Genomic DNA, 144,179 nt, shown 5'->3' with positions numbered 1-144,179 from the left:
TACCAAAATTGTATCACTTTTATTGTTCGTTGCATTATACTTTCCAACAAATTTAAACTAATTTGTTTAATTAGAGATACAAGCAAACTTTTCTAGATGAATTCTTTGCTCTGAATCCAAATCTGTGCTCGTTGTTTCTCTACCACATCAAGTTTTCAAAATATTTACACTGTAATATTTTACGTATTTTTAACTGTTTTACGTAGGCTATTTTGTCTTAAAAATACGTTCCTAAAATGCAATTGGTAATGACAATGCATTATGAAACCTGCATTGTGCAAGCTTGAGTTAAAAATTTCACTATTTGATCAAATTGCGTCGCAATTACGGCGCTATAGGTCAAATTTAAACACCAAAAGTTCGTATATACCAAAAACCTGATGAGCTGGAGAAACAATAAGAACACTTTCGGAATTATTGTCAAAAACACTCTAAGAATAATCGGAACAATAAAACTTTAATCGAACTCTAAACCTAATCGGAACTCCGTTTAAAATTTGCTGTTGACCAGTGTTTTTAATTTATTTTATCTGTATAAGCTATACATCAAATTTTGGATCAAGGGTCAGATTTACATTTTTTTGAAAAAAAATCATTGTCTAGGCTATTGTTCTAAAACAAGAGTGGAAATTTTCCTGGTTTAGATCTGTGAATACTCTTAAGCACATGGCTGTGTTAGCGCTCTTCCTGGCCACTAAGCTTTTCTAATGCGATTTGTTTCAAATCAATACAAAATCAGTCGCTTTTGCTATTGCTATTGCTCAATGTGTTCAGCAGTGGCGGCTCGTGGTCTCAAAACATGGGGGGGCTGCATCAACCAGTAGGCTAACCTAATATAAATAATTATAAACCTGTACCGGACTGAGTTATAAATGCACTGAGTTAGGGTTAGTAACACAGTAACATGTTCTTTTAATTGGCTGTCGTTTAATGTTTTTATCATTTAAAGTAAACTTTTGATAATGGCTTGAATTTGGTCAAGTTTAGGTGGTCACCAGATGGAGCTAGTACTATTATGGGACTTGGTATTAACTTAGTTGGTTAGATCTAAGCTTGTGCTTTCCAACGAGAGCAAATTTGTTGAAATTGAACAACAAATGAATAAATGGGAGACAATTTCCTTCAGGTGTTTTTCAGTGCATTTCCACCCCGTACTTCCTCCTTTATAATAGTCCATTCCAACCAGTGTGACGAATCATAACGTCTTCATCCCAAAAGGACCAATTGTGAAAAAGCACCAATAATTACAGTAATTGGCTTTACTTTACATCAAAACTAGTCTGTCTCAGTGACTTCTCAAAACACAGATCAAGTAAAGTAACCTACGACCCCTTCACCTAATCACCGATAGCTTCCACACGCTTACCCTAAAGATTTACGAGAACCAAAGTTGGAATCCCTGACCAGGGTCTGTTCTATTTGCAGTCCCTACAGCGCTTGTTCAGTGACGCTAGAAAACTTTTTTCTGAAAAACCTACGTCATAAAAAAAAGAACAAGAAACACCGGACCTGCAGAATTTGCAGACCCAGAGTTGCCAATTAATTTTTGTAACACAAACTTTTTTTTTAATGCAAAAAAAATTAATATTAAGAGTTTTGTTAATTCTTCAAGCAAAATAAATAAAAAAAAAACATGGCAAAACTATCTATATGTAATATAATTCACAAATGCACAAAAATGTTGGGGGGGCTGCAGTCCCGCAGTCCCTTATGACGAGCCGCCACTAGTGTTCAGGCCTTTTTGTATGCGTATGAGTACTACAGTCTACAATAGACTAGGCTACATCATTAATAAGAATAGTCAATCAAACACTGATGTGGATATCACAAGTGTAATTAATTAGTGCATTTTATTCTAGCAAACAGTAGGCTACTAACCTATGTTAACGCAAAAATGGCACTGCACAGGTTGATCAAACGAAATGTGGTAAAATACAATCCTTTACCGAAAGTGACACCATGCCAAAAGTAGGCCTATGGTGTTATTAGTGGTTACACATTGCAAACAATTATTGCTAAACAAGTCTTTAACCTGAAGTAGGCTATTCGCAACACAATGGCTGCCACCGGGGGCGGTTTGCAAAGACAATTATCATACAATGGTACAGTGGATATTTCTGAACTTATGGAAAAGTGGCTGAAAAAATTAATACAAACATAACGATACAGCTACGAAGAAAAACATTGCTGTTATGTCATGTGCAACTGTAAATAAGTAGGCTACCTTGCTTTTCAAGTATGGACTTACAAGTTTCTGCAGTAGGCTATTGAAGTTTCTTTTAATAATATCAATTGTGACAAATATACAGTCGGTGGTTATTAGTATGACCTAGTTGAAGAATATGTTAAATTAGTCAACTGTTCGTTTCTCCTCATACCGAACATACAGTTCAATTCTTTTCTCAAGACATCATTTTTACAATTGTAAATTATGGAGTTTAATAATGAATTCAATACAACTAAGCGAGATGCCACCAGCATAACAATGTTCCAAGCGCTATTCGACCAAACAGAAAATTGATTTTGATGGTTTTCTAGATCTAGAGCTGGGTGCTTGTGAAACGCTTGAGTTATAATCAGCGGTAAATAGCAAACGGTAAAAAGCATTATCATTGCCTTTAAAGTTTTTTGACTTGGGCGTTTCTTTTTTTTCATCATTTTGCTTTGTTTTTTGTGCTGAGTTAAAGCAACAGAAAGTTTCCTGTCTTGATTTTGATACCTGATTTTGAAATAAATTACCCATAGAATGATCATAGATGCGAACATGACAGCGTGATATACAAAATAATCTATCATCTGCTTTGAAAGAGTCATTCCCATGGGATGAACCTCAAATTTGTCTCCTGGTACAATGCGGAAGCAAGTCACCAGACCGAGGGTGGCAGATAAGAACCAAATACCAACAATGCTTCTTTTGGCTCTTTGATTGAATATGTTTTCTTTATAGCGATAGGAAAATGGCCGTGTCAAAGCATAGTGCCTGCAAATTAAAGGAAAAATCAGTACATGCGAAATTTTACAATAGCATCAAAGTTGTCTTTTTAAAACGGTTTGGTTGCCACATTGATATTCCACTAACGCAATAATAACGTCTCTGCTACATTACTAATCTAATTTAATACAGTAACATGTGACAAACGCCTATTTCTTTGCTCCATTGCACACAAGGTCTTTAAGGAAATCATTTGAGCCTGGTATTAATGCAACCATCGGGTCTCAAATTCAGACAATTCTAATAAAAATGCACAAGGCTATATCCAAAGAATACGCGGTGGCTTTTTCAAATTACCGGACCCCTTGAAAAGTCACTAGGCCTCTATAGTCATCTCGGGCAGGGGTGCAAAATACCTCCTGGACCTCCCTGTCAACTCTACTGGGCACCACTATAAGCCTACATTTGCAATCGAATAGATCACTTACCTAAATATCGATATTAAAATTAAAGTGAACAGTGAGCTAGCCATGGAAGTGGTTTGTACGATTCCAGTGAAAATAAGATATGCTTTATTCTCGGTTTGATTCAGCAATTGGAGAGGCTGTGTGTACTTTTCATAAAAGTTGTGCACCGTGCAAGGATGAGTGATCATCCCGACCATAGCATCTGCAAGTGCTAGTGACATTGTGAAGCAGCTGGTAAAACAAAAACAAAAAAAAAACGTTCACAAACGTAGTCTGACATTTTGACACAATTTTCAAAAATAGGCCACAAAACGTGGCTCAATGACTACAATATGTCTGGTGAGCAATAGTATAGTGAGGGATTTTTTAAAAGAGGAGCTTTAGTTTGTTCTGTTACCTCTAAATCTTACTCTTCTAAAAACGATTTGAAGAATCAGGTACACCCACAGACAGACGACTCTGGGCTGCATATTTCTTAGTAAGAGCCGATTCATCAAAATTTTATAAAAAGTCATTGCATTGACAAGTAGCCACCTTATCGATTGATGGAAAAAATGTGAAAAACAATCAATCAACTTGTTTCCTTATTCAGTCAGTGAAGCTGATATTTGAGTAAATTACTAATTTTGGCTACTCAAAAAATACTAACGTTCGAGGAAGCTTCATAATTGAAGATTTGAATCTAAAAATTATTACAGTAGTCAAATCATGAATTTATACTAAATTGTGTTGTTTTATGGTCAAAGCATCTTTCCAAGTTGATATTTCGTAAACGAATTGATTTGATTGATTCAAATAATAATTATATTTATAGATTAGTATATTTTGGTTTCGACAGCTCATGGTCGAGTCGAGAACAATGGCGCATTGTATTCAACCCTCAATATGAGGAAGGAACATAATGATGATAATATTTTTGGTTATTAAAAAAGTTGTTTAATGAAATAATTAACTAAATTGAGCTAAACCTTTAATGAAAGAGCAGTCACTTGCATTAAGCAAAAAAGAGTAGCACTAATAAAAATCACATTTCAATGTTTATTCTAAAGGTTTTTCTTTGAAATGGTCACGCAATGCCATACATCAATATTAGGCATTCAAATCTCAAAAGGCATCTAATCCATTGTAAAAAGTTAATGATTGAAGATGTGATTGACGTTTGCTTTAAGTGGGTCAATGTTTCATTGCAGCAACGTCTTTCGACGTAAAGTGGAACCGACAAGCGGTTTGTGTTAACAAAACTTGGGTTAGATTGTCATGAATTGGAAAACTAATCCGATAACTGTTGCAAAACTTCTTCAACCTTTATTTTATGATCATCGATCTTTTTTGCATCTAACCTGAACCTTCCCAGCGAATTTCATAAAATATTAATCTTGACAAATAGTGAAAAATGAGGCTTTACATTTTGTCATACAATAATGCGCTTAGAAAATGCCTGTTCATTAAAAACTTAGTCTACGTCTACGAGAATCATTTATAAACTGATTGATTTATTCAATGCCAATTGAAAAAATAAAGGTTAATATTTTACGGACTACAATCAGGCCTGTTGGGAGGATAATTTAGGCCCGGTGCCAATGAAATCCTTTGGCCCCAAATCAAGATATTTATAACCAAATGTACTGTATCCAAAGAATACACTGTAGTTTCTTTCAGTTCCTGGGTCCATTGAAAAGATTTTGGGCCCCTACAATTGCTCTGGGTTTGGTCCGAGGTTTGCAGTTCAAAAAAGTAATTTTTGAAAAAGTCAAGTTGATTGATATTATGTCTCGCAAAATATGTTTGCTGTTGGTCGTCGTCGCGTGAATCGGTGTGGTGCTGTTTGTGTAGCCCGATGCAACCCAAACCCTACTGTGTTTTGAAGGAGAGAGTTAGTAAAAAAGGTCATAGCTGATCAATCAACAATGACACGATGCGTCCTTTATCCTGCAGATTTTTTCACTAACTGTAAGTCAACGGGTGTGAATAAAAACGGTAATTTGTCTACTTTGTATACAACTTTGCTTGCGACATTCGAAAACTTGGGATTAATTAAACGCGGTGCCAATTTGGAGCGGATTATTTCACACTAGGGGTCTTCGATAATATCTTAATATCGAAAATTTATGATTAATTAAACGCAGTTCCAATTTGGAGTAGATTATTTCACATGAGACCTCTTCGATAATGTCTTAATATATAGCCTAGTATTCTTTACACTTACCCGTTCGTATAGTTAATAAACTGATGCTTTACTCCAACTATCAAAACAAATCCATTGCTGAAAGCGATTGCGAAAGACAATATGATGTCAGTGCAAAAGACACCGTAAAACGTCAGTTTGCACCAGTTTGGCATGCACTCATACAATGAGGAGATCCAACCAGTTTGGTCTTCTGTATTCTCTGTTTTGTTTATGGATGGGCACGTGATAGACGAGCAGAAGGATATATCTTCCATCAAAAATTCCTTATAGGAAAGTAGATACTGCGAATTGTTGAACTGCTTTTTTGAGATAACGCTGGACTGTTCCAATTTCATGTACGCTAACACAACGTGAGACAACTTCTGACAAACTTGTCCTGAGATTTCCAATGTATCGCACGCTTCACTTGAAAGTCGGTCTAAATTTTCGTATAATGAAGCATTCTTTTGACACAAAACGTAATATACAAGTTTGTGGAATGCAGTGAAAGCGTTGCTTTGCTTTAAACATTCGTCTTTAAAGTTTACAGCAGCTTCTGTGGAGGTATTGACGACGTTCAAACAATTTCTTCTTAACTCGATCATGTATGGCAGAAACCGATCATTGTGAGCGCGGTAAGCATGATGACCATCTACCTTGTTAATCTTCGAACCAGCCAAGAAACCGCTTGTCAGAGTAAGGTTGGATGTATAAGTTGAGACCTGTGATGTGCTGCACAGCAGAAACTTGCCAATACAAACATAAATCCATACGTAAGCACCTGCCATTGCTTCTCAAGATTGTTCTTCAAATTGTTCAATTACTTCAAAAATTGATGATCATTGTATGTTTTTTTTTAACCTAGATACAGCGCAACATTTGCTACTTCAGGACAAGCCATAGTCTACTATTATTGTATTCATAACAGACTTAGAATTAACAAGCCAACTTAAAAACAATTTCTGTGTGATCAAACCATTTGTAATTCGATTGACAAAACATTCCAGCTCTGTTAAAGAAAAAATTGTAGATTTAGGCAGGAGACAGATTTCAATTCTCACCATCGGCTTGATAACAGCACTGTACTGAAAGTAACCACTTATAGGGTACAGAAGCCTACCCTAGATAGAATAGTTTTCGGCTGCGCTGCTTCAACCGCATGATAAAACTCACAATCACACTTACTCAAAATAAATGTAATGTTTTCGCAGGAAATGTGACCAGAGGCGAAAATGAGTAATTCAATAGCAAACAGACCTTTTTTTTTCTATTGTTTTGAAATTTAATAGCAAACTGCTAAATTAAAAATTCTGTAGTAGGCTACACCATTCATCTCTAGAGTATGTTATGATTTTTAATTTTCAACTTAATTCGAATTATATATTGAAATTAAAGTCAATTAAATTATGAAGACTCGATTCTTGCAAACATTTTTTGCCTATGGCTATTAGTCAGCTATTTCTGTTTTTAACCATAGGAATTGATCATTCATAAGTTCATAACCCTCAAATAAATAATTAAAACAACAAACTTTTCACAAAACACCACTTGAATCGTCGGCTATTTTCAAATTAATGAAGGCCCTTTTTTCTAAAATCTAATCCCTCCCATGACACGCCCACAAAATGATTCGAGACAATAAAACATCTCATCGTCAAATTAAATTTCGAAATATTTAAAAATTCAATAAGAAATGCCAACAGAAATGTTTTCAGACTCATGCTACCAAGGCTACGTCCATCAGAAAATATTAAATCATGCAGCTAGATTCTGTCAGATTTTAAATTTAATGGTGTTTTAAAATTTAAACAATTAAACATCACTGTGAAGAAAGGACAAAGTGACTGGTGGAAGCGGCGGTCGAATATCCTTGTGGCAAGAATTAGTGGCGCGATACTGATGATCCCGGCCTCATGGGCGAAACACGGTGTCTTACTGTCTATGCTGTCAATTCTTGCTACAATCGGCTGCCGAAAAACAAGCAAACATCACATTTGGGCTAGGTTAAAATCACAGTTAGCTCAGAAAGTGGAAAAAGTAAATGGAAAGTGTGATGCTGCCTAGCTATTTTTCTTATTGCAGTTCCCACTCATATTTCTTGTTGATAAGTATTACTGTAGAGCGGAATTTTCGTCTGGTCTAGACAATTTCTTTACATAAAAACGTTAAAGAAACGGTAGGATGGACATGAGACCATTACAGGTCACAGATCGAAAGCTTTTATCGTGTTTATACTAGCATGAGATTAGAGAACCACGATTATAAATGATTTCCAAATGAGCAAAAAAAAAGAAAATTGAATCCATCTGCCTTCACGGTTACATTAAGTCCAATGAAAAGACTTATATCAGGGGTATCCAACCTTTTTGGCCAAAGGACCACATACGGTTTACGAATGATTGCGTGGGACACTTGAGTGTTTACTGCTAATTTGTAATCTTAGAAACAGGTGTCTTATAATTTCTAATTAAAACCCTCATACCAAAGTTCTGATCTGGGAAATGTGTATTATCCTCTTTTACAAATATAAGAACAATAAACGTGCCAAGATATAGTAAAGTCAACAAAGTTCTTACTACAGTGCCGTACGTCGACCTTTCAATGTGTAGTTTGGCACTTTTTTTCTCTGACAAGTTTGGCAATATTCGGTGAGATGGACGAGGTAATAATGCGAAGCGAGTTTTCCATATGTCTGTTAGAAATTAGCGATCTCACTGGGGATTTGATATGGTTCATCCACGAAAAACTTGCTCGCACAAGTAAGTGCTGCCGAATAACGCGGTCACGAAAACTGCCAATCTGTGAATCCTCTCATATTTTTCTTTAGAGTCATATATTTCATATCACTGCTAAATGCGTTTTGCGCAAGTCTCTGATAAGCTTATCAGATGTAGGCTAGCCTACCTCAATAAAGCAAGAAATGTTACTGACTGACTATTGAAGCACGAGTACGATTGTGAGGAAAGAATGTGGACATAACAATGTGCATTGTAATGCAATAAACGTAATTGAACAGTTGTACACCCCTGAAGGGCCGCACTAGAGACTACCCAGAGAGCTACTTTATATGGTCCAGATTTGGTTAAGGTCTGGTCAGATCCTCATCCGATCTGTTAAAGGTCTGGACCAGATAAAGTGGTTGTCTGGGTTTGGCGGTGGTTTTCAACCTTTTTGTCTTGGCGGCACCTTTTGAAGCGACACCTCAGAAGAATTTGCTGAACTCGCGATACATTTATGACGATTGATAAATTGACGAAGTTATGTTATGAGTTGCATGTTGGCACACAGGATCAAAAATCAGTAGGCCTAATTTATCTCTTGATTTACAAAAATTGTTTTCAATAATTTTTTCGACAATTTCTACAGAGAGTGTTTGCGACTTTTCTAATAATTTCTTCGTTTTATCATTTGTAATCAATAGTTCGTTGCAATTAATCATGGCAAAACTGTGAGTGCTAGTATAGTCTCCGATATCGACTGAAGTTTACATTTCTGAATCAAGCATTCATCAATAATTTTCTGTCTCAAAAGAATTAAGTTGAACATACATAGCCTTATAAAAAGAACCTAACCTAGGCTACCAAGGCGACGCACAGTTTAAGAATCACTGTGCACAAATACAGCACAACCGTTTTAAAATGTCGTAATTTAGTAATCATGTTGTAAATTTGGAAACTTTCACGGACCTCCTGAAAATGCTTTGAGGATCCCTTGGGATCCCATCCGCAGACCCCCGATGGAGAATCGCCGGACTATAGAGAAGCAGACAAAAAAGGAAACAATGAATGCAAATTTCTCGGAATGTAAGTTCGCCATAAAGTACGTAGGCGATTAAGTTGATAACAATATACTGTAAGTCATTTCAAAAAATACCGCGCGGGCTACGATTGGACACCCGTGGCCTGGACCGTCAATAAAAATGATTTTTTATCCAATCGTGTTTTTATCCATGGTTTCTAAAATATTTCAAAATCTAAAATTTAGGCAGCTACATGCAAATAATTGCTGCTCTTACAGTATCAGCATTCTAAATGATGTTTGTCCTTACTTGGCTCACTTGAACGAGGCATTGTCGCCCCGCATGAACAGGTAGTCTAAGTTTTCCTTGATTAAATTATGGATTCTTCATTATTTTTTTTTGTAGGCCTTTGATATGTCAAATATTCTTTTGAAGCATTGAAGTTGAAAAGTAGTTTGATACGTTATATTAGAGACGTAGTCTCAAGGGGTCTGGGGCAGGGGCAATTGCCTCCTACCAAAAAAAAATGTTTAAAGCCTAGTACTATTTCAACGTTTTAACACCATAATAATTCATGTTGCATGACTTTTTCTACTCCAACAGTTGCCTTTGTTCCCATAAAAAAAGTTCCAGTTGGTAGGCTACGTCACTGGGTTAAATTAGGGTTGGATAAAACATACATTTTTTTCAAATGCACATGTTAAGGCTGTATTTGTGGAAGGGCTCTAAGATGTAATTAGATCTTTCCTGCTTTACAACACCTGCTTACATTGTATATTTTTCTACTCTTGATTTATGCAAAGTAGCCTATCAGTCCTTTTACTGTAAATTGGCATGCTTTTGAATTATTTTAGTCTCAAACATCATGAGCAAACACTGGAAGTTTGATATTGAGATTTTGCTTGAAACAATAAAGCAGTTTATTTTAACAAATGAAAGTAACATTAAATCAACAAATGCGCGTATGCTGGATAGAAATAATTTTTTGCTTTGTTTTATTTACCTTCTGCGTAAACCTGCCAGTCCGACCAATATTTCACATGAAACATCTATCTTTCTGCCCTGTTTTACGGTTTATAATTTACACCAATGGAAAATCTATCACATCAGACGACTAGACAAGAGCATAACAATTTTTTTTTCTGTCATCGATTTTTTTCCCTTGTCGGTTTTCCTCCTTTTATTATTTGGTACATTGAAGTGACGCTTCATAGCACAGGTCATTTAATTATGCATTAATCACAAATCAAACAACATTTTATTTTTTTCCTTTCAAATGCTGTGCACTAATACAGGAAACTTGTAAAGCTTAGACACAAATGAAGGAATTATTCGTCCGATATAGCCCGATAAATCCCAACAAAGCAGATAATATGAATTCTTTTAGCTGCCCAACGCATAGCCAGGATGCAGCCCACGGTATCCAGGACCTTTCCCTAATTAAAGTTAGACCGCTCCGTTAGCTCAGTGGTTAAAAAGCGTTTTATTCAAGACAACTCGGCGTTGGTTCGGCTCTCGGATTGTACGCTTGAGCAACGCATCTCAAAACTGTTATCTGTTTAGCGACACTTAGTGGACGAAATAATTCCCCAGCAACAACATTTCAACAATCGGAAACTTCACTCTGCCAATCTCGGTAACTGGTCTTGCATCAAAAGCCTCTTCATTCTACAAGTATGCGAAACTACCAGAAATATCCTTTCAAAGGGCTTTGTCAGTCCGAGGATAAAAAAACAAAACCAAAACCAAGTTCCAACCTTTTTAATAAGCAGGTAGACCATGACCTACTAGAGCACGGCCAAATATGTTGCGATTTGAAGAAATTTATAAGAGTCTGAATTGTTACAATCATAGCTATGACGAACCTGTCATCTTCCCATTTCCAGAAGTAAGTAAAATAAGCAGTATTTTTTACCTACACATATTTTTGGATTGTTTAACCGGAGATTAGATAATTACGTTGAGCACAGTTCACACAATAACTTAATAATGTAATACGCAAGACTTTTCCAACTGCAACCTGGAGGTAGTATCGTTTGGTGTATCGCTTTTGGTGCAATTGCATGTTCCTTTTAAAATAGCAAGGATTTTTTGTGGATTCTATGTTATAAGCTGACCATTTGATGTGCCAATTTAAATTTTAGTTTGTTTCTTTTTTCGCCAAGTTTAATGTTGCAAGTAAAATATGCCTATTGGCGAAAGATCCTGCTATACAAAAAACCTAACGACTGTATGATGAAATCACCTCCAGGTATACAGTTGGAAAGTCTTACATATTTTACATTATTATTGCATAAATTGTGCTTCACATACCTTAGCCTACATATCTAATCTCCGGCAAAACAAGTAAAAAATATGTCTAGATGCAAATATTGCTTATTTTACATGCTAAATATATTTTATATTTTAATATATATAATGCGAAATATATATATATATATATATATATAATGTATATATATATATTTATATAAAAAAACAATGAAAACTATTAATACTACAAAAAGTGCTCAATGCCAAGCAAAAAGGCAAAGCAGAGCGAATTAAATCAAATATAGTTATTACTATCTGAAGCCTTTACAAATTGTTTCACCTAAAAAGACCTTCTGATGATCCGTTAGGTGAAACAATTTGTAAAGGCTTCAGATAGTAATAACTATATTTGATTTATATATTTATATATATATATAATGCGAAATATATTTTCTGTAACATCTACTGACAACTGATCCCTGTTACCTTAGCAATTGAGGTTTTAGCTTTCTAGATATGGAACAGGGATCGTTTCAGAATAAGACTAGGTCAGAAAGCGAGGCAGACTCCGACGCAGCTCAGCATCAGCCTAGAGCAGTTAGCTACAGAAGACAAGGTAGAAGAGTCCCTCGTTATGTTGACCAAGTATTCGCAGTTTTCCTAAGGTGTACGCATGCAAAAGAAAAACTGATCTTTTTGAAGAGATGTGCAAGCCGTAACGTTTTACTTCCGTCGAACCACCGTCAAGGTATGGATTTTGATCTTTTAATACAGCAGCAAAATCGAAAATTTTCTAAAGAGCTCGCAACCCTTAAAATACAGGCTAAAAGCGACATAGGCTTATGGAGTGCATTATCGGAATCCCAGCGCTTTCTAATCAATGAAAAACGTCTCAAAGAAAAGAATCGTTTTATTCGTAAATTCAACTGGTTGGTGTCTAAACAAAATTCAACCATAGAAGCTTTGACCCGGAATAGTGTGAGAAAAACTAAAAGTTCCAAGAATGCCAATGACAGAAAGAGATACCGTGCACGTCGCAAATTTAAGGCAATGCAGGAAGCCATGAGTAGAGCCAATCATCTGATCTTGAATAAATCGTCTCTTAGCCTAGATGATCAAGATAAACTTTTACTTATGAATGGTTTAAATTTTGCACCGACCCCAAACTGTACAGAGACAGTTGAAAACACTGAATGGTATAATGCCTACCAACACATCAGGCGGGTTGAGTGGAAAGACGTTTTCTTTGATGAAAGTACTGAACAAACAGCTATACCGAAAAAACTCAAAATAACTAAAACTTCCAGACCTCAGTTAGATCAAATTCACCAGAAAACCAAAGTGTATGTAAACATGGCATTTAGTAAACTTAGAAATTTGGGAACAGCGGTCAAACAAGGCTATCGCAAACACAATAACCTCACTACTGCACAGCGCAACAGCCTTAACAAAATTCGAAAATTGGTGTCTGAGAAAAAAATTGTGATTTGCAAATCAGACAAAGACGGCAAAATTGTTTTACTTGATTACCAGGATTATGACCAAATTTTGCAAGAGCAACTTAAGCAGTTTCAAACGTTGCCCTACAATCCCACCACCATCAACAAACACATGGATCAAATTAGAAAGCACTGCGAGGATTTTGTCTTGAGATTGCATAAATTGGGTGTCGTTGACGACAATCTGCTATACCATACAACCGGATTTAAACTAAAAGGTTCATCCTACCATCGAGAGACAGGTAAAAATGCTAAACATTTTCGGGATAATCAACCAGCCTACTGTTACCCTCTCTTCAAAACGCACAAACTGATTTCGGAAAATTTATCCGCTGTCAATGTCAAAGACATTCCAGTACGTCTACTTCAATCTGCTGGAATGATTACTACATCCCGCATCACCGCTTTCCTTGAAAAACTATTGGCACCCATCAGCATCAAATTTTGCCAATCCAATCTGAACGAATACTGCAGGGATAGCAGAAACTATATTGAGGAGCTATTGTCCTGGCAGAGTACAAATTCAAGTACAATTGATAACGTTTTGAAGAAATCGCCCTTATACATTGTAGCGGCGGATGTGAAATCACTTTATCCTTCTCTTAAACGTTCAGTCGTTGATGTTGCCTTGTATAGTGCTTTGAACACACACACCACATTTTCTGCTGAAGCTATAAGAAAACAATTGTTGATTTAAATAATTTCTGTATGAACAATGTTGTGACTCAATATCAAGAGCATTTTTTCACTCAAACTGATGGTATTATAACTGGGGATAACAACTCAGTTTCACTTGCTAATATAACTATGCATTTCATTCTGCAATCTCTGTGTACAGTTATTAACCAAGCATGCATTTTCAAAAGATTCATCGACGACATCATTTGGCTTTCATTTGGACTCGAAACAACTAATAATATAAAATTAGCGCTTATTGATAATTTCGCCAAATTTGGACTTGAATTAACATTCAGGCAGGTTGATACTTCTCAAGAGACAGGCGCAGTGGAATTTTTAGATGTCAATCATTGCATCACCCATGGTAACAAGTTTAAATTTACCACTGAAGATTTCGTCAAAGCTACAGCAAAAGATCGTTGCTTCATAAATGGAAAGTCGCACCACCCTATATCCACCTTCAAATCCATATTATACGGAGAAGCCATTCGAATGCGTCTTCTGAATGAGTGCCATGAACATTACATTTCCAGCTTGTCAAGACTCAAAGAAAAAGCTACTAGGTCAGATTTCCCTATCGCGATGACAAATGACATGATTGGAATTGCTTCAACTTGGACTGACAGACTTAGGCCACCAAAACCTCAAAAGAAAAACAGCAAGACTGTGTGGGCTACTGCTTTCCCAGCTCTATTAAAAATGAGTGAAAAAGAAAAGGAACTTAAACCTGATGTCATGGTCACATACACAAGGCCAAAAACAATTGGAAATTATGTTACAAACTACAAAGATCTATCAAAAAAAATCCAATCTTCTGTTCTACAAAGAGGTTATTCTGCTCCTTGTGGTCGCTGTGCGTTGTGTGGTAACCATGGTCATCATCGTTTGTCAATGGTTTCACGTACAACGACATTGAGCACTCCGCAAAGACTTTTTAAGTTAAAACAGGAACTCAATTGCAGCAATTATGGGATTTATGTAGCAACATGTTTACTTTGCCATGAACAATATGTTGGACAAACGGTTAATAAATTTTCGGTTCGCTGGTCAGGCCATCGTGCAACTTGGAACACTTTTGATTTTTCTTCTAATAATGACAGGGCTGCGTTATTAAAACATTTTGCTGTATTTCATGATCTAAGTACTGAACCACAACTTTCCCAATGCTACAATGTCACATTTGTTGAACAACCCAATATTGATAATCTAGATGCTTGTGAAGATAAATGGATACATAGGATACATGCCAAAATAAATATCCAAAAATTAATTCTGCCACAAGTTTAATTTTTTGACCCTCCACTCCACTACATTTTTGGTATTTTTTCAATATTTTACTGCCTTATTATTCACTGCCGTCTTTGCCTACTCTTTTTTCCACAACGCTACATTTTGTGTTTTCCAAGACGCTCCTTTTAATTATTTATCGCTGTACTTAGTTTGTTTATCACTGCCTTTGACTGCCGTGTTCCGCATATACTTTATTTTCTTTGCCGTAATTTGTCACAACGCTACATTTGCAGGCTTTGCTCATCGCTCTTTCATCAATTCTAGTTTATATTTTACATTTGATAAGTAATTTACTTTACTGCCGGCTTAGTTTAGTTTTCTTTCAGCATTTTTTCAATATTTACGCTTATGCTTTTTCAATTTTTTACGCTCATGTTTTGACATTATTGCGTCACTGTAATGTTGTTTAAAACATTACTTGTAGGTTTTAACTGCCCTTTATCAGAACTGACGATGCACTGAATAAGTGCGAAATATATTTTCTGTAACATCTACTGACAACTGATCCCTGTTACCTTAGCAATTGAGGTTTTAGCTTTCTAGATATGGAACAGGGATCGTTTCAGAATAAGACTAGGTCAGAAAGCGAGGCAGACTCCGACGCAGCTCAGCATCAGCCTAGAGCAGTTAGCTACTTATTTTACATGCTTTTGTAAGTGGGAAAATGACAGGTTTGTCATGACTATGATTGTAACATTTAAGACTCTTAGAAATTTTCCTAAATAGCAACATATTTGGCCGTTTTCTAGTAGGCCGTGGGTAGACTAACTATACCGTAATAGTGTATTATGGAATCAACAATGTTAAAATGATAACTTAAATAATAACAACATGGTGAAATGCAGATACAGTAGGTAAGTCGACCTCGAATGAAAATTGAATGATTGGTTTATGTTTTTTTGCGAGAATAATAACACAGAGGTGGAATATTAAATAAAACAAACTCTCCTGGTGATTGCGTAAAGACGAGGATTTCACCTCCACTTCAAGTTGTTTAAAGGTGAAATTAGCTAAAATAACTGCATGCCATAAAAATTTACCTTCTGTCACTGAAAAACTGTTTGCGTTTGCCTGCACTGTCTTTATGACAAAGACGTGGCCTACGGTACAAAGTTTTAGATTTGAGTTTCCACATTTAAAAGCGGCTAAATACTAACGGCTAATCAATAATGCACTTTTGAAAATTTTAATCGAATTTTACTTTTTCATTGTTTTCTTTGGTTATAGGCGAATTCTTCGTAAACAATTCTTCGTAAAGCAATTTTTCGTAAGCAATTCTTCGTAAAACAATTGTTCGTAAACAGTTGTTGGTAAAATGAAATCCGTAAAAGAATTTTTCGTAAAGCACTTCTTCGTATACATCAAATCTCCATTGCATGCACGAATAAATGCTTTGGGAAGAATTGTTTTACAAAGAATTAACTTTACGAAGAATTGTTTTACGAAAAATTGCTTACGAAGAATTGCTTTACAAAGAACTGTTTGCGAAGAAAACGTCGGACACCGTTTTCTTTATTGAATTTAACATAACAGATGATTAATTAATGCCTTCGTCTTTGTAAGAAGCCTTAGATTCTTTCTGGTGAGTGGTGATACTAGACGGATCGCTTATATACCTCCATCATTTGGTATCACTGCGCATGAAACTAACATCCCGCGCTGCGCTAATCAAGCGTCTGACAGGCTCCAGTTTGGGGTCGAGGGCTGACACTTTGCGAATAGCAGCCTTAGCCCTTGTCTACTCTTCAGCAAAGTATTGCGCACCTATGTTTGGTGCCGCAGTGCTCACTGCCACAACATCGACAATGCCATAAACAGCGCCTTGCGCACAGTGACAGAATGCCTGCATTCCACACCATTGGACAATCTTGCCATTCTCGCTGGCATCTAACCTGCTGAGATTCGTCGCGAAGAAGCCATAGATCTGTCTCTCGGCCGAAGGGCACTGGAGTCTAACCATCTTCTCCACCACAAGATCTCTGCTCCCTCAAACGAGCACCCTGTGTCGACTGAAATCATGACACCCATTGGTGCCAGCCGCTCAACTCCTGATCAACAAAGCTAATGAACAAGATTGATTGATTGAATCTTTATCCTCGGACTGGGAATGCTTTTTGCAGAGCTTAATCCTGGCAGTTTCGCATACTTGTAAAGGCTTTGAATCACTGACGCAGGCCCGGTTGCAACTTTGTAAAAGGTACCATAAAAAAATCCCCTTTGAGCAACAAAGGAAAACGTAAATCGTAGCTAAGTTTAGTAATCGGCTCACCATCGGCTGGCTTGGCGTATTGGGTTAGGGCGGTGGTAGTCTTTGCATTGACGTGGGATTGATTCCCACCGCTGCTGTTGCTGTTTTTTCTTCTGTAATTACCAAACAAAGTTAAAAGGGGATTTTTTAATGGTACCTTTTCAAAACTTGCGGCCCGGTTACCGAGATTGACAGAGTGAAGTTTCCGATTGTTGAAGTCATGTTGCCGGGGAATTATTCCATCCATTAGATGCCGCTGAATGGAGATCCGTCCTTAACGTGCGTTGCTTAAGCGCACACCCCGAGAGTCGAACCAGCGCCGCTTGATCTTGAAGCTTCTTCGTTTCAGAAGTGACGCGCTAACCAACTGAGCTATCAGGGCAGACTATTCTAAGACATTTCTGCTGAGGATACTTGGGCGGACTATAAATGGAATTCTGAATACAAGTCAAATACCACCAAACTCCATTCGTTCATCGACGCCGACACCACGCTTCATCGGCCTGAACGTACAAAGACAGGCATGGGTGCGCCCTCAACTGTCTTTGTAAGGGCGTCGGGAGTTTTAACTCAACCATGCATCAATGGCTAATGGCCTTTTCCTCCTCCTGTGAATGTGGTGCTGAGGAACAGACCGCAGACCACATCATCAATGACTGTACCATATTCAAGCCACCTAACGGAGTGGAAGGTCTGCTCTTCATAGATGATGAAACCAAAAACTGGCTACTCTCTAGTAGCCTTTCAGTGTACTCAGGGAACATCGTCAATCTGGGGTGGTAAAAGGATAGACCCTTGGCCCCAGAGGCGCACACGACGATGACATCAAATACTAAAAGTAGTTTTGTTCAACGGTGCAAGTTTGATGCAGGAAAGATTAAATTTGATGGTTTATTTACGGTAACTGGGACACAGACAAGTCTATAAAATAGATCAAAGTTAAGTCAGCCTTGTTTACCTAAGTTGAACGTTTTGTTGCCCGTGTTTTCGTACACTGCCAAGTTGATGACTATGGAGTTATTAGACCAGAGGTTGGGAACCCATGGCTCGCGAGCCATATATGATTGTTCGTGACGGCCTTTAACTCATGGAAAGTTTTATTTTAACTTCTCTTTACAACTTAAAGCTGAAAATGCGCTCTGAGTGAACCAACAAGGTAGCCTAAATGCATTCTTTCAAAAATTTCTGGGGAAGGTTCCTCAGATCTTTCCGCTGTTTTTCTCATCTTCAGTAGCCTAAACACATGTCCCCACTTTTACCGTTCATCACCTGCCCCTACATGTTAGTAGCATTAAGTGTTAAAGCTTTAGCCTATATGGTTTTTACGAAAACAAATTTCCAAAAATGTAGCTTTCAAGGCTATTGCCTAAAAAGATTCCTGACCCTTGTATTAGACTAGTAGGCCTAGGCCTATAGCCTACACCATCTTAGAGATTGTGAGTAATGTTGCGTTTTTGAAAGTATAGGCTACTTGCAAAGACAAAATTTGGGCAAATTTTGTTTGCCCATCCAAATCGATCCAAATGTTTTATTCTCCTACGGCTATGTCTTACACCGTACACGCTCACAGGGTGGTTTTGATTTTCAAAATCTCCTGTTTGCACTAATGACACTGGAGTATTTTCAGCTAAAAAACAAAACGGAACGCTTGAGTTGTTGTATGTTTCGGCTGCTATGGACAATTTAATCTGCAATAAAGTTGTAAAATTCTCAGTTTAGTTCTCAGCCTATGTGCCAAACATAGCAGAGGTTTAAAAAAAGGCAGAAGCGACAAAACGCGGACGTTATAACGTGCATGACACTAAAGCAGGACAATCAGTTTAAAACAGGGGTGTGCAACCTTTTTTACAGGAGGGCCAGATATAAATAACTGGGTGAAACCGCGGGCCGCATGTTTATTTAACATATGATTTCTAGTAGTTGCAGGCACAAAAAAGTAGTTTTTTTGTTGTTCATATGGTATTATTAGAGGATCTCCTTGCAGAAATAATAAGTTAAGACGTATAAATTTTTGAAGAAAACTGCTATTCAAATCTATTATCACACAGTCTTTAAACGAGTTAAGTGAGAAGTTTGCAGCTGGCTTCTTTTCCCGAAGGCTTGTCCCAAATTTACTTTAATGGAAGTGCTCGCAATTTAAAGTCCAGTTTCCAGGTGTTCGTCTGTCAGAACCGATCGATGGGGAGAATTTATGACGCCCATTTTAGAAAAAAATTGTTCGCACAAATACGTTGAGCCAAAAAGAGCCATTTTAGAAGCCATAAATTTTTTCAAATGTGGAAAGTCATCTTGGTTGAGATGTTTTCCGTAAAAATCGCCAAGATTCATCTATAAATACTTTGCTTTCAAATCCGCTTTTCTCTTGAAGATCAATCAATTCAAGTTCGATATCACCTGGTGGTTTGTCAATGTCTGTGTTGAATGACAAAGAGAATATACCAAACAAATGTTCATGAGATTTAAAGTCCTTGAAATGAGCCAAAAATTCATACAACAATTTTCAAGTTGATCTGCAAATTTAGTTTTTTCTCAAGATGCATTCCATGTTCTCTCAAATTTGGAAAGTGAAAAAGATTTCCTGTCTGTATGTGAGCTTTCCAAAGTCGTAATTTGTTCATGAAGTCTTTTATGTGACCATACATTTCATTCGCATACTGTTTTTTTTTGTTGCAGTCTTGTATTGAGTTCATTCAATTGTTTTTTTTGCTCTTTTTCAATTGGCACTTTTTCAATTGTTTTTTTTTTCTTCCCATACCTCTACTTCTAATTTTAACAAAATTTGCTATTTTGACTGGTTCAACAAATTTGGCAAGGAATGGGCCGTTAGGCTTCTGCCGCTAGGAAGTTGTTCTGATCCAACCGCTTTTAGGCTACATGAGGCAACTGCGAAATTAGACACAAGCCGGCTCTACAAAAGGTCTTAAGCAAGAGATCAAACAAAAAGGCGAGAAAGCCAGAGACGAGAGTAGGACTCCGCCTCTGATCTTCAGACGTTCCAAATAATCAAATACAATGGATTAGCGGTGACCGGCGGGAAATTTCTGAAATGGTTAACAGAAGGTGCGAAATTACAATAATCCACTCCACAATGATTTTTTCACATTTACCAGACTAAACTAAGTTATAAACACGTTTCACGGGCCCCACACAATTCAAAATTGGCACATTTTCGCGGGCCGCACAATTTTTTTTCGTGGGCCGCATTTGGCCCGCAAGCCGCACGTTGCACACCCCTGGTTTAAAATGTGACACGGTCCCAACACTTTAGTAAAAATTAAAAAAAAAAGAAAAAAAAGTTTGGTAATTGTTTTTTAAACTCTTTATATGAGTAAAAAAAACAAAAATAAAACAATAAGACAGCAGTGCTTTAGTAATCGACATTGGTGAGTTATCAAAAATGCTGATGGTCTTAAAGGGAACACTCTTGATGCGTTAGCTCATCATGAAGAGCAAAGTAGGCAAAGAAAACCCCTGAAAGAAATCCTACCATGGGCAAAGCTATTTCAGAACGCAACACACCAGGCCTTGCAGGACTAACAAACACGATAGGCCTACAGTAGATATTATTATCGGTTCCCCTGAATCTGCACGTTCCGATTTTATTGGACCGCAGTGGACATGGAGCTGGCCAAGAGTGTGTGCGTAGCCCTCGCGTAGTCACGACCACCTTAAACAACCACACAAGCGAATGGCCTTTGTCTCAATTTGGACCAGGACCGAAACAAAGCCCAATGGCGATGATATTACGGGTAACGGGGGCAGTAGGGTGCATCATCTGCCCCTCATTTTTTTCTTTGATTTTCTGCAGTGGATTAAAATGTTCCTTTTTATGATTGTTGAAGATGTGCAACTTTTCAGAAGAATTCATTAACATCTAGGGGTACCACAATTGGATTAAATTATGTCATTTTTTGTTATTTTGGGGTCATTTCATGGCTACTGGTACAGTTGTGGAACCGTATGTGGTAGATTTTTATGAAATTTCATATGTAAAATTTCTGTGCAATTCTGAGAAAAGTGATACCAATTTTACCAAAATCGGCCCAGCACTTTTTGAGATATCGGCGATTGAAAATTGGCCCTTTTCGTGATCGCTCATGCGTAAAAATTAACTGCAAATTTTTTTTGACCTATTAGGCTATTATGAAGGTGTTTCAAATGGTAACTTGAAAATTCCAATGCATATGAGTTATCCAAAGTAAGGAGGTTCTGCAAAGATATATTTTTTGTTTGTTGTTATATCACTACAGGCCACCAAGTGGCTAGTTTCACACATGACTATTTGTGATCATTCATGCATGACAAAACTTTGATCGCTTATAACAAAAAACACTCTACTTCGATTTTTCTGCAACTTGGCTTAAATGAAAGATAATATCCTTGGCTTTCTAGCTTCCAAATATGAAGTGGGATAATTGAGTAGAAATGAGGTAGTTTGCTGTAGTAAATGTACCATGCATTTTTTAAAGTGAAGAAAGGATAGGTAGCACAGTTTAAACAACTGACTGAGGGGAGACGTTAAAACCAATTCCGTGGCCGGTTACAACGTCTTATACAACAGTTACAACGTTAAATTGGGATTCTCATGAATTAGACAAACACAAACTGAATGGGTTCCGGAAGCTCCTACCAAAACGCACCATTTTGGCCTTAATGTGCAAAATTTTGACAAACCAATCTTCATATCTGGTTGTCTCTTTTTAAATTCCTGATACAACTCATTTAGTGTCACCAAAACCAATCTTCCAAAACCTCAACCACGTCGACAAAGGGCTTTCCCTCAAGAGATTATTGATTCTGTGTTGAAGTTCTATGAAGATGATGAATTTAGTAGGTTACTTCCAAGTCAAAAGGATAAAGTGTCTGTGGGCAAAAAATGCTATCAACAAAACAGATTGGTTTTGGTGACACTAAATGAATTATTGTATCAGGAGTTTAAAAGAGACAATCAGATATGAAGTTTGGTTTGTCAAAATTTTGCACATTAAGGCCAAAGTGGTGCGTTTTGGCAGGAGCTTCCGGAACCCATTCAGTTTGTGTGTGTCTAATTCATGATAATTCCAAGTTACTGATAGAGGCGGAAATTTGGCAGAATCTTACAGACTTGCTTTCTTTAATGGTATGTGATATTACCTCAAGAGAATGTATGTTTAGCAAGTGCGACCAATGTCCATTTTCAGAAGTTTTGAGAAGCCACCTTAACTCGCTGTTTGAGGATCATGATGAAGACATCACTTTTAAACAGTGGACAACAGCTGATAGAGCAGAAATTGTTACGATGATCACGAGTGTTTCAGATTTCATAGAAACCTTGATTGAGAAGCTGGTCTAACTTCTTCCACATAGTTATGTGTCCAAAGCACAATCAAATTATTACAAGTCCAGAAAAGAAAATTTGCAAGAAGGTGATGTTTTGATTGCAATGGACTTTTCAGAGAATTATTCCTTTCATGTGCAAAATGAAATCCAGGGCTTTCACTGGACACATGCCCAAGCAACTGTGCATCCAGTATTTTGCTATCACAAAAACACCGACTCCGACATGGTTGAACACTTATCCCTTTGCATTCTATCAAACATACTGGTTCATGACGTGCAAAAGGTGTATTACATACAAATTGCAAAGTTTAAACGTCTTGTCAAATTTATCTTGTCGTGCTATGGCTTGTACTGGTTTTTAGCACCGTGCCAAGTCAACGCACCAACAAACGATTTGCGCTTTATTGAAGTCTTACACCAATACAAAGAAGAAGACAAGCTGGTAGCAGAGGTAGCGCTCAAATATTTCATGCTACACACATGGTACTTGTCTGGAGAACTTTCTCCCTTTGCCTTTTTCTGCACCAAGACACTGCCAGCTGAGAAAGCAGCAATGGCAAGAGCAATACTGAAGAAAATGAAAAGTTTCAGACAGCCATTAAAAAGATTTGTAGAAGGTTTTGGAAAACTAAGGTTGATTCCAATGTTGTCAGCCACCAAGTTGGCTGATCTAATCAATGAAGATTCCTGGTTCCTTTTTGCAGCACTAAAGCTTGGCCATTGTACAAGTTTCATGGACGAAGATGTTCTTCAGTGGGACAGTTGTCCTTCATATGCAGCTTGCTGCACAGTTGTAAGGCAGCCGAGAGTAGTGAATGATGCAGCTGAACGGGGCGTCAAGCTTGGATGCGACTATGTTTCATCGGCAAAGTCTGAACAGAGATTCCCAACTGTTCTGCAGACTGTTAAAGGCAGCTATCGGCAACGTCCGAATTTACGGAAGAAGGAAATGAACAACAATGTTCAATGGATACTGCATATTTTGTTGAGCAGGCAACTGTGCTTTTTCTAACTGTGTTATTTCAATTCGGAAAATACAGAATTTTGAAAATTCGCCAAAACAATGTGCATTTATTGGTGTTTTGTGACCAAAACAGTGAATGTTAAAGTTTAGATAAAGTTCAGACGTGCCATCTGAAACAAGGCTTTTCACATTTTTCGCTCGACGTTTATATGTCAAAAATTCATTCGCGATGTGGTACCCCTAGATCCAAATCATTTCGCATAAAACTTCACAGGTGTGTTTACTTTGACAAAAGGAACACTTCTGACAACTGCAGAACAAAATTTAAACGAAAAAGGGCAGATGATGCACCCTAGGGGGCAGGCTTGGTAGAGTAGGAAGCCTCCAGCCCGGTCTCACACATTGGCGGCGGATCTATGATGATCGTCTCCCAGCATACAATGTGACTTTTGCCCACGTCTTTTCCATCATAGACTGGGCCTCCAAAGCCACATACGACATCACCATCCAAAACCAAATTCAATTTGAAGACAAAACCAATGCTCGGACACGAGCTGGAGCCGACGACGACGAGATATTATTAAAACAGCATAAAAATATAAACATATTGTTAAAGGATGCTTTTTAAGTCAAGTAGATAATAGGCTACTGGTAGGCTTATTCAGTTAATTACGTCTCGCTTATTATAGTCGTAATCAGGGATGGAGGAACCATTTTAAAAGTAGGTGGGCCCAGAGGCGCAGCAATCAAAGTCAACCCATATTCTGGGGGGCTTATACATTGAGTTTTCATGATTGCCTTTCGTACCAACAAGCGAAAAGTTTCTATTTTAGGCCCAATTTGGCCAAGACATTTACAAAATTGTTGAATCGCTTTATAGTGATAAAGCTTTGGTAGAGAGTTTGCTTTGTTGAATCATGGAGAAATAAAACATAGTAGGCTAACCTTAACGGGTTTAACATACTTTAATACACACAAAAATATAACATAATTAAAATAAACTCAAACGTTTTCGACACGTACGTGTGTCCTCATCAGGAAACAACACATACATCGGCATGTCAACCAGACATTTGTTGACAAGGGCCGGGGAGCACTTAAACCCAAACCTAACAACTAAAAGTGCAATTAAAAAGCACATCGCCTCTTGTGAAACGTGCACTGACAATGTCTCGATTGGCCAATTTAAAATCATCTCACGAGGCAGATATGATTTTCAGACTAAGATCATAGAAGCCTTAAGACCCCGATAGCTCAATTGGTTAGCGCGTCACTTCTGGAACGAAGAAACTTCAAGATCAATAGCGGCGCTGGTTCGACTCTCGTGGTGTGCGCTTGAGCAACGCACGTTAAGGGCTGCTCTCCATTCAGCGGCATCTAATGGATGGAATAATTCCCTAGCAACAAACCTTCAACAATCGGAAACTTCACTCTGTCAATCTCGGTGACCGGGCCTGCGTCAGTGATTCAAAGCCTCTACAAGTATGCGAAACTGCCAGGATTAAGCTCTGCAAGAAGCTTTCCCAGTCCGAGGATAAAGATTCAATCAATCAATCAATCAATCTCTCAACCGGCAGTTATTCGCCTGTGGCTCATCGTTATTTTTGTGTGTGTTCTAATTGTTTGTCCAATGCCTGTAGTCTACACCTCATGTGATCTGTTTCCCACCGCATAATTTACTCGTAATCATTCTCGTATCATTTGTTCAGTTTGTGCTTTTCAGTCCAGAGTGTCGTTACAGTTTTAGTGCAAAGTCAAATATATCTTCGGATTTTTCATTTTATGTATAGGCCTAGTGCAGATTTAATTCTTTATGAGGACACATGTACGTGTCTAACACGTTTGAGTTTATTTTAATTATGTTATATTTTTTGTGTGTAATAGAGTATGTTAAACTCGCTAAGGTTAATGTGTTTTATTTCTCTATGCTTTATAGTGCTGTACAAAATATGGCGATGAACACACAAATAAAAAAGAAACAATACACACACAGTTATAATACCACCTGGGATAAATAATCTGCAGCATTATACAGTAGGCTGTGCGCATATGTAACAGCCGCAGCACCAATATGCAAATAGTCTATTGGCATCAACAATGCACAGCTAATTACCACAAAGTTTCAATACCAGGAGTTCCGGTGGCGGTATATACACATATTTCACAGTTAGCAAAGTTATCCGGGAGTAACAGCCTGCAGTATTGTGTGCATACAACAGCTGCACCACCAGTATACAAGAAATATAATAGGCCTACTGGTATCAAATAACAACAAGGTTCCTTCAACTGTCACTATATAGGTGACTGCTACTGTATTACACTTAAAATTTTTTCCTAAAAAAGTTAATAATAGGCCTACGATCATTGAAAGCAATAAATTCTTGGCAAATTGAGGTGAGATCAACCTGATCGATCAAGTTTTTGTGAATGTGTTCAACTGTTCATCCTATGGCTCAAGTGCTCTTGGGTCTGCTTTTTAAGTGATTTTTCACCAGACTGTGGCACGACAAAGACCTTTTTGCAGTAGCATTAAACATAGGGATTTTCAGGGAAAACTGTATCAGTTTTGATAGATTTATGTAAATGTTTTATCTATTTTAACAGCTTGAGTTCGTTTTCGAAAGAATTAACATCAATATCCCCATCTAGCCTGGTTTAAGTGCCTTCTTTTAGAGACAAAGTTGCTGCATCCTCTACCCTTGCTGCAGCTAAAGTTACTTTCTCTATATCACAAAAAACTGCAGGTTATCTTGGTCAAATCTTTCGCTACCTTTTCAAAAAAAAATTGGCTTTCAAAAGTGGGTGGGCCAGGTCTACCCAGAAAATAAAGTTGTTGGGCCCAGGCCCACGAGGCCCACGTGGTTCCTCCATCCCTTTTCCCTGGTTGTAATCGTAGGCTTATATGCAACCCGCAGGCCGTCGCAGCAAAAGGAGTGCTAGCCAGTGATGATCGGTGAGGGAAAGCAAGGAAAGCAGTGCTTACCTGAGCGAAAACTATGCAAAATATAATGACTGAATTCTAGGTTTAACTTCTTATTATTTTTATCATGTCTATTTTAACTTGAAAATTACTGTATTCGTAACTAGAATTACTCGTAACGCTTGTGAGTAGTCTAAGTCCTCACCAAACCGCATGTCTTGCCTATAAATGCCAATTAACGCAAACGCTTCTGTCAGAAACAATCACTGAGGCTCCAGGGAAGCAACTATCAAAGTTGCTTACCCAGATTCAAAAATGTCAAAAAACGCCTTCGTTTTATCCAATCCTCACTCGTTTTGCAAAACGTCACCAGCTGCTTAGCCAATCAGATGTGTTATGGTGAGACCAGGTGAGTCTTGCTTTCCCAGTGACGTCAATGCATACATTCGCTAGAGCGGCTAGACTAACTCGTCAGAATGGTCTCTCGTCACGGTACACAGCCCAGGGTCTATGAGAGGGGGGTACGGAGGGTACGGTGTAGCCTACCCTTGAAGGCCCAGGCCTGTGTTTGTTGGGGGGCCCGAAATTGTGGTTTTATAGTTTACCCGCAAAAATGTTTGGTTAAAACCATCTTAAACGACTGATTTTAAGCATAAAAGTTGTTATTTTTTAGTCCGGGGGGGGGGGGGGGTGCGTAATTTAGTAAAAGGGTCCAGAAAGGTAATCGAGTGCTTTGCGAGCAAATTAGGGGCCCAAAGTGGTAATTTAATGTTTTACGTGCAAAAATGTTCTGTTAAAAGCACTCTAAATTAAATCATAAAAGTTAGTTATTCTCCTGTTCTAGGGGGGAGGGGCATAGTGTAGCAAAAGCAAGTTTGAGAAAGACCCGGGCAAAAAGCCTGGGTGTTTGTTTTTTTGTGTGTTTTTTAAGAACTATTTGACAAAGGTAGTTTCACGCTTATTTCACTTCAAAATGAATTTCGAAGTTAAAGCAGGAGCTGGAGAATACTTTCGGAGCAGGACCGGAGCCGGAGTCAAAAAAGTGACTTTTCTCGTTCACCTCTGCTAGTGCTGGGCATGTGGTGAATGCAAAAGTTAATGAAGAAAGGTTAGGATTGGTCAGATCATTAATTTGATTATGCTTTAACAAGATGTTATGTCTGAGCCTTGGTAGAGAGCTTGGCTTGTACCAGATACATGATATAACACTCAGTAACGTTAACAGATTTAACATTAAACACACAAAAAAAAACATGAAAAAGCTACTAAATCCAACGTTTTCGACACCACATAGTGTCCTCTTCAGAAATAATTATAAGCTACATCTAAGAAAAATAAAAAAATGAATTTAAAATTTTTACATTAAAGATGTACAATAAGCAACAGCACCATCAACAACTGACACACGAATTCAATGCAGGATACACAAATTGGCGAGGGACAGATCACATAATATGCACAACACAAAATAATAGTTTTATTGCAGCCTGATACTATCATTGCACACAGATATCAAATTCTGCAGTAGCCTAAAATGTTGTGTGGTGTGCAATACGTCTACGCAAACATCACGCGTTTTGTCCAAGACAAAGGGGCCCGAGGTGAAAGGGGGGCCCGGAATGACTCTTCGTACCCCTAGTGAAAATTTCTCTCAGAGGCCCTGTACACAGCACAAGCATCATAATGCCGAAATAATTGTTGCTGTTTTTTGATGTCTCCTCGCCATGTAAGCTACTTTAGCCTACTAGCTTTCATAGTCATGCCTTTGCCCTTTTTACAGCGTTGATGTAACGTTACTTCGCCAATGAACGTTCAGGTGCGGATGCAATATTTAGTTTGTTAAGCTTCTATACGTAGGAGGCAAACTTATCCAGCTTTTTGTAAAAATTGCTTGCGGTTGTAATGTTTAGGCCTAAGTGTTAGTTTTTGTAGTGTAGGCCTAACTGAATATCTCAGAATGAACATTCATGACGAATTAAATATTTAGACAACTATTATTCCATGTCTAACACTGGATTTTGGTCCTGCAACGTTAAAATTAAGATTGTTCATGACTTCTAAACATTAAATGGATGTATGATCACGACATAGGCGAAGCACAATTTGACAAATTTTTATTTTTGATTTGTTTTGGAAATGCTCTCAGAGCGCACCAAATTGGAAGTGTTTTTCAAAAATTTCTGGAGGAGGCCCCCCAGACCCCCCGCTGGAACTGTTGCCTTCGACAACACGCCTTCGGGCTTCGCCCGACTGTTACGCCCTTCGTGCCTACTACCTTGCTGCAGCATATTTACAAGTTGGTTTCCCAACGGTTTAAGCCACCGAACGTCACTGGTGCTAGTTTACATGCACGTAATATTGTAAGCTCTCTTGAAACATCTGACAGAAACTAAATTAAGAGAACGTTTAGCCATCGTCAGTGTAGCCCAGCGGTCCATAGCTAGGGAGGCAGAAGCCTCGATGAGGTAGCCTACTGGGCTTGATTTACCCTGCCACCACTTTTACTCTTCTTGTCAAGTTCAAAGCAAAAATCAACCTTCTGGCCGACTTCCAGAAGGGTCACAACCAAGGGCACCGGAAGCATGAGGGGGGCGGATGCCCCCTTCTCTCAATTTTTTTTTGTGGATGGGGGACAGGGGGGCAATGATTCCCTTTTGAGGTCATGTAAACTACTGCACATTCTGCAATATAACAATTTCTGCTTTTCGCTTTTAGCCTAATTATAATTTTTCATTTTTGCCTCAAAATAATATTCACGACACAAAATTCTTTATCACAGTAGGTTAAATCGCAGACCTTCGATGCCATTGTTCTTTGTAGCCTATAGGCTACCTGGCACTTGTATCATTACTCGATGATGAGCTGATCGATGAACCTTATTGCTATATTTTATCTTATACCGTAACTTAAAACAAATCGGCCTTTCAGTCACAAAAGTACCCTTTTTTCATAATGCTGCCTCACTAGTAAAAATCGTTCCGGCGTTCCTGGTCACAACGACTGCAGTCAACTGGTTTACAAGGAATAAACGCGTAATGATCAAAGCGTTTGTGGTCAACTACTTCATCCGCTGCAGCGACCCAAGGACCACAAACACGTCAACCGGAGTAAGCTGGTGTAGGCCTACACTTTATATGTGACTTGAGTATTTTAAAAACTCAATTCTTGAAGATTTAACCAGATAAATTTATGTACGCAAGTAACGCAAGTGATATGCTTCTCAGCGATAGCGATGTGATATTCTCAGCGATCTCTTGGTGATATTTTTACCCTGTTTAGGTTACTTTTTTCTGAGCGACAGAAAAAAATGCCTATGGGTTTTTAATGTTTTAAAAATATTGCAACTTTGGTAGAAATTAAAATAAATTTTAAAATATAGACTACTACTTTTTTTTCAGCGCTAAAATTCGTTGGGGAGGCTGGGGTGCATTGGAACACTAAAAACGTTTTTGTTTCTAGCTCTATCAGGTTTTGTTTAAACATACTGACGTCTCGCTAGTTGATAGTATAAGTGTAGTTCTATATTTTAAATTATTCCACTTTCTCCAAACTTTTATACTTGCCGAGTATTTCGAGCTCAAAATTTGGTGTTCGAATGCGCCCCGTGGATTTTTTCCGGGGTCAAATGGAACACAAGACTGGGTGGATTGGAACATCGATTGGGGTACAATGGAACACAAGTAAAACATCACAAAAACGTGTTTATTAAAAAGAAAAATTGACGAAAAAACTTCCTTTTCAACGAAGATAAACAACAACAAAAAAATAGGCTGTGTTTCGTTATACAAACGTTGTGTAGGAATAGTATCCAGCCCTACATTTTGTGTTTTATATTATGTTGAGCAGCTGCTTTTCGTATTGAGTATCCTTGGTTTATGACCATTTCGGTGGCACTCTTCATGACATTTCCTGAAAAATCTCTATCAGTCTAGCGTTTACGACTTCGAACCATGTTTACAATACCGGCTAGACAAAATTTCTCTGTCGCTAGTTTTGCAAGAGTTGGCTATGCGTGAATATGTTTCAGCAACACCTAACACCATAACTGTCTGTGGAAAATGCAATGACAAGTTAGGCACTAGTTTTAGTGTGCACTGTGCAGTAGCTTACTGGAAATGAAGTCAAACCAAAAGTCAGCAAGTTATTGGTTGATACTTTTACATGAAGACAAATCATGTAGTGTGTAACTTTAGCCCACAGTATAGGCTACTTATAGGCATAAACAATTAACTTACACTCTCTAATGTAAGGGTAACCATTGTTAGGTAAACTCTTTAACCAACGAGTAAGCTACGAGAGATTAGGTGCGAGTTCAAGTCTAAAAAGCTTACTTAAAACTGTAGCCAACTTGAGATGGAATCAAGTCCGTAGGCTACTCGTAGCCTACTTGAATGTAGGCCTAACCTATGACAATAATATGAACCTGGCTTTAATATCTTTATGCTTCCTGCAAGCAGACTGTTTTATTTATAACTAACAGATACAATATGTTGGGGAGCATTGGAACGTGTTCCAATGCAGACAAACATTTTTGTTCCAATCCACCCCAAGGCAAATTTTTTAACAAAAATGGCGGTAGCTCATTTGTTTTCTAACCTGTTGAGAAAACTGTTTCACACAAGCTTGCTAGTATCCCTACGTTCTTAGTTTCATAGGTGGGACAATTTTTCCTTCGCTGAATATTCTGTAACTAAGTTTATTTTGAATAAACTGCAATTTACTTGAACTAGTCAGAAACACATTTTGATCAACAGCACCCTACCTCAGCGCATGTCAGCTACCAAAACAGAACATGTAGTGAGCAACTTAGCAATGAAGCCACTGTCATGCTTGAATGGTTTTAAAAGTTAAAGAAAAAAAGGGGAATTCGACTGTTCCATACGTCCCTGTGTTCCAATGCACCCCAGCCTCCCCTAGTCCTTTATGAGCGAACGTCCACTATTACAACGTCGCGAAATTATGCATAGCCTATATTATTCTGCTTTTAAAATAGTTTTACTTGTTAACTTTTTATATTAAAGATTATTTTATTGTAGCATTTTTGAAGTTTTACTTTGTACTTTATGTTTTGCCTTTTCTCTTGCGTTCATTGAATGCTTCCGTATGTTCCCTTCTTGAAAGTAGTTTAATTTGAAGTGCCAAACTGAAGCCACAACTTTCACCTAAAGTAACCAGGACAACGTGAATAGCAAATGGTTGATAGATTATGTCGAAGGCGCAATCTTCCAGGCGTTTAGCACAAGGCTGAGTACCATATTCACTATGGAACAGCCAGCATTGCGTTTTGCTAACCATACCGGTGTAACTTCCACGCAAGCCATCAACACTTTTCCAATCAGTGTTTCTTGGCAGTCGAGTGCAGCATGAATTGACAGTGATAACCACATGTTTTGCTGATTCAAATGCCAAAAACACAAACTGATGGATTGACAACAAAGACAAATGCCGCTTTTTCAATTAATAATTTCTCTAAACGAATTGATTAATGCATACTAGAAATATGATTCAAAATTGTATCAATTTTTTCATTAAATATTTAATCATAAACCCACTTCTAAACAATGGCCAGTATGGTATTGTACGTTTTTAAGTCGGTAGAATAAGTTTGTGAAAGTAGTTGTATGATCAGACAGTGTAGCTTAATAATTGAAATAAAAAGTGAAGTAAAAAGACATGGTCCTTTTTACTTAGATTTGCATATTGTTTCCACTTATATTCTATGCTACAGCTACTAGCCTACATTAAAATAGAGTTGTAGAAAAGTAAAAAAGTTTTGGTGGTTTGGGTGTGTTAGGCTATAACAGCAGTGTAGATGAATATGCAGCATACAACAGACGTGTAGAATATACACACCATAAGTTGCACACAAACGAGACAGCACACCTGAAGACCTTAGATGTATGCAAGGTTATCAAGTTAAAGGCCCTTGACATTTTTAGATTAGGCATCTTCAACTCGTGGCCTGTAGGCTACATGTAGCCCGCGAGAAAGTTCGAAGTGGCTTCGCAATGTTTTTTAAGTGACTTATATTATCAACTTAATCGCTTACATAAATTAGGGAAGATTTCCATTCCGAGAAATTGGCATTTGTTGTTTGCTTTAGATTGTCTAATAGTCTATTGTTTGTAATGCAAAGCTGTTGAAGTTAGTTGTATTGCATCACAATGCACATTGTTGCGCATCATATTTTCTACTTTGTTACATCCACATTCTTTCCACACAATCTTACTCGTGCTTCAAGAGTCAGTCAGTAATATTTCTTGCTTTGTTGAGATACATTTGATATCAGAGACTCGCGCAAAACGCATTCAGCAGTGAAATATCTTCTGAAATATTGATGTGTAGTAAAACCTTTGTTGACTTCACTATATCTTGGTATGTTTATTGTTTTTATAATTGTAAAAAATGATAATACACATTTTTAAGATTAGAATTGGAATGAGAGTGTTTTAATTAGAAATTTTAAGACAGCCATTTTAGGATTACAAATTAGCAGTAAACATTCAAGTGGCCCATGCAATCATTTGCAAACCGCATGCGGTCCTTTGGCCAAAAAGGTTGGACACACCTGTATTAGATGAACAGCATAAATCACTGGCACAAGGAATGTAACAATAGAAATAGGCAGAGGTGGAAAGTAGTGCACTACCATACTTTTCTAGCATCGCTCCTATCACGCTACTTTTTGGTGGCAACAGCGGCGCTACACTTTTGCTAGAATAGCAGCTGAAGTAGCAACACTACTTTTTTTCTGATGTATTGAAGAATCAAAAGAAATAACAATGCAATGATGTGATTGATATGTAACATCAGACTACAAGAGATCCTGTACACCAACTCATGCACACTAGGGCTTGTCAAAGATTGAAGATGTCTTACGATGTAATCGTCTTCGCTAATTTGGACATTTAAAAAAAAAACAACATGTGGATAAACCATTGCCAAGATGTGCCACTTCCTGTCATGAAGAAACCTGGACGTTTCAGTATGAGATGGGTAGAGAGCACAAAGAATGACAGGATGCGATGGCGAATGACCAACACTAGCCCCTTGAATCGTGATGAGTGGAAGCTGAGGATGTGCCTTGCCAGACCCTATCCTACCCTGACATCTAAGACATGAGACAAAAAAAACAAAAGAAAAAGCTGTAGTGGCGAAGTGCAACATTTGCTTGTCATACTTCCTTCACTTGCTACTAATTATAAATAATTTAAAATAAAAAAATGAGATGTTTTTAGAGACTTTTGATGAAAACACTGCAATGTAAGAATAAAATTTCACCTAGAACTTGTTTTCTATAACAACATTGAAATGGTACCGGTAGTGCAAGCAAATTTGGTACTGAACGTGATATCATTCGTTTTCGCAGTTGTTTTGACTTTAAAAGGTACTTGAATAGAGCTTTTCAATGTCAGCTTAAGACAAAAATAGTAAGTAGAAGTAGCGGTATCGCACAGTACTTGTGATCCGAGTAGCAGCAGCGTATTACTTTTCATTGACTGATAAGGAGTACTGCTGCTCTTTTAGCATATAATATAGTAGCTCTATAGCACATTACTTTCAAAGTAACATATGCCCACCTCTGTATAGGCCTAGTGTATATAGGCAAAAAAATTCCACCAAAAAGCTAAAACTGCTGTATTGTATAGATCAGGGGTGCTCAAAGTTTATTAGCCACGAGCCGCATTTTACTATTTATGAGTCTTCGTGGGCCACATTACATTTTTCACTCATTTTTGTCTGTAAAATTGTACCTTAGCTTCAAGACTGTATATTGTAAGGAAGGCAGTGAAAAAACGTTTTCAGTTATTTGATCAACCCTGCTTAATTGGCCCACATTTAATCAGAATACCTGCTTAATCAAACCATTTTTTGCCAGTCCCAAACATAAATTAAATTTTCTGTGCAATTTTCCTCACTTAATTGGACCATTACTATGCTTAAACAAACCACCCTCCCACAAAAAGTAGGCTTTGTAGTTAGTGGATTGGATTGAATTTGCCAGTTCCAATGTTTATGTGGATAAGCATTAAGCAGTCATCATAAAAATAGAATGGAGAAAGAAAACCGGATATAAAAGAACCTCATCATCAAGAAAGCATGGTGTTGAGCTCTTTCTATGGTCAGACTGCACATCACACTGTAGCCCACGACGATTGAGGTTTGAGATCCAGTTTAAGTTATTGTTTCTTGTCCTGGTGGTGGAATGGATGAGCTGGTAGATTTGATGATGTTGTGATGAGGTTGATGAAGCTCTCATCCCCTTTTGTGACGGTGATGAAAGTCAACAAGTAAAAATTTAACACGTAAGAAAGTGTAGTTGACTGTAAGTTTACTTGAAATCTGGATAATCAAACTAATCTTTCTTTTTTCTAATGCGGTCCAATTAAACAGAGTTGAAGAAATGACATTTCACTCCCAATGCAAGAGTTTTCTTATCCATTGTTTTATGTCTGCACTATGCTAGATGAAGTTTTTAACTTAATTAGTAGATTGTATGTAATACTTTTGTTGTTTTGTTTGTCACATTTGAAGCAAGTAAAAGATGTCAAGTTCAATATTCTCAGATATTGACTGGGATGAAGGCATTGCAATGCCTGTCGCTAATGCTGAGAACAAATTACTTGAAGACAAGGTTAGTTGTAATAATGTAATATTTTTGATTTTCACTGTTCTTTAGCCCAAAGATTGGATCAGAATTGGCTGATAGCCTATCTGAATTAAACATTTTCAGGTTTGTCTGAAATAGTCCTGCTGTTTAACAGTTCAAGAAATTACTGCAATTACCATGAATATATCATAAAATTCAAACTAACTTAACACCAATACCATGCCTAAACATTCCACTCTATTCAGCAAAAGTCTTTTTCTTTCTGAAATTATAAGAACGCAAACACTGGTAACTACTACTACTACAATAGTCAAGATCATAAGATTTTACTCAGAAACGTTATCAATAACTTACGATAAATTAATTATATATTCGAAAATATGACATTGCTCACCTTTGTAATACCACTTAGTATCATAGCTTTTGATGAATTAAAAATGTATATACAAAACAAGCAATTTCTGATGAAGTTTTTGTCATCCGTTATGTTGCATTTACATTAATTTTTAGTTGATGCAACTGCAAAAGGAGACCGAGAAGACGGGCAATGAGGTAGCGGATCATGATGATCGTATACATAGCATGTCACAGCATTTGAAGAATGTTCAACAAGAACTTACTCATAACTTGGTAAGTTTACTGTTGCACTGTGTTTTATATATTCCCAGTAAAATTTATATCTCTTTTTCTTGTAAAATATATAAAATGTTATATTGTTATAAATAATAGTTGCTTTACTTACTCCTCTTTGTGTTACGGTAGGTATAATTGAGGTTACCTAAAAGTTGTTTGTTGTACTATAAAATGAACTTTTTATCACAACTAAGTTTGACAATTTGGTTATTAAGGATTAGCTCTACAAAGTTTATGCAAGGCAAACTCTTTCACTTTAATTATAATTTTCACATGCTTAAAGTTTTGCATTTAGAGCATAGACATGTATAATTTTACCTAATTCCCTACTTCTCAAAAGTTGTGTTTGCTTAAGATTTCATGCCCAACTGGTTAATAAATTGCCTGTTGCTGTTGTCACTGATATGCTACCTTGGCATATTTCAGAACTTACTAAACGCAATCACAAACGAGGTGGAAACAGAAGTTCACATGTGTGCCATATCAGCTCGTGAAGAAGGAAGACTCCAGCAGGAAACATTGAGACACGAAAAGGAATTGACACTAATCAGAGAAAAAAGAAACAACTTTGAAGTGAGTTAGTATTTTTGATGTTATGCTAAACATCCTTACTCACTGATCTAAAAGAACGGAGAAGATATATAACATAGAAAGCCTGTGTGAGTAGCATGTGCTCAAGCCGCTCTGTACAGGTATTACATAGAAAAGTTATCTGTGTTTAGAACAAGATATTCATGCAAAGCCAACAATTGGAGGAGTTGAAATCGCGGATGAATTGGGATCAACAAGCACTGGAAGCTTGGTTAGAGGAGTCTGCTAGAAGAGATGAGGATGCAATAACCTTGAAAAAATATTCCAAGTAAGTTGAGTGTTCCTGGCCTCTAAGCTCCTTTTATTTTTCCGGCGACCAAGCATGGTCTACCAGAGCTTCTTTCCGGCAGCCAAAATAGTAAAATCCGTTAAAAGTTTGTGTTTTTAAAAATCGGTTAATTAATATCTTGTTTTTGCGTTTACTCAGATAAGAACAACGCAAACAAGGCCCTTAAACATATTTGCAGTTGTCTTAAATGCGCTGTTTCCTAAGTAGGTGTACAGATAGTCTTCGAGTTTTTATTGATCAACGCTCAGATTTTTTACGAAACCTCTATCGGCAATATCTTTTGTCCGCGTGTGAGAGACTCTATCTTATTTATAAAAAAAAAACGTTGTGAATGCGAATGAAGCATAAAAATTTTCACGTACAAATGCAAATAAGGAATAAAATTGGTTGATTGAATCTTCATCGGACTTGGAAAGCTTCTTGCAGAGCTTAATCTTGGAAGTTTCGCATAGCCTACTAGGCTTTGAAATACGAACATGAGTGGAGAAATGTTGGCTGGTGGAAGCCGGCGATCAAACATGGCCTACCAGCGGGGTGGTTTCGAAGGTCATTTAACGACTTTTCGGCGGCCATGGTCGCCGGGAGCTCAGAGGCCTGGTGTTTATTTTATTGCTTTTTCTCTCAATGTGGATTTTTAGAATTTGGTTCTGTTTTAGCTTGTGTAAGATATTTTAACATCTTCAATAGTCTGTCTGTAAAAGTGACCAGAACTATTGCAATGTGGTATCAATTTGAGGTGCAAACATATATACACGCGACTTCCTATTCATTTTGTGGTCAATAGTGTTGCAGTAATTTTGTATTTCTTTTTTTTTTTTCCAGCCAAGATCAATCAAAGTTAAAGGAATTGACACTTTTAATTGAACACTTAACTGATGAATCACACAAAAAAAGAAAAATTTTAGATAATGAAACCACTGAAACATTAACGGCCCAGGTAAGGTGTTACTTTATAAATGCATTTTAAGCTGTTAGCCTGTGCGATTGTCTTCAAGCGAATCAAAGACTTTTGTTGAAATTAAGCCTTCTACAAGTAGCTATGCAAGGAATCTAAACTTCACTTTCAAAAGAAGCATTCGCAGTGCAAGAATAGATGGTTTTAAAATCAATCAATATTCCATTAAAAACAATGTTTTTGGTGCTTAAAAGATTGCACTGGACAAGACTGCTGAGGAGTTCCGCAAGGCGCACAGTGATAGACAGAATCTGATCGCTCAGTGGGAAGTTACAATAGAACAAATGCAAAGAAGGGACAGAGAGATGGATCAAGCTGCCCTGGTATGTTAATCGCTTTTGATATTATGTTTTCTCGTTCAAATGACCAAGTAGGCTATTTTATACGGTGACAGCAACTATTTAACTAATTTCTTGTCCTGTTTCTTTTTCAGTGCTTGTAGCTAATCAGGTCGAGTTGTTTGATAGTGTGTCTTTTCATCATATGTTTAATCTTGTCATGCAATTCTATGTTAAGCATCCTGTTAGTGTTGTCAGATTTGCAGATATCTCCTTTATCGTTTTTTACGTATCCTAACCTCGCCTTCTTTTCATGTGAACGGTTAGATGCCTTATTTGGCTCATAGTCTATATTTTTGCAAGGTTTTTTTTTTAGTTTTTTCATACTTTATGTGGAAAAGCTGGATTGTATTATATACTGTAGTTTTATCTTCCTTTTGCAATGTGTGTTGGACAGTTTCTATGAACTGTATCAAGTACTTAGTGAGCTATTATTTATCGTCAATTTATAAAACTTACACACCCAAAATCGTTTATGTTAACAACATACACTTACGTTGCATACAGATTTTTATTGCAGATGTAACTTTACACGTTTACAACATGTAATTGCCACTAGTCTCACTATCTTTTTACTTTTCTTCAATCTAGGAACTCTCCAAAGTTAAAGAAGAGGTGAGAGCGAAGGAACAAATCATCAAAGGTACATAACATTTTTCCAACTTTTTAGTTATTAAAGTGAATGCTCAGGTGTATAAAGCTCAATACTTTATGAGTAAATCGTTGGTGCTAATTGAGTTAACAAATTTTTCAACGACAGTTTATAATGCCGTGTTTTCTTTTGTGTTTTATTTTTAATAGTTAAGTTGATCGAATGGAGAAAAAATCTCCACTTTTTCTCTGTGACGTTTTCAACACCCCAAGTAGGCTACACATGTCCTTTTTTTCTTTGTAGAAAAGCAAGCGTTTCTTGAAAGCGAGATGGAAAACAACGCTGACATGGATAAGAAGATTGCCGCAGAAGAAAGATACGCTGCCAAACTTCGCATGGATCTTCAAGAACATGAGAATGCAAGATCGCAACTGCAAGATGAGGTATGGTAGCTTAAAGACCTGCCTATGGTGGTTTATACGCTTTGCTGCAGCTTTGCAATGGCTGTGTAGAATTTTAAGCCGTCACTTCAGAAAATGTATATTAAAATTTCAAGTTTAAAATATTCTAAGGAGGGTTCAGTTCTCAACGCATTGTTGTAAGTAAAACTTTTTGTAATTGTTCAATTCAAGTTGTCACTTAAAAATCTCTGATTTAGCTGTGCTATATAGAGCGTTCTTTTTTGTTTTTGAAATTAAAAGCAAGATTTTGTTGTGTTAAAAGCTGTAAATGAAGCAAAGCAACTTTTGAGAACTTACAACTGTAAAGCGCTTGTATATATTCCATATTGAACAAGCCTGCTCAGTTCGTGCTACAAATTCTATTGAGTATTGAGGAGGCATGTATTTCCATGATTTTCAGACTAGTTACTTTTCGTTTCAGCTTGACACACTACAATATACCGTTGAGAGGACGGCTTCTGATCTTGAAGCCATAAAATCTAACATCACTAATCTAAAGAAGGACATAGCCAGCAAACAAGAAAAGTAGGCATTGGTTTGAATTGCTTACTGACTTGATGCAGTAAAGTACTTTTGTTGAGTTAGATTTATATTTTTGAGACAAGAGAAAACAATTTCATTTGCAACGATTAATCAAATGTTTTATATGTTTAACGATTGAAATTTATCTCCAAAAGTCTTCCTTGGCTAGTTTAATCTAGAAAATGTCAGCACTTTCGTGTTTTGTGAAGTCGAACAATCACGTTAAGCAAAACCAAATTTGACTTCATTTATTATTTTGCTGTCACAGTCTCCAACATGCCTTCGCTGTTCATGAAGAACTTTCGAACAAGCTTGAGATGTCCAGGAAAGGGGCGCTCAGCGCCGAAGAGAAAGCTGCTATAGCTGCAAAAATGTTTGAAGAGGAAGAAGAAGCCGTTAAGAATCTCAACAAGGAACTTTCTTGGACCAGAGAAATCCAATTCAAAAAGAAGCAGGTAGTTTTCTTCATCAAGTGCATTATTTACGTAAGATTATTATAGCGTTTGCAACCTTGAACTGTATTGATTGTTGAGTTTGGTGGAAGGAAGTTTGTCTTTAGTGACGGGAGTTAAATGCTTTTCAGGCATTGTACGATGTGATAACAAGTGAAAAAAACATCTCAGCTGAGATTCAAGGAAATCGAGCAGCGAATAGAAATCTCACTTCAAGGCTGAAGAAGCTCGATCAGCAATCTATCAAGCAACAAGAAATAATTTACAACCAGGTGATGTTGTGATGGACATGATATGCAGTCGGTTAAAGAGACTTTTTCAGATCAAACTGCTACAAAAAGTTTAGTCTTAAAATTTAATATTATTTAGCTAAAATTTTGTAAACGTTGTCAACATACTTATCTAAAAAAAAAACAGCCAGATGGTATGATTTTTGTTATTTTAATGTTTACTTCAATGTGTTGATTTTAGGACTTTGCGATACAGCAGCTCGAACGCAGGTTAGCGCGTCTAGAAGGCGATCTTAATACTGAAGAGAAGAGGCAGCTGGAAGCGAAAATTGAAGAACTTTTACAAACTTTGGATGAGAAGAACGCAGTTAAAACCTTGTTGAACACCCAGCTGAAACGGCTGCAGGTATTCTTCTAAGCTTCGTCTCTTTACGTTGGTCTACAATATTGTTGCGAGCCTAATCAGTATGTGTTCTCTCTTTACAAACTCATCCAAATTACTTTAAGCATACCTTCCAACACAATTCGAAGTCTTGTGAGATGCGTCTCTTAAAAAGCCTGATGAACAGTCTCATTCAATTTTTGCATTATGTTAATGCTGGTGCCGGTGTGAAATTTTTAAATTAATTTAAAAAAATTTTAAATTTCACACCGACACCAGCATTAGAGAAGAAAACATCTCTCCATTCAGTTACAAAATCTTTAAAAAGCCATAATGTGTTGAACTGCTTGCAATATCAACTTTATTTCAAATGCTGAAACATCTGTCGAACAGCTTTACATAAAAATGATTAGGCTTACTCGAGTTATGCTTTTTATCTTACGTACAAAGGAAAATACTTTTTGCAACTTTTTGACCAGCAAACTTTTAAGAGTTCAACTTTTCTCTTAACCCTTTCTCTTCTACGTCATATCCGTCTACGTCACGTCCTGTCCCGCCCCTCCCACACCGCCCGCACGGTGTCATGATCACAAGTTACACCAGTTGGATGTTTTAAATCGCAGGATGACATCCGGCGACAGAAACGGGAGATGGAAATTATTGGAGCGGAAAAGGCGGATCTGACGAACAAGATCGAAGAACTAAACCTGTACAACGAGATCTCTGCCAAGCAGCTGAAGAGCACCGTTGCGAAGTGAGTGTTTTTTATCAGACCTAAAGAACGCTGTTTCCTTTGTCATTTACCAGTTCATTTTGCGATACACATTGCACAGTCAAGGCATCATCATGTTAAATTTGAAAAAATAACATCGAAAATAAAATTATAATTTCTGTTGATTTAAAATAAACGATAAATACCATGTGTTTTTTTCATTTTGTGCAATTTCATCAAAGAAAGAAAATTCAAACAATGACCTAACGGCTTTAATGACTTCACACCGATAAACAATTCGTAAACTTTGCGAGAAATGAATTAATCCATCTAGAAATCATAGCATCTCTTGCTCCGGATCCACGAGAGTTCATTTGATAAAGACAACACAGGAAGTTCTGTGATTAATGTTCAGGATGAAGTTGACATGATGATTCCTGATAATTTTTTTTGGCGAGAAGCTAAAGTTTAATTTCTTCTACTTCTAGGAAGCAAAACAGCATGGTCGACGAAAACATCCTCAAGTTAGAAATAAAACGAGCCCAAGAAAATCTTTATCGAAGAGCGGACGAAGTCCTGACTCTGGAGAAGCGCTTCCTTCAGTTATCTACTGGTACTTGTAGAGTTTGTCTTGTACCATTCCCAGACAACAACATCCGCCATTTTTACATTGATTCAACGTCTGTAGACGTTGAATCAATGTAAAAATAACGGATTTTGCTGTCTGGATAAGCACACAAAGCCGAGTAAGGCAACGAGATGTAACATATTTACGTTTTTTCTGTGAATGTTAAAACAAGCGTAAATAATACGTTAAATCTCGTTACTTTACTCCGCTTTTTGTGCTTATGGTGAAACAAATGGTGTTTACCGATTTTCCAGTTTCCCGTCTTTACAACTTTAGTGCAAGATTAAGTTTAAGAGGCTGGTCAGTCTGTTTAGTGTCCCTTGGTTAGAATTTCTTCTGCACTGGCACATAATAAAATAGCGCTACGATTAAAAAAGTAACAATATAAAAATACGTCTTTACTGGTTGTGGTGTGATAAGTTTGCAATAAATTTTTTTCACCAGCTATGAAAGAGCGAAAGCAAGAAATCTCCGTTCACAAAGACATGTTGTTCAGCCAACTGAAAGCCGCCGAAGAGGAACGGTCCACCGTCAACTCAGAACTTCATCAGCGGACAGAGAAAATCGAAAAGTTGCGACAGAGGTTTGTGAAGTACTTTTCGAAATGGTTGGGCTCTAGTTGGTATTTGACTTTGAAGTAATCGGTGGGAAAACCTTAACGATCTAACTTTTGTAAAGCAGCTTGTCCCCGTCTGGACTCTACAAAATACAATCTTAAAGCTTAGGCCGAATTTCAAGAAAAAAAATGAGTGAAAATTGTAATGCGGCCCGCCAAGACTCGCGAAATGTGGCCTGTGGCTACAAAGCTTTGGGTACCCCCGCTTTAAAGTATCAAAGTATACTGTTCTACCAAAGAGCTGTAACGTATCGGTTGCTTCAAGAGCCTGAGCGACTGTGTGGTTTCTTCGTAATCCTATTTACGTTGTACGTGTATGTTGTACGTTGTACGTGTATTACGTTGTACGTGTATGTTGTACGTGTATTACGTTGTACGTTGTACGTGTATGACCTCTATACATATTCACTTCAGGTATGAAATGTTAATGATCTCCATGGCGCCACCTGAAGGTGACGAGGAACGATCTCAAGCCTATTACGTCATCAAGGTAAGCTTCTGGTGTTGCTACAACGGATTCATAATCCCATCGGGATATTTTCGAACCAATTTCTGTCACACCGATGGCATTGCAACACACTGTGAGCAAATAGTTTGAGTAAGCTAAACAAATGATAAAACAAGAACTTAACTATAAAATAAATAAATCAAATTTATCTAGAATTTACTCTTTTACATCAATTCAGGTTTTATGAATGGTATCGTCTAACTAACATGTTCATTTTGTAGAGTCACAGATCCTTTCATAGCTTTTCAAGGTTTTTTTTTTTACCAACATTATCTATTTGTCTCATCTTTTGTAAGTGAGATTACTTGCGGTTTATTTCAGCTATCAGGGGTCCGCCAGATTTTACAGCTCCTTTGTTCTGTTTCCCGGTTGTCGGGGTTGATATTGCTTAGTTCCTTGCACTGATGTCTTTTCTTACCAACTTTACAATTTTTTTTTATACCTAAAGGCGGCACAAGACAAAGAGGAATTACAGAGAAGCGGAGACGAACTTGATGCTCGTATCCGAAAAGCGGAAAAAGAGATCAGAGCTTTAGAAAACACTCTTCGACTCATGAATAGCAGAAATGAAACCTACAGACGGTCATTTGGAAAGGTACAGAGAACCGACAAAAATGATAAAATTAAATAAAAGACGAAACTAAAGTTAAAATTAAATTAAACTAATAAAAAAATATTAATAATAATAAAAAAAATGTAAGAATAAAATTAAATTAAATAAAAGACAAAAAAATATGCGTCAAATTAAAGGAAGAATGGTCCTTACAGCACTCAGACCACAGTGGCACTGTGTTTGAACTTATTAGTAGGTCCAAAGCACAGCGTGATCAATGAAAATCAATCTTGTTATAGGTGACTGAAACGAGTGAGGAATATGAAATAAAAACCCAGCTCGACGAACAGCTTCGTTCCGTCACTGACAAATACAAATACAAGAGACGGCAAATTCGAGAGCTCCAAGAAGATTTACAAGTACGTTGGACAAAAGTCGTTTTGATGTAATTTTTTCAGTCTCAAAGACTGTGATATAACAGAGCTGGCAACTATTGTGACTACCTACGCAGTTTCACAATTGTCTTAACGCGGTTCTAGATATATTTTACGGTATAGTGTAATACATATGCAAAAGGTCGCAAAGGAAACTGTATCATGATGCAGCATCTAAAACTACTGCACTTAACACAAGCGGATTTAACATTAACATTACGGGTCGAACTTTTTTGGTTGTGCTTTTCGTCTGGAAAAAATAGTTCAATTACCTTTGAAGAAAAAACGACAGTTAGAAATCAACTTTTTACCACGCTAAAACTACAAACGATACTTCTAAACTCAGTATTACTTAACATCGTTAAAACAACAAGTTAAACTTACACAACTCGAAAAAAAAATGTCACATGAAGCATCAAACATGCGCACCGCAAAAAAATATATCGCAAAACACACAGAAAAAACGATAAGCAATTTTACAATTTTGGCCTGATGAGCCTTTCAGCAAAGAAATGCGACCTGCAATGAATAAAAGATTGGACAGGTCCAGCCTACTATGACCACGCAGCAGCACTCTCTTGAACGGTCGGATTATCGGGGTTTTGATGTAAGTCCATTATACAATCGGTAGCTAAATATCGTTTGGAACAGTTCAGAATATCGCACATTTTAGCCGTAACTGTAGCTGTTATGTCAAACAAAAATATCTTGACCCTACGCATTTCTTAACGTTTTTTGTTTTTTTTTTCTTAGACCATGAGCAGCGCTATGGATACGACTCTGCGAGACGAAACCGCTTATTTGGAAATGGTTCAAGACAGAAAGGCGAAAATACAACAACTGAATAAGGAATTAGAAGAGCAGAAAGAAAAGTTGGATCGTGTTCAAAAACAGGTGATTTTTTACGCTGAGCTGCCAATTGGCAGTCTGATGTTATTTTTCTCACAATCGTAGAAGCATTTTTGCCAAATTGTTTTCAAGTAGACCAAATCGCTGCAATCACGGCATATTTCTTGTAACACTTGGCGGTATTTTGAATAATTTAAAGCTCACAAAAAACAGGACATTTCGACAAAGCTGATTTTAAAGAAATACTTACACGTCGTTCGGCTTACCTCCATTCGAGTTAGAAAATTAGCTATTTATCGGTTTGATTCAACGTATGCAGACGTTAAATCAATGTAACAAATACTAATTTGTTGTCTAGAATCATGTTCTATTGATTACATGAACAGTTGAACACATACGATGGAGCGGCAATTTTCTAAAGATTGTGTTTAAATCTTGTTCAGGGGAGTCATATAATAGCCTACTTTATAATGGTGTCACAACCTAGACCGCAAAATTTTTCATTTTAGCGTAAAAATAACGAATTTTGCTATGTGGGAAGCACTATATTTGTCGAGAGGTCTATGGCAACTTGGCATTCAGCTTTGGAACAATTATCGTCACTGGTTTGCATTGTTATCATTTATTTACTACTTGATGGCCGAGTGGTAACGACGTCGCCTTTCGGCCATGAGAACTTGGTTCGACACTTGGCTAAGTTTTTTTTTTTTTTTATCCCCATTACTTTGTATTGCTTGTTTAGGTGTCTCGAACTGCCAGGGAGTCTCGCGTCGCTCGAGGAAGCAAAGTTCCAATGATTGAAGAGCGAGATATGGATTTGAGAGATTTACGAAGTAAAAACAAAACCATTGCAAAGGCTATTGCGAATATAGCGAATCAGGTTTGTCTTTAAACTACTGTAAAGAATAAGAATGAAGCTACGGGTGAGGAGGAAAAATTTCCTCATAACTTTTCAGCGTCTTAAGAAATAATGTTTTTACAGCTAATGCAAGCCATTGTAATTTTTAGGTAATTGGTTTCGTTACTGATACAGACCGTACTTTAACTTTTGTATTTTAACATCCAGCGATTTAGCAGGCAAAACCAGTAAACGACATATACCGAATATACTATTGAATTTTGTGAGTAAAATTCAAAAAAATTCTTGCTTACAAAAGCATAATGTTACATTTGAAGTTTTCAATTAGTTTCCAGACATGGCTGGTTTCATGGAGGAATGCTTTCAACAAGTCGGTCTTCCTGTTCCGACGGCCGGTCCTGAATCAAGATTGAGCTCTCAAGGTTCCGTCAGATCAAGTGCCAGAAGCTCACCCCGTAGTTCCATATCTTCTGCAAGGTACATTAGATCAACGTATCGTTTAGCCATTTTAACGTATCCTAAGATCTGAGATATTTTTACCAAAACTGACATGTAATATGTTAGCATGTCACGATTTTCTGTGGATTGCAAGTTAATGAAATTTACTCTACTTTGGTTATGGTTTAAAAAGTTATTTAGCATGATACACTATTTAGTGCTGAAGATTCGCAACACACAGCCAACCTTGATAAGTAGAAGACAGCTTCACTTCGATATGCCAGTTGTGTGAGATAAATAGACAGGCGTCACAAATTTCTGAAAAACAACTTCACCAAATTGATGACAATATGCGACATGTAAATTACAATTTGAAATTCTCTTGCACACTTAACACAGGATAGTGATGCAGATGAGTGGAAAGGAAGAGGTATCTGTATTTGAATAGAATCATATAAAATTTAGTTTCTGCTGGATTAACTTGACAGCGGCTCAACGTAGCAGCAATGTAGGCCACTTCTGGTTATTGACCGTGTTATTATCTTAAAAGCGCACACTATTTTTATGTGATTTGTCGTATAATGTGCATGAGCAGCGGGTATCTTCAATGCATCAGTCTGAGTGTTTATGAATCTGCCGGTTCATTTTTTAGAGCGATCAATGCGTGAACAATGCAGTTATCCTTTGTCCAATGCAAACTAATCTACTGTATCACCATGTTTAGATCTGCCACAGCCCCCAAAGCTGTAGATCTTGGCCTCGGCCTTCAGGTCACTTCTCCACCTGGGTCAAGGCCTCCAAGCGTTAGTTCCAGAGGAAGCGTTCGGTCAACAAGTTCCCGATCGTCGCGGAAATGATTGTCAAGCAGATGTTAAATATAATCGTGTGTTTCATGATGCTCAATGAATTATTGAACGCTATTGTATCTATCATGGCTTTTTTTTTCAACTGTCAATGAATTCGTGATAAAATGTTTTTCAAATTGTGATCAATTGATAAATTTTAAAGTCTTGTTTCGTATTGAAGAATACTTTAACTGTGTCTGTTACTTTTTTTAACGCTCTACCCATCAGAATTTGTATTTTTATCTTCAATTTGAATTTTGCGTACTATGTGCATCAGCTACTACTGCATTTGATGTATAAAACCGTGTGTACCAGAGTCTACTCTATGCTTTCCTGTTGTTGTTTTTTTTTCATTCCACTAACAGTTGTATTAAAGCCTTTTGGCCTACAGCATGCTGTTTGTATCAAACTAAAGTTTCATGTAGTTGAAAATAAATGAAATTTGAAACAAACCGTTTGATTGAATGACAAAGGTTGGTTATTCCAATATTCCTGCTCCTATGCCGGTCACCTAGTTTGACAGAGGGAAGTTTCTGATTGTTGTCTGTAAATTACTCCGTCCACCAGGTGGCGCTTGATCTTGCGTTTTTTTTGTCAGGTCAAGCGCTGAGTCAGTATCGGGACAGACGCGGTAGCGACATATTAAAACTATTGTATTGATCAGATAAGTTATTCATCACTTATACAAATGCATTTATCTTCACTCGACTCAGTTTAATCACACTTTGCTAGAAACTGATTTTGCTTCAAGAGTTCACCTTCAATCAAGTGCGTATGAAAAGAGTAGTATTAGCATTATATTGGAATAGATGTGATGAAAAATAATGTCTCGGAAAGTCAATTTCTAGCAAAATGTGATTCAGCTAACTGGAAGGAAAACACTTTAGTTTGTTTTGAAATACATTTAGCTGATTCGTTGCCATCCAGCGTTGGTGTGGGTTTGACTCCTATCAGAAGACACATTTTCCTTTTTCTAGACAAATTGAAGAAATAATTATTTACTGCCCTAGAAAACCTCTTCTGAAAGCTAATCCTGATGGCTTCCCATGAGTGTGAAGCCTTTGAACTACTGCTGAGGTCGATAGGTTGTATTCAGAATAGTTTGAAGTATAAGCATTGGGATTAACAGGAACGCCTACCTCGTATTTCTAATAAAAAATACCTTTTTGACTGACATACAATTTGCCATATGTAAAAATATTTATGAGTTTCTATAAAACTCGTTATTCTATTTGAATAAGGACCTTCTGATGATTTACCTTTTAGGGTGAAACAGGATGTAGAGGTTTTAGAAAGTAGCCTAATAACTATATTTGGTATGAATTTCTGTATGTTTTTAGGGTCTATTTCTTAGTTATGCAAAAAACTACGGTAGGCCTACGTCCTCTTTGAGCGGTTTTATCTTTTTCAAAATGATCTCAATTTGATCATACTTGAATTGACGTCTGCAGACGTTGAAGCAATGGAAAATGAACTGATTGGCTGTCTGGCGTTAGCACAAGGTTACGATTCAAGGTCGGCAACGATTGCAATAACGTTGCGTTTGCTTACAAGCAAAGAAATCAACCTAAATCTCGTATGCACTTCTTACTTTTAAATTTGACTCTTTCAATAGATATCAGCCAAACGAACAAAAATTAACAATTTTTTTACGTTGTTTAATTTCACACACAACGCACAATTGATTTCTACAAGCTCAATAGGGATTTAAGGCTTTTACGCTTCGAATAGCATGCATGAATGCAATCACATAAATGTCCTTTTTATGCTTCTTTCGCTCGTTATCATGTCAAGTAGGCTACATGTAGCAGATTAAAAGACAGGATTGCAATACCATTTGCGATTGCTATCCGAGTCGCCTCTTGCGATTGCTATCCGGTTCGCCTCATCATTTTTTCAGACTACCCAACGATGAAATGAGCATGACTTTGCAAGGCAATGTTTTCTGCGATAAGTGACGGAGCGCAAAGATTGTAGCCGCACATATTAAACTATAAATTTTAAGTTATCCTGCTGCGGTTAATTTTTTGAAAAGGTGGAGAAACACTTAAGAAAAAGGGAAAATTTTAGTATTGATTGTAATAGTGATCCAAATTTCTTGACTTCAAAATAAATGATAGCTTCTACGAGAACCAGACTTCGCTGAATAAGATACAGATGATTGGCCTTTGTAGTTGCAATGGTATTCGTCTATCTGTAATGAGGGTTATGTTAGGCAAGGTAACAAACATGTAACTCAGTTATTCAAACGTTGTTTTCTGCAGACTGAACAGATACCACATATTAATTACCAACTGTCCACCCCTGTCACAGATATACCAAACGAAAGTAATGCTTCAGATCTGGGCTGAACATGGCTTATTTGAGAAACATTGCCTACATTCAGGAGTAATTTAAGTTGATTTTATTTTCGCAAATAGGACTAATATAGAATGGACAGTAGACACTCTGTCCCAGTTCAGTCTTGAACAAATTCTCACACGAAAGCTGAACATTACCTCTGAAGAGTAAGATTAAAAACCTAATCATTGCAGCCAAACATAAACGCTCAACTTCTGCCCACTAACCTTTTTCAGAAATGTACGTGTGAAATAGGCATGAAATATTAATACAAACCAATGGATCAAGCTTAAAACACCAGCGCTGCGGTAAAAAAGGAGCTAGTCGAGCGACGTTTTGATAAGACTGCAAGTTATTTTTATGAAGACTAGTTTAAAGCAGGAGGATTGTCTCTTTGCAGACAAACGTAGGTTAATTTTTAAGCAGTTTAAATAAAAACAAGCGCTCAATAATATTTCACAATATTACAAAACGATTTTCGCACTTGGCCAATAGCAAGCTGAAACAGTTTGTTTCATAGAATGATTTGTTTGGCACTTCAGTAGTTATTTTTATTTTTTACTTGAGTGCTGTAAGAAAAGCGGCTGCAGAAAATTGTATTTCGTTTCAAGCGACGGTTCTGTGAGGTGTTGACATTTAAATGCAAGTTTGCCGACAGAACAAAGTAGATAAATGCAACTGTTTCTGAAATACAGCCTGGCCACGGACTTCTAAATAGTAGCATCTGGACTGGAAACGCAGTGACCAACAAAAGGCCAAACAGTTGGTACAACAGTTGACCAACAGTGGGCCAACAGCCAACTGATGGTCCACTGTTGGCCAACTGTTGTACCAACTGTTTGGCCTTTTGTTGGTCACTGCGTTTCCAGTCCAGATGCTACTATTTAGAAGTCCATGGCCCGGCCAATGAATTGAGATTCTGTTATCACGGTAGCCACTTTAAACAGATCAATTCCCAATAAATGCAATGACACCGCCAATCAATCAGGACATGCTTTGAGTGGCTGCCGTCATTGTGACCCTTCTAGCGCTTAACCAGAGAGTAAGTTCTTGCTTTGAACTTTGTTTGACATTTCCAGAAGAAAAAATAGTTGTAGCAGGTGTGGGAATCGAACCAACGTCATCGAAATGCCTACTCCTCCAACCCTAACCCTCTACGCCAAGCTGCCGATAGCGAAACATTCACTTAATTTGCTTTCTATCAGGGATGTTTGCGTTTTTTCTGTGTTTTACCTGTAACTCCTGATTGGTCGAAATGTTCTCATTTCGGTACTTCTGATTGGCTTGGTGTTTAATTGCTTTTACATAACTTTTTATGTTTAAGTGTCCACCCCACAGCACAGATGTGTAACTGTATGCTTTAACTTGATTCACACTTGTACATCAACGGTTGCATCAAATGGGCTACGATGAAAATGGGAAAAGTTTAGCTTGGTTGCTTAACGAGAGATTTTGCAAGGGGGCAAACATGTGTAATATTGAATGAGTGCCAATCACAGTTTATTGCAAAGTATAATTGAACAAGATTTAATCTATTTAGAAGAATTTTATTCAAAAAAGGATCAGCGTATTGTAGCTCAGGAAGGTGCAACTAGCACACTACATTGATTGGTTACGTCATGCTGCATAATTACACGACGACGATTACAGTTATGATGAGGGCAGCCAGATAATCAAGCAAATGTAGTCAACATCAGTCTATCTAATAAAATCTGCATTACTTTACAGATTTTAGACTATGCCCGTACATTCGAAAGTACATTTCGCACGTGCCCAGCGGCGTTGACAAGGAATCCAGGATATATTTTTGGTCCCGGGCCGGGATGAATTTAAGGCCAGTAATCTTAATAAGGGGCCGGGAACATGAAGAAACCACATTGTATTTGTTAGATGTAGTGCATTTTTTTAGAAGTGTGTTAATGTGGAGCCCGAGAGTGTGATTGGTGCTGGACCCTAAGTATCCTTTCAACACATGCGCCACATGTTAAACGCTTCGCGTGAGCTGCTTTGTTAATCCTGGACCCATAACAGGCTAATTGCAATTTCTTACAATTGTTAGCCTACTTAAGACTAATGTAGAGTTTTCAAAAGAAAAGCGTCATGTAGGCTTAAATAAACAAGCCGAGCTGTCGTGATCGTGAGTAGGCTGTGTTGCACAACTCTTTTCTATAATCAAACAGAAAGTGAACTTTTTCATTGTTTTCTCAGATCACATTCTTTGCTGATACAAGTTTCATGTAAATTGGTCTGTTTAGAAAATATTTTCCGGCCCAATGGCTGGAATGTCAGATGTGAAACGTGATTGAACGTCGTGATTGTGATCATGATCATACGAAGAAAGTTTCATTAGGCTTTGTTTCTTATCATTTCATAAAGTTTAGTATAAGCCCGAAGAGGACAACTTTAGCAAAACGAGGAAGAAAGACCTTCACGTTACAACATGGATATCTGCGGCATAGAAGATATTATGGCAAACAATGTCCTTGTACAAGCCAAGAACGACACAGCTGTATGTAAAAAGTGGAGGAAAAATTTTAAGTTACCTGGTGAGTAATTATGTCACCAGCTTTAATTTTTAATTTGATTTCAAGGTAAAAGTAGTTTACAGACCAACCTACATTTAATTTTATTCAAACTGAGATTATTGTTTACTAAAGTTGATATTGTTTTGAAAATTATTGCAAAAAATGTCAATAACTGATAGAGTTGCTGCATTGTAAAATAAAATGGCTCATCAATGATTTGAGGCCTGTATCGAGTTTTACTCTATCGTATACGACATTTTGGGGGTTACACAATTTCCTATCTGCCTGGTATAAGGTTTTATGCAATATGATAAAACTGAAGTTACTCTATCTAGTCCAGTGGTTCTTAAGCTTTTTTCTATCAAGCCCCCCTTCAATGATGGTTATGTGCCTTGCGCCCCCCCTAGATTTTAAATAAGTATTATACCAAAAAAATTGTATTTTTGTCTGTTTATTGTACACATCAGTGAGATACTTGACACTGCTTCTTAGCGACTAGATTTTTAATGCGAGGTTTAACTCCAGAGAGTAAACAACGTAAGTCTCCTTCAACTCTCAGCCTGTTTCTGTACTTGGTCTTGATAGCAACGAGAGCAGAAAATGCAGCCTCACAAAGATACGTGGATCCAAACATTGTTAGAATTCGAAGAGCCCGAGTTGCGATAAGAGGGTAAACAGGAAGGTAATTGGCCCAGAACGTTTCAAGTTTCAGTTCTTTGAAGTCTTCTTTAGCTGTGGAGTTGAACTTCATCTCAAGAAACTCCTCTTGTCCTTCTTCGAAAATATCAATTACTTCGCATTAAAACGGTTTCTGATGAACTTCCAGGTTTCACGCTTCTCATCCAGATCTGGAAAGTATTGGATGAACTCCGCTTTCAATTCATTAAGATGGGTTTCTATTTGTTTCTTCAACTCAAAGTCACCATCTTTGAGAGCAGAATCCAAGTTACTGAAGCTCGCTGGATTTCCTTGTTCAGTTCGACTTTTCCAGAGGTCGAGTTTGGCTATAAAAGTTCGAATGATGTCATGATGCTTAATGATGTTGATGTTTTTCCCTTGAAGCTTGAGGTTGAGAGTATTCAATGCTTCGAAGATGTCCACGAGGTACGCTAGTGCTACTTGAAAACCTTCAGGCTGAAACGTGGCAAAAAAAATTGAAATTGTTGTAGAGCTCGCACCCCCCTGACAGATGCTTCACGCCTCCCTGGGGGGGCGCACTCCCCCGGTTAAGAACCACTGATCTAGCCCTTACTAAGCTATACTTGCTGAATTAAATTGAAATTGTAAAAACTAGAAATTGTAAGGTCACCACAGCTTCAACTTTTTTATGTTTTAAGTCAAGCTTAAGTGATCCTGTGCCAAGCCTGATATGCTTGTGGTTGTGTATGATAGTGCCGTGCCTTCTTTTAGCTCAACGCTTTTCACCTTTTTGTTGGTTCTACGATAAAGGTAAAACCGGTTAAGCTTTTTCATAATAACATAGCAATTCTTAAAAATCCATTTCAATGAAACAGTTGCTAATAGATAGGCTATAGCCTACTCATTATCCATATAAACATTCAACTGATTTTTTTTTATCTACAGACCCTTCAGTTTGCCAAGAAACAATTAAAAAAATCAACCAAGAGATCAAACAGATAACACCAGACTCGTTGCAATCAAGTAAAAAAATGACAGAACACTTTGAATTCATCCAGTTATGCGAAAAACAACCAATCGGGAAAGAAATGTTTGGACAATTTTGTAAGTCTTCCGAAGCACCTATCAAGAACACGTATTCTCTGTGGCAAGCCATTTGTGACTTTGAGGCAGGTTTGAAGCATTTCTTGATAAACTCTACAATTTCATTTAGGCCTGTAAGAATGTGTAGGATCAGAAAATGTATTAGGGCTGCGGAGTCCAGAGCACATCTTTCTGCAAAATGTAGCAAATGAAAAGTCAAATTGAGATGAATGAAAGTAGTTCCGAATGAGCCGACCTTACGGTTGATCGTACCCTATATCCCTGGTTGATTTTATTGAACATAGGCTGCAAGTGAGCACTTTTTCAAGATTTTTTTTTGTGATCAGTGATTAATTTGACTCTCACAAATCGTTATAGTCTGCTGTTGTGCGTTCTTGCGCTTTTGTGTTCAGTCAACATCTCAACAAAGAACTCATTTAACCCTTTGACTGTCACGGGCTCTTTAGAGAGCCCAAGCCCTAAAAAATACACACTGTTTGCAATCATCATAAATCTGTCTTACGTTTTTAGAAAGAGAAAGACTTGTAGTTTCTAAAAGTTGAAAAAAATCACTAAGTTTGTATTTTCTGCAATTTTCGATCATTTACAGAGAATTTTTATTTTTTGTGCAAAGTGAAGTTTATTTGGTTCTTTCTTTGCATAATGCATAAACAACGCTGTGACAACGTTTGTCTGCAAAGCTTGGTACTTGCCTGACATCTAGCGATGAAATTAATCGCAGTTTAAAGTTTTTTCTTTAGATATCTAAAACGGAAAAGAAGATAATTAAAAAAACGCAAAATGTTAGTAGTTTGTCAGACATTTTAGTCATTTAAGGCATTTCCAAGAAAAAAATACACAAAATTGGTAAACATATTTCAAAAGACTGTTGAAAATGTAACGACTTTCATGTTTTGATTTTTTTCTGGCAGTTACAGTTCTCAAAATAACTTACAGCAGTGGCGCCGGCAGGGGGGGGGGCAGGCGGGGCAGCTGCCCCCCCAATGTTTTGGGCATCATCTTTTTAATTTTTTTTTTATTAATACATATTAATATTTTTTTTTAATATTTGAATCCCAACATCAAGTAAGTCAACTCAAGTTGCAAGAAGGGGGGGGGTGGGGGGTAAAAGCACTCTCTTTAAAAAAAAGTATGGAAAACCTTGATGACTAAATTGTACAGTAGATAAAAAGATTTTCTACTGAAGCAAAGATATAGACTTTTTAAAGTTTTAACTAATGTCACATTGATGCAGAAAAATAACAACCTGTTAAATTTTTGATACCTTACACTCCCATTTTTTTTTTACACTCACACTCACACTCCCATTTAAATTTTTGATACCTCACTCCCAAAAAAAAAAAAACACTTCCATGACTTCTTCCGCGCGCATTTTGGCATTGGTTGCTTGCGGTGATTCTTTCACTTAAACAAAACGTTTTGTTTCAGCAGTTTTGAGTTGTTCGATTCTTAAAGTTGTAAAGGAGACTCAATTTCTCCAATATTTATCATTTATGTTTCTTCTTTAATCTCAGCAGAGTATAAAACTTGTAAAAGTTTTTCATCCATACGACGTCATGAATGAAATTATATCCTAAATCGGCGTAATGACGTGACATCATCTAAACATTTTACCGAATAATAAATTAACAAATTCGATCGTCAAAAGTGGTTTGGTGGTGGTAAATATTACGTAATGAAAAAAATGTGATAAGGTTGGAAGACATGACGTCATGTATTTTCAATACAAATTGAAGTTTAAAATTTATTCTTTTGGTCATAGTCGTAATCCACCTTCAAAGCGGTACAACAAAGAACAGTTTTCGATAAGGGGGGCATCAAGAATAAGTCGACATGACTTTTAACCCTTAGAAGGTTGGGCTCCTGGAGTCTTGCTCAGTTTGGGGGAGGGGGGCTGTCGATTCTTCTTATGCTTTAGGAGTGATATCTCTGTTATTTTGGCACGGTTTCAAAATTTGGGATTCACTTTGTAAAAGTATTCACCCTGAGCAAATCCGAAAATTAAAACTATGTGAATTTTAGAACTGCTCATATACGTTGAAATGTAGAGGTCACTTATGAGTGTAATTTGTAGCGTGAGTTTACACATTATTTTTTTGGTAGAGTAATGAATAACGTGCATTGTAACGTTGTGATTAATTTTTTTTGCATTATTTTACATACAGCCAATGCCCTTCACGCTGTGAAACAGTTAGGATTAACGAGACATGGGCCAAATTAATTACTTTCATCCAGCTGGTGGGAAAATGTTTCACAATAGAATATGAAATATTTCAGAGGATGTGCTGAGAAATGCCTTATATCTTTCAATTTATAACCTTTATTCGCTCAAAATTTCAGCTCAATAGAGGTGAATAAAAGTTAGGAAAAGTCAAGAAATCTCGTAGTCGCAGCCTCAGTGGTTTTAGAGATACTGTTCCAGACAATGGTTCACCTAATCAAACGTCATATAAAAAACCGTTCAAGTCTACTGAATATTACGACATGGAAGTTGCTAGAAAATGTGCCAAAATTGCACCATCGTTCATAAGACTTGTGTCAAACCTGTTTGGACCTGTTTGGGCCTGTTTCAGTTTGAAACCTGTTTAAACAGGAAATATTACATCAGCTTTAAACACCTGTTTGAATGACTTCATAATTGTCTTTCATTATTGCGTCACAGTACTGCATATGTGAGTTTGAGATATTGCTATCTATTCTGGTCATTCGTAAAATGATTGTTTGAAAGTTGGCCGCACATTTAACTGTTGGCTTAGTGCTTGCTAACTGGACAAAAGTTCCGTCTTTTATCCAAGTAATCTGTATCGTAGTGACAGTTTTTAGAGGTGTACGGCGTTGCATCTCGATTTTGATAGCCGCGGGCTAATTTTACAGGAATACACTTATTGAATAGACGTTTCAAGGAGTGTTTCTTTTTCGGTCTATACATACAGACGAACGGATTCGGGAATCTTATGTTACAATTTTCCCACGAAGAGATTATGGTTTACCGCTGTGACCAGATACAACTGTTGATACAAAAAAGTTGAATTGACAGCCCCCCCAACCTTCAAAGGGTTTGCATTGAGTCAACAGATCTATGCCTTAAGGTTTACGTCAGTTCCGGAGATCAGTAAAATATAAGGTTGTCATCTTCGGTGCAACAAAACCATTGATTGATTGGTTTAGTGAGGATTCGTAGTCCCATTGCTTTCATTTTGAGTGATCATACTGATTTTCAATTTATTCCTACAAGACGTTACGTAATGAAAAAATTTATAACTAAGGTTGGAAGACATTACGTCATGTCTTTTCAATTCAAAATGAAGTTTAAAATTTATTCTTTTGTTCATAGTCGTAATCCTCCTTCAAAGCGGTATTACAAAGAACAATTTTCGATAAGGGGAGCATCAAGAATATGTCGACATGACTTTTAAGGTTTACGTCAGCTCCGGAGATCAGTAAAATATAAGGTTCTCATTATCGTGATTGTAAGCCGCGGGAAATTTTTTCTCTAAAAAACAGATTCCCGGGAAGCTAAACATTTTTTCCAGCCCTGGTAGAAAACAAGAGAAATTAAATAATGTACCACTGTCTTGCACCAGTGGCGTAGCCAAGGGAGGGGGGATCGGGGGTTTCAACCTTTCAAATTGAATTTACGGATGTTAATACATTGTTTGCAAGAAAAGCTTCAGCCTATGATGTAATTTCTCGTCAAACTGTGCAAGGATGCAAGCCATCTGCAACTGCTGAAATCGCTTGTTCGATCTAGATTACCATCTAAACAGCTATTCGTTATACAAAACTTGAATATATCAGAAATAGCCTAAAGTAACTTCATTGTCTCAAAGCTTTTTGTTTGACACTCATCAAGATGTATGACCTCTATGACATTACATTTTCTAAACTTTGGGTTGACTTCAGAGCATAAAAGTTAGCGTCTTACCGGAATAAGATCGCTTTTTGAATCAACCAAGGAGAAAATTGATAAATAATAAAACTGTAATAACTCGCAAAAAAAGCAATCAACCTATGTCTCTAAGACAAAGTTTGCCTAATTTTAAACGAAACTGCATTAAAAGAGCGAGTTTTGCCAATACCAAACATTCAAATATCTCAGTCTGGAATTAGCAACAAGAAAACATAGAAAAGACTTAGCTTTAGCTTTATTTCCGAAAAATGCCGAAGAAAACATGATCTTATCCTTTTGCTATGCCACCGGACAGCACCATTTTACAGAAATATTCATATCCACAATTTTGTTGAAAATGCTCTCAGAATGCACCAAACTGAAAGTAATTTTTCAAAATTTTTTGGGGAGGCCCCCCAGACCCCCCGCCACTAAGTGTCGCCTTCGGCAAACACGCCATCGGGCTTCGCCCGCCGGCTGTCAACACCCCCCCCTTTCAAAATTTTTGACTACGCTACTGCCTTGCACTGTCAATATTTTGCCCTCCCATTGTTGAAGGTCTGGCGGCGCCACTGACTTACAGCAGTCCAAAATCAAAGCTTTGCTCAAGCTGAGTTCTGAAAAATGCATAAAATAAGCGTGGCAGTTGGTGTTGTATTCATCAAGATTTTGTAAAAATCACCACAGATTTGTCCTGATAAAGAACGTCTGGAAGCCTCCAATATGATTGTTAACAGCTATCTTGCTCCGAAAGCGCCGTATGAAACACATAACATATCCGAAAACCTCAAAGAAGCGTGCACGACTCTTGTGTCAAAAGAATTGCCTCCAACCCTTGAAGAAACTCAGGAAATAATGAAATCTGCAAAAGCAATAGTTTCGCCAGGTAGACTTCTTTACTATAATAATGGTATAATATTTCTTTACGTTTTTCATCAACAAGTTTTTTTCAACTAACATAGGCTACGTTTATCAATGTTGTAATATGTTTGCAAATGTAGGCAATTAATTAATAATTAATTAGAACTTATTTTTGTTGCCTTACTCCAAAACATACACAGGTATTATCACTTGGGATATCAATTGATGTCTTTCTAATTATTCTGTCAAGTTTTTGGCCTGATTTGAGTGAATTTTATACCTTTGCTAATACATCAACTCAGCACTTATTTGAACAGCTACCGCACTAGGAGAAGGCATCAATATAATTTGCTTCCCACTGTAGGTGACGGGCTTCTATAACTCTTAAGCTTGTATTGACTGGGCGGTATCTCCCTTCACTACGTGATTTCGTATTTGTAACCTGCCGTATGTAAACGAACAAAAACGTACGGTACAGAAAATCTAAAAGATAATAATTGAAGACCTGAGTTAAAAGACCAGTTAAGTCACAAAATATAACTTTTGAGAAAAACCAAGTTAATTTTTTTCAAAGTAATTTAATTTTTTATTTCTATGCAAACACCAGGGTGTGTTACAGCGATTTTATATCGTTTTTAAATCTAATTTTGCACGAGAACATGCATTGATCGTCATATGACATAGCTTATTTTGGTGATGATCAATTTCCACAAAAGTTGACTGAAGTAGTTTTTAACCTCAGGTTTTCAATTGTGCATTAAATACAGTAGTTATTGTTACTCTTTTGTATTTATGTGACGCCTGACTTCTATTTCTGTCAGACAAATCAGCTCTGAAAAGCGACAAGGATCACTTATCGGTATCAGCCATCGCAAATTGCCATCAACCAGATGTCATCCTCACACATTTATCCGACGAAAAACGCAGGTTCAGTGTTGTATTTTTGTCTTTCTGAAGAAGTCATAAAGTCAGAAGGCTACTTTATTATCATAGTGTTAAATTACGTTTACATTAAACTACAGTAAGTAATTTGATTGTAAATGTTTAGGCCTAACCCTAATTAGTTTACGTATACGCCTTAACAAATGAAGACAGTATTAGTTGCATGACTTGTATATTTTGTGATTTGTTTCTCGGCTTCGATCTTGTGTCATGGAATAACTTGACTCCATGTTGAAATATTTATTCCTGAACACGAAAATCAAAGCAACATTAAAAATTTAAACGTGTCACTTTTCACAGGCCTAGTTAAAATAGTTTCTCAAACTTGCAACAGAAAAGCAAACCTAACTCCAACAAATCTGTAACTACTGTATTGTAAAAGTAAAGCCTCTATTCTAGTATCTGTAGTAGAAGGGTTACTGCACGCTGCTGCAGCTTATTTATAAGGCAAACGCCAGTTTTGTCCGAAATTCACACAAGTCTGATTTTATCTTGTGAATTAATACGGCTTCTATTTTAGGTTTCATTTTATCAAGATGCTTTTTGATTACTGCAAGAACGAGATTTATCAATTCTTTGTTGACGAAGTCTTCCAAGTTTATAAAAAAAGCAAACATTTTGAAACCTTTGTTCGCTGGAAGTGGAAAGAAAAAGAGCCAGTCACCGAAGACGACTTTTTCCAACTTAGATTGCTTGGAAAAGGTGGCTTTGGAGAAGTTTATGCTTATCAGGTGACATAAGTCTACCAATTGTCTACAAAAGTGTGATGGGTATTTTTATGTCATTATTTTTCATCTCACGAAAGGTAGTCTAATCTTATGTTGGTTAAATTTTCAAAAATTCCATTGCTAAATATAAAAATTATTATTTATGGAAGTTGTGCAACTTTCAGAGCCTACTTTTGACCAGCTTCATTAGCTCATGGATAGGGTTGCCATTTGTTAAAATTTATTGATGCTGCATTTAGGAATATTCACATAACGCTTACTAAAACATAACTTCTACTCAGCCTACTCTTTCTTCGACAGCTATACTGTAAGTAGGCCTAGATAGCCTATAGTTAGTTTTGTAAAAAGTGTATTTATCTTGTTGGAGTGCTATGCTTCGAAACTAATTTATTTCACACATCGTTTCCGTAATTTTAAAAATATTGCTGTTTCACGCCTTTTCACAATTTTACAGTAATGTGTTTGAGTCAATCATATGGACAGAAATTGTTGCTTTGAGGTTTCAGACACTTTTTAAACTTATTTTTGTTTTCAGGTGAAAACATCCGGGAAACTTTATGCATGCAAAAAAACTTGTAAGAAAAAAATGAAGCAAAAACATGCAGAAAAAGTAGTGATATCGGAAAAGCAAACTCTTGAAATGGTCAATAGGTATAAACGAAATGCTTTTTCATTTATCACTTGAACGTATTATTGAAGTGTTACATGAGCAACCATAGCTTATGCTGTTGGCTTATTTATCAAATGCAATGTAATTTGCACATGTTTTAAATTTTGGTGAATTTGAATTGCATCACAATAGATTCTAAATCTTTTCTTTTTATTTTCTCTTCAGTCCATTTGTCGTTAGTCTTGCATATGCATACGAAAACAAAACTCAACTTAACCTTGTGATGACGTTGATGGGATCGGGAGACTTGAAGTTCCATATTTATGAAACCAGTGAGTGTCTAAAAGGCAACGTTTGTGTTTCCTTGCTTCTCGGCAGCCGATGGTAACAAGGGTTTCAGTTTGTGTTTACCATTTTAGGCTAATCACATGGAGACAACATCACAGTTTTTGTCATTTTTGTACGTGAATTGTAGCAAAACTTAGCCTATAGAAACTTGGGCACAATTTTTTTTCACGTTTATGTTGAACAGACAAATCCTTTGTTTATGAAAACTGTAAAATTGTTATCATATGAAAACTTTAACAATGTAGCTTCAAATCAAGTTTGTGGCAAACCAATACCTAAAAGAAGCTTGTGCACTGTGCAAAACTCAGTTTTCTATAATTCTTAAATTTCAGTAGCCTATGTAGCTTATTTCACATGCCGGTACTTTAAATATTCTTTCGTTTAGAGGACAAAAAGCGTGGACTTTCGCCTGAACAAACTAAGTTCTATACAGCTCAGATCACTCTGGGTATGGATCATTTGCATAAGGAAGATATCCTGTACAGGTTCGCGCTGTTCGTCATTATTCACCACTATCAACAAACTTTCATTTGGTGTTACGTTGGATCGACGTAATGTTAATCCGATTATAGGCTATTGCTCAGTTTAACTTTTTTTATCCGTGGCAGCGAAACTTTGGAATATGCTTTTTCAGAGATCTTAAACCTGAAAATGTTTTATTGGACGACAAAGGAAACGTGCGTATAGCCGACCTCGGGTTGGTTTGTTTCCTCAAAGGTTCTGAGAAGACCTCGGGCAAGTAACGAAGTTATTAATTTTCTTGTACTGTATATAACTATTGCCATTTTTAAGTAAAATAAAAACTGAGTGGTTTCTGTTAATTTAGTTGCAGTCGCATGAATCCGCATCGACAAGAATCAAACTATTTTTGAACGTTTTCAGCTTAACTGAAATCCTCATCAAGAATCTGAAACGTTACCGATTCTGCTCTTTCTTGCATAACGCAGTGAGAACAAATCGGGTAATAATGCGATAACATCGTAAACCTGATATAAAATATAAAATGAGATCTGTCGCTTAAAGACCTTAGCTATTGTAGTAAAACAATAACATTATTATTACATTGTAATACAGTAGCTGCGAAGCGTTGCATGCTGTGTACTATGTAGTGTGAGCGTATCGTGTATTTATTGTTCTATTATAGAGTAAGTTTACGAACAGTTTATAAATCCTAACAAAACTTAACTACAGATATTAGATGCGTTTTATTACGTGTGGTTTCTGGTATGTTACACTGTAGCTTTGCAAAACTTCAACTTGATTTTTATCAAAACTTCTTTTGTGACTTTGGTACTTGTTAAACTTAATTCTTCATTTTGTCATTCAGGAAAAGCTGGAACTGTAGGTTACATGGCTCCAGAGATGTTAAAAAACGAGAAATATGCCTTTGGCGTCGATTGGTTTGCACTGGGCTGCACAATCTACGAAATGATTGAAGGGAAAGGTCCGTTTATCATGAAAGGAGCGGTGAGCTTGCTGCTGTTGTATTTGTAATTGCCATTTAATTTGCATGAAAAACACTGGTCAAAATTCTGTGGAAATTCTTGAATTCAAGTATTGTTCTTCTTGATCGGCTGCATAGCCAAATTAATACTGAAGGCTGTGGTTTGGCGTTCGAAAGGCCTCCGGATTGACACCGCTCAAGAGCATGTGGTTGTGTCTTTGGCAAGACACTCAAAGGCCAGTGATGTACGCGCATACAAAAAATATTGACGCCGTCAGCGTAAACGCAAACGTTCGAAAAACCATACGCTGTTTGCGTCAACGTAACTTGTAAAAAAAGTTGGCGGCGTCAGCGTTAGCGCATACTCTAGCGTAAACTCATTTTGTTTGCTAGGTGCCAAACATTCACACGGTATAAACCACTCGAAACAAACAAGTTTTATTTTGAATTTCCACGAAGAAACACAAGCATCTGAAAGTGTTCATCTGACATTTTGTTATGTTTTGGTTCCAATATGTCTTTGCCCATTGAAAACATTCTTTCAACTGCAGCGCTGGAAGGTATTGGCGTGTTGTAGCGAAAAAAATACATTAAAAAGTATGCGTTGACGCTATGCGCTAAAAAACCGCGAAAACTTTACGGCGTAGCCTCAAGTGACAACTATCCAAAAAAATGTAGCCGTAAGCGTTAGCGTAAACAAAAAGTCTACGCCGTAGAATTTGCGGCGTATACGTACATCTCTGTCAAAGGCACACCGTCGATTGTGGAGTGGGACCTCTTTGACTGCAGCCTTAGATTTATCTCATGATCGTGAGAAACAGTACGCTGCTCTGGAGAGAAATGCCTCCGGCCCTTATGGTCTGTGAACAGAACTTCTTGATGTCGCTTCAACAACAAAAGAACACATTGCATTTCAAGTCAATAAACTGGTTACCGTCAGCCCATGTCATTCAATAATTTATTTTTGGTTTCAGAACAAACGGAAGGTTTGCGCTGAATCTACGATAAATAAAACAATCCAAGAGCAGCACACATACAAACGGAATCATCAACCTGAAGTTGTGGATCTTATTGACCGATTGCTGGTGAAGAACGTGAACAATAGATTAGCTGGAGAAGAGCGGTAAGCGCATACTTTGCGAAATAATTACAATTGACCTTGTAAGCACAATCATCGATTTAGGGAACAAACGGTAGCGTAGAAATGGCAAACTGCCTTCCTTGGAAAGCATTAGAAGAAAACTCGAGAACATTATTTTTATAGTTTGCGCCAAAAAACGAAAGTTAAATTCAAGGTGCTCTTTTAGCTGAATTTACCCTCTGGCACAAACCTAAAGCTAACGAATTGGGAACTGGCAAAGATACGTAGTTAAGCCATAGCACATACAAATGACTTGATGCTGAACTGTCGTAAAAAGTCTCAGTTGTACCAAAAATGTGAAAAAAAAGCTTTTTGTAAGCAACTTGGCTCAAGATATTTACTCGCACTTTACTGGTGTTTTTCTTTATTACTGATCCATAAAACTGTAATGATTGTTTTGAAGTTGAATTTGATTGCAGCTCAGCAGAACCAATCAAGCGTCACCCTTACTTTGCTGATATGAATTGGGAAAGATTAGAGGCTGGCCTAATAGAAGTTCCTTTCACACCAAATCCAAATCAAGTTTATGCAAAAGATGTTTCCGAAATCAGGTCGATAGTTATCGTATTTTGCGGTACCGCTTGTTTTAAGGCAAACTGTAAATACAAGTGTAACAGACAAGTGTCCTTACGTACCATATGTTGCAGGGCCTACTTTCTTTCTTGCTTTATTTTGTTGTCAAGCTCTATAAGCGAAACACTTTTAAGATAAAACCACTGATAAAGGGAGGATCGACACTGCTTATGTGTAGTGTACGGTACTAAAATCTTTGCTTTTTAACTTTTTCCTAGTATTTTTTTGTTTTCTATTTTATGAAATGCTTATATGAAGTAATGGACAAGTAGAACGGGAATAATTTTACAGTTTTAACATGTAACCAACAGTCTGTTTTTTGTCAATTTTTCAAATGCAAGTTCTAAGTTTTGTTGAAAACTGTAAACTTTGTTACTACAATTAAATTTGGAAAAAAAATATTGGATTAAGATATTAACTTAAATGATATATGATGTCTTTCCAGACTGGGCAGCGAAGTAAAAGGGGTTGAACTTACCGAAGCTGACAAAGAATTTCATAAACAATTTTCTTCAGGAAGGTAACACAGCGAAAGGCTTAGTCATTTTTACGTATATTCCACGTTTGCTTCCGTCGAAATCAGCTAAGTATACATTTAAAATCATAAGATTGTTTTAATATTCATTACAGGATGGTAGCCAGAAGCTTTATGAACTCTACCGCCTCCTCTCCTCATATAACGCCTGTGACGCCATTACAATTAAATCAATCACATTCACAACACAATAAATTCTAAATTGATTAAATTATATGAATGAGATAAGCTACTAATGTTTTTTTCATCTTCGTCAAACCTTCAAGGCAACTAAGTAACGGTATCTCTCATACAGCATCTCAATCACTCAAAATTGTACTGAGGAGTTCTAATGGACGAAAACCGGTTACAAAGCAATTAATTTTTTTCTAAATGCCTTATGAGCATGGCGATCTATACTACTGGCCTTCCCAACGTGGCAACAGCCAAATAATGTGGGGGCCTATTAAGTTTTAACTAGCAGGTATTAGGCGCACAAAAAAGCGTCTTTGCATGAATTATTGCTAACAAACAAATGCTTCTGGATTAGAAAACAAATTTTTTAACATACTGAGTGTTTTGAAAGTTGGGCCACTCTTGATTTCGTGTACCTTGATTCTGTTGATATCTTGATTCTCATGGTATTCTTAACATGTAGCTATTGTCTTACTTTCTTGCCACTTATTTAATAATATTACATTTTAATTACTTTTTGGCACTGTATTTACAATTTTTAGGCTGAAAAACATTATTTGACCAATGAAAATTGCTGATTATATGTTGTAACACTTATCTCAATTGGTAAATTGAATTTTCATATAGGCCCCCACATTATTTGGCTGTTGTCACGTTGGGAAGGCCAGTAGTATAGATCGCCATGCTTATGAGAGATACCGCTATTTAGTTGCCTTGAAGGATTGACAAAGATAAAAAAAAACTTTAGCATCTACCTTTCATTTTAATGATAATACAGTAACTGACCTTAGAGTGATCGCCCATTTTGAGGAAGTGCATCAGTTCTTAATGTCAGTGTTTTCTACATTTTATGGTTTAATTATAGTGACGTCACACACTTCTTAAAAGGAGAGTTAAAGTTTACCTTCCCCTTCTAGCTATGCCATCTAATCCTATTTAAGCTTAAAAGAAAAAATTGTTGTTTGCAATTGTGAAAAATTGCTTGAAACATTTTATTTAGATCTAGTGAGAGCTCTCATCACAAAGCTTGTAAATATCGTTTGTATTTTTGTTCTGTACAGTCACGTACAGTTTGCTTCTATATCAACAGAGTTCCCATACCGTGGCAGCAAGAAATAATGGAAACTGGACTATTTGAAGAAATTATGAATAGAAAAGAAGGTGATAACAGTGCTTCTGGTTCCAGTAAAAAATCATCCAAGTCAAGTGTGTGCACCATACTTTAAACCAAGAAAGACCATAAGCGCCCAGTGTGAAATCTCGTTATTGGCTATATTGATTGCTGAAATCTTTATCCTCAGATTGAGGAAGTTTCTTTGAGAGCTTGATCCTGGCAGTTTCGCATACTTGTAAAAGCTTTCAACCACGATGCAGGCCCGGTCACCGAGGTTGACAGATTGAAGTTTTTACTTGCTGCAGTGATGTTGTCTATGAGCTACTCCATTCACTAGGTGTCACAGAATGGAGAGCAGTCATTGAATAAATTACTCAAACGTACACTCCGCGAGTCGAACCAGCAGCGGTTGATTTAGCAGTTTCTTCGTGAACAAAGTTAAGCGCTCAACCAACTGATCTATTGATGATAATTGCTTGAGTATAGGAAGGTATTTGGCCACTATATTCCCAACTCTACTGTACTTGAGGGATTGCATATCTTTCTTCCAACAACATGCATGCGACTTCGACATTTTTACATTGATTCAACGTCTGCAGACGTTAAATCAATGTAAAAATGACGGATTTTGCTGTCTGGACAGTTGATTGTTCAGTTAATCAAATCTGACATGTATCGAAAGAATAGAAACGTTTGAACGTAGAGTGATGCGCTCCTCCCACTTTTTTTCGTTAATTTGTGCCAAATTTCTTCGTACTGTTCTATTTTGACTTACTTTCAAACTACCTCAACTATTGAGCAACTTTTGGCGGTATGCGGCGTACTGTAGATTGCTGGTTTAAAAACCAGTCTATGATCGATAGTCGAAGACATAATAGAGTATCTCGTATTCATTCAAAGCTACGCTTTTAATCTTGTATCGAATTATGTGCTATATTTCAGTAATGTACAAATACTGCTTGCAACAAGCAAATGCGAATAGATGAAATCTTTACATTTGTCAACTCTATTACAAGAGTTTATTATCAGGAAACCGTAAGTAGCCAATCTTCTGTTTTAGGATTTTTTCTACCTCCTTTAGAAAATAAATTTTATCAATATATAACCTTAATGAGATTAAAAACGTTAAGAGCTCAGCCGAGAAGAGCTTTTAAAAACTTTGCAACCTTGCTTACTTTTTTGTACAAGCGTTTAGGCAGCTTGCGCAGTCACATTAGTAACTAATACAAGTTGCACAAGTCATCACAAAATGGTTAAGTTTGATCTATTTGAATCCATTAGTTCTTATGCTCTGCATAGATTACAAGCTATACAGTAGGTTACGTACGTGAGTGTATCTTTAAAAGTCGCCAAATGCTGCATTAAATGTTTCATTGTTAAATTTACGTTGCACATTTTGTCGCAACAATGTGAATATACAGTAAGTCCTATACGTCGTGCAATATTCGTCTAAAACTTGTTGTGTTTTAAGAAATAAATACACAGCTCAAAAATAGTATTTTTTGTTGCTTTGATTTCAACTTTATAGCTGGCTGCAATGACTCAAAATAGCTGTGTTCATACAAGAAAAACAAAACCCTACAAATGACCTTTGGTTGAAAACAGTATGGCTGACCAGCATAGATAAAGTGCTATTTAAAAAAAAGAATTAGATCTTTTGAAAGGTATAAAAAGAATATAACGTACCAAAAATGCAACTCTAGACTCTAACGAATGTAAACTATAATATAATTAGTGAAAGAAATGAGTACCCTGATGTTGCTGGAAGACCAGAGTAGGGGTATTTTAGGAAAGCATGTCTTCTGCATAAATCCAAAATCACAGCCAACGATTGTCGTGAAAATTTCTATCTTTCATCCTTCATTCATTGCAACTGTCGTCAGTTAAGTATTTGAAAATTGTTCCCCACTGAAAAAGAGTGATTTGAGCCAAAAAATTCTGCATATGTGCAGCTATGTGGCTATGTTTTCTCCTCTGAAACGAATCTATAGCAATGGACACTTCTTTTTACCTTTTTCTAGACTTCTGCTACGTTTTGCATACAGTATATTGACTATGGTGTGATGGTCAGAAATAAAAACAAACAACTGAACTGAGGCCTGCTACCACAAACATTCATTTTTGCTTGTGAGGACTGAGGATACACCCAGAATTTTTTTTTCCTCAGCAAAGTGTTCATCAGTCGTCACCGGACTCGTCAGAATGTTTTCTTATTTTTCCTCGAATAGCTTTTCTGGCTTTATTCTTCTTTTGCTTTTTGTACTTTACGTTTGACTTGATGGGAAGATTGTTACCTGACCGCAATGACGTGCTTAAATTATTCGATTGTTGCATGTTCGTATTGCCACGATTTGACACTGTAGAAATATCTCGATTGGAAAGGGGCTTGCCGACGGAACTCATGTTCGACTGAGCAGGTGTGCTTCGACTAGGATATCTTGGTGGAGCAGCAGCTGAAGGATTTGTTCGATAAATTGGTGGAGGTGCTGAACTTGAAACAGGATCTCGACATGGGATTGGAGGTCGGTCAAGAGGATCTTCTTCAGGCGGTTGAATTTCTCGTTTCGGATTGAAATGATTGACTTTTGACAATTGAAATGATGACTTTTCACTGCTCACGCCCTCAACGGATGACGTACGGGCGGAAGTTGCAGGTGGTATGTCATCATTAAAGACCGGATTAACTTTCCCAGGAGAAGCTAAACAAAAAACATTTGACAGAGTGAAGTGAAAAGTTATGTTTAACAGCGATGATCTAGCTAAAACTTACTCACCAACTCATCGTACAATTAAACAACGGGCTGTTTAAAAATTCACGTAAAGAAGAAAATATGTTTGTCGTGTCAAATAGCGGTTTGCACTAGCTTTCGGAACACAGTTCCATAGTTATGTGCTATAACGAATGGTGTTGAAGTCAGTGAGTCGTTATTTAATGCGGCTCTTTTGTTTGGCTTGAAGCTGCTGCCTGTTGAGATTCTGTGTTGTTCGGCGTTATTGCTGTAAAATTTTGTTCAATCAGTTGATTAATAGATTAGGTGACGTAATTCTTCCCTTTCGGCACGGTTGTTGATTTTTGAATTTTGTCTACTTATGAAAATGGCCTCTTTGGGAGCGCTCTCATCACAGAGCTATAAATTGTGACTGAGACTTTTTGTTGTTGTGTGATGCAATTGCAAGTTCAAATATAAATTGGTCCAAATTACAATACCATTTGGTAAGTTGCACGTATGATATGTATTATGTAAGTATGTTTGTTGAGCTGGTAGTTAAGATTTAAAATAAGCATCTACATTGCAACCAAATCTTCAGCAAATGCAATTGAAGAGCTTAGTTCTAAATGTACCTAAGTCATATTTTGCGAAAATCGAGTTGACTATTGCTAAGATATGGTTGCAGTCGCGTAAGTTCACCCGAGCAAAGTTGCGACAAAAGAGCAACCTGTCGCACAGGCACTCAGTCACTTTTTCTAGCGCCAAGTTTGCTCGGGTGGACTTACGCGACTGCAAGCGTTTTTTTAGCAACCGTCAACTCGATTTTTGCAAATGTGACTTAGGTACTTTTAGAACTAAGCTCATCATTTCTTGTGTCTTTGGTGAAATCGAGCAAAAATTATATTGTGATGAACATAAATATTTGATGTTTGTAATTAAAATCTGCAATTAACTACATTTAAAGTGACTGTGATTTGAAGTTTTACAACACTGTAATTGTGATGTAACTAAAAATTTTAATGATGTGATTGAACTGAAACTATGCAATTAGTCCGACTCTGGTTCACACCACTGTATCTGTAAACGTTTCGTGTTGTGATCATGCGTTTCAGTCGGTTAATTGATTTCGTAATTTTGCAGTGAACATATTAGGCCAACTACAGTATACACTTCTGGCAAATAATAGTTTCGCCTACCTGCACGACGTGGTAGGGGCACTGGAACTTTGTTTTCTCTACTTTCGCTTTCAAAGCCACTACTTTCCGAAAACTCATCAGAACTAGTCAGAAATAAAAAGATTGTTTTAGTCTTTTATTAATTGTCACAAAACAAAAGATTTCACTGGTCTACAAATTTCAACTTTTTTTTTCAGGTTTGGGTTTTAACAACTGATTTTGGCTAATTTTGGGGCGCTGAATCCGAAAATGAACTCAGATTTTTTCTATCACATCAAGTTTTCTTTCTATCGTTGCCATTATTTTATGAAATTGACCAATTTTTACCCTTTTTAGTGCAGTAAAATGTCAAATGTAATTATTTTCTGACAGCTATAAACGTTCAAACATAGAGATATTTTTACACTAAATTCATAAATTGGTTCAGATTTCGTCTAAAAGAAAAAAAATTCCTGTTATGATAATCGTACTAGGACATAGTGGAGATTGGTAGCGTTGAGTTTTTCCATGCTGGCTTGAATTCCCTGTCTTGGCTTCTCAGGCGTTATCTGTGGGTCAGCTGCTATCTTTATGCACTTGTGCAGATGGAATATCGTAGGAAGACAGCTGGTGGGAGCAGATTTGACTTAGTAATAAATTCTTGCATAGTAAGGAAGATTTATTTAGAAGTTTCATAAAGCACATGTAGCCTACATTGTACAGACCAACATCAGAGTTCAAGCTGAAAAGTGGTTTGTAGAAGGAAAAGGTATTTCATACTTTATAAGTTTGAGTTCAAGTCGGTTAGAGTTTTTCGTATAGTGGTGTTTCTGTGGAAAAACTTGCTCTTAGAAAACTACAAACAAAGAAAGGTTATATTTGATCTCAAGCTATGTCTGCTTCCAGCAAAAGAAGAAAATGTTGTAATGATCCGGATATATTTTGTTACATTTGTGGATTCTTCTTCGTCGTGTGAGCTGTTCTTCTGGACTATATGTTTGGGCATGATGTCATCAGCCACTGTGGATGCTTCATGTTGAAGTGGATGTGGATGCTTCATGTTGAAGTCGCAACAATGCAATATTACCACGTTTGTAAAAAGGGCATATCTTGCTTACTTTAAAGTCAAGTTGGGGGACCAGGACAAAAGCTGGGTTCCTCATAAAGTGTGCAAGACCTGCGTTGAATGTCTGAGAAGTTGGTCGCAAGGAAAAGGTTCACAAATGAAATTTGGAATACCCATGATTTGGCGAGAGCAACGAAATCATGTTGACGATTGTTATTTTTGTCTTGTTAGTGTGAAAGGGTATAACAAAAAGAGTAAACATTGTTTGAAATATCCAAATCTGGATTCGGCATTGCGGCCAGTTCCTCACAGTGATGAAAAGCCACTGCCAGTATTTACATCACTTCCAGAGCTACACGAAGAGGCTATTTCTTCTTCAGAAGCATCGTTTAGTGAAGGAGAAAGTGAAATTTTTCAACCAGCACCCGAGAATCTGTCTGACAAGCCTTCCCAGTTTAATCAGATGGAATTAAAATGATTTAGTGAGAGATTTGTATTTGCCTAAGCAATCTGCGGAGTTATTGGCATCAAGGCTACAGGAAAGGAAACTTCTCAAAGCTGGTACAAGCGTGACATTTTATCGCAAACGAGAAGAACTGCTTCCATATTTTGCTTCCCACAATGATTTCGTTTATTGCAACAATATAGAAGGGCTTCTTCTAGAAATGGGATTACCACAGTATGATGCAGACGAATGGAGACTTTTCATTGATAGCTCCAAACGAAGTTTGAAGTGTGTTCTACTTCACGATGGTAACGTGTACGGTTCTATTCCGATAGGACATTCGGTGACAATGAAAGAAGAGTATCAGAACATCAAAACCGTTCTTGAAAAGTTAAAGTACCATGAGCATGGTTGGCTCATCTGTGTAGATTTAAAAATGGTGAACTTTTTGCTTGGGCAACAAAGTGGCTACACCAAATACTCATGTTTCCTATGCTACTGGGACAGCAGGGCCAAGGATCAGCACTGGAACAAAGAAGAGTGGCCTCCAAGGCTCACCTTGACACCTGGAGACAAAAATATCATATGTGATCACTTAGTTGATATCAAAAAGATCCTCTTGTCTCCTCTTCACATCAAACTTGGTCTCATGAAACAATATGTAAAAGCTTTGGATCACGAAGGAGAGTGTTTTAAGTATATATGTTATGCTTTTCCTGGTCTCAGTGAAGAGAAAAAAAAAGCTGGGATTTTCAATGGACCACAAATCAGGCAATTGTTAAAGGATGAAAATTTTGTAAAATCAATGTTGCCATTCGAGGCTAGAGCTTGGAATGCTTTCGGTGCTGTTGTGAGAAACTTTTTGGGAAACAGAAAAGCAGAAAATTATAAAGATCTCTTAAGAGAGCTACTGCTTAGTTTTGAAGATTTGGGATGCAGGATGAGCATCAAAGTTCACTATTTGAAGAGCCATGCGGATGAGTTTCCAGAAAACCTTGGGAAAGTTAGTGAAGAACAGGGTGAATGTTTCCACCAGGATATTAAAATTATGGAGGAACGTTATCAAGGTCGGTGGGATTGTCATATGATGGCCGACTATTGCTGGAGTTTTAAAAGAGAAATTCCAGATGCTGCTCATAAAAGAAAGTCCCTCAAAAGAGCATTTTTAAGCTTATAAGTAAAGAGTTCCTATTTTATGAAAGCTCTTTTTTTGGACTCGCCCTGCCCAAGTCCCTTTGAGTCAATCTTTATTTTGGCACTTTGCTATTTCTGTGTGTGTCTTCAGAATTTCTGCACTCCATTGGAATGTCTATGTGCATATTGTGTGAACTGTAGGCTATAATTCAGATAATACCTTGTCACTGTCCTATCGACATGTTCGTCAGCATAATGTAGCGTTTGATGTTATTATGGTTGCTCTTTTGCATGCCTATTTTTTATTCCAAGGCATGAAATTTTAATAAAGACAACGCAAATTTGTGTGAATATAATATAGAATGCTTGTTTGCTAATTAAAGCTAGATTATTGCAGGTAAAACAGTGTTTATTGCACCAGAATTCCTTGTTTTGACAACAGAGGGGGGGCAAAAATTGATTTTTTTCAAAAATTAGGGATATTTCATATCTCAAAAACGTGATGTGATAGAGAAAATCTGAGTTCATTTTCGAATTCAGCGCCCCAAAATTAGCTAAAATGAGTTGTCAAAACCCAAACCTGAAATTTTGTGTAGACCAGTGTTTTCAGTGTTGAATCTGTGTAAGTTTTTGTTGGAACAATAATAAATTAGTCGACTCTTATAATGCGAAAAACTTATTTTGTTGTTTAACTACAACAAAGCTAAATCTTTAATAGAACTAAAGTATACTGTACAACAACGTTAGACTGCAATAAGTCTATAAATCTTCGGCAACCAGACATTAGCTCTGGATAGCCTGCGATAAATATACTAACCGTGAACTCAGCAACCTGGTCTTCGAAACAAAAAATAACATTTTTGCTCAAATTAACCTTTAATAAACAGTTTTACCTGAAACTGGTATCCGATTCTCTGGAATGAACTTGGTTTTCTGGCAGCACAGTTTGTTTTAAGTTTTCTTTTCTTTTATTCCGACGATGAATGCAAAAAGTTATAGCAAAGCAAGAGAGGAAAAGAAATACCACACCGGCGACTACGGACAAAGCCACTAAAGTTAAATTACTGCCCTGGGCACTGACAGCTGAAAGTAAAAAAAAATAATTGAAAAAGCTACAGTAGATAATACTTATCAATCCAAAGAATAGCGCAGGACAAAGGCACTTGCTTTCCAATCAAGCGATCCCGGTTCAAATCCAGCCTTAAGTCAGTTTTTGAAAAAAAAACACCGTTTACTTCTATCTAGTAGGGTGTAATATACTGGTCATTGTAGCCTGGAGAAAGGAATTCATCATACCACTTTTGAAGATCTAACCGTATACCCAAAAATTGAATGTAAATAAAGGCATTAATTCAAAAAGTGCAAAAAAAAATAAGAACAATATCCAGCTATGGGCTACAGTTATTGAAGTAGATTTAGTAGGCTATCGTAAGTGTTTTTCAACCTTTAAAACAAAAGCACGCACTTTTTTATTTCGCAAAATTTTCATTTGCGCAAACCAAAATAGTAAGCTTTCAGCTACTTGTTTTCCCTGTTTGTGAAATAACTATAGAAGGGTTCGGTCAATCAAATTTTTAAATCGATAACTCAAGTTCATAACTTGCAATAGATTGATCTGAATTTAACTCTGGTTTACTTTACTCGCTTCTGCTTTATGGCACTTTAAGACATGTGAAAGAAATTTTGTTATATTAACTGCAACAACAAAAATTATTATAGGTTACATGAGCATTAGCATTTTTTGTTTAACCATCTAAGTTTAATGCCTCATTTGCTGCTAAATATTTCTAAACATTTCAGACCAGTTAGGCGCAACTTCTTGCTCCAAAGCCTCCTGCATTAGGTGATGAAGGGTCTAATTAAGAAGATATTTTCTTCTCCTTTTAATATCAACTATAGTCAGAGATGTACGTATACGCCGCAAATTCTACGGCGTAGACTTGCGGCGTAGACTTTTTGTTTACGCTAACGCTTACGGCTACATTTTTTTGGATAGTTGTCGCTTGAGGCTACGCCGTAAAGTTTTCGCGGTTTTTTAGCGTATAGCGTCAACGTATACTTTTTAATGTCTTTTTTTCGCTATAACACGCTAATACCTTCCAGAGCCGCAGTTGAAAGATTGTTTTCAATGAGCAAAGACATATTGAAACCAAAATGCAACAAAATGTCAGATGAACACTTTCAGATGCTTGAGTTACTTCGTGAAAATTCAAAATAAAACTTGTTTGTTTCGAGTGGTTTATACCGTGTGAATGTTTGGCACCTAGCAAACAAAATGAGTTTACGCTGGTGTATGCGCTGACGCCGCCAACTTTTTTTACAAGTTACGTTGACGCATACGGCTTATGGTTTTTCGAACGTTTGCATTTACGCTGACGGCGTCAATATTTTTTGTATGCGCGTACATCACTGACTATAGTGCAGGCCTGGCTAACCCGTATGCGGCTTTTTTCCGAACTGTATGCGGTTCAGTGTAGCTCGCCCAAGTCGACTTTGGTAACGTCATCCATATGCTAAAATCCACATGCATCTTGTATCACAAATATTGAAATTGGACAACGCTATGAAGCTTGTGATGCAAATCGCCAACATGCGCTCAATCAGTGCTAATTTAAAACATCTCATCACTGTGCTGGATCAACTACTTGCCGGTGATTTGCCGCTGCATTGTAGACTATTGCCTACTGTAAAAAAGCTGTCAAAAGGCCAGGTGCACTTTCGTTTCTTTCAGCGTTTATATGTCTTGAGACTTCATGGCAGAACATAAAAACTATTCCGGGTGGATTATCGATTTAGCTTTTTTGTCGACATAATGTGTCACTTGAACAAATTGAACTTGGATTTTCAGGATTAATTAAAAATGCCACATGACCTAGTGCAAAGCGTGTTTAGCCTACTCTCGTCAATAAACTGAAGCTATTCAAGACATACAAAATGGCTTGCATATTTCTGTCATTTTCATGTTTGTGTGTAGCATTTGCAATAAATCTAATTGAGCAAAGATATGTGTGAGTGAGGAAGAGACGAGGTGAAACTTATGTGTAGGCTATAATGCGGCTCTTTGCGGTTGGATCAGGAAAAAACGAACCTCTTGGTCTCTGACTGGTCGGCCACCTCTGAACTATAGTGCAATAAACCTCTTTTCAGCTAAGTGGGTAGTGGGATTTTGCATAGCTAAGAACTTCGAGTGCTTGGATTGCTAGGTCTTTTTTTGATTTATCGAGTTCTCACAGAAATTCAGCGTTTTCACAATTAAAAACATCAGTAGCCTACTCAATTGGACCAAACTCGCAAAAGTGTTGCGAAACAGCCACACGCTCTTTTCTAGTATAAACTTGAATAAGCAGCCCACTTCTAAATTATAAACCATAAAACCGTAACCAAAAAAGCAAAACTTGCTCAAAACTTGCAACTGCTGAACTTTTCTCATGATTCCGAATCAAAACTAGTCTGAATCGGTGAAAACACCGCGGAATTGGGAACCTTGAAGGGAAGTCAACCAGATGAAAAGATTAAATTGGCATGAGGGAATTAAAGACAAAAAGCTGTTGTCAATTACAATATGGCTTATTTGAATTCTTCCACATAAAGAAAAGTCACGGGCAATTATCATTCGCTTCATCCGCACCATGTTTATCATCAGCACAAGTGTGTAGGCTACCATCAAGTATCGTACCACAAGTGCGTACCGGATTGAAAAGCATTGGGATAGAGCAGTGGTCGGCAACCTTTTTAACAAAAGAGCGATTCTGTTACATATTTTGGCAGATATGACCAGCTGAAAGCCACAAAACGTAATATATGTATTTCAAGTAGATCAGACCACAGTTTCTTTGCTACGGTACCGAACAATTCTTTTTTAAGCCGTCATCTCTATCTGTGTACGGCTTTCCTCGCTTAACAATCTATTGAGCTGCCACAAAACTAGCAGCATTGGTGTGGGGCATGGGCTGTTATCCATTTATTGAAAGCTTCCTTACTCTGCTCCGATCTTTGCATAAGTTCGAATACTGCCTACTTTAACTAATCTCCAAAATGGGATAATGTGCAGCAAAATTAATGCTCTATGGCTGTTCTGACAGTGCCTTTTGAAGTCATTTATTTTGGGATTTTTTCCCACATAGGCAATTAAGCATGCAGATATGTCAACATCATTTGCATTGAATGCAAAGTTCATGTTTATGTCCAATTGTCTATGCTGAGTAACATCTCTGTTTTTGCTTAAAACTTTTCTCTTTTTTATTTGTGCATGGCTACTGATAAAAAAAGGTATGCTGTTCAGTGTTCACCCAAAAGCTGTAAACTGACCTGATAAAGTCAAAACTTGAATAACAAATTTGTAAAAAAAAGTCTATTATTTTCTGATAGAGTATCACTCGATCAGAGTTGGCTCGTTGCTGCATCATCTTGCACAACTAGTAAACAACGTTTTGATGACGTTATTTTTTTTCTTTTTTTATTATCACAGTCGAACGCATAGGCTATACCAAATCATGTCAAATCTGGAGGGAGCCGCTTCAGAGGAGCTAAAAAGCCGCATGCGGCTCCGGAGCCGCAGGTTGCCGACCACTGGGATAGAGCAACATTCAAAGCCTAACAACAATCAATCGCTCCAACTTTCTTAAAAATTTAAAACCAGCGTGATTTGTTTTAAATACAGTAAAATGATCAAAGTTTGTTTTACTTTGTTAGTTCATTTAACAAAAATTGGTTGTGTAGTCATAGCAAATTCTAAGCATACACTAACCGTCGCTACATAGAGGACCAGAGAAACCTTTCGAACATTCACATGAAGGGGAGCCAACGTGCTGTGAAGGAATGCAAGAACCTCCATTTAAACACGGGTTTGGGTTGCATTGATCTGAGAAGTCACAATGAGTCATAAATAGAGACATAGAGGCAAATTAAAGAAACAAGTTATAAGCTTATATTGGATTATTAAGTGAAAAGTCATAACTTGGGCTCTTAACCCTATTCGGACTAAGCTATTTTTGTGAGGTAATGGCCTGACGTGTGGACTTATTCCATCCACACTTTCATTTGCTAATAACTTTTGATATAAAAACGTTACGAGGTTGCTTTTTTCGCAAAGTTAAAGCAAAATTATTGACAAACTGGTTAAAATTTTAAGTGGACACACATACTCTACCAGTTATTTGCTATTGCTTTTTTCTAAAAGTAGTCATTTTTTTTTAATTTTTTTTGATGTCTCCGTCATAATCTCCTGAAATCGTTAATATCTTCGTAAAAGGCACAAGGTCCAGTCATGCATGTAATCCGAAATGGTCAGTAGTCATGTAGGTCAGTGGTCTCCAACCTGTGGGTCGCGACCCCAAGTGGGGTCGCCTTAACTTTTCCTGGGGTCGCCATAACTCACCATATTCGATTTATTACACTTTCAGTTTATTATCGAAAAAAAGACTGATCCTTTTTTGTTCTAGTTCGCAACCTTTGCCTGTGTTTTGGAGTACAGCTTGCTACCTCGTGTCACAAATAAACCATTGTGGTGCAATAATCAAAAGCCGAATAGTTGCGACAAGGAGGCGCAACACTTCACCTTTGTAAGGTAAAAGTTTTGTTTAGTAGAACAGAGCAAAAGCATTCACGATGCTAGCTTTGACTAGCTTTTTATTATTCAAGGTGACTCCAAAACGAGCGAATAGTTATTTATGCAGGTATAGTGTGCAGACATTTCACCGGCTGTTTACGGTTTGCTTTGCAGCTAGTAATGGTAATTTCTAGCTAGTAAGTATAGCTAAATATTATACAAAAATGGCAGCAAAAAATTCCAGAAAAAGATCATATGACGAGGCTTTTTTAAAACTTGGTTTCACTGAATTTAATGGCAAACCAAAGTGTGTAATCTGTCTAAAAGTTCTAGCAGAAGAATCGATGAAAAAAAATAAACTTAAACGTCATTTAGAAAAAAATCATCCAGGCTGCGTGGATAAACCATCTGAGTTTTTTGAACGTAAATTGCAATCTCTTGCATCACAAGCAAGTGTGATGAAAGCATTTACTGCAGTAAATAAAGCTGCTGTTTATTCTTCGTATGTCGCCCCTTATCAGATTGCAAAGCAAAAGAAAGCCCATACAATTGGAGAAAAATTGCTGATGCCAGTAATGAAGAAAGTTGTGAAAATCATGATTGGAGAAAAAGAGAGCAAAAAATTGGATTCAATTTCACTATCAGCTACATCAGTAAAACGTAGGATTGAAGATATGTCCAATGACGTTCTTGATCAAATTGTAATTCAAGTAAATGCTTCTCCATGGTATGCAATTCAATTAGATGAGTCCACCGATGTTGCCGGCCTGCCTCAACTTTCTGTATTTATTCGATATATCAACGGAGAAGAAGTATTAGAAGAGCTTCTGTTTTGCAAATCACTGCAGTTGCATACTAGAGGTGAAGATATATTCAAAAGTCTTGATAAATTCTTTAACGATAATTCTATATCCTGGGGAAAATGTGCTGGAATATGTACCGATGGTGCGGCAGCATGTACTGGCATAAATTCCGGAGTGGTAAAAAGAATTCAGGACAAAGCACCAAAAGCAAAATGGACACATTGTTTTTTGCACAGACAAGCACTCGTCGCCAAAAATTTATCTGAGGAACTGCATGATACTTTGAATTCTGTGACAAAGTGTGTAAATTACATTAAAGCGAGGCCACTCAACCAGCGTTTATTTTCCTGTTTGTGTGATGAGATGGGTGCTGATCACACAGGATTGCTATTGCATACAGAAGTGCGTTGGTTGTCACGTGGTCGAGTACTCAAGCGAGTTTATGAACTGCGAAAAGAAATTGTTATTTTTCTAAACAAACAGGATCATTTGGCCTTGGCTAAACAGTTTGGTCAGGAAAAGTTCATTGCAAACGTGGCTTACTTAGCCGACATATTTGATTTGCTGAACTGTTTGAACCAATCCATGCAAGGTTCTGGCTTTACGATTATTGATCACACTGCTAAAATTACCGCTTTCTACAAAAAACTTATCCTGTGGCAAAGTTATGTGAAGCGAAATGAGTTTGACATGTTTCAAGAACTTCAACAATACATTGTCGACAGAGATGTGTCTATGCAAAATACCATACTTGGACACCTTCAGCAGCTTAGCAAAAAGTTTGAGCACTACTATGGCAACATCCTGACGCCGTCCAAAGAACAAGACTGGATAATAGATCCTTTTTCTGTCATAGACTTGCAGGAACTGCCCCTCCGTGTTGCTGAAGAATTTACAGAAATGACAGCTGATGCGGCAAACCGTATTTCTTTTAACTCGTTTAAAGCAAAACATCCAAAGGTCTCAGCAAATATTTACTTTTGGGTGTCAATGCACTCAACGTACCCGACTATGTCAAATTTTGTTATTCAACTACTTATCCCGTTTTCAACCACATGGTTGTGTGAAGCCGGATTCAGCGCAATGAGTATTTTAAAAACGAAACATCGTAATCGATTGGAAGTAGAGCATGACATGCGGTTAAGCTTATGCAAAGTCAAGCCGCGGTTTCAAAAACTCGTGGACAGTATGCAGGCGCAACCATCGCATTGACAATGCAAATTAAACGTTGAAACAAATTGACAATTTTGTGTTCGTGAAATCAAGTTCATGTGTTAATTGAAACTTCTTAAAACAATCATTTGGAATACTTTTATGTAGCCACATTTCTCTGTAACTATGCATACTTGCTCGTATTATTTAGTTTCAGCATTACTTGAAATATTTTTAGTCGTATCGGAAAACAAAATGGGGTCACATGTATATGCTGATTTCATTTTTATTTAAATTGGGGTCGCTTCTTAAAAAGGTTGGAGACCACTGATGTAGGTCACGCAGTAAATCTTGGAAAGCACAAAACAATACAAATGTTTGCTAACTTGCTTGTACAAGATGATAAAGTTTTTCAGATGACCTGGCAATTTTAGGAGTAGGGTGTCAAAAACTGCTGATAACTAAAAAACTATACCACATAAAAATGTCATTTTATTACTAAAACAAGATGAATAATTTTTAGGAAAAGTCATAAAACTTCAGCTAATTTGAGCAAGTAACTTTTTAGTAATCGATGAAAGTTTTAGGTATGGACGGAACCCATTCACCCGTTAGTCCGAATAGGGTTAAAACACAATCAATATTTTGTGACCTCTCCCGTACTTGTTACCTTGCCGTGGTGGGGAGGCTTGAGTACCTCAAGGATCCTGTGGGCTATACCGACGGTGGCTCGTAGCCCCTGGCAGGTCTAACCATGTCGGACAGGTTACAGGTGAGAGGTCAGACAAAAGACAGTACAACAACAGCCGGGCAGACGGAGCCCGTCAGCCTTGGATGGCAGTTCATCTAGGGGAAGGCAAACCCTGATTCAAAAACCTCCGCTGTCTTGCGGCTACATCCAGTCCTGGAAAAGGCTACGGAAGTCAACCCAGACAGAAAATCCGCAGTGGAGTACGTGAGGCGGTCGACTGTCAAACTCTGACATCCTTCCGGTAACTCCTGCAGCCAAACCGTCGCCGAGTGTCACGCTTTGCGTTCCCTCAGACCACGCCGGAGAGGCAGAGAGGGGGGTCCTGTTGTGTTTTTGGGCAGCGCAAGACCTCCATACAGACGCCCAGGCCAGCACTTTGGAGAGGCCACTCCAGTCGCCCCCATCCCTGGGTGCGTAAAACAAACCGGAGGACAGCAGTCTACGGGTTATAAGTCTTTGCTAAATTGACGTAAAAGCTAGACGCCACGGGTTGTCTTCGACAGTGGAAAGGATCCTCGAAATCCTACTGGTTCAGCTACCGCCCGCTTTAAGCCCGCAGCCCCCGGCCAGTTAGGTGCTGACCCGTCACGACTGACCTGCTTCATTGGGTGTGTGGAGCTTAGAGTCTTACTCGATAGGTGGGTTGTATGCCATACACCAGACAACAAAGTAAGAAATGACAGAAGTAAACATAAAACTCCAGCCATTCGTATTGCAAGCTGGAATGTACGAACTATGCGTAGCCTACTGGTCTATCCGACGACTTAAGAGATATACAGGCCTTTCGTAAGACTGCAGTGATCGATCGCGAACTCTACAGATTGAACATTGATATAGCTGCTTTGCAAGAAACAAGACTTCCTGACAGTGGGTCCCTAAAGGAGGACTCCTATACCTTCTTCTGGAAAGGGAAAGCAGGGGATGAAACCAGAGAACATGGGGTTGGCTTTGCCGTTAGAAATACCATGCTGCACATGATAGAACCCCCTACGGGAGGCACAGAAAGAATCCTTACACTGCGCCTTTCCACGCATGAAGGTCCTGCACACCTCGTGTGTGTGTATGCGCCAACACTGCAGGCCACACCTGAAGCCAAGGATCAGTTCTATGAGCAATTAGACAAGGCTGTTCAGGAAATCTCAGCATCAGAGCACATCTTCGTCTTAGGGGACTTCAACGCCAGGGTGGGGGCAGACAATGAGTCTTGGCAAAATGTGCTGGGTCACCATGGGATTGGCAAAATGAACGACAACGGGCAAAGGCTCCTCGAGCTTTGCTGCTACCACAACCTTTGTGTAACAAACACTTTCTTCCAAAACAAGGCTATCCATAAAGCATCCTGGCGACACCCCAGATCGCAACGATGGCACCAGTTGGATCTAGTCATCACACGACGTACCTCTTTAAACAGTGTCTGCAGCACAAGATCATACCACAGTGCAGACTGCGACACTGACCACTCTCTTGTTGCCTCAAGGATATCAATAAGGCCCAAGAGGCTGCATCACATTAAGAAGAAAGGCCAGCCAAAAATCGATGTCAGCAAAACCTCCCTTCCAAACAAAAACCAGAAGTTCTTTGAACGTCTTGAAGAAAGCCTGAACATTGCCCAGACTCAGGACGCAGAACACATGTGGGAGTCACTGAGTAAGACCATCCACCGTGCAGCCGTCCAGACCTATGGAGAGAAGGAGCGAAAGAACACAGACTGGTTTGAAGCACACATTTCTATGTTGGAACCTATTATCGACCTGAAACGTAAAGCACTGCTCAGCTACAAACAAAACCCGAGCGGTCAGAACCTACAAGCCCTAAAAGCCGCCCGACACAAAGCCCAGCAAACCTCACGCCGCTGTGCTAACAATCACTGGCTTCTGCTGTCAGAACGTATCCAGTTTGCATCAGACAGTGGCAACATAAGAAAAATGTATGAGGGCATCAAGCAAGCAACAGGAAAACCAATCAAAAAGTGTGCTCCCCTTAAAGCATCGACTGGCGAGATCCTTACAGACAAGAACAAGCAGATGGCACGCTGGGTGGAACATTACCTGGGACTGTATTCAACAGAAAACTCAGTCTCTCAAGAAGTGCTAGACAACATTGAAGATTTACCTGTTATAGCAGAGCTTGATGCAGAACCTACTTTAGAAGAACTGAGTAAAGCCATTGACTCTATGCAAAGTGGGAAAGCACCGGGAGAGGATAACATTCCAGCCGAGGTCATAAAGTGTGGGAAACCTGTCCTGCTAAAACCACTGCACGAGCTACTGCGTCTTTGTTGGAAAGAGGGCCAAGTACAGCAGTCCATGCGCAACTCCAAGATCATTACTCTGTACAAGAACAAGGGGGATCGCACTGATTGTAACAGCTACAGAGGCATCTCTCTGCTTAGCATCGTGGGAAAAGTCTTTGCCAAGGTGGTCCTTAGGCGCCTTCAGGTATTGGCCGACAGGGTCTACCCTGAATCTCAGTGCAGGTTCCGCGCCCAGAGGTCCACAACAGACATGATTTTCTCCGTACGACAGCTTCAAGAGAAGTGCCGTGAGCAGCAGAGGCCGTTATACATCGCCTTTATTGACCTGACGAAGGCTTTTGACCTTGTCAGCAGGAGAGGCCTGTTTCAGCTACTGCAGAAGATTGGCTGTCCCCCACAGCTGCTTAGCATCATCATCTCCTTCCACAAGGACATGCAGGGTGTGGTCAGTTACGACGGGGAGACCTCTGAACCATTCGCAATTTGGTCTGGTGTGAAACAAGGATGTGTCCTTGCGCCGAGTTTGTTTGGGATTTTCTTCTCTCTGTTACTGAAGTTTGCATTCGGTCACTCCACACAAGGTGTCCACCTACACACCCGCAGTGATGGGAAACTGTTCAACCTGGCCCGACTGAGAGCCAAGACGAAGGTTCGCACAGTGCTGATCAGAGAACTGCTGTTTGCCGACGACGCAGCACTGTCAGCACACGCCGAGCACGAGCTGCAGCACTTGCTCAACCAGTTTGCACACGCCTTTAGGGAATTCGCACTGACCATCAGCATCAAGAAAACAGTAGTCATGGGCCAAGATGTCCCCAAGCCACCTGTCATCACCATAGGACCAGAAGTGCTCGAAGTGACAGACCACTTCACCTACCTTGGTTCAACGGTCACTAGCAACCTGTCCTTAGATAAAGAAATCGACAGACGGATAGCCAGGGCTGCAGGAGTGATGACTCAACTCGGGAGGAGAGTGTGGGACAATAATCTTTTGACACTTAACACAAAACTCAAAGTGTACCGTGCGTGTGTTCTTAGTACTCTGCTGTACGGTAGTGAGTCCTGGACCAATTACGCCAGACAAGAAAACCGCCTTGAAAGCTTTCACCTTCGTTGCTTGAGGCGCATTCTTGGTATTTCCTGGAAGGACAGAATACCCAACACCACTGTTCTGGAACGTTCTTGCTCCCTGAGCATACACCTTCTCCTCTGCCAGCGACGTCTACGCTGGTTGGGGCATGTATCCAGAATGAAGGATGGGCGCATTCCAAAGGACATTCTGTACAGTGAACTTGCCACAGGGAAACGCCCAGTAGGACGACCCGCACTGCGATACAGAGACGTTTGCAAACGAGACCTGAAGCAGACTGACATAGACCCTGCCAGCTGGGAACTGATCGCAGCAAATCGCAACAGATGGCGCTACGAAGTCAGTGCGGGTCTAGCAAAGGGTCAGTCGAGGCGGAGGAAGCAACTAGAGGAAAGAAGACAAAGAAGAAAAGAGAGACAGCAGCCTCAGAACTCCTCTGATTTCATATGTCCAAACTGTGGACGAGACTGCCACGCCAGGATTGGACTTCAGAGCCATATGAGAAGCTGCCGTACCCAGAGTGCTACCATCATCTGAAAAGATGGAAGGATGCCTACTACTAGACTTGATCAGTATAAAATCAGCAGTAAAAGCGATTAGCGTGTTACACTAGTCAACATCATTTTAGGTGCAACAAAGATAAACGAGGTTTTGGGATTTTTGAGGGTGAAGAATCCGAAAATGAGGTCCTTTTTCCGTATCAAACTTTTTTCACTGCAGCCATCACAAGGGCCTCATTTTCAAACTCAGCGACCCAAATTTACCCTCAAAAACAAACTTTTTATTCATGCACAATTGGTTTAATTCATTTATTTGGTTTAATTCAATTGGTTTATTCATGCAAAATTGGTTTAAAACTGTTGACCTATGTTATTTAGGTAACCTGATTATGTGTCATTATCTTACCAGCGCAAAATCTTCCTGGTTTTTCCGCAGCATTAGGACTGCCATCGACTGTTCCTGGTTTGCACTTACAGGTGAAACTTCCAATGTCGTCAATGCAGCGCCCCCTGCTTATGTCACAGTCATGCAGCTTAGGGGATGGTGCAAGTGCATCTAATCCCCAAGTGCACTCATTGATATCTGAAATTGAACACCCACTTTTAATGTTGAACTACCGTCAATATCTCAAGATCAAGTACTGTAGCATAGCACTGTTGGAATTTTAGATTAGGAGATGCGAAACTACATCCGTGTTTGACTTAACCAGAATAGCCTACTACGTTACTTTTTTTTTTTAATTTATGAAAAGTGGTAATTTTGAAAAACTATGCCGCAGCAATGAAGTTGGCTGTAAAGAAATTTTTTTGTTGAAAGCAAGCTGGTTTGTAGCAAGACATAAAAAGTTATCAAATTGAAAGTTGACCATTGTGATATAGTTGCCAAAACAAAGTTTAGCATGCCGCACTGCAATGTTCCTTCGTGAAGTTGGTTGGTTGGTTTTGAATCTTTATCCTCAAACTGACAAAGCTTTTAATAGGTTATTCCTGATAGTTTTGCATACTTGTAGAGGCTTTTGACGCAGAGCCATATACCGAGATTGCCAGAGTGAAGTTTTCCGATTGTTGTTAAAGTGTTGTTGCCGGGAAATTACAGTACTCCATCGACTAGTTGCCACTGAATGGAGAGCAGTCCTGAAATGCGTTGCTCAAGCGCGCACACCGAGAGCCGAACCAGCGCCGCTTGACTTTGAGTCGGGCGCGTGACTGCTGAGCTAACGGGGCGGAAAAAGTGTTTTAACTAACCACTGCTTTAGACGCTGTTGATTTGCGGTTTTACGCACACTTAGAACACATCATTTTGTTTTAGACAATTTAACTACTCCATGAACATAAGAATAAAAGGAATATTTTGTTTAATTAACCTTTTGCAATATCAGAATGCTCAGGTAAATCTAAATGAAACAAAACGGTTTAACAACCACATTTATTGTAATCGCTTAATTCATAAACGTTGGTCTTGTAAGATGGAAAACTCTTGGCATGTGCAGTTACGCAACGCGCTGCAATAGCAGCTTTCCATGCAGTGGCATTTAATGGATGGATAATGGAAGAGTTATAGATCTCAATACTTGAATTTTACTCTTTCAATTAGGTTAAACTTTAAAGCCTCTACAAGCAGGGTATGCTAAACTTCCAGAAATAAGCTCTTCAAAGAAGCTTTTCTGCCAGAGAAAAATGCATTTCTTCAGTGAAGTAATGAAATAAAATAAATGGTTAACTACAGCTGAGATATCTCTGATCTTTTCCAACGCCCCTAACATTCTTGAAAATATTAAAAACGACGATCAAAAATTAACCGATTAAAACTTGTTGCAGTGTATTCAGTTACCAGAGATAATTATTTCTTTGATGTCAAACGTAATGGCTGCTCCGGTTGCTGGTATGACTTTGCCCTCAGGAAACTTATCAAATAAATATCGATAAAGTCCCTTCTTGATCGAAGCAGAGTCAACCTTATCAAAACAAAATTATGTAAGTCTACAACATTGTAAAGTAGCCTATGACCAATCACTAAAACTTCACAGGCCTACGATTGTTTGTTTTACAACTACGTTTGAAATCAGTTTTAAGTGCTATTTCAAAATGGTTATTTGCATCATGCACGTGAGTTTATTCCAAGTTTCAACTATTTGTTTGAGTTTCACCGTTTTTAAAAGAAGCTTTTCCTTTTTACCTCCAATGGAACAAAATTGATTTGCCGCTTGAAACGATCTTCTCCAAAGGAAATTATAGTAATCACAAATAAAGCGCGAATTTTTTTGTTGTCTGTGGTTAGCATCTGAACACGGCTTTTCAGAAAATCTGTCATCCCTGGTATGTCACTAAACGCTGTGTCAAGCTGAAAAAAAAGAAAACATATAAGTTGCCCAGACTAAGATTGTATCGTAGCAATCGACTGTACAATCTTACTAACAGTTCACAAAGCCATCAACACACATTACAAGCTGCAGCAGTATTTTCACAGAATCCCATAAAAAATTTAGAGGTCTCTGAAGGAAGGCCAAATGTTCTTTCTTTAGTCACCTCCTTTGTATTTTGCGCAAGCTGTTATTTAATATACTGTAGAGGTCCCAGGTTGAAGTTGAAGAAGATTGAGAATTACGATTATAGCCGAATCTATTTTGTAAGATAAAACCTTGCGATATTGTTAAACTTAAGAAACTGTCTTTATTGGGATTAGCAAGTTACTTAATCCAGACAGACAAAGACGAATAGGCAACAGCAAGGGATGTTTTGTCTGTCTTCCTTTTATGAATTAATTGTTTATTTATTTCCTTTTTTTTTTAAACATTAAAAAAGTGAGACTTAAGTGGTGATCTAGATTCTAGAAAAACACGATAACAATTTAAGTATACCGCCTCTTCTACTGCTTTAGTAAGGTGACTCCTTCCATCTCCCAGTAAGTTGGAAGCGGTTAAGTTGTTTCCAGATTGTTTCAAAACGTTGATACGTCCAACAAATACAAGTACATCTAATTAAAAACAAGTTAGTGATAATTTTTGCAGATATTTAAGCAATTTCTATCAAAAACGTAAAGCCTTGATTGTGAATAAATTCTATTAAAAATAAATTAAGTTGATACCGGTACAATATATCTTTATTTCGTTTTTTCTTTCACATCTTTTCATATGGCAGGTGTGACAGAGGATATCATTAGAAAAAGAAATCGAAATAGCCTTGGAGTGGACTACAGAATTGATGCAAAACCTAACCTACAATTTGATATCATTTCAGATGTACTGCTGTAGTTGTGCTGTAATTTGTAATAACCTATAATCCTATACCCAGTGCTTAATTTGTAAACGCATCACTTCCAGTGTGGTAATCACAGCTTAGCAAACTTTATTTTCTATGTTCACATTATCTTGTTATCATAAATACATTTGGGTTAATAGCCACCATGGCATGAAAACTAAGAAACAATTGAAAGACTTATGATATACCTGTTTGGTCCAATTAAAAATGTCCATTTGCAAAATCAAAAGCTACAGATCAAGCTCCAGCTTGTCGCCATTGAAGTAAAGTTATGGATCTACCTTTGTTCACAAGACATACCTTGACAAAGCGACTGAACAGCTCTCTGTCCTTTCGGACAATCTCCAGAAGAAAGACCTATCATGTTGGCAGGTTCCACAAATACATCTTCGGTTGGCTGTTTTGTTGGTACTGAAAGTGTTCTTGAATTTGAACTGCTAAATATTATATAAAAGCTTACCAGATTGCTATTCTTTAAATTTTAAGTATAGAAATCTCGCGAAGGTTTGTAATTAAGTGTTTGCTCACCCTATTACACCATATATAAACAGATAACTAGGCCAAAACCACACCACTTACGGCGTTGTTGTAGTCTCCGATGATACGATAGCATTCGTCGTGGTAGTGTTGAGTTCATTTCTATTTGTTTTCACTAAATCTGTCACAGCATACAAAATGTTATTCTTATCAGCTAAGGGAAGTCTGTCCAAAGCTGGAGCACTCCACTTTACCGTAATGCTTTAGCTATTTCGTTGAGGAGATGTGCATTCTCGGATTGAGAAAACCTCTTCTGCAGTTTTATCCAGGCAGTTTTATGTACTTGCTTTGAACTACAGACACACAGCCATTAGATTTTTTAGCTCTCGTACTTGTAACATTAGTGTCTGCAAGTCATCTAATCCACTAACTTCCGGGATACAAGGGGCTGTCCTTTAACTACAAAAGTAGAGATTGGGGCCGTAGTTTATTGGTTCTGCTGCAAACTCATTAGTTTTAATAGATCACGTGATGAATGTCAAAGAAAGCTTTACTTAGTTCTCAGTGAAAAAATGTTCACGTTTCAAGAAAGCTTTTTTATGAAAATAGCGTAGGCTACTTACTGTACCATTCTCTTTTTAGTAGCCTATATTTAAGTTGCCTCACCTACTATTGAAGAGAAATTGAATGGTTTGATGGTGGATGTGGTCGCTGTTGTCAACGGGGTATCAGGTAAGACACAGTAACGCCCGGGTAAGAGAAAATAGGGTTTACTGGAGTCCACAAACCCGTCAAAACACTCGCATTTGAAGCTCCCAGGACGGTTAACGCAGAATGCTGATGTAGAACAATCATGGAAGTTCGAGGAAGAACACTCGTCTAAATCTGATTGAATAACAATAATAATTGTTTTTATATAACACTGTATCCATCGCATAATGCGTTGCTCCTCAAGTGCTTTACAAAGCAAAGGTAGCGTGTAGTCAATGCAGCCCAGCTGAGTACACTATTACCCGAATTCACTCCATTGCTGAGTACCAAGCAGGAATAAGAATCAGTACCACTTCAGACAGGTATCGAGCCATGCCCATTGCCTACCGATTCAGAGGCGGACTCACTAATCACTAAGCCACCATGCATTCTATATTTCACATTTTAAATGTCTGAGAAAAAGTGTTGTGCTGCTTGTTGACAAACCAATCTTCTGGTTTATTCAATTTGCGCCTCTGAATCCACGATTCAGTCATCATGTTTATCAATTATTTAATTAGATAAACAGCTAAGTAAGTCCAAGTCTGCAGTCAGCTTGTCAGTAAGTTAATTAGCATAAAGTCTACTTGTGATCAAATAGTTGAAAGGACGTTGTGCCCGAAGTATTCTTTAGATTAGATGTTAGATGATTGACTTCTTCCTTCGAGGTTGGCTCAAACATTTCCATGAGTGCTCATGAGTCAGGAGCAACAGACGAACAACAGCGGTTCAAAATGTAGCCTACTTTACGAATTTACAAACACACAAACGCATGTGAAACTGAGTCTGTCTTGTTCATACTGTATATACGGTATCGCGCAGTAGTAGGCTAACATACGAAACTAAATACGTCCATGTCATATCGGAGTTTAAAGCAGTTCTCCAAAAATGCATAGGGTCAAATCGGAGTTCCTAATATAGGTTACCTGTTACTGCAATAAAAGTCATGCTCCATTGTTTGGGCACTCTTTTCTCTCCTAAGTTGTATGCAAACTTAACAGCCGTTTCCGTTGCAGTACTTGATTTTGCCAGGTATACTACGGCAGAAACCATAACACCTGAAAAATGCATAAATTCGTGTTCTGTACTGGATGTAAATTTTTAAAAAAATTGAAAGGGGTGCAATAATTTGAAATTTTACTTGTTTATCAAAAATTAAATCCCAAATACAAAATCTTGTCTTCGACAGGAAATTCTTTAAGCATGTACTGTATGACAGTTATCTGTGCCGGTCTTTGGGGTGTGCAAACCTTGCGATCGCACAGGGCCCGCAAATTAGGGGGCCTGCAATTTACTCAGAAAATGCAGTAATTTTGTCATTTCCAATGGAAAAATTCAACAAGTGAATTCAACAAAAAAATTAGCAATAGGAAAACATAGAGACTCAACGAGTGCAACCTATTTCGTCCCCTGAAAAGATTGAGAGAAAAAAACAACAGAGCCGAAGTCGCTGATTGGAGTTGCCGCAAACATTTCAAACATTTTTTCGATCTTTTCAGGGGACGAAATAGGTCAAAATTTGATTTGTTACTCCGATTTCAGGGTACAAAACCTGGGTACGAATTTTTCAGGAGACGAAATAGGTTGCATCCAGACTGAACATAGCGACATAGCTTTATTTCCGAAAAACGCCAAAGAAAGCATGATCTTATCCTTTTGCTATGCCACCGGAAAGCACCATTTTACTGTAATATTCATACCCTAACCCAAATTTTTGTTGAACATGCTCTCAGAATGCCCCAAATTCAAAGTAAATTTTCAAAACTTTCTGGGGGAGGCCCCCCAGATTCCCCCGCCGCTAGGTGTCGCCTTTGGCGATCACGTTGTCAGGCTTCGCCTGCCGACTGTCAAACCACCCCCTCCCCTTTCAAAATAGCTTACCTAGCTACGCTACTGAATTGGATCATTGTCATTGGGGCCCGCGAAGCATATTCCACAAATACCCGAAATACCCTAAGACCGGCACTGCAGTTATTGAGGTTATTGATTGGGCTAGAGAGATGAAATGTTTCAAGCTTTCTTTGGCAACATGGTATTATTACTTCCTGTTGTAGGATTGTGTTTTAATCAAATTTTTCTTATGCGTTCTCAATCAAGTTTTGCCCCAATCAACCTAATCGTCCCCCCCCCTCCCCTTTGCCACGGTCATCATATCGGTTCTGACTGGTATTCGTTTATAATTGGTGCTGTATTTTGGTTTGATAAAAAAAATGATAGGGCATGTTGTTCAACAGGGGTTCAGTCAGTTTTAAGGGTTGCTTGAAGGTTCTTCGTTTTTTTATGGAAAGTGATTTCTTACATCAGTAGGCCATTAAAGGATCATGCTAAATTATTGTATCACCATGCAGAATTCACACTCCTAGTATAGGCCAGTTAAACAAGGGGTAGGCCTACTTCAAACTTTGTAACTTTTGTGATAGCTGTTGATTTGTTGAAGTGTCAAATTACGTTTTGAAGTGTAATAACAAACTAGTCGATTTTCTTACAAGCAATTTGTGATTTCTAAACTTTTGTTAATGAAGGTTTCGTGACAAACGTGAAAGTAAATCAAGTGTTCCGCGATGACAAAAAGGTTGAATAGTGCTAATTTAGATTGCATTTCAATGGTGGTGACTCAGTATAAAATCATTGTTGAAAGACTGCAAACGGTGTAAAAGCTCTTCGTGCATTAAAACCACTCACCTGTCACTGATGGATCGGAGAATCTCATGCAAAAAAACTCGTTAGAGCCTCTACAAGTATGCGAAATTAACAAGAATAACCTATCAAGGCTTTGTCAGTCCGAAGATAAAGATTCAAAACCACCCAACCAAATTTTAGACCACGACAAAACATATCAGATTAGAAGCCAATACTCACCTCTGTCTGGATGCCTCGAGAAAGATATGACACCAATGCTTCCGAAAAGAAATCTTGAATAGGCATTTGCGACATTTGGATGGGAGAATACATCATTTAGCTGTGAAAACAAGTAGAAGTTGCTCATTAACAGTAGGCTACACGTTGTAACAAAAGTATAGAAGCTAGGTAGAAGTTTTTAACGTGTAGAAGGTAGGCCTACCTCTAGAATGGATCAAATCATTGAATTCTGATAACCATGGATGTGCAAAACCATGGATTCTAATAACCTATTAAAGAGTTTGTAAACTGCGCTTGCTAAATGAAACAGAACACCACAACGATAAAAAGTTTACGCTGTCAACTTCGGTGTAGGGGAGACTGGGGTTAGTTGGAAAGTTTTTCTTTTAAAGTGAAATTTAAAACAACTGGTGCATAACCTGACAACTTGAAGCGGCTTAAAGTATCACCTATGGTATCCTGTATCTTACAACCAAAAATAAGTATTGAGTCAATTCAGCTTTTAATGGAAATTTAAAATAAACAAACATACAAATGATTTTCCAACTAACCCCGTGTCTGGGGTTAGTTGGAAAACATCATGGGGTTAGTTGGAAAACGTCATGAGGTTAACATTTACATGTCGTTGTAAGCAAATAAATTACTTTCTTTCAAGTAAAAAAGCAATAAATTCAACAACCAATTACTTGAAACCAGGGTTTCTCATCCTGGAGGCCATGGACTCTAGTAGGCCATGAGCCTTTTTCAAGGGCGCCATTGAAAAAAAAAAAATTTTTTTAATTTATTATCTCTATGTCCTTTGTACTTTCCAAGTTATTCAAAGTTCAAACTAAAACCTTACAATGTGCTAAAAACAAGTATATTAGAGCATATACTACTTTCAAAAGCACAATTTAAAACTTCAAAAGTATTCAAAACATTTTCCAACTAACCCCATCTACAATTTTCCAACTAGCCCCATCAGGACATGACTAACAATTTTCCTAAAATATTCAAGCATGGTTCATTTGACCAAAATTTATTTATTTCTCAGTATTGTGGAACAACTATAGCTAACACACACCAAAAAACGTGTGTCTATCTTTAACGCCATGGACGCATAAGATGTTTCCCAAAGAGCCAAAAATTTTACTTCATAGCTAAAAAAATAAAAAATGTTCACCCAAGCAGGCATACCTGGAGTCAGCAAATCGAAACTAACATGGATTGTGTGTTTTGACAAACTACATCACATGGTGGCATTAAATATTTAAAAAAGTTTTCGAGAGTTGCAAAAATGCTGATTTTTCAACTAACCCCGCTTTCCAACTAACCCCAGTATCCCCCCGGTGCAGGTTTGAAACAGTGTTTAAAATCTTCTGCAAGTGTGCAGATTCGGAAGTATTTACTCCACTCGACAATGACTGTTCATTCAATCAAGCAATGCGGAATTTCAAGAGATCACGATTTTCAATTGTGCTTACAATTTTAGACTGTCGATGGACTGCACTACCCAGTACTCAATGATTTCAACACAGTTTACTAATGCGGAAACGTATTTAAAAACTGGCTGAAAGACAACAAGCTTCGAGTTTAAAAATGCCAAACGAAACTGTTACTACTAGTTGTACTTACATATTGAGAGACAAGGTTAGTCAGTCTTTCCTTGTCAGGATTGTCTATTGCTGAGAGAACAGTAGCCGCAGGTGGTATGTCAGGCAAATGAAGATAGATTCTATAAGCTCTCAACTCTAAAATGCAATAAAACACAAAAAGTTAAGTTTCACGCTTGGGACAAAAGCAAAAACTTTTAATCTGACAGAATTCAAAGGAGTAAAACAATAAAGTTTATTAATGAAAAGAACAATTTATTTTGAAACTATGCCACTTTTATTTTTTTCATTTAATCTATTGTGTGACATAAATCAATTGTGTTAAAACATTGAGCAAAAATGAGGCCCTGGTGTTGAGAAACCTGTTCTTATTTCACGTGGAAAACTATAAAGAGTATGGGCGTCCTTTTCTCCTTTCAATCGTTCCGCGATGCGCATTTCATAGACCAGTCCTCGACGAAGGCCACCGATATTTAAACTTTTTGTGAAAGACGCAACTGTGGTCTTTGACCATTCAACAGTTCCTACAATAACCAATAGTTTAGATTAAATAGCATATATTTACACTTTTTTGATAAACTCTTTCATAAAATTACTGACACATTGTACAGAAAAATTTATTTTACGTCAAAATATAGTTATAAGCAGGTCCCATATCGTAGACGTAAACCTGAATGTTCGTTTGGAGAAAAAAAAAAACTAAACTTAGAATTTCTGAAAAAATAAAATCAGCAGACTATAGCTGATTATGCAAAAGTAAATTACAAAATTCAAAAGTCAGTTTGGCCCAATTTTATGCAAACTATATATCTTCAACTCTGCCAGACTCACACTTGTACTTGAAATGTTCTTACCTTTGATTCGATACTGAATGTCATAATTTAGTTGGTTATTGCTGCTTCCCTTGGAATCTGAACGGTACCATTTGATTCTGATTTTGTTTGGGCTGATTGCTACGCCAAATATTCTAACATTGGGAAAGGACATTGGGGTGGTGGTCACTTCCACAGTAGTTGTCTCTGGAGTCGTCGTAGGTTCAGGTGTAGTGTGCAAGTCTGTTTTTAAAAATACGACTTACCACATTTTATCATTGCTTATATTCCAAACAGTCATGTTAAGTAGCACGTGCATTACGGTTCAACTGAATTCCATAAAGTAGACTTCAGAATGTTTTAAGCTAATAATGATTTAGATTAAATACCGAAAAAGAATGTTCATCTGTGTATCGTTTCGTAGCCAGATGTGTAACAATGAGACTCTACTAAAAAGGAAACATAAATGAATTTGACCAACTAGCCATGTTTTGATGCAAATTTAGTATGTTTGACTCAAAGCATAAACAAAATAAAGCTCTTTCCTCGGCTATGTGTTAACTATTCTTCCACAAAGCATGTAGTGCACTCAGTGACTCACATTAGTCGTCAACACTGCTTTGGTACCTGTTTGGATTTATCGCATTTCATTTATGATTCCAGAAAGAATTTGTAAAGTCATTCTTACCTTTATGTAAGCAATACCTTCCAGGAGCTTGTTGAATGGTTTTACTCAAGTCGACATGGTCAGCGAAACACATGCATTTAAATCCTGGAGCTTCGTTAACGCAGGTTGCGTTTTTAGAGCAATCATCCCAAGTGCTCTTGCATTCATCGAAGTCTGAATCGAAAAAATTATACTCATGTAAGTTATCTTAGAATTGTTTGTAGAGAAGTGTTTTTTTATTATTTGCAATAGTCTTATTTCAAATAAATACAGCGATTATGTACTGTGTAGAAAATCTGGTCAGCGGGGTCAATTTAAACCTGGTTATGCATGCTAGGGTTAGTAATGTATCTAAAGGTTGTTTATATGTAGGTCACAATAATCTCTATAGATAAACATAGTTTTAAAAGCATTAGTCTATTATTTTTAAATTACCTGAAACTTGGACTGCATCAAAGTCTAAGCCTAAAACATCATCACTGAACGAATTGTGCTTGAACATGTCTTGGATATGCTTTGAATTCACATTTGACTTGGAGTTGAAGAATATATGCGCGAAACTGAAATTATATATTTAAGAGTAACGCTAAAGCAAGGTGCAGAAGTACTGTAGAATCAACTTGGTGTGTATCCATTGTTTTATTAAAAATTTTTTTTAAATAACCTTGTCCTTGTTTCCAATCAATTGATAGAAGAAACAGTACCGGTAGCCTGTAACTTCAACAGTGTTTTATGTGTTGTAAACTTGAAGTCCTAATTCAAAGATATTTTTAAGATGCATGTTAAATTATATTAACTGCATCCAATGCTTACTGATTTTTATCCAGTGCAAATTACGGACTGAGCAATATGAAAGTTACAGAATTCAATCGATTTGCCATTGTGTACTCACGCAAAAGTACGGTCTTGTATTCCTGGCTTAAAGATGACTCTTCCTGTTGCCATGTATTCCTGCATTTTCACCAACAGGCGATCCAACTAAAAGCAAATGCTCCTTATAACTACAAACAATAAAATGTTCTCAATGAAATCTAAAAGGTTTTTCCGTTACGTACATTTGCTTAGACGCACAGATCTCCTTTTCTGGCAACACTACAAGGGTCAATTGTCAACTTGACAATTTCTTAAGTCTCGCTACTATAGCTTAAAATGATTTTGTAAATGAGAAAAAAACGTAACTCTTCTAGTGTACGCGGATACACCAAACGTGGATGTAGTTTCGCATTCCCTTGATTAAAAAAAACGTACATTTGCTACACACAGTTGAATTAAATACTCATAAAAATTATAAATAAACACGTGTTTTTGATTACACCAATTTTGCTTAGTCTTTGGCTACAAGATGGCAAATAGAGTGACCCGTTTTCTTTTCACAGGCACGATTCCCTAAAGACAGGAATCTCTATGTAAACTGGATAATTCGATGCGTGTCATTAAAAGCTCAGTTGAATATTCGGTTTAGATTCAAATCGCCAGACCAGACAAGAAGGAAAAGATTTTTATAAAAAAAAATTATAACATGATTTTTGTGATCACTTTTTACAGCAATGGTTAGCTTTCACTGTAGTAGCCATACTGCCTCTATTCAATTTTACAATATGGTAGCCTACTTCGTCATTGCATTAACTACTTGTACTACGAACCAGTGCCCTAACATTATCCGCAGATTCCACTGTGAAATCGTTATTCCTATTTCTCAGTGCTCTGGAAAACACGAGCAAAGTCAAATTGAGTTTCACCATGAAGATAAGATTACCTGTGAAAATAACAAAATATCTTAGAAGTTTGTTCTGTAACAAACAATTATGTTTTCAACGTTTTAACCACTTAATAATATAATATAATAATAACAGAACTTAAAGAGTCTCAAAAGATTTATTTTCAGTTAAAATAGCCAATGTAGGCTATAGGCTACTTATCCACCCAGTTTATTACTGAACCGAAGTACCACTGAACTACTAAACAGACAAGACGGAGTCTTTTCTATATTCATTGTCAAGTGTTGTCTAAAGTTGTTGCTGAAGGTACCGTACTCGACTTCTCATATCTATGACCAGCTTACAACGAAGTAATTAAGTTTAACCGTGTAAACTGTAAGCACTCTTACTTGTTTCTAGAGTTTTCCATGCCGTGAAGCGGCCATTGCTGTTTTTATTTGCAACCGATACTCGAAAACTATATTTAGTGTTCGTGTTCAGATCTTGGGTTCTAGTAGACACAACATAAGTTTCCTTGCTGAAATCTTCGTCGTTGAGCTCAACTTTTTCTTCTGCAAATTTGTAACAAATGTTGTAAAAAGTTTAAATCTTTCTGATTTTAAACGCTTGGCTAGCTACGCATAATATTTTTACTTAAATGAAGGTTTGAAAGATTGCAATGTTCATTGTTAAGAAATATATTAATGTTCTTATGCAACCATGCACCAATAAGGTCTTTTCCAAATGGCCTCTTGTTCTACAGGGTGACCCAAAAAGATGCGTACCCATGTTTTATTCGATTTTTTCACATTTGGAACACATCTTGGGAAAGCCATAAATTGACTAAAAATTGACAGAAAAAGTTGAAACTCTGGTCAATGGTCTTCCATAAACTGAATAATGTGTGGTTGTAATTTGAAATAAATAGCTTTTCAATCAAAGTCACAATTGAAATTTTCATGGGTACGCATCTTTTTGGGTCAACCTGTACTTGAGAATGCTGTGCTGAGGAACAGACCGCAGACCACACCATCAACGATTGTGCCATCTTCAAGCCACCTAATGGAGTGGAAAGTCCGCGCGTCATGGTTGATGAAACCAAAGATTGGCTGCTGTTTTGTAGCCTTTCAGCATAGTCGAGAAACATTGTGAATCTGGGATGGTAGAAAGATACCATCGGCCCTAGTGACTCACACGACGACGACGCAATGTTTTTATAAAATAACACAAATCGGGTTCACATTTTTTGAATTGACAAATGGGTAAAGAGTTACTTTATCTTTGTGATATCACCATTCATGGCATCTCCAGGTGGCCATGCACCATTGCATTCTACATTGCACACTTATAGCCTACTGTAAATAAACAGGAAACCACGAAATTTTGCGTTTCATATTGTTTTTGTGTTTTACGATAATCAACAATAGCCTGTAGGCTACCGCAGCATAGCTAGTATGGCACTGTGATAACTAGCCTACACTAATGACTAAACTTACTTTTTACATCTTTGGCATTTTTTATTTTGTATTCAACAATGAACCAAAATTTAAGCTCAGGTTTCCTCAGCTGTGGTGGGATTTTCCAGTTTAAAAGAGCAGTTTGAGGATTTATCAACGACACAGAAAAGCTCAATGGGGAATCGAAAACTTTACAAAGAAACAAAATTGCATGTGATTAACTTGCAAACCATAATCAACAGAAACAATGAGTACTATTTTTCATAGTACGGGTACAATACGCTATGCAGTGGTATAGCATAGATACAGAATTTGCAAGAACGAATTTACAAAACTCTTTTCAATTTTTTATTGTCTTAGGTAAACGTCAAGAAACAAAACATCGGTTGCATAGTTGAGTGGTAAGACATTCCAAAGGGCTCCTGGTCAAGTGTTTGTGTGTTATTACCAAGCACATAACACTCTCGCTGCATAGCCGAGTGGTGAGAACACTGGAACGGCAATCGAAAGGGCGCCGGTTCGACACCACTCAAGAGCATGCGGCTGTGTCTGTGGCAGGACACTTGAAGGCATGCCTGAAGGTGGACAGGAAGATTGGCTTCCTTGCCTTCCCGTCCACTTAATCTAAATCTTCAACCACCGGGTGTAAGCCTGGATACGACAAACCAAGCACAAACAAATCTGTCCTGAAGACTTTCAAGCATTTTATATAGCGGTAAAATATAAAGTAGGCTATGGGTATAATTACTTGGAGGTCTAATGCACGATTAATTGAATGTGAGAAAACATAGCAGCCGCATAGTGTTCTTTTCTCATTCCTACCTATGCATTTTCTTCCAGGAAGTAAGTTCATATCCGTGCTGATATCGACTTGTCCATTTGGACATTGACAGATAAAATATCCAACTTTGTTGATACATCTGTTTCCAGAACACTCTTCAAATTTTGTGCCACATTCATCAAAATCTGAATTATACGAGAATGTGTGATAGGCTATTGTGTTTAGAGTGGCATTGCTTATTAGGGTTTACGTAGTAAAACTTCATACATTTAAAAAAAAATGTAATACGCTTTAGTAGACACATGGCCAGGGCCGGATTAAGACGAAACTGGGCCTGATGCTGCAGCGCAAAAACAGGCCTATTTTTTCTAGGCATTGGTACATATGCATTCGACACTCTGACTCCACCGTACACGCGTAATCAGACCGACCAAAGAGCCTTTATTGCTTTCGACGCAGTCAGCCAAATTTTAATGAACATGAACAATAATAACGACGTGTTATCGTAAAAACTCGAGAGTAACATCAGGCTATGTAACACCAACACAATTCAATACCAATATTGCCTGAAAAGTGGAGTTAATGAAGAAAAGGCTAATCCAGATCAACTTAACGTTGGCATATTGTCAATGCTGCGCTAGTGCTGCTTACTTATACTACTGTTTTTCGAGCCTTAGCAAGCGCGAAATCTTCGATCATGTCAGTGCAGTCAAGGCTGCTCAGCACCTCATGTTCAATGCTCATAAGCGCCAGCATGTTTAGCCTTTCCTCCCTCATCGAGGACCGCAGCTCTCCTTTGACTATTCCCAGTTTTGAGAAGCTCCGCTCGCCGGAGGCATTAGACACCATCAAGCACAGATAGATGCGCAAAGCAATCTCGACGTTTGGAAATGTTTGAGAAAGGTTCAACGACGACAAAAGCTTGTACATGGTAAGCTCTGCTGACTCGTTCACACTTACCGATTTCTGGGTGCGCATAAATGCAGCAAACTGTATCGTTTGGAAATGTTTGAGAAAGGTTCAACGACGACAAAAGCTTGTACATGGTAAGCTCTGCTGACTCGTTCACACTCACCGATTTCTGGGTGCGCATAAATGCAGCAAACTGTATGAGCTCAGCCACCAGCGTGTCTTCCAAGTCATCTGGATACGAGGAAACGAGATTTTGAGCTTTATTCTCGATCTGCTTTATGCTCAATGACGTTAGCTCCGAAAGAAATCCGAATGTTGTAGATATATCCTCATACGCCTTCATTCGCTTTTCCAGTTCAGCTAACAGTCTGTCGATCATGACCAGATATATATGGGTTTTGAATGTTTCCCTAGGGGTGAGGTTTTCTTCGTTTGCAGCTCCTTCATCAGGCATTCGCTTTCGCTTACGGCCTCGACGTTCTTCAGCCTTGTATTCGCCGTGAGGAACCTTTTCGATCGCCATCTGCTCATACACGTCAAATCTGTCCCGTGCAAATTGAATCGTGTCGACCAGTGATGCCAATAAACTAGTTGCCGTATTCAGACTGACTGTAGGGTCTTGGAGGCTAATGCTCGTACTGTTGAGACGGCATAGGATGTCGTTCCAGGCAGTCGCCATAACTGCTGTCTCAAGTTCGTCCATCCTGCGCGAAAATCCGTCGGCCTGGTTTCTCGTATCGGCCTTCTGCTCCTTATCTGCCGCAAGCTCATCCAGGACTTCTTGAATGCTCTTCCACCCTTCTACTAGCGCTTTGACAGCATCTGCACGTTCACACCATCGGGTTCCAGACAAACCTTTGAGCGTTAATGTGCAAACCTTTGTTTGGGTTCCAGACAAACCTTTGAGCGTTAATTATTTGTGGGTTAATTAAGCAAAGGAAAACTGTTCAGCGTCCGGAAAATTCACGTCTGTTTTCGTCTGGGCCTATTTCAGGAATGGGCCTAATGCTGCAGCATCAATAGCATCCACCTTAATCCTGCACTGCACATGGCCACCTAAAGATACGGCCTGATTTGTCACATTTTGCAGAAATTTCCAGGTTTTTCTAACTTTGGGCGAACGTTTAAATAATTTTTTCTAAAAATTAGATTTTTACGCTTTCTTTATTCTTTTCCTCAGATGACACAATAAGTTTTAACATCCTCACATGTTGAAAAACAAAGAAAATTTGATTTTGTAAATTTTAGTCAGACTGTTAATTTTCAATAACAGTCTGATTTTGCGTTTTTTAACTTACTTTTTCTCATTTGCTATTGCTTCCCAAAGGCAACAAAAAAGTTTTTTGTCATTAGGAAACCGCACAAAGTAAAAACATCTCAAAAAATGTCAGTCAAGCACTAGCAGTAGCTGTAATCAAAATCTGCAAAATGTGACAAATCAGGCCGCATCTCCAGGTGGCCATGGTAGACACCTTAAGCAACTCAAGCGTAAACTTACATCAAAACATGGTGTAACACTAAAACACTGTCTGCTTTACCATGACAAAACCAAACACACCAAGAAAACAACCACTCTCAATAAACTATAATAAACAAAGTATCAGGTGTCAAGTCAAGTCAATTTATTTTGTTTCAACAGCGCCATATAGTAACAAACAACCAGAGTAAATGTAATTGTCAAAACAATGCATTGTACAACTGTTGGTTAGATTATGGCGCAATCAGGATGGTACTGGTAGCGAAAGACCATAAGCAGTCATCTAGTCAGCCACCACCCCATCACAGTAAATCTAACTACACATTCATACACACTATAGTGTGCAGAGACAGGCACACTACTTCAATAAATAAAAAGGGTTCGCCACTGAGATTGAGAAACAACTGCTCTTGGTTTGAATCTCCATTCTCAGACTGGGTAAGCCGAGGATGAAAATTCAAACCAGCGACCAAGAATTAACCAACGACCAATATGTGATTATGTGCTAGAATAGGCTACAGCACTTGCGAATGCTGGATTAAATTTATGATATCAACAAACAAGACCAAAAACAATTAATATTATACAACACTATTTGCTTCGGGTCACCTTGAATCTTCACGCTTTTCTCCCAAAGAACTCCAATCTTGGTGGGTAATTTACTTTTCAGTTTGGCTCTGGCCGCTTTCTGCAAACGATCCACTCCGAGATGTCGCTTGTGCGTCACATACAAGTGCCCTATGAAGCGAATATTCCCATTACCATGAATGTCAGATCTGGCAATTGTGAAGTCAATCATGTTCAGTGTAGTCGACCCTTTCAATGACCTTTTGACCTGAACAAACCATTCATATTTTAAGGTGAGAACATGCAACATGTAATTTCAAAACAGTATGAGGTATTTTCTTGATACATAACATGAATACACCGTAGGCCACTATAGCCCATAGGCCTATACCGGAATTTACACCATAATTATTCAAGTAAACGACTACTCCGAAATTATTGTAAGCCTATGTCTACAGATAGAGTTTCTATCGAAAGGTAATAGCCTACCATCGACTATCGTATATCACTAATTATAGGAAAACTAGCTCTAATACAGGCTACGTATAAAACAAAAGATTGTACATGTGCAACATATACACACTGTATATTAACTTGAAGAAGTAAGTTATCTATTTAGTTGAGATAGTAAAACTTACATATGTTGTTATGTTACCTGATTTCTTATTCTTCTGTTTGTAACTTTTTGTATGGCTTGAAAATTCTGTATTTTTTCTTTTGGTTTCAATTGAAAAACAACTTTGAATAGACTCAAAACTGAAAATACAAGACAATTGTCTTGGAATTGGATTAACATCAGCTATGAGTATTCGCTAATTTATTCATAAAGCAATGAAGCGATTGTGGATTGTTGACTCTTACACTTTTTGTACACAAAGTTCTACTCATGTAAAACTACAATTTGCAATACAAATAGCATCAGAAATGTGGTAAAAATTTCAACAATGTCACAAAAACTTTACTCATTCGAATTTTTGCCCATCCTGACCATCTTCCGGCTGTCACTTTGGTGACTGCTCTTGCCCGAAACTGGTAAAGTCCGTGCGGTACCAGGTTTGCAATGTCGTGTTTCATCAGGATTCCTATTCTGAAGAAAAAAGTAGCTACTTGTGATATCATAAACAGTTTCTGGGTGATAGAAGACAAGGCTCTAAATCACAACTGCTGGCAATGTAAACACAAAACTTCTCACTGGAAGAAGCCAATGCAACTACGGAAAAATTACAATAACTGCATTTCTTCAATTGAAACAAACACTGAAGGTATGGCCTAGAAATTTTTTTTATAAAAAACTAACTTATTTAAGTCAGTGAAACTGCACAGATCCGAGGTGTCATCTTAAAAAATAAGTAATTATAACAGCAGCTCAAATAAAGTACCGGTAGTTATAAAAATGATACTATTAGTGCTGTGCCATGACGCTCATCGGCGTCATAGCCGAGTGTAAGAGCTTGAGTAGGCTACGACCTTCAAAAGATCCCACGGTTTGACGTAGCACTTTTGATATCGCTATTTGGCATAATACAAAGAAAATGAAGCAAAGGCTGACAAACATTAAACTTGTACATCAATCGGAATAAATTTGTCACAAACACAACAGTCAATACCAATGATTTAGTGCTGGCGTCAAACGACAGAGAGATTTGGAAGCCCATGATTGCTGGAGTTAGACGAGTTCCATCAAAATCGTCTGTAGCATCCAAGCGGATTTGAAATATTTTTGAACTGTAAGTTGTTAGTTTATATTGCTATCTTTTGTGGTAACGTAACCTATGCATGAAAAACCTACTTGTCCACCACAATGGTTTCAACCTTTTTGTCACCACTCGACAGAGATGAAAATTCTACTTCATAAAAAGATATCGGACCCAAACTGGACTTTGGGGCTTGAAATCCAAGACGAATAGCGGTAGAATTTAAAATTTGCAAAGCTAAATTTGTTGGTTTTTCTGCAAATATATAACATTATAGGCTGAACATTTATTTTCTGAACAAATTCTTCTGGTTATTGATAGAAGCCCGTCCGGAAGTTTGAAAATTGTCAAAATAGGTGAAACAATCATTTTCGTCTTTAGCTAATTTTCTTGGACATTTAAGAATTGAATATTTTTTACTAGTTGAAGTGTTTACTATTAGAATTACTAGTGTTTACTATTAAACTTACTTATAAAAGTGTTTAAACAGGGTTATATTTTGACGATCGCATAGTACAGTTTCAGCAGGCTGCAAACTCAAAATATAATAGGCTATAAGCCTACTATGAACCAAAGTATGGCCTACTTTGTGTAATTGGGTCTTGTTTCTTTCAACAGTTGAGCTGTTTGTTGCTTTAAACTAATTCAGCCTTTCGTTTGCAGCTTATTCATAACTTATTGCATAATTTGTTCGAATGGCTTGGTCAACAGTTATAAGCTATCGAATAGTAATTGATTAATCCAGTGGTTCCCAACCTTTTTTTGGTTGTTACCCTAATCTCCACCCTGAAGTGAGGCTATTACCCCCTCGATCAATTTTGAAAAACAAAGGTGTTTATTGCTATGTGTTTCACTGAATACAAGATAACAATGTGCGGTAAACATTCAATGCAAAGGTTGGGCCGGAACTTCAGCCGCCAGCTTTGTGATCCTGGGCTTTGTGGTAGCCGGCTAAGGGCGATTGTTGCGTCACTTTGGGCATCCAGACAATTGCGCTTCTTTGTCTTCATTCTCAAGACAGTTGAAAATCCTTGTTCACAGCGATACGTTGTTGAAAAAGATGTCAGAATATTTAATGGCAGTGTCGCTAATGTTAGTGCATCCTGGAGTCTGCCAATCCAGAAGGGTTCCAAGCCTTTTCCCTTGAAATCAAGCTTCAACGCTTCGTTCATTCGGAGAGTGATAAATTCTTCTTTGGCCGGAAAGTCGTCATCATCCACCTGGCTGTCATCACATGTGAAGGGCTCAATGCACCATTGGAGACTAGCCGTGTGCATGTCCAAATTTGAAAATTATAGTTGTCAATCTTCTTGGCTAGCTGGCCTAAGTGGTCAGCAGCTATGTCCTCCTTCAACGACGCTGTCAACTCAAGTCCATTGCCTGGGAAGTACATGTCGATTGTCGAGCGTCTGAAACTGCGCCACTGTGCCTCTTCCAACTCGCTTGCAACTTAACCTTCGTGATAATTGCTGCTACGGCTACTTTGGTGTCGATCACAGTTACATTCTTGCCTTGAATTGTCTATTTTCAATTCACCAAAGGCAAAGATATCAGCCAGGTAGCACAGATGGGAAATTCACTGTTGGTTAGTGAAGTATTCAGCCAAGTCGGGCTTTTCTATCAGAAAAACATGGATAGCCTCACGAAGTTCTACCAGGTGAATTATCACTTTGCCACGAAACAGCATACTTCTCTGTGGTACAGTAATGCTTCGTATCTTTCTCCTTGCACAGTTCCTTGAAAAGACGGCTGGTCAATTCTTTCGCTTTTATAAAATTCACAACCTTCACTTGCTTCACTGTTTCCAAATTGGGTCTCGTTACCCCCCAAAAATAGGCAAATTACCCCCCGGGGGTAATTTACCCCCAGGTTGGGAACCACTGGATTAATCAGTCAAATAATATAAAAGCTTTTCAAATTTTTAGTCAGATATATGACATAGATCTCTTTTAAGCAGGAGCCATGCTCATGCAAATGATCTCTGATAATAATTCAGCAATAGCAATAAATAAATAAACAGTCCACCCCTTGCCTGAGTTAGAAGTGCAATTTCTTCCATTAAACAGGTGACTTCCAATGCCATAGTCATAGTAATGTTCAAAACATTCGCAGCGATACGATCCAGGATTTTCAATACATTTCGAATACCTACTACATTCGTTAAGACCTTTTGTGCAAAAATTGATCTCTGTGAATGTAAAAACACTGCAGTATATACTCCCACGCTTTTTAGCTTTAGCATTAACCACATTTAGAAGACTCGATAAAGGAAGATGATAAATAAAAAACATGCTTAAGAAAATACCTGTAAATGCACTATGAAAGACATTTTATGACATGTTTAAAAGGAAAACGAAGATTGACTTCCTTGTATTGTCCTCTACTCAATGAAAACACTTAGCTATCTGACGAAAGTTTAAATAGAACAAGTAAGTGACAGCTTATTCAAAATCTTGTACAAAATCAGGAAAGTATTTTTGTTTGCATTGCATAAGTTATTTTATAGTGTGCATAATCGATCCTTTATATTTAAAAAAAAAATTAAAACAATGAAAACTATTAATACTACAAAAAGTGCTCAATGCTAAGCTAAAAGGCAAAGCAGAGCGAATTAAATAAAATATAGTTATTACTATCTGAAGCCTTTACAGACTGTTTCACCTAACGGAACTAATAAAATTGAATCTTATTCAAATTGATTCTATTTGAATAAGACCTTCTGATGATCCGTTAGGTGAAACAGTCTGTAAAGGCTTCAGATAGTAATAACTATATTTGATTTAAAAAAACATATATATATTTTTTACCGGAAACGTTGATGTTTCTCACAAAGCTGGTGTGAGCACGCGCATGGTTTCTTGCAAACATGTCCAAGAGATGAGTGGCAGTAAAATTAACACCGACTGGAAAATATATCTCATACACCACCTACAAAAGTAAAACACGTATATTATCCTGTGGAGAAAAATAGTGCTTTGACAAGGACGAAAACTTTATCTCACAAAGAGCCAATTACAAGATCATCTTTTCATTAAGAACGTTAAAGTTCGATAAAAGAAAAATGTTGCCGCACGTTAGGCGTATCAACCTTGAGAAAACAGCCTGTCAAATAATGAGAGCAGCTAACCGACGCCTGAAAAGGTGTTGGTTCGATGCCAGTGTAGAGCACGCCTCGTATGGTGGCAAAACACCTTATAATAGCATTTTCATATTGAATGGTTAAAACTAACTTGTGGTCTGCTAGCCGCATGCGTCCTGTTGAAAATTTTGTGCAGCGTGACACTTTGTCTTGTATTTGACTTGGTGCTATAGTGAAAGTAAATTATATTTGAATTTTATAGCCTACGTTAAATTCTTCCATACAAAATTTGGAAAACTTTATCTCGTTTAATGCGCATTTATACCAAGGGCCTTTTTCACTAGTTGGTGCTCTCAGAACTACATTGAAAGGCTACGTGGGAGTAGGCAACTTTTTTGACCATTCAATCCGTTTAACTCATCATGCAAACACCCGGTCCTTTTGCACCGTTTAGTGGACCGAAGATGATACAGTCGTCGATGATATGGTCTGCGATATGTTTTTCAGCGACAATCACAGGAAGATGAAGACTCCATTCCTCACTGGTGAACGGGTGAGTGAAAAATCTCGACGCTCATGCGAAGACAAACCCATGCTTGTCTCCCAGTTGTTGACCTCGGAGATGATGGAACGGAGCCATAGCCTTCTTAGGTCATGAACGGAGCCTAATCGTGTTTAGCCGCTATTTTGATTTTATTTGTGGTCCGCCCATTTAAAGCTGATTTCTTATTTTAGTTAAGTTGTGCGTTCCAGGCATAAAAAAGCATAAACCATTTACCACTAAAGAATATGTAGGCTATATAATGAATGCCAATTGGTTAACTAGGAGCGTTTAGACTTACCCTGTTATAGTTTTAAGTACAATAAAGAAAATAATTACAAACACTGCAAATCGTTTACGTCCAGTGAAAAGTACTTTTGTCAGTGCGTCTTCCACCACAATAAAAACTGATAAGTTTTCTCTTTTCAAAAACATTTATGTTTATATTTTTTCTTGCCAGGTTATACTGGAGAATGAGCACATAATTTCCTGTATTGGCACAGTCGTACCTCCGTTAGTGATGTATCCAAATCAATATTTTTAGACCTTAGTTCTTTAGAGCTGAGATACGAGAGTGGAAGAACTTCGTAGAGCTGAAAATTAATGGAAAAAGATTAAGGAACCAATGCCCTACAGCTCGTCGCTTGGTGCTGCATAAGTGAAGAAATTTATTTCGCAAACATTCTTTAAAAGTAAAATTACGGATAAAAGGTTATTTGAACCGCAACTAAGCTTTTAGTTTCTTGATCACAAAATAACAAAGAATGTTAAAAACTCACTATCAGAATCACCTACCGCTGTTTGAAACTGTTCTTTAGTTTCCGAAGGAAGTTGAACATTGACAACGAACGTTTCAACATCTGAATGTTTGTATAAGATTTATTTTTTTCTAAGCAAGTAACACAATAAAAATACCCCATCACAGCCTGGAATACCGAAAAATCTTTAGGTTGTATTGATTTAATGCAGTTTATGTTTCGTAATGAAATTTCATGATTACTGTAGACTGAACGCGAAGCATATCCGATGCAACAAAGTAACGAACAACTTCATGGCTCCTTTAAGATTCACAGCATGAGAATCGATGTAAAATGAATAATTGATTTTCAAGTTGCATACCTAACCGAACAATCATCCATTCTGAAAATCTACTGGTACTTCCACCTTGTTCTAAGGCCACTCTCATTCGATAAATAGTGTGGAATTGCAGATTGCCAATGATGAAGCTACGAACATCGTCGTTAGTCAGAACCTGTTCAAAACCACAACAAATAAAATAAAAGCTTGGAGAATGAAGACTTTGCAACATTTATTACACTGTTAAGACAACGCTTGGATTCGATGTATAGTTAGGTTTGTTCTCGCTCGCTCTTTGCATTTACAGAAGTTTCTAGATTTCATAATCGTTTCAATCGCCAAGTCAATGGTGCGAACTTGTTGAGCTATTAAAGTCGACTGTAGCAGCTGTGCTGAAGTAAAATAGGCCAACATGGAATGTGATACTATTATAGCAGCCAAAGTGAAAAGTTGAGCAAGACAGAGCCAAATATAAAAACAAGTAACACTCTATTGCCAATTGTCATGACATGCAAAGCTGTCTAAAATCAAACCAAAACTACTCTGCTGTGAGTCGGTGATACCAATAACGCTGTAACGTTCTCGACTCAAACAGTTTTGCACAGGCCTGAAATCTAAAGTTACCCAAGTTAGATTCTGTCTTCTGAACCCGGGAACAATACTTCATTGATCCATTCCGAACACTCCAACATCTTCCTAAGCTCTTACCCTTCAATTCTTATTAAAAACCAGTGCTTACTCGCTTTATGTTTGTCCTTTCGTAAAATCCATATTCAATCTTAAATGATGCGGATACTTTTGCTGCTTCTTTCGTGATGTTCCATTTAAGCATCACAGAATAACTTGAATATGGAAATGCTTGCACATCTTGAGGTGTAGGTGGCCTTTTCGAAGCTGAGTAACACAACAATTTAAGATATTAAACTTCTAAAGCAATACACCAACTTCAACCATTTCAATTTTGAGCTTAATATTTGGCATAATGGAGACGATTTGTCGTTTACAATGTTTTATTGTCAAGTTTAAGAAAGCTTTGCCAGAAGCCTAATGGATGCAGCTAAACTCACCTACAAAGAAGTTGCTAATGTAGAGCGAGCCATTTAAACTTTCAGTTCAAAGCTTGCATCACAACTTTTTGTAAGCTTAGATTTTTTTGGAGGTTTTCATGCAGCATAATTATTGACTAGTGGTATGCTATTGCTATTATCATGATGATGATGATGGTGATGATGCTATTGCTATTATGCTATTATTGATTGATTGCTATATATAGCTAGCAAGCAGGTCAGAAAATAATTTGGCCCCGGTACCAATATACGGTCCAGCACCCTCATACCCTCATATAAAATACCTTGAAAAACAATAAGATTGTAAAGAATATGCGTGTTTTCATAGTTTTTGGGTTTCCTGGAAACATTCTAGGTGCTTAAAATGATCCAGGATCAGGATCCGCACTTCACAAGTAGCCTACCCCCTGCACCCTCTTGCCAACGCTACTACATATAAATTAATATATTGTAATGTTACAACAATAAACGAAAACAAAAAGCTTTGAAAGACTGTTTTTCCACACGTATTTTAAAGTACTCAAATTCATGACGATTTTACGTAACCTACTTTACGTACTGCAATTACTGATTGGTCTCCAGGATAAGTTAACAAGAATATACCTAGCAATAAAGGTATGTAACAAGGCATAATTTTTTTTCAAAGCCGCACGAATTTATCAATCTAAAACTTCATTACTTCATTCATTTTAACATATAGGCTTATGGCTTATTGGCTGTGCACTTACTAAATGCAAAATCGACTAAGTTAAAAAAATTAGTATAGCCTACTCTTTAAAACAAAATGTCAAAAAAACAAATAATAACATACCTCCTGAAACAGGCAAATTAAGATCCAAATAGAAACACAAACAAGCAAGCACTAAGATTTTTGAATGGGCATTGGAGATTGATTTGTCTTGCATTTCCGCCAACCCCTCGAACAGTTTTAAAAATAAACTTTGGTATACCTGCGCTATTTCAAACCGAATCAAAGGTTTTTCCTACTTTTTACAGAACGTGAAAAATCATTGAACGAAACCGTCTTCTGAAGAATAGAAACATAAACTTAATGTTTACATTGATTTTGTATTTTGGTTGCAAATTTAGCTCTTGTCAATCTAACGCTAAAAGTAAAGTAGATGTCTTGCTGCCTACTGCTACATCAGCCTCAACAGCGTACTGTTCAAAATATTAGCCTAACACCTATAGAAGTTTAACCGCATTTGAAAAATGATAAAAAATAAACAGCTTTTGACAGAATTTCAACACAATGTGTCTCTTTAATTTCTTAGAGTTTGTACGCATGTAAATTAACCTATTTTGACGCTCAAAGAATTAAACTAACGGCAAAGTATTCAGCCAACGTCGTCTTACTTTCTTATTCATTCACAATCATAAGCTTATCGTAAAGTAGGTGATACATATTGACAGAATAACTGCATATAAAACTTTTTATTTACTGTTGATTCATTTGCCTATGCGCACGAATTCTGGTTGATAACTACAAAGCAGAAGTAACATTTTTAATATTTTCGCTGTTTTAGTCTGTCAGATCACTGTATCCAATAAAGCCGTTTATGAATATCAAACACAGTCGCTATCGCCCAAGGGCAGAAAGTCAGAAGTTTTTCAGCAAAGCATAACAATCTATCATAACCAGTAGTGCAAGTGTAAAACAGTGTAATGATTTCAGTGTTTTTGCTTGAAATTCCAACGACTGGGCCTTCTGATATGTTGGTCTATGTATTTTGGCCCAATGTTTTAGTCTACTGTAGGCCTATATCAAAGTCGTGGTATCAATTTGTAAACTTAAATGGTAATCTATTGTAACTGCTATCCCCAATAAGAAATCACAATGATTGGTTAGTTGGTTTGAATCTTTATTCTTGGATTGACGGTACTATGACAGTTTATCGAACGACAGTTTATCGAAACGACAGTTTATCGAACGACAGTTTATCGAACGACACAGGGCCGTAGCCAGACCGCAGAGCAAGGGGGGGCCAACTTTTTTTTAGACAAAATCATTATAATTGAAGCTGTTGCTCTTGAATGTTGGGATTTTGCCAGGGAGGGCGAAATTTTTTTCAGGGGGGCGAGGCCCCCTGGCCCCCGGCTGGCTACGGGCCTGGAACGACAGTTAATCGAAAACCTAACCCCTAACCTAAAACCTAACTCTAACCCCCAACCCCTAACCCCTAACCACTAACCCCTAACCCCTACCGTAACCCTACCCCTACCGTAACCCTACCGCAACCCTACCCCTACCGTAACCTTACCCCTACCGTAACCCTACCCCTACCGTAACCCTACCCCTACCGTAACCCTACCCCTACCGTAACCCTACCCCTACCGTAACCCTACCCCTACCGTAACCTTACCCCTACCGTAACCCTACCCCTACCGTACCCCTACCCCTACCGTAACCCTACCCCTACCGTAACCCTACCCCTACCGTAACCCTACCCTTAACCCCCAACCCCTAACCACTAACCACTAACCACTAACCCCTAACCACTAAACCCTAACCCAAACCCCTAACCCTACTCCTACCCCTAACCCTACCCCTTAACTCCCAACCCCTTAACCCCCAACCCCTAACCCCCAACCCCTAACCCCCAACCCCTAACCCTTAACCCCCAACCTCTAACCCCTAATTCTAACCCTAACCCCTAGCCCCTAACCCCTAGCCCCTAACCCCTAGCCTCTAGTCCCTAGCCCCTTCGATGAATTGTCGTTCGATGAACTGTCGTTTCGATGAACTGTCGTTCGATGAACTGTCGTTTCGATAAACTGTCGTTTCGATTAATTGTCGTTCGATGAACTGTCTTTCGATAAACTGTCGTTCGATGAACTGTCGTTCGATAAATTGTCTTTCGATAAATTGTCGCGTCACGTGGATTGACAAAGCCTTTAATGTGTTATTCCTGGCAGTGTTGCATACTTGCAGAAGTACCGTAGATGCTTTGAACCAGTGTTGCCACTCCTAGTGTTTTTTCACTAGATCTAGTGTTTTTGGGTTGCATCTAGTGTTCTAGTGTTTTTTTCTGCTATCTAGTGTTTTTTTAGCGATTTACCGCTATGTTGGTGTGCATAAGTTTGAACAGTGTTCAAAGTAGCCCTCACCTATTGTTGTTTGGCTGCATCAATGTATTTGTAGTGCTTTTCAAAGTGGACTCAAGTTTTTTGTTTAGTTACACCCAATGATGACCAAACTTGAGATATTTAGCATAAATACTTTAAAAAAATACACACAAATGACTGTGAAAAGTGTTCAAAGTAGACTAAAGTAGGTAGCGTAGCCTACCTTATAGTAGGCTTGCATTTCGTCAGCTTACATTTGATGAGTGTGGAGTTCTTAGACTACACTACCACAGAGATGATTGTGAGTAATACTGCGTCTTTGACAATATATTTGCAAAGGCCAAATTTAGGAAAATTTTGTTCGCCCCCCCAAAATGTTTTACTCCCCTACGGCTATGACTTCAGGGCTCTCACTTTCAAGGAAATTCAGTTCTATTTTGAAATTTTAAGGACTTTTAGCACTCACTAACGCCATTGGCTGTCATTTTTGTACATTGTGCATGTAAATGTTCGTGTATTTATGATTCTAGTGTTTTTTTTTGTGAATCTAGTGGGTTTTTTTTCAGTCAAATCTAGTACTTTTCCATGACAAGAGAGTGGCAACAGTGCTTTGAACCACAGACACAGGTGCGGTTACCGAGATTGGAAGAGTGGAATTTTCGCTTGTTGTTGAAGTGTTGTCTGTGAACTATTCCATCCACACAATAATATATACTTATATAGGCCTACCATAATATACGAATTGTCTTTCCATAGTAGCTTTAGTAGCGACACACAGACATTTTCTTTCTTAATTTCATGTCTTATTTACAATTTTACCACGATATTCTCCGGTTTACCCTATCTGGTTCACGAAAGAACACAATCAGTAGTTTTATAAAGTGATTGGCAAGATCCGAATTGTAATCCAACCAAGGTTTACTAAAAACAGTACCGATAGTAAAGTTACTGTTACAAACGACTGAACAGGAAGGCAACTGTAGTAAATGTGCTTACAGTGATTTTTAAAGCTACTTTACGGCAACTTGAGTTCTGAAAACCATTAACAATTTTGCTTCAAAGCTGTTTTTTTTCTAAATGGCTAATACCTTTGTTGTCTAATCCTGAGTTGCACGACGAATTAGCATTTTAACAGTGCAAAATAATAAAATTAGTTTGCGTTCTTCTGGTGACTATATACTAGGTTACCTCGTGATGTTAAAGATGATAACTAGCTTTAGTATTTCCGACGTTTCGTCAGTCAGCACGACTGACTTTATCAAGGTGGCTAAAACAGGTTAACACAACCTGTTCAGCAACGATGGCACAACACAAAAACATACTGATAATGGCGATTTTTTTGTTGTGCCATCGTTGCTGAACAGGTTGTGTTAACCTGTTTTAGCCACCTTGATAAAGTCAGTCGTGCTGACTGACGAAACGTCGGAAATACTAAAGCTAGTTATCATCTTTAACATCACGAGGTAACCTAGTATATAGTCACCAGAAGAACGCAAACTAATTTTATTACCAAATGCCTGGTGAACAGTCTCTCTCTGTTTTTAGTGCAAAATAACTTTATTAAAGAAACATTGGAAAATTTTCCCAAGTAACACAATTCTGAGTGTTTTACTTGCTGAAGGTCCCTGACCCCAATGGGTCTGTTACAATAGAATACTCATTTTTCCTTTATGAATTATTTTGCTGGTCACGCCCTTGCGTTTGACTGATCAAAAGCCTTATCATTATGGCGATTTTTTTGTTACTGAAGTTACTTTTTTATTAGTTGTACCAATTAACAAAAGAAATGTAGAATCAAAATTTCATGGTTGTGGGGTCAATATTTAAGAAGTTATAAGTTTACCAAAAGTCACTTTTTGTGTTTTTAGGTTACTTTTCATTTGATAGGTCTTTATTTTGCATACTTTTTTGCCTAATTCCCTTATTTATTTATCTTTACTAAAGCTAGTTATCATCTTTAACATCACGAGGTAACCTAGTATATAGTCACCAGAAGAACGCAAACTAATTTTATTACCAAATGCCTGGTGAACAGTCTCTCTCTGTTTTTAGTGCAAAATAACTTTATTAAAGAAACATTGGAAAATTTTCCCAAGTAACACAATTCTGAGTGTTTTACTTGCTGAAGGTCCCTGACCCCAATGGGTCTGTTACAATAGAATACTCATTTTTCCTTTATGAATTATTTTGCTGGTCACGCCCTTGCGTTTGACTGATCAAAAGCCTTATCATTATGGCGATTTTTTTGTTACTAAAGTTACTTTTTTATTAGTTGTACCAATTAACAAAAGAAATGTAGAATCAAAATTTCATGGTTGTGGGGTCAATATTTAAGAAGTTATAAGTTTACCAAAAGTCACTTTTTGTGTTTTTAGGTTACTTTTCATTTGATAGGTCTTTATTTTGCATACTTTTTTGCCTAATTCCCTTATTTATTTATCTTTCATCGCTACTGTGGAAAAGAATTTACATTCTATGTAGGCCTAATGCCAAGACTTTTAATATATCTTCTACCATGGTACGGATTTTAGGTTTGCACGAGCCCATGCTTGTTCGTATCGCGTGTATTCCCGAAAACTAGTAAAGTGATTTTCTCGATGAAACAATTTGTGTTAACTACATTTAACCACTAGTTTTCCCTGCAACAGCTAAAGTGATTGATTGGCAGAAACTTTCTGCCAGAGAATGTAAAACATTACATATATGTAATTATAATGTGCAACTATAGTTTGAGGACAAATTGAAGCTAATTTAAATGTTTTTTTTCATGTTGAATTGCTGCTTTTTCTTTCGCTTTTTTGTTTTCGTTGAATAAAGTTACCTTTTGGTAACTTTTTTGCAAAAGTAAAGTCACTTTTTTGATTTTTTTAGGTTACAAAAAAATCGCCCTACTTATCATGAAATATTGTTGAACGTTTATACTTCCTTCGTTTATTACGTCGCTGAAAATGTTATCACCCTGGAAAAAGCGTTGCTTTTTCAATATCCAAAAGTAAATGCTTGGTGAGTAATTTAATAATTTAAACTCAATGCGGTAATCCGACATAACAAGAAGCCTAAAAATACACCTGTTTGAATAGCATTTTTTCTGAAACATACAATCAGCAGAACAATATTTGCGTTATGTTATAAAGTCAAAACGCCAAAATATCATGTGGGCAACAATTGAATGCGTAGCGCTATTTCACAGTTACATTGCGACATCTGTTGACAGGTAGTACGTAGAAAGCAAGTCCGCTAAACAAACGGCAGAATTGCAGCTTTTTCAATTGCAATTGATTGTGGGATCTTTATTCTCTGTCTCAGAAATATTTTTTGTAACTTGATCCCGGCAGTTTCTTGCAGAGGCTTTAGATGACTGATGCAGGCCCGAACACCGAGATTAGCAGCGAGAAGTGTCCGCTAGTTGCCGCTTAACGTTTATTGTCTATGAATTATTCCATCCACTAGGTGCCGCTAAATGATTGATTGATTAAATCTTTATCCTCGGAGTGGAAAACTTCTTGCAGAGCTTGATCCTGGCAGTTTCCCATACCTGTAGAGACTTTGAATTATTGACGAAGGCCCGGTCACCGAGATTGACAGAGTGGAGTTTCCGATTGTTGAAGTCTTGTTGCCCGAACTATTCCATCCATTAAATGTCGCTAAATGAAAAACAGTCCTTAACCTGCGTCGCTTAACCGCACATCCCCAGAGTCGAATCAGCGCCGCTTGATCTTGAAGCTTCGTTTCAGAAGTCACGCGCTTACAAACTGAGCTATCGGGGCGGATGAAGCTGAATGAAGCTGTCCTTGAAATGTGTTGCTCAAGCGCACACTCTGAGAGCAGAACCAGCGCTGCCTTTGTGATGGCTGTCTGGTATGGTAGCCACTTTAACATAACAACTTTCGTAAAAGCTAGTGAAGCTTCGAAGCAATCAACCAATCAAAAGTACAGGTAAAACAGCGTTTCAACCAGTCAGAGGTTAGAGGCTAGAACAGAGAAAAATGCAAACAGTTTTGATAAAAAGTACATTAAGTGATCGCTCCGCCGTAGCCAGCGTGGCTAAGGAATAGGGGTAGGGAATACATTTCAATGACGTGGGTTCGATTCCCACCCATGCAATAACTCTTTTATCTTTTGTCATTACCAAAAAAAGTTCAAAGCACGGATCAACTTACTGGCTGTGTGCGAGAAGGGTTAAGTTAAAGTTTAAACCTTCGCAATTTAATCAAAGCTCTGCTTGTAATTACCAATAGTAGTTTTAAGGCAAATGTCGTTCAGATAACATTTCATAAACCCCATTGTGGTAAAATAAATGTAAAAATCTTCATGAATGCATCCATTATTTCTGATCAGGGTCTTCGGTAGAAATCAGGACTGGTCGGCAAACAAAACAAAAAATTGGTCAAAAAATTTCGTAGTAGGTGTAAAAATACGTCTCATCAAAATTTAAAAACCAAAAACTATTCGTTTTTCCTTTGCAATGTCACTCCAGAGCAGAGATGTCCAACCTGCGGCCTGTCAGATTTTCGTGCGGTCTGCGAGTCACGTTCACTTCAAGTAGTATTTTTTAGAAAAATTGCTGACAATTGGAAAATCCTTACATATAAAAATCTTTTACTTCATCTTATATTATGTATTATAGAAGTAAATTTCAGCTTCTTTCAGTGTGTGTGTGTTATTTGTTCCTATTTTTAAAGTTGAAATTAATGATATTTGTTATTTTATGCAAAGGAATTCATTCTCACACGAGTTTTCGAAAATCGAACTTCCTTTGCATTGCAAGACATGTAACTGAATCGTTCATACCAAGCATTGTTGTGGGTTTGACACCTGTCAGAAGATATTTCATTTTCTTGTTTTTTTATGTACCCATTTTTTTTTTTTTAATTTAATAGGTTCTGCGGTCCATCGAATTATTTCAAGTGCAATGCGGCCCTCTATAATAAAAGGTTAGACATCCCTGCTCTAGAGGGAAAAGTTTTCCTACTTTCCTACTTTCTCAGAGCTCCTGTTGCTGATACAAAATACATTGTGCTAAGGCAGCTAAGCGGTCAATACGACTTAATAATCGATATTTTTGTTGTTCTTTGAAACAGCAAAGAGCTTCTTACAATGAAATATAATATTCACTGTAATTTACAGCGCAAAGGTGTGGAACTGTGAAAATTTTTGTTTTGATTGAAGTTGTGACGACCATGTTGCCGACAACATAAAACGAAGTTTTGTAACACTGATAAAACATTTCAAGCCGTTTAAAACGCATCTTACAATAACCTTTAGGTCAAAAGTATCAGTTTTCATTGAGGAATAACTATACTAGCAATTTACAGGCACCTTTTAATATTATAAATGGTGCTTTCGTGATCCCAAGCTTTTAACATGAATAACAATTGTTTGCTTTTAGTCTACAAGATGGTTGCCATACAACACAATTTGCGCAATTACGCTGTGACAGGCTAGGTTTAAAAATCGGTCAAACATGGTTTATCAGATGACCAAACTGAAGTTCCTTTGGTTTTAAAACTTTAAAGCCGTTGGAAGAATCAAGACATAATCTATTTTCAGATAAAAGGAAATGATTTCATGTTGAGATTGGTTACTTTTTTGCTGATTGGTTATTAAAAGCTAAATTGCGACCACTATTTCACGTATAAAAGCAACAAATAAAGCGATACAAAACACATAATCTTGTGTGGTTGTTGTTGAATGCCTACACTGATTTGCTGGTTCAATCAGCGAATTTAATAAAACTCGTTTTAGCTGAAACTGAAACTTCACTTTGTCAATCTTCGTAAACGGACTTGCGCCGGGGTTCCAAGCTTCAAGAATAGAAGACTGTCGAATGGGGTTTGAAAAGAAGGTTTCTCAGTTGGGGTATAAAGATTCTTACGATCAAACAATACATACTTTCTAACCTTAAAAACGTGAAACACTTATCCTAGTGGACTTAAGAAATGCACAAAGTCACATAAAACGCTATGGATTCCTAGCTAGCAAACCAACCTTCTAAAGACATTGCACCGATGTAAACAGAAGCAGCTGACCTGATGGCTGCTCAAAATCGCTGTGACGTCAATAAAAGGCGTTTTGTTTATTTGTTTAAGAAAACGCATACAAAACTATTCTGCTTGTTTGTCGATCAAAAAAGCTTTTCTATGTTAAAGAATGATGAAACAACAAAGCGATGCGGTCCTAGCAAAAAGAAAAGTAGCTGATGTGTTGTCGCAGCTGTGAGATGGAGAGATGTAATTTTATCAATGGCAAATGCAACAAAAAGTAGGAAGCCTTCGCAAGAAACCGAAGATTTTTAGAAGTGCACGATGCAAACTATCTGCTCGGAGAAAGGCTATTTAGTGGAAGTGTTTCAGATGTTCTTGCAATTTTCTGCAGAAATCCCATTCTTGGCTGGGCCAAAAGAAGACCAATGCTTGTCCGCCAAATCTATCTAAAAAAATTTAAAACCCCACAAACTTAATTTATAACGACCTTGAGTTGACCCATCTCGCTAGGCAAGAACGAAATGTTGGATTTGTCCGTTAATTTAACCTTAAACCTAAATCGTGGCCTTTGCAAGTATTTTTATGCCACGCGTAAACTTAATTTGAGTATTTCATCATGTTTTCTATACGAACCAAGACAGGCATGGGTGCGCCTCAACCGTCTCCGTACGGGCGTCGGGCTTTTCCGCTTAACCATGCATCAATAGGGAATGACCTCTTCCTCCTCCTGTGAATGTGGTGCCGAGGAACAGACCGCAGACCACATCATCAATGACTGCTCCATCTTCAAGCCACCTAACGGAGTGGAAGGTCTGCGTGTCATGGATGATGAAACCAAAGACTGGCTGCTCTGTAGTAGCCTTCCAGTGTAGTCCGGAAACATCGTGAATCTGGGGTGGTAGGCTAAAAGGATAGACCCTCGGCCCCAGACGCTCACACGACGACTACGACGACTGGACAGTGAGCTTGCTTGCAGCCTTTCTTTAGCTGTTACTCAAATCTCGTAACTTTTCCAAAAGTTTCAATTCTCCTCATTTCAACAAGCCCGTTTTGTTTTTGAGTCGGATAAAAATTGCTTCATTGTCAAATGTTTTTCGCACTGCAATGGACAAATGATAAGGTTTACAGCTTTTTGCACGTAAACATGCGCGGAGACAGATTATACTTTAAGTTTTACAAAACTGTCAAGAATGTTGGCTACAACTGCATTGTAGCAAACTTAGTACTGTAAGAAGTTAATCTTTGATGGTAATCCGAATTACTGTTATGGGATTAATGTGATTTTTTTATTAATTGACAAGGTTAACACCTTTCTCCCACCAAGGTGGTAAATTGTGAAGAGGAAGATTTTCAAACTTTGATTTTCATCTTTATGTGATTGACAGGAAATGCTGGAACACACGTAATCACAGATAAAAGTTCACTTGAGAAAACTGTGGAGCCACTTTTGACTTAACTATGAAATGTCTCTCAAACGGTTCTTAAATTTGTGATTAATAAATAAATCTTGTATCATCACAAGAACATAGAATTTTGGTTTCCGATATTAGCGCTCAAAGTTACAGGTTTTTACTGAACGCCTAATCAATTTCTGGCAATAAATTTAGAGTTAACTAAAAGTGTTGCCAATATATTTTTAACTGCTATCAACAACTTGAAACAAACACATATAAGCTAAAAAAAAAAGCTATAATTTTCATTGCACAGTATTTAACTGTCATCAGTATAACAATCGACGAGAAATAAAATGACTCTTCTTGTGATTTATTAAAATGTATTACTACACTATACGTAAGCACAATATCTGTGAAATCAAAATCTTTCAATCCAGTTGTTGATATCATAACCCACGTTATCATTTCACTGTTTTAGCTTTTGGTTTCCTAGGTAAGCTACTTAGTTCAAACTTTGCAAAAAATTAAGTTAAACTGGAGCAGAAAACACACTTTCATCGTTGGTGTACAAAAATCGTCAAATAAAATTGAAAACGGTTTGTATCAGATTGGCACGGAAGACAAACGTCTAAGAAGTAAATGCATTAGGTGCCAACGCATGCCAAAATGTTTTGCTTAGAATTTGGTAAAAAATGCTAAAATTTAGGAAAAATTTAAAAGCGCTTTATCAATTTTATGAAACGTGATTTCTGTTAAATTGATCAATCTCTAACATGTCAGATGCTGAGGTTTTAATCCATAGTCTGATCTTCTAAGATACCGTACTAAGTTTATAAAATCACATTAAATAACGTTAGAAATAAGAAATTGATGCTTTCATTTTTGCAAAAGTTGAGACAAAAATAGCATAGAGTCCCATAGACTCTTCTTTTCTCAAATAGTATTTGTCTCGCAAAGCTAAAAAGAATTGTTTATTGTGCTTTAACGTTCAGATGGTAGAAATACTAACAAGGCAATAGTTTTCGATTCGGTTCTTAAGTCAACATGATCTCAATGCTAATTTGGAAATGTTATAAAGACTGGATTGGAACCTAAGAAGTGACTCTCTTAACCCTGGCTAGAGTGAGCCAGTAACTGCGATTGAGCCAATTGGTTTCTAGACTCTCTGGTGTTTTTGAAGACGTGAACCATGCAATACACCTTTAGATTGTGCGGTTCAATCTACAAATGTGAAAAGAAATGAAATACTAAAACGTAAATAAGACTGTTTACTAGGCAGGTAACTCAAAATCATGATACACTCTTTTGATGTAAAATAAGCTAAACTATGACTGAGATGTTTCATGCGATAATACTATAATTCGCATTTATTCCAACGTTTCTTCACCAGCCATGACTGACGTCTTCAAGAAACTACATACATCATGGCAGAACAACGTTGCTGCAAGACAATTGAACACTTGCCAACCATTTGAAAAAAACACCTAAGTTGTAATTGTCACTTGCAACGCTTTACTATACTTTTGTGATGGCTTATTTCACACCAAAAGTGTAGGCTATACCATAATTTTTGTAAATTTTATAAAATATTAGTAATCTAGCATCACATTTTGCCATAAACATTTTTTTTTAAACGCTTGAAAAGCATCTTTGACAAAGCAATTATGTTTTGGTTATTGCAACTCATTGCCACACAAACTTTTACGAGACACCAAGTGCTGCCATGGCGTGTATTTGTTTGCTCTAGCGTCTGGTGGTTGACAGGCGTTACAAATTTTTTTTTTTTTTTTTGAAGGACTGTTTTCATACATTGCTTTTAACGACGCAAAAAGTTACATTTAATGTCTTTTCCAAGCCAGCAAATCAGTATTTATTTGCATTGATAAAACTACGTTTGCAGACATTGAATCAATGTAAAAATGGATCGAATTCTTAATTGGTAACGAACTTGCTTGTTCATCTGCAGTCCGCAATATTGTCTTTACTATTTTTTTTCTAAAACGTGCTAAAAAAAAGAAAGAAACCTCAATCGACCTGTATCAAACACCTGTGATATCAAAAAATCTTCAGTTTAATGATCATGCTTTTGTTGACAAACAACTTCACGGACAAAGTCACCGTAAAATATCTAGCAAGCAATCTTGTTCAGATTTTGAGATAGAGTTTTTTCTCAGAAAATCAATACTAGCGAAACTTTTGAGATGTCAAGCAAAACTATTCCTTCACCCAGCTAGATTTCAAAAAGAAGTTTAACATTCTACCTTTTGCCGGTTAGTCCCTTGCAACCACCTATTCCATCTGTTATGAAGTCATTTATGTGTGGAAGACGATGACTGAACATTAATATGCTATCATTTGTCGGGCAACACTTGACGGTTTAATGAAAATATCATTGATTAAGTAACTTTTCATTGCGTAATGCCGTCAAAAAGAGAAATAAATAGAGCGAATTGTTTTCAAGCTTTCAATCTAAAGTGCAGCGTCATCGCATTTGGCTTTCAACCTTCGAATTGATGTCCAGTTTTATGTTTTCATCATTCTGATTCACTCTTGACTACAAAGCTGAAATTTCACGCGTGCTGGCGAAAGTGAAAACCATGAAATTGGAAAAATATTACAACATAAAGTCAGACAGCTGTTAATAGTCGTCATCTCAATCTAAATTTGAAAACAATCGTTCCCAATTGCTGAGCTTTACACAATTTCTATTTTTGATGTTATTAACGCTAGTTTCTTACTTTTCAAAACCAATTGGCAATGTTTAAGATTTTACTTGGAATACAAACCGACTTGTGTTGAAGTAATTTATCACCGTTTTAAATGAAACGTTCCGTTTCTAAGTTTGTAATGGTTCTGAAACTATACTTTATTGGAAAAAAATCGTGAAAGAAACTAAAATAAATTATTGCGGAAAACATAAGGATACCTTCACTTTGGAAAAGTAAAAAATAAAATAAGAAAATGAACCACGAAAATGGTCTTTTAAGAAAATCAGCAAAATATATTGGGCAGTAGAGTGTCATTTTTTCACAACATGGCTATGCTTATTATATTTGTTTGACCCTAACAAGAAAACAAATTTTCTGCATATTTAGAATGTAGAGATCCAGATTAGACTTTGCTAGGAAATCTTAAAATTTACATCACTCGGTTAATTATTATATTTAATGCAGTGTTGTTCTATTTATTGAGACAATTATTGGCACACCACGAGTACTTATTGTCCCATGCAGACCACCTCTCATGAAAAGGTCATCACTGGCAAATCTCAGAGATAAAAGAAACCCGCATTGTAACAGCAACTATGTTTACCAAACACTCCCATACAAAACATCAAACAAGTGGTAAATAGAAATAAGTAAACAATGCAAGTGGCGGGATTCTCTCTTGCCCATAAGAGCCAGAGGACTTTTTCTACTGCCAGTGAAATAGCGAAATGGTTCGATTTACAGTACTGGGCATCTTCTCAATGATAAATCAGATCAAAAATGTAAAAATGATTTTAAAGTGAGGTTTTCTCGTGGCGCCATTTAATGTACCTAGTTATGCATTGGCATATTGAGCTTTGATCAATCTTTATTTATTTTTCTTTTGTTTATCAAGATCAAGATCGCAATAGTGACAAAAAAAGTTCAGCCGTTAATAGTCGCTGCCTGTTCATACGGTTTAGGTTTACGTCATAGACAGCTACGTCATCGTAGGAGCTTGAAACGTTTCGAATACGAAACGCTGTACTAGCTGGGCAGTTTTCTTTCACGATAATGTCACAACTATCACCGCACGAGACTTGCTTCAAAAAACTTTTCAAGTCGGTATCATGAGAGTGTCTTCACTTCGGCTTGAAAGATGTACCAAAAAGGGTTTTAAAAGGGCAGTTAAAAACTCGTTGCTACTATCGCACGACGATGACACCAGAGAGAACAAAATATGATTTCTTAAAAATAAACAAAGTCATCGTGACCCGAAAGACGTCGTTTCATCAAACCGTGCCCCCAGGCCGCAATAGAAGATGGCAACGAGGCAGAGCGCTTAAACGTCCAGGCAAAGTCTTCCACTTTTGAAAGGAAAAAATGATTTCACTTCGCAATATAGGTCGGCAGTGAAAAAGCGTACAAAGCGAAAATAGAAATTTCAATAGACGCTATTACAATGCAAGCAACTTTACCCGACGTGACAAGGCATGAAAAGTGTTGTAACAGGTTTCAAAAAGTTATGGAAATAAATTGTAAGCTTGAAGGGAGCTAAAAGAGTTTTTATCTGTATTTCTGATAAAACGTAAAGTAAAAAGCAGAAATTCGAGCAAGGAAGAACGATAAAGACGAATTACTTCACCTGAAGCTTGGGAAATCTTCGTCTAGTTCGCCTAGTGAAGTTCAGTTGCGACAGTTAATTCGGAATTTTCTCTATTTATTTCAGATCTAGTTTGGCTATTCTATGAGTTAAAATAATTGTATACTACTCTCATTTACGTATTGCATATCTGTCTTTGAATAATAGAGAACTTAAAAAATGAAATTTTATTTTGGCCGGCTCAATGATATTTCAAACATCTTTTACCTTGTGTTAGAGCTAGACTATACGTAATCCTAGACAGCCAGAGGTCAATCTCAGGCTTTTTTTACTGCCAATAATATACCTAACATTTTTTCAATAATTTTCTTGTTTGTTTTGTTTTTTTCACTTAAGAAACTTTATTAAGAAAATTTAATTAAAGGTTGTATTTACGAATGACATCAGTTGTCCAGACTTTTTGATTCTGAAAAAGATAAACCAATGCTTTCATTTCAATGAACATGTGATTTAACATCAAGAAATATTATACCGTTGAAGAAAAAAAGTAAAAATTTGAGATTATGACCCTGATAGATTTATTCTCTTTTAAATATATCTTCTTTAGAATTTGAAGATCAGTCTGATCGCATTCACGCAACAACAAAATCTTACCTGTCGCCTGAGATGTATAGCTCGGCTGAATCATGTAAACAAAAATATAATGTCAATATTCTTAGAATAATAAGAATACGAAAAAATGAGTCAAAAGTGATATTCCTATATCCAGTATCAGACTTGCCTTGATGTCGTAATCGTAAAAAAAGATCCAGTACAGCCTAATGTTAACTTATTGCTTCATCAGCAAAGACGGATATACGCTATTCTAAGATTACTTTCACTTCTTACTGCTAAGTTTCTGCAATCGTTTCACAGCACATAATAGTTTTTGTACAGTAGCATAAAAGCATCACTGACATGCAGTACATGATAATACGCTGCATAGTGATAGATGAAGCAATTGCAAAAAAGAAATTAGATTCTGTGTTGCTCTGGCTTATTTTTGAAAAAATGCATACGTCATCTGTCGCGCTGATAGTCTGTGTGACGTCATAATTCAACATTTGTTCTTCCAAAATCCGTAAGACGACATAAATGAGAAATAGCCATGTCAGGGTCTTTAGGAAGATCGTGGATAGCTATGATGAGATAAATAATTGATGAAAGAACTTTTGAAAGTCATTGAATGCAGCTTAAAATAAAGCCTATACACTGGATATAGTTAGATTTGTTACAATATAGTAAAATGTAATGTTTAATTTTTACATTTCATTGTTATCCACAAGTCTACAAAAGAAGGCAGCAGCAGGAGGTTCATTTTGAAGTTAAAGATTTGTCAGTCAAGACTTTGCGTAGTAAGGTTCACAACAAAGGATATGCGAACGTCAATTAATTTTCATTTGTCATAAAACAAGTTTTACGTATTGTTGCTTTTTCAAAGTAAATAAAAAACTGTTTTATGAAAGGTTTTGAATTCATTTAACCATCTGATATCATGGCAACGGTAAGGCTGCGCCATTTTGCTTTTTTGCCTCTTGCGCCATATTGAAAATGCATGAGAACTAGTCGACGATTCCAAGGATGCCAATTTAGCAGAAGAAATAATACAGCAGTGACTAGAGAAGAATGGAGCAATTAAATTATTTTTAATTTATTTAATCAGCTATTAAAAAGCAACTATAAAGAATTTAGTGGATGCATCAGCCGTTTCATAAAATGTCTAAGTTGCCTATTTAACGTTCAGGTGCAAACAAGAGGAAATTCATGATTAACAATAATCAGATTCTATTTGAATAAGCTGAAGATGCTATTACTGTAGCGAAATCGATTCTTAATAAATTACACTAAGAGGTTAGATTGTTGTATAAATGCCAGCATTTGATAAATGCAACATAGCAGTAACAATAATCGGTATAATTTGTTGTAGGCAACTATCAAAAAAAAAATTAAAAGTTGATATTTCAAACGAAAATACATATTTTCAATATTAATTGTTCTTGATGGTTTTAATCGGATAAAAAAAGATAATGAAATGGCTTACTAGTAGCACCTTAGCAATGCATTAAGAGTATTTAATAAGTATTTTGGGAAATTTTAATTAAGAGCGCATTTTATGTAATAATTTATAAAATACCCTTGCAGATTTTTAGATATATTCACTAGTAGAATATTTTTGTTATCTTACAAATTGCGTTGAATAACAGAAGATACATTTTTGAAAAAGCAAAGTTTTATTTTTCTTATCCGTCAGAAAAAGCGAGCCAAAGATCTGTACCTTTTACAAGTCTACGGGCATGGTCATGGTGAGTGAAGAGGTAGCCTATTTCAATTACAGTTCTTGTTTAATTGATAACTTTGTTTTGCTGTTGCTAAATTGCGTAAACAACTGCAAAATCCTGTGCCAAGCCAGTCGAAAAATGATTTAAATACAACCCTGACAATTACCACCAACCAGCAATTCCTCTTCATATTATTTCTTTGTGACACCAAACTGCTGTCAGCTATATCAATCGTTTTGTGCATTTATGTTCAGTTTATGTAGCTACTGTACTGAACCTAATAAGCTTTACAAATGTAATTGAAGTCCCAGCTTGAAGGTTTCAGGAGGATTTTTTTCGTTTGGCAGAGGCAATCACAGTCACAAACAACACTTCGACTCCTTGTGACTTTGTGAACTGCCTCCTCCAATAATAAAAATTGAAAATACATGACCGCCAATGTAATTTTATACGACAGAGTTCAAGTTGCCGTTGTAAGTTTTTACTGTATGTATTAGGTAGACTTTAGCAAAATATATTTGACATTACCACTTCTATCGGCTTTAAATACATGGAGAAATGCAAGCTGGTGACTTGACGCAGTGTAGAAAGCTCTTCTATGTTCGTCTGTAGTAATTCCCAATGATGGTTCCACAGGACGCTAGCAGTTTCAAAAATAAAACATAGACTTCAAAAAGGAGTCTACCTTAGCCAAAACCTATGGTCACTTCATCAACAGCATTTGAAAAATAATAATGTTATGGCTTTATTTATTGTCGCTCCACAACAGCTAAGGTTATTTAGCGACAGGAGTCATGTTTAATTTTATATCAGGTTTTACGATGTTATCACATTATTACCCGATTTATTCTCACTGCGTTACGCAAGAAAGAACACAATCGGTACCGTTTTTAAAGTCTTCGGTTTGACCCGACCTGGAATCGATTTCAGATCTACCAGCACCAGAGCCGAAGGCGAAACCACTCGGCCACTGAGCTGGTAGCATTTGAATAAATTCAGAACTCGCTTGCAAATTTACTTGTCTGCTTACATCCCTTGATGTGCTGTCACGAGTGTTGATTGGCTTAAGACAGCCTGAAACGAGTAGCCTACAATTTTTTTGTTGAATACACAGGTAAGCCTGAGCTGCACAGAGGCTGATTTCTCCCAATGTAAACACAACAATTCAGCAAATGAAAAAAAGAAAACCTGTGTATCAAGACAGTGAAAAGGGAAAATTAAATATCCCTGAACTTGAACATAAAAAATCAATCAAAATTTGCAGATTTGGTGAGTTTCTACAGAGAATAGATCAGTTAGTTTTATTGCAGCTGAAATATCAACAGTCATAACAAGAATGAGAAATGCAGAAACTATAATTGAAAGAAAGTAAGCTTAACAAAAAATTGTCAAAAGTGATACAAAAAACATGCTTAACAGAATCAATGAGAAATCACAGAACTCAAACTTGCAAAAAACGTGGGAAGGACTTGAAGCTGCAACCGATTGAAAATCTACTGTGGGAAAAATCCCTATCTTAAGATTATTAATTTTCATTTGAGCCATTGGTATTGCTATTGGCATTTTACAATATGCTGTTTGTAGGTGAATCTGCAGTCAAGCGTGATACAATAGCAGTATATGCTTGCTGCTATAGGGTTATTGCAAGGGCTGGGCTGTTGTTTATAACAAGTAAAGTTGAGGTATCTCGTAATTTTCCTAATTTTAAGGTCAGCGACACAGATCTGGGTGTAAGATATGTCTGTCAATAGCCCTTTCTTCAGGAGTGTACCAGGATGGGAGTTCTATTTGGTCAAAGCCTAACCTGTGATAATTGTACAATTTGCGTACTGAGGTCCACTGAAATTAGTTATCACGGGGCAAGTTTTTATTGTACGGTAAGTTAGTAAAAAAAGTGAGCAAATTAGGTTTACTTTGAAATCTTTGAGGTCAGTGTTCAGTTTAAGAAGACCCAACAACAAGGTTATCCCAACCTGATCGCTGTAAAAGTCAAATCTAAATATTCTCTTGCTTTTTCCTTCGGCACAATAGTCGGTAAACATTGCAGTTGAAAGTTGCAGATAAAATTTCTGAAAATAGCTTAAAACATCTTGTGTACCGCATGAATCTTGTTTATTTTGAAAACAGTTTGAAGTTGAAATAAAACCTTCCTTAGTCGTTACATATTTTTGCTTTTCTCTTGATCATTAGTAGCCTAAAGATGGCTGAGTGAGCAAGATGGCAGTGCATGCTTTTGCGAGGCCCATTTTTATGTACACAACAGAATATCGACAATATTAAATAAAATATCTTAGACCGACCGGTTTTCAGTCATATCTACGGTCTAAGGCATCAAAGGTAATTGTAACCGTTGCTCGAACATGTTCTTACATTGATTTGTTCAATGAAGCATTAGTGATGTCTTTCCAAACGTGTCGACCAACCGTAAAAACTTGAACTCAACATCTTTTCACAATTACCAAAATATCAGGCTACGAGAGAAATTGAAACAACAAATTTAATGAAAATGTTATGTCCTCATTCTGTGTAACAGCTAGTCTAATATCAACAACATCAGTTTAATCTCACAGCAAACTCTCTGAATTTGCTTGTTTTTAATAGCGCTAAAAGATAATCAGTAATTGAGTAATACTCTCTTGTGTTATTGGCTAATTATAACTAAATTTTTGACAGTTTAAATCTGTATAATCATGTTATCCGCTTTGTACGACGGTGACGTTTGAAAGCACGATATATTTACGAATTACGAATGTTGCATCGCAAACTCTAGTGTTATTCTGTTTCATGAGTTTAATTCAACGTTTTGCTAATGCGATTAATCTGCTTAAAGCTATACTGTAGGACGAGCCATAGACTACAAAGCAGTTCATGGACAAGCTATTAAAATCTGTCACTTTGTTTGAGGCTGTCACTGACGCGTACAAAGCCTGGAAAAATCTTTAAAACTTGTTTCAAATATTTTGCAACTAAAGGTGACTCTTGAGCGGTTAGTGCGTCCGCCTCTGAATCTTTGGGCATGGGTTCAATACCCTGTCGGGTCATACAAAAGACTTTTTAATAAGGAAACTGAATCTAATTTCTGCTTGGCACTGAGCAACAGAATGGATTTGGGTAATAATGTACTCAGTTGCGGCTCTATATTGCTGCATTGACACTGTCTGCTTTGTAGCTTATAGTGGCGAGGGGCAACGCATTCTGCGATGGATACAGATAAAAACAAGCATTATTATTATAAAGCAGCTTTGTTGAATAGTTTTCTAAGTTTAATGGAAGCAACCTTCTTGAAATTTAAACAGAAATGTTAGGCCTATATAGTGTAAAACTGTACATTTTACATAAATTTTTATTTATCTGTTTCATCAAAGCATATCATTTTAACTCTTCAATGTGTGTAGCCTAATACTTATTGATACGCAACCTCATCATCAGAAAAATAGACAAATTTATTGCAAAGCAAAAACATTTATATTCTACCCTGCCTTTGATTCTATTCTGTAGTCTACAATAAATACTTTGCTATACTGTGAATTTCATTTGAGTGGTATACAATTTCTCTTTACAAGTTATTGTAATGTTTCACAGTTTGTTTTTTCCATTAAAAACCATTCAAAAGAACAATGTCCGTGAAATTTGAGATTTTAGTCTACTAACTGAGCTTCGAAATGCACTAAAAGGTTTTGTTATCGCACTTCTTATCAAGATATAACATAACGCAATGTATTATGCTCTGGTGATTGGTGGCAACCCACGGATACCGTGACTTATTTAAGTCTAGCTAGACTATTGCGTATGATGTTATAATGAAGATTGTAAATATATTTGTGACAAAAAAAAAGCAATTCGGAATTAATTTTAATCATTTCGGGGTTTGTTTGGGAGGAGAATTGTGGTCCATCCAGTTTTAGCCAACAAAGTCACTCGCACGAATGACGTCAGTTCTTTATTATCCAAAGTCCGCCCTTGAATCAATGTAAAAATGACTTTTTTTTGCTTGCTTGGTTGGCACTGCCGTATATCTAACGTGATCAAAGTGAAAGCACTAATCCGGTCAGTTCTCTAACATTTTTACATGAAAGGCCTTATGGCTTGTGGTTCTTGCCAAACAAGCTGACACTGCGACATGAGAAAGTGACTTTAATCTGAAATATATTCTGTCGTGTCCAATTGCGCCAAGTCGCCAGAGGCTACAATATAAAGAAGTTGATGTTTGCTTTTAGTATTTTGTTTCTTGATCTGTTTGGGCACCCCAATTCTAAAGACATATTTTAGAAGACGTTTTAGTTTCGTAGAAAAAAATCCGACCTACTTGAAAATTGAAATACACTTAATAGCCTTTTTAATTCATAAAAATTCTATATATGCAGGTGGATATTTTTGGCAAACAGTACATCCACAATCCAATGTGATTTGAAATCAGACGCATGAACTCATTTGAAAAGTACCCAATACATGCCACAGCTGTTGTTCACGTCTGCCAAACCTTGCGCTTTAAGTGTCTGACATTTGCCAACCCACACTTATCATGTTAATCAAATACGCTCATAAAGCGTTTTTAAGGCATTTTTCGCAAAGCAGCAATTTTTCAGTGAAAGTCACCCCCAGAATTGATGAATACACAAAGGTATATGCAGCATTGATCAAATTTTCAGCTAAATCAGGATGATTTTTTTTAGCTTTATAATAAATAATCAAATTATTTTGAGAATATTCTAAGAGTATCATTACTACCGCTTTGGAAAAAATCTTAGACGCAAATCTTTGTCACAGCTGTGTCGACAGCTTGAGAGCTGCAAAATCTATATACAAGTTTTCAAAACAAATAAATTACCAAGAAGAACGAGTTTTGTCGTTGTGTGCAAGCCCAGTCTCTTGCGACGACGTATTAGAAAATTCTTTTGCAACGTTTTTGATGAGTGAAAAACATCAGATTGCGACGTAGTCAAATACCTCAGCAGGTTAGTTACCACGCAAACTGAATGTCTTTGAGTGTCACAAGCTATGTGAGGCCAGACAATAATTTGCTTGACGAATTCTTTTGGTGCTCGGATGACGAAAGGTTGATGGCGCGGCGAGATGTGAAGAATGTGAATGTTGTTTCATCATAATTGATTGCAATCATAAAAAAATCATCACATGCTAGTTGATGTTAGTCACTTTTTTTCATGTAAGTATTTGAAAAAACAATCAATTGTTGTTTTAAGTGTATTGAATTTCTGTTAAAGGTTTGTTTAATTGCGTAAAATAAACTTGCCTCAAAAAGTGGTTGCAAAACTTTCTGTAGTGCAGTAGTTCAAAAACAGCTTAATTGCAAATTTATTCATTTCACAATATCTCTTCTTGTTCCATGCTTCTTTTCGGGCTTAGACGTTCGTGCACAGTTCTTTTCATTTGTTCTGATATTTGACTGAAATGAACATTTTTTAGTTTGTATCATTTGTAACATGAAAGTGGTCCTTGGAGTTATTGAGAAAAGTGAAGCGTTGTTTTCCACGTGTTCGCTTGTCTTCAATTTTTAACAAAAAGCATTGTGTTGTAATTTTTTTTTTCATCTTGAGGGAGCTGAAAAAAATTTGTCTGCTTTGCAGTGATGTTGTTCAAGAGAGTTCTGATTTAATTAGTTTGAGCTAGTACATCTTTATTTATTTTGTGGCCAAGATAGGATATTAGTTGCATTTTACGTAAAAATCAGATTTCATCAGCGTTTAAATACTAATATCTTGACTTAGCGTCCAGGTTTCAAATCCATACAGCAACATAGGAACGGTGTAATACGTTAACACTTTTTGTAAATTGTAAATTGTAAGTTTTTGTTTCGAAGAATGCATGCAGTGATGTGAAAGGCTTGCTTCGGTTAAGCAATTCTTGTTCCAATTAACAAGTTATAATATATTTAACAATACATAATTTTCTAACTGCAAAGATTTAGCAATAGCAATATTTTTAGCAAACTTGATTAGTGCAAACTCAATAGGCTGAATATTGACAATCAGCGGTAAAGCATCACATGTGAATATGATTGTTACACGCGCATACCAAAATGATATCACGCACGAAAATTTTGAAGAGACGTCGAAGGGAGTATAATAAAGTAACAATTTAGTGAATAAGTAGCGAGATAAAATCTTTGTTTAGTTTGTTTTAATGTTTCGTTCTAATCGTTGGCACGGATAGTCATCTATCTACCCTCCTCTGCGAGACCACAGACAAATGTGGCCACATTGCTCTGATTGTATCGTCGATAGCCGTAAAAACCAACACCAAACATGACCTTTAACTTGAACGGAAATGTTGAAAGATTGGCTTGTTCTTAGTTTTTTAAGTCTTAGTTCAATAACAAATTTTTTATATTTATTTTTATATCTTCTATATTATTTTTATATTTATATTATTTTTATATCTTCAGCCTCTATGAAGTAGAATAAAAAATATTTCAAGTTTAAAGAGTTATTTGATTAAAGCTTAACCCTACTGAGATTGCAAAACACTATTGGAAGATAAAAAATAGTCTGCGCAGGTTGTGTAACATCCCTATTACTGTCAATACAAGTTAAGTCTTTTGTAACATGATAAATGTTTTTCAGCACGCAGAAAGTCAAATGAGTGCATATGGATACAGTTATGAGCCAACTGCGGCTGCAGCATCCGGGTATTTGGGAAGTGGCCGCGGACCTTCTACTTTCGGGAACGCAGGAGCTTACGGAATGCCCGGCTCCACTTACGGTTCTCCGTACGGATCTACAAGTCAACCAAGTTCCATCCAAGCAATTGGAGGAGTGTCTACATCTTCTGCATCAGGCTTGAGCCCTGCGTCGCATTTAAGCCATCATACTCACAACATGCAAACGCCGGCAAGTGGATATTCTACAGCTCATCCTCCTCATCTAGGAACAGGATCTGGTGCATTTCATGGTTTTCCATCGCCTTACGGACCCACAGGACACTCTTCCTATGGAGGATTAATGAATCAGTATTCAAACTGTCCGCCCTTAGGAGACTCAATATTACATCAAGGTGAGAATTTTTTATGTGTTATATAGGTTACAGAAGACCGGTATCGTTGACACGGGGTCCAGGGGTACTTTTGGATGATATTAGAGGCCCGTAATATTGCTAAAGGGTCCGAGAAATTCAAGAAACCTCCCCGTATTCATTCAATATAGTATGTTTTTTACGCAGTGTCCTGATTTAAGGTCCGAGAATCTCATCGGTACCGGATCAAAATTATCCTTTCAACGGCCTTGCACAAGATAAATAATGCCTAGTGATAGCCTACATTTTACTTTAAAGATTTGAGTGAATTTATTATTTAAACCCAATTGATATTCTTTCCAGCCAGTTTCAAATAAGACAAGCCGTGAAGTATAGCTTTCGTTTTTTGCATGCGCTTGATGCCAAACAAATACATTCACTAAAAATTGTTTTTCACAAGTGTATACTGGATTTGGGTAGAGAATGTTTTTGAACTAGATTGACATAGAATCAGGTAAACATATGAAGAGTTCCATGCACAATATATACTACATACTTAGTAATAGTATGTACAAAAGTAAACATGGCATTCAAATCCATTAACATTGATTGTATGAGGAATTACTTTTAAAATTAGGAATGAAAATCGTAAATAGCAAGGGTTGCTTATATTCAGTTAAAAGAAATTTTAAGATACTGCATTTAGAAAAAGCTGGCATGATTAATAGGCTACATTGCAAACCGGAAAATTTGTATTGATGAGTAGCCTAATGACCATATAAAAATGCATCAATGCATCTTCTCTTCGGCTACGTCAGATATATTGCCTAAATACTTCCACAAAGCAGAGAAAGAACACTCAATGAATTTTTGAATTAAATAAAGCAAACTGTCATTGTGTATCAAGCAGAGAAAAAATAATCAAACAAATACATGGCAACACTTGCTTTTTTTGGTCATAGAGATCAAGTTACTCTCAAATGGCAAGAGTCCTGACGTCATTCGCTCAGATGTTGAGTATTTTACAGTTTGTGGGCGAGTGTCAATGCCGCAATGAGCCAAAATCTAATTTTATAATAAAACTTTGTTTCTGCTGATTGTTACTGCTATAACATGATTGTAACCGCACGTAAGAAAGCAGTGATTCATTGCACACGGTTTTAGTGTCCTCTATCTGAAATTATTCAACCTTCTTTATTTATAGTGTAGTTTTGAAACGGTTCATAAGGCTGGTAAATTGGATGTTTCCCGATATGCTCTGTGTCTTCAAAATTTATATATCTGCTAATCCAGAAAAGGAAACGGGTGCAATTTGCGGTCAAAAATAAAACGACCTAAAAACGACATTTAATTTTTCAATGCTGTGTAGGAAACGCTTCATTGACTCCGAAAATTACAGGCAATTTAATACTGGCGAAACTCTATCTTACGTCAAGGAAGTCTGTATGCGGCAAGCATTGCAAACCTACTTTGATGTTGGGGTGAACTGGAAGACAGCCATCGTGTGTTGGCAGAACGACTTTTTAGAAGCCTCATCAATCTTTTTACATGAGATATTTTACGTATGATACAATTACGGCATTTTTTCTCAAGGTTTAACTGCTGGCTTGTGATAGCACTCTGCAAATATGGCTAAGGTGTAATTTAGTGGGGTCGTCTCACTACTTACTACTGTAATTGAATAGAAAAAACAAATTTTCAAGATTTTTTGTTAACGCAAATATAATGCAGTTTAAACATTAATGCAATTACATTGAAACTTTGTCAGTAACACTGGTTTTAGGTGTAAATCAATGCCACATGCATTCGATAAGGTAATTTATATTTAAAAGTTACATGGATTTTATGGATCTGATTTCTTGAACATTTTTCTGTACACTGTAGCCTCACCTATGCACCGTGTGATCAGATTTTTTTTTACAACTGGAAACGCTTTTCTTCTTACTAAAAGAAAACTTCAAATACAATTGTTTTTGCCTATTTTTATGAAGCAATCAAGAAAAAATAAAACTTTCACAGGTATGCATATCATTGTTTTATTCACTGACAGAAAAGCTATGCTGTCAAGGCAACTACGCCGTTGCTGCTACCGTTGCTGCTAGTAAACCGCCAGCCGCCATTTTGTTTTTTTAAAACCACAATCAAGCGACTGTTAAAAAGAAATTGTTTTGAACACAAAAGTAACTTTATCAATACATCGTGCACTTTTAGTGGAAGTATGGTGAAGTAAATATGTTAAAATAATTACTTGAGCGTGAATGAAAGAGTAAAACGGCGCTGTACGCAACGACAGCAAATAACACATAGCATTCCTGTTTAAGTTCTATTAACTCACTATCCACTTATTATTATCGGATTTAGTAATGACATCACAAAGTACAGTGATATTTCATATTGGTATGTCGTATTTTCTAATTGCCTGATCAAGAAATGGAAATATCCTTTTTTATGTCTAAAAAAAGAACTAACAAACTAGCTAATAAATTTTCCATCTTCATTAGAAAGAATAATAAACGCATTCTACTTTGCATATTGCAACATATAGCCTACAGATGCATGCATCTGAATATTGTCAGGAAAAGACATACAACTTTTTTTTCCAGTAATTGTAATTTAAATGGAAGCAAAGCATCAAAGTAAAAATTTGGCCATGTGAAAAGCATTCGCTTGCGGTAGATATTGCTAACAAATCCGTGGAAAAGGCCATTGCGTTTTAAATCCAATACGGAATGAAATTGACTTTTTGCGGTGTTTCTTCCTCTCATTTCTATTGTTATACTTTTTAGAACCTGCTGCTTACTTAATCTAACGTCGCTTTAGGACAGAAAGAGATTTATCCGACGAGTTTCATTGATTGACATCTCTATTTCTTTGTTTGCATTTTTACTCATTTAACACTATAGCTTTAAATAAGCTCTGTCACGTGGTAAACCGTTTCAGTTGAATGGTTACATTAATATCACAACGTCACGGAAGCCTATACTTTAGAAACGAAGCTTAGTATTATGTGACTTCAATAGATGGGTTTCTTCAAACAAGATCAGCAAACCAGCTATTAGAGGTCTGTGAGCCCAGCTCGTAATAGATCCTGAGTTGTTCCCATGCTTTCAGTGTTTGCTTGGTAAAAAAATTGGGGATATTTTGAAGTTGCCTGTAGCCTACTCCTATTTGTGTGATTAGTGTGACTTACTGCTTTATACCATCAATAGGTTACTTACCTTTTTCTTCGTTAAGAGTCCATAAATTTCAAATTTTATCTTCTATCAACTATCACTCAACTACTTCTACTACAGTACAGTACTACTAAATATCAAGTACATAAGCATACTCAAGTGCCCATCATTGCCATCTATGTTGCTCATATATTTTGTCTACTGTTTACTCATCCATGTACAATTAAGTAACCGGCTAAATTCAATAAAACAAACCTTATCACAGTGGTTCTCAACTTGAGGCTCACTAACCTCTTAGGTTTTTAGATTATTGCAAAAAATTGTGAAAAGTCCTTAAATGCATTGGTTGTAGAATAAAATTAAAACTTAACGCAGTATTCCACATAGTTTATGAGTAATTTTGAAAACCGTTTACAAAAAGTCGCTCTTAGACGTTCAATACTCTGCAAGATTAATATAATATTTCGAAAGTGCTCCGTGGCTACAAAAAGATTACGAACCACTTAAAAGTCTTAATCTATCAAGACAAAACGGCTACTGAAATTTTTTTTGTTTCAACAGTAATCACTTCATTTGCAAGAGATTTTATCGAAATTCAGTTTGTAATCTAAGCGCTTGATGATTGACATTGTCGTATTTTCATCTTGCAAGTCGCAATTTACAACAATGTTAAAAATACCTGCTGCACGTTTAGGCTAATCCAAATCTAACAGAATTTCAAAGTGAAAATTCCATACGGAATTCAAAGAGTCAATCTTCGCAAAACCAAAGTTCAAATGAATCGATTAGTTTGTAAAATGCTTACGAGTGTCCAACTTGCAGCAAGTAGTAGGCCACATAAGCTATACGACAGTAATCTCAATTATCCAGGACTGCTAACGGTGCTTGTGGTAAGCCCTGGGTTGTGGTTCGAATCTTGGCAGCTGCATACCGAATTCTTCAAAGTGATACGAATTGCACCCTACGTTTGCATCAAATTTACAATGTGTCCGCATCGCTACCCAGACTTACCCTCACTACTTTATGTAATAAACAACTCAATCGATACCGTTTAGTCAGTGGTAGCCTATGACCAGACATGGAATCGATGCAACAGCCTGCCAACATCAGAGGTCAAGACACAAGCCACTCCTCTGGTCATCTTCAGTGCAAAAGAAGAAAACGTCGTTTGGGTAGAAGAGGCCAATGACGACTGACTTTCCGGATTGTGGTTGCAATTATTGGTTTATAACAAGTAGCACGGGACAGGCTGTTTTCAGCTAACGGTAATTATTAGTTGCGTTAAGTTCGTCAAAATGCCGTGATTTTCTTCATGATAACTGCACATATTCATCCGCCAGCTGCTATGTCTGTTCACAACCAACAAAAAAGATGAGAAATTTTAGTTGTTTTCTTGTCTCTTGAATTTGTAAGGCAGCTGTTGAGTTTACTTCTCTGTAAACATGTCAAACTTGGAAAACTGGTAGAATTTTTGCTCGCTTTGCTCAAGGATTTATAAAAGTAGCCAACTCCACCGTCGCAGCCCATTCATTTTAGGGATATGAGAAAAAAAACACTCACCCACTACGTAAGATGCAACAAAACAACTTTATATTTGTAAAAATATGTTAGTTTTACATCTTGCACAACTTCTTCCGCTTCGTGAAATGCTTTTTTTTACTGTGACCAATTGCGAGGAAAAGACAGCTGAAAAGCCAACAAGAAGACATGCACGTAAATACAAGTTGTAAAAAAGTTGTAAAAACCCCACCCGTTCATAAAACGCCATATAGAGAACGCCCTTGTTGTCGTCATAATGCTTTCGTGTCGAAGCTGTGTCGTTTGGTAAGTTGTAATGGGTGGTTTTCTAGTACAGTACAACAATTACCTTATAATTTGCTCACATCAGTAGGCTACAGCAAGACAAACAGAAATTTGTCAAAATAAAAATAATAATTACATAAAAATATAAAAAATCAGCGACAAAAAGTTATGTAATTCAACTTGATGCCTAATACCAACGGCTCCTACCATTAAGTCAAACAATGTTTCATACTTATTGCTACACTGCAGAGTAACCTAACGAGTTTCTAAATGAATTCCAAACAAGTCATTACATCGCACAATTGCTTTTTCTCTTAAACTTGCAGTTGTGTATACTAACTTACAGTAACTGTAATACACGTTAATTTTTACTTTGATTCGGCTGTAATTTTTCTGTGGAAGTTATTTAAATTCAATTGAATTTTATTTTGAGGCTTGATACCTAGATTTTGTGAGCCATTGAAAATCGAATTCGGTAGTTACGTTGCGAAAAGGGAAACCAAAAACAACGCTTTGGTTTTCAATGTTGTTTGTTTTCCGATGATGTCTAAAAGTTGGCACGTGTGCCTCTAATTATCAATATCGACACACTCACGGAAGACTATTTGTAAATAGATCAAAATCAGCAGATCGGAAAGCGAGAAATTAGCGAGTCAAATCTTGAAGTAACTTTATTCATTTTTTTTGCTCAATCATTCTAAAAAATTGACCAAGTATTTTTAATTTGCAAAAAAGAGTTTTAGGTCTACTTGTTGTTAATCAATTTAAAAAATGAAATATATGTTGCCAACACCAAAATTACACACTTGCCTTGAAAAAAATAAGGCAAATGACACTAACTATATTTTGAGTTGTTTCTTTCAGAGCAATAGTTTTGACCGCTTTCTTTGTTCAAGGTTTTGTTTCAAACAACGTCCCAGTCAGCAGATTAGTTGTTTTTTACATTGATGCAACATCTGCGTACGTTCAATCAATGTCAAAAGAACTGGCTTGCTGGTTTGAGCAGTTGCAGTGCTCTTAATTGTGTTGTTGCATCCGTTATTATGAGAAGCACTCGGATATGAATTATTTAAACTACAATTTTTGTGGTTCAGACCTTCACTGGTAATGGCTACAAGCAGATTATGAAAAATTTTTGTTAAAACGATAAAGAAAATTGAAATTATTTGAATTACTTTTTGTGTGACATAGAAAAACAAAAAATAGTTAACGTTTTGAAATGTATGGTTATAACTATCAAAATTTAGAATTATTATTTTCGTTTAGCCTACGCCATATAAATGTAACTTGACACTGTATAGTCTCTTTCCAACCATTTTTTCTGATATTTTCAACAACTTTTCTTCAACTCTGTCGAAGCCGATGCAGCAGCGACAAAAAGCAAAAAGGAGTTTTTGGCAGATATATCTGTGACTATCGTTTTTTTTTTTTGAATAAACACCAATTAAAAGTGATTTAAAGAGTGGAAGGTAAAAAGAAACGCATCTAAGTGCGCTACTGGAATCTATGTCATCATCATTATCATCGAGATTGACCCGTGTCGTAAAGTAAAGTGATTATGATCCACATGAGCGTCCATTGCACCAATGACTTCAGCGCTTCAGTGACGTAAGCGCAGGCGATAGTCCAAAAGCTGTGAAATTATTTTTCCGACAACAACAAAATCCACCACCGTCTTTTTAATCCACCACCGTCTTTTTAATCCACCACCGTCTTTTTAATCCACCACCGTCTTTTTATTTTTGAACGAAAGACAGCAAGAGAATTGAAACGCGCTCTGTTTGAATTTACGATTTAGAATCTAAGTGAAACCTCGCTGCTTCTCGAATGGTTTTAGAAGCTTATATGATGTTGATCATGAGCAAACTAAATGGTATCCACATAACATTTCAATCATTTAATATTCTACATTACAGCCTATCCTGATGCAATATTTACGTCATCACAAAATAAAATAAAAAGTGATTAAATCTTTCTGTGCCCACAAAAACAGTAGTTAGAAGCTTACCTGCAATTACTTAACCCATTACTTCGACTGAATTACAGAAACGTCTACAGAAATCGTTTAAATTTGGTGACTTTTTACGAATGCAAAGTGTGCTTTTGTAACAGAATCAAACATTGTTTAGAAACAAAATACACACAAGCGACCAAACCAGGATACCCTGTATATGTCAATTTCTTAAGGAGCCTCTGGTTAAACTCTTCCCCCCCAAAAGCATTTTTTTTTTCGACACGCTGCTGTCATGTAGGCTACTCTAAAAAAGTTGAAAATGCCATTCTTTGCGACAAAACAAAGTTGTAAAAATTGCCATTGAAACACGTCCACCCCTGGGTTTAAACAAAAAGTCAAAAATCCACCCCTAAGTTAAAGCTTGACGTTGGATCTGTCTGTACTGCTTTTAGGTTATGTTTTTTGCTTGTTTGAAACCTGGCTGTGTTCCCTATGTTTTTTATACTTAGAAAGAAAGGTCTGATGTCACTAATTGTTTAAAAAAACATGCAATAACTTATAAAAAAGTTGAACTGCTCCAATACAGTAGTAATCCTGCAGTGATATTGTAGATGCCAAACTTTTCATTGGTTAGCTTTAAAATTGAAAAATTAAGTTTACATTTTCAAGAAAATGTCTACTGTATTCAAATTTTTGCTATCTGTAAGCTATTGTCACAATTGTTTCTAGTTCCTACACGTAAAGAGACTTTAAAAAGATTGATGACGTAGTTTATTGGGATAATCAAACGTTAAACAGTCAGATAAATGGTCGAATAGTTCTACTTGTGAGAGGATAGATGAAAATTCTTAAACTAACGAATGGTTGACCACTTTCAGCACATAAAGAAATCAAATTCTGAACGGCAAAAGACTTTGTTGATTTCAAGATAAATATACACGACTACTTGCAACAGCTACTTTACAATTGGCAATAACTTCTATTTTACAATCTATTCAATGTCGGCTGGAACGCTACAATCGTCTTCAATATACTTTTCATTACAACTTCTAATACCCATAATACACAACTCTAATAATAATTACAAACAAATCACGCGGCTATTTATAACAGATTTGCTTAGACCAGAAGCTTCCAGAGGCTAGGGTGAATATTACATAACAAGAACGCGTTCTTCTGGTAAAGTGGCTTGCTGTGTTGTTTGGCATAGTGAGGCATAGTGAGCTGTTTGGCATATTGCTTGCTGGCATAGTGAGGGTTCGTCTTTGTGGTTACAACTATAGGAGCTTGGAGGAACTCCAAACTTATTTATTGTTTGACTTTAAACTTATAAAAGCTACTTGATGGACATCAAAACAAAAGAACTACAGTATGATAAATAAACAAATAAATGTGACATACAGATAAGCATCATACTATCTTGATGGAAGTGGCATTTACATAAAACTTTCCCCTTGGGTTCTATTACAAAGGTTCACTTATCGCGACTACTAACACCGCTCGTGAATTAAATCTTCAAAAAATGTTTCTCAGGATTGCGTAGACTTCCTGCTGCCGGTTTTATCTGCTGGCTAAACAAATAATTTGACCCAGAGGGCATGACTGACGAAGAACCTGCACGATCACCCAAGCGTAGATATCCAAGCAATCATTTTGCAAATTTTAAAACTTATTATCACGCGAAAAAGATGCATTACGTCGGTAGGTTTACTTACCCCAAAACTAGAACGCTTTGAGAACTGTAATGGTTAAAACCGCCATGATATTGGCATGATTACTGTGATACACAATTAACACTTTGAGTAAACTTGTAATCTGATTAAACCCTAACTATTTTACGTCTCGATTTATTGCTCCTTATTTAAAACTAAGTCAAAATAAGTAGGCTAACTTGGTTTATTACAAAAACTAGCCCAATAGACTAACTGTGTTAATTTTTTCAGCCACAAAATTGTATAAGTCCTTATTTTTTTATGTTTCTTTTTTGCTTATAAAATAGAAATATTGAAAACCCATTTGGAACCAAGTAGGCTACAAAGCAAAAAGTGAAAAAATGTGTTTTTATTTTAAAAATGCCATAGTCGAAGAAGCAAAGCTTTGATCTAAGAAAAAAACTCATTGTAGAAACAACAATATTTTCGCAAACTTCAGGGACATGCATCTAGATTGCGACAGATATTTCTCTTTTTCTATTTTTGTTGTTTTAAGACAGTTAAAATCAATTTCTATTTTTCATCTATAGTGGGCTACACGAAATATCATGTAACATTTCTCAGATAAGAGGGAGATGCTCTTTTAATGGTTGACTCATTGAGCTCGATAAGAAGATATCAATTTTCATTGGGATTGGCTCCGGGTTATACTTTCCTAAGATGTTATCGAGCGACATTGCGCTTTTACGCTAAATGAGTGCATTCACTTTTTTTTTGCGACAACTTGGCCTAAGTTTTCTAATATCAAATTTCATAAACAATTTTAGTGATTCCTCAAAAATCAAACCGATATCAACAACAAAAACAAAATTTTGTTTTAGTCACTTAAAATGACAAGTTAGAATGAGACCAGGTCGCTGTTGAATTGAAGACAAATCAATATCAAGATCATTTATTGTTTTTTGCAGCTTTTTTCTCAAATGACATTTGCTAAGTACTTTCAGTTTTACAATTTTTCGGTTATTTACTTAAAGTTTTTATATTTTCTACAGAAACCAATCACGTTATGAGCAATGACGTCATATTGGGAAAAGGAAAAAAGAAAAAAATGAGGAAACCGAGAACAATCTACTCTAGTCTGCAGCTGCAAGCCCTCAATAGAAGGTTTCAACAAACGCAATACCTCGCCTTGCCAGAGAGGGCGGAATTGGCAGCCACTCTGGGGTTAACTCAAACGCAGGTAAATCTCATTTTCACACCGGCCAAACACGACATATTGGCAATGAATTTGCAGCATATATTTGTAGATTTTGTTGACACTTTTTGACATCGTAATTAATTTCGTATTAAATTTCAATTAAATTAAATTTTATTAAATTAATTTTGTAATTAATTTCGTAACCTACCGTCAGTTTTCAGTTTTTTTTTGTCGATTTTATTTTTTTCTTTAGAGTATGTTGAAAAGTAAACATTGCGTTACTACAATCATACAAATTAAAAAGTAATTGTTTGATATAACACAATCGAAATTTTGAAAAATGTGACATACTATTACGTTTACTTAACCCATGATTATTCTACGCTTTTACAATAATGACGTCTGTTGCCGAAGTCTTTCACCTCACACAAAACTTCTCTCTGTAATTATTGATGACATCAAAAGAACATGCAAAACTGTGATTATTGTAGTGCAAACCTGTTACATTGTCTTAAGGTTCAATAAACCCAGGTAGCCATGGCAGAGACGTGGCAACGGGAAAAGAGAGGCTTGAAAGAGTAATCACCCCTTCCAAAATTTTATTTCCCCCCCCCCCCAAAAAAAAAATATGTTTTTAATTTTACAACGTTGTATTGCCATTGTATTACTTGTTGAATGACGTTTCATAAAATTTTGACCGCATTCAGTATCTAAATTATTCAGCAAAATTTTTATTTCAAACATTAAAATATTTGCCTATTCTCCAAACAGTTATTTTCCCTTCCAAAATTGTCTTTCTAACTACGTCATTGACCCATAATTAACTGCATTGCAATTAACTCCAATTCATAGTTGTAAAATGTGATTTAGAAACAGTTGAATTGCATATGAATATAAAGTGAACGGCTTCACATGATGGCGATATGATGAAAACACAATTCATGAATATTTCAGACAGGTTTGAGATGTCTCATATTCACAAACGTATTGATTCGTGTAATGCGCGTTATGTAGCTGGTCTACGACTTCATCAAGTGAATTGATATAATTGTTCCATAACGAAAT

General features: G+C 37.1%; 4 protein-coding genes across 4 annotated transcripts in view; 3 read left to right on the top strand and 1 right to left on the bottom strand.

The window, feature by feature from the left end:
• Nucleotides 1-34,951: 34,951 nt before the first annotated feature.
• On the top strand, nucleotides 34,952-47,420 carry LOC145777081 (coiled-coil domain-containing protein 39-like). Its single transcript, XM_082588369.1, has 22 exons — nucleotides 34,952-35,111; nucleotides 35,598-35,717; nucleotides 36,147-36,293; nucleotides 36,443-36,579; nucleotides 37,423-37,537; nucleotides 37,750-37,878; nucleotides 38,485-38,536; nucleotides 38,789-38,928; nucleotides 39,368-39,471; nucleotides 39,737-39,923; nucleotides 40,052-40,192; nucleotides 40,392-40,556; nucleotides 41,156-41,286; nucleotides 41,733-41,857; nucleotides 42,317-42,455; nucleotides 42,903-42,978; nucleotides 43,445-43,591; nucleotides 43,849-43,968; nucleotides 44,737-44,877; nucleotides 45,575-45,712; nucleotides 46,020-46,168; nucleotides 46,854-47,420. Exons 1-22 carry the CDS (start codon nucleotides 35,022-35,024, stop codon nucleotides 46,984-46,986), a joined length of 2,826 nt encoding a protein of 941 aa, XP_082444495.1. The 5' UTR covers nucleotides 34,952-35,021; the 3' UTR covers nucleotides 46,987-47,420.
• A 4,334-nt stretch (nucleotides 47,421-51,754) lies between these two features.
• Nucleotides 51,755-66,053, top strand: LOC145776753 (rhodopsin kinase GRK7-like). The gene is made up of 14 exons (XM_082587979.1): nucleotides 51,755-51,860; nucleotides 52,666-52,943; nucleotides 58,159-58,357; nucleotides 59,154-59,259; nucleotides 59,795-60,005; nucleotides 60,538-60,653; nucleotides 60,838-60,944; nucleotides 61,346-61,445; nucleotides 61,595-61,695; nucleotides 62,288-62,427; nucleotides 63,379-63,527; nucleotides 63,965-64,096; nucleotides 64,564-64,638; nucleotides 65,918-66,053. Exons 1-14 carry the CDS (start codon nucleotides 51,755-51,757, stop codon nucleotides 66,051-66,053), a joined length of 1,956 nt encoding a protein of 651 aa, XP_082444105.1.
• A 2,066-nt stretch (nucleotides 66,054-68,119) lies between these two features.
• LOC145776752 (uncharacterized) lies at nucleotides 68,120-109,580 on the bottom strand. The gene is made up of 34 exons (XM_082587978.1): nucleotides 109,565-109,580; nucleotides 108,986-109,140; nucleotides 108,289-108,421; nucleotides 107,965-108,029; nucleotides 107,679-107,762; nucleotides 106,357-106,477; nucleotides 103,645-103,804; nucleotides 102,818-102,942; nucleotides 102,511-102,611; nucleotides 101,898-102,123; nucleotides 99,860-100,711; nucleotides 98,941-99,084; nucleotides 98,158-98,307; nucleotides 97,072-97,233; nucleotides 96,608-96,720; nucleotides 95,857-95,942; nucleotides 95,400-95,524; nucleotides 94,986-95,138; nucleotides 94,340-94,540; nucleotides 93,848-94,009; nucleotides 93,508-93,623; nucleotides 91,894-91,993; nucleotides 89,961-90,092; nucleotides 88,951-89,169; nucleotides 88,387-88,465; nucleotides 88,108-88,244; nucleotides 87,408-87,523; nucleotides 86,726-86,890; nucleotides 86,381-86,504; nucleotides 84,956-85,132; nucleotides 77,199-77,312; nucleotides 73,345-73,534; nucleotides 69,849-69,931; nucleotides 68,120-68,640 (listed from the first exon to the last, which is right to left on the bottom strand). Exons 1-34 carry the CDS (start codon nucleotides 109,578-109,580, stop codon nucleotides 68,120-68,122), a joined length of 5,607 nt encoding a protein of 1,868 aa, XP_082444104.1.
• A 16,703-nt stretch (nucleotides 109,581-126,283) lies between these two features.
• The window catches only part of LOC145777554 (uncharacterized), a 20,640-nt gene continuing 2,744 nt past the window's right edge, over nucleotides 126,284-144,179 (top strand). The window contains exons 1-3 of the mRNA XM_082588966.1: nucleotides 126,284-126,389; nucleotides 132,947-133,376; nucleotides 142,969-143,156. Coding sequence (XP_082445092.1) covers nucleotides 126,381-126,389; nucleotides 132,947-133,376; nucleotides 142,969-143,156 — 627 coding nt within the window. The 5' untranslated portion in view covers nucleotides 126,284-126,380. The remainder of the gene's footprint in view (nucleotides 126,390-132,946; nucleotides 133,377-142,968; nucleotides 143,157-144,179) is intronic.

This window comes from Aplidium turbinatum, chromosome 9 (genome assembly GCF_918807975.1).
Source record: "Aplidium turbinatum chromosome 9, kaAplTurb1.1, whole genome shotgun sequence".
In the NCBI taxonomy this organism is placed as follows: domain Eukaryota; kingdom Metazoa; phylum Chordata; class Ascidiacea; order Aplousobranchia; family Polyclinidae; genus Aplidium; species Aplidium turbinatum.
The sequence above is the reverse complement of the archived record's forward strand: the minus strand, read 5'-3'. Positions and strand labels throughout refer to the sequence as shown.

Bases quoted from the DNA above. Each gene is read 5' to 3' on its own strand.
- LOC145777081 (XM_082588369.1), top strand. From the start codon at position 35,022: ATGTCAAGTTCAATATTCTCAGATATTGACTGGGATGAAGGCATTGCA. The intron at 39,472-39,736 runs GTAGGCATTGGT...TTGCTGTCACAG, and splicing joins ATAGCCAGCAAACAAGAAAA to TCTCCAACATGCCTTCGCTG. The intron at 40,557-41,155 runs GTATTCTTCTAA...TTTAAATCGCAG, and splicing joins CCCAGCTGAAACGGCTGCAG to GATGACATCCGGCGACAGAA.
- LOC145776753 (XM_082587979.1), top strand. From the start codon at position 51,755: ATGGATATCTGCGGCATAGAAGATATTATGGCAAACAATGTCCTTGTA. The intron at 60,654-60,837 runs GTATAAACGAAA...TTTTCTCTTCAG, and splicing joins ACTCTTGAAATGGTCAATAG to TCCATTTGTCGTTAGTCTTG. The intron at 63,528-63,964 runs GTAAGCGCATAC...ATTTGATTGCAG, and splicing joins AGATTAGCTGGAGAAGAGCG to CTCAGCAGAACCAATCAAGC.
- LOC145776752 (XM_082587978.1), bottom strand. The intron at 95,139-95,399 runs GTAATTTAAAAA...TTTTCGATTCAG, and splicing joins TGATGCAGTCCAAGTTTCAG to ACTTCGATGAATGCAAGAGC. The intron at 86,891-87,407 runs GTATACTTAAAT...CTTTTTTTTCAG, and splicing joins CTAAAGCAGTAGAAGAGGCG to CTTGACACAGCGTTTAGTGA.